The following is a 144179-nucleotide window of genomic DNA, read 5'->3' on the forward strand; positions in this document are numbered from 1 at the left end:
GTAACCTTGCATTTCCTGTGGCTAATCCACCTACCCTACACATCCCTAGTCACTGTGGACAATTTAGCATGGTCAATCCAGCTAACCTGCATAGCTTCGGACTGTGGCAGGAAACCGGAGCACCTCAGTACTTCTTGCAAGTGGAGCTGAACATGTAGGGGAACTGATTCATCAGCTTGGAGGTGGGCTATAGGTGGAAATCAGCATAGGTTTCTTTGACCATGTTTGACCTGATGCCATAATACATTGTCAACCCACAATCAATTTCCAGGACTCCAGGGCAACTACTTTCTATCTGTACATAGCCCTGATGCCACTTCTGGTGGGTTTACCCTGTCACCTGGAGAGAATATTCCCAGGGATGCTGATGGTAGTATCTGGTATGTTGTTGGTAAGATACAATACTGTGAGTATGACTATGTAGGTCATTGCTTGACTAATCTGTGGGACAACTCTCCCAGTTGTGGCACAAAGCCCCAGATGTTATTCAGAGAAGTTTACAGGGTTGACACGACTTTGTGCATTTGATATTTCCAGGGACTTATTTGATGACATGTGATCCATTGTGCTCCATTAATTTTATCAGAATTGTTAGTGATTCGATACTTGGCTTGCTAGGCCATTTTGAAGGCATTTAAGAGTCAACCATATTACTGCACATCTGGATTCACATGTAGGCCAAACCACTATGACAGATTTTCCTTTCCTAATGGATATACGTGTACTGGATGGGTTGTTACGACAATCGATCAAAGCTTCATGATCACCATTAAACAGACTTCAATTCCAGGTTTATTAACTGAATACAAATTTCATCAACTGCCATCGTGGAATTCAAACCCACTTTTTCTTAACACTTTCTTCATGCTGAGTTGTCTTTTTGTTGCAAGATCAGGACAAATTGGAAAATAATGAATACAAATCTCGATTCAAGAAAGGAAGGAGATAGAAAACAGGAAACTATCAGCTAATTAGACTAAAGTGTTGGAATTCATTCTTAAGAGAAGTAGCAGCTAATCAACTCAAAGGAATTTCCAGAAAATAACAGTCAAGAAAGGTGTAACTGAATTTGAAAGATTTGTATTTGAATTTACAAGTTTCAAAATGACACCTCTAACTTGACATGTAAGAATACAATGTTGTAAATAAATAATGAATGAGGTCAAGGAAATAGACAACTGAGTCACTACATTTCAAAAACATTAATTAAGGCAATGTGGCCAACTCCATACTAAATTGCACAACAAGGACTTTTAAGGAATATTTACTTTGCAGATCTCAATTCAGGAGATGAATCATTCCCAGATACACAATATTGCCTTTTCTTGGCTATTACATAACGTGTTTCTCTATATGCAAGAAAGATGATAAGCTGGCAAATGTAGAATGTAGATGTAGAATGAATGCTATATAGATACAGAATCGGTTTGGGTGGACTTGACAGGCATGTGGCTTTGGAGGAGTTGAAGAATAGTAGACGAAAGAAATCACTTGTGGGAATCATCTACATGACCCTGACCAGCAATCACAATGTAGGAAGAAGAATACAAGATATATTGGGTGCTTGTGATAAAGGTACAGCAATAATTATGGATGATTTTAATCTAAATGAGAAAAATAGAATTAGCAAAGCTGCCTCAATGAGGAGTTCAAATCATGGTTTCTTAGAGCAGCATATTTTGGAACTGACCAGAGAGCAGGCTAGACTAGACTTGGTACTGTATAATGTGATAGAACCTTCAGCAGATGTACTTCTGGGTGGCAGCAATCCTAATATGATTACTGTAGCAGCTTTGCTCAGACATCTCTGATTCACAGCTCAGTGCCATACCCTACCTTACCACTACTCAGAGGCCAGTAAATAAATCCAGAGAGTATACCTATACAAAAAGCACCCCAAGAATTGTAGCGTATGAAGGACTGAAAGGATGGAGGAATCTAAACCAATTATTATTACAAGAGAAAAAGTATGAAGAAAATTAGTAGTGCTAAAATTTGACAAGTCTCCTGCGCCTGATGACCTGTATCCTAGAGTCATTAAAGAAGTGGCTATAGATGGTTAATGAATTGATTGTAATCTTCCAAGAATACCCAGAAAAACAGACAGGACAGTCTTTCCATTGATTTTTTTTATAGCTCATGTATTATGATTTGTACCTATTGTACATTAGGATGTTTCTAATGTGGAATGTGGGGCTTGGCAATTTCTTGTTAAATATTTTAACTGCAAAAATATTTTTTTAAATTAAAGCCAAACAAGCAAATATAAGTGTGTGTGTATATATGTAAATACGTATGTACAAGTACAAATAGTGTGCCAGGGAGTGAAATTTAGTATAAATTAGATGAGAGCAGCAGAGTTTTGGATCGTAGTCAGTTTACAAAGAATGTAACCCAAGACACAACCTTTATTGTTGTCTCAGCTAATTTCACTGTTTTTATTGACATTTGTTAAGGGGAAAATATTAGTAAAGTGAAGAAAGAATTCCCTGAATCTTCTTCACCTGGTACCACACTGTATTGTGCAGGACTATGTTCCAATTTGACATTTCAAGGGAAACACCTAAACAGTGTCAGACCATTCTTGAGCTTTGGCCTCACAGTTGTAAGGAAGGGAAAAGTCAGAATTTATATATTATCATTGGGTCATGACCTCTAGAACATAGAACATAGAACATTACAGCACAGTACAGGCCCTTCGGCCCTCGATGTTGTGCCGACCTGTCATACCAATCTGAAGCCCATCTAACCTATACTATTCCATGTACGCCCATATGCTTGTCCAATGGCAACTTAAATGTACCTAAAGTTGGCAAATCTACTACCGTTGCAGGAAAAGCGTTCCATTCCCTTACTACTCTCTGAGTAAAGAAACTACTTCTGACATCTGTCCCATATCATTCACCCCTCAATTTAAAACTATGCCCCCTCGTGCTTGTGTCACCATCCTAGGAAAAAGGCTTTCCTTATCCACCCTATCTAACACTCTGATTATTTTATATGTCTCAATTAAGTCACCTCTCAACCTTCTTCTCTCTGATGAAAACAGCCTCAAGTCCCTCAGCCTTTCCTCATAAGACCTTCCCTCCATACCAGGCAACATCCTAGTAAATCTCCTCTGCACCCTTTCCAAAGCTTCCACATCCTTCTTATAATGCGGTGACCAGAACTGTACACAATACTCCAGGTGCAGCCGCACCAGAGTTTTGTACAGCTGCAGCATAACCTCTTGGTTCTGGAACTCAATCCCTCTATTCATAAAAGCTAAAACACTGTATGCCTTCTTAACAGCCCTGTCAACCTGGGTGGTAACTTTCAAGGATCTGTGTACATGGACACCGAGATCTCTCTGCTCATCTACACTACCAAGAATCTTACCATTAGCCCAGAATTTTGCCTTCCGGTTACTCCTACCAAAGTGCAAAACCTCACACTTGTCCGCATTAAACTCCATTTTCCACCTCTCAGCCCAGCTCTGCAGCTTATCTATGTTTCTCTGTAACCTACAACATCCTTCGTCACTATCCACAACTCCACCGACCTTAGTGTCGTCTGCAAATTTACTAAACCATCCTTCTACACCCTCATCCAGGTCATTTATAAAAATGACAAACAGCAGTGGACCCAACACCGACCCTTGCGGTACACCACTAGTAACTGGTCTCCAGGATGAACATTTCCCATCAACTACCACCCTCTGTCTTCTTACAGCAAGCCAATTTCCGATCCAAACTGCTATATCTCCCACAACCGCATTCCTCTGCATTTTGTACAATAGCCTACTGTGGGGAACTTATCAAACACCTTGCTGAAATCCATATATACCACATCAACCAGTTTATTCTCATCTACCTGTTTGGTCTCCTTCTCAAAGAACTTAATAAGGTTTGTGAGGCACGACCTTCACTTCACAAAACCGTGCTGACGATCCCTAATCAAATTATCCTTTTCTGGATGATTATAAATCCTATCCCTTATAACCTTTTCCAACACTTTACCAGCAACTGAAGTAAGGCTCACTGGTCTATAGCTATGGTGTTATCTCTACTCCCCTTCTTGAGCAGGGGAACCACATTTGCTATCCTCCAGTCTTCTGGCACTATTCCTGTAGACAATGATGAGCTAAAGATCAATGCCAAAGGCTCGGCAATCTCCTCCCTGGCTTCCCAGAGGAGCCTAGGATAAATCCCATCCGGCCCAGGAGACTTATCTATTTTCACACTCTGTAGGATTTCTAATATCTCTTCCTTATGAACCTCAATCCTACCTAGTCTAGTAGCCTGTATCTCAGTATTCTCCTCGACAACATTGTCGTTTTCTAGAGTGAATACTGTCGAAAAATATTCATTTAGTGCTTCCCCTATCTCCTCTGACTCCACACACAACTTCCCACTACTAGCCTTGATTGGCCCTAATCTTAGTCTCGTCATTTTTTTATTCCTTAAATGCCTACAGAAAGCCTTAGGGTTTACCCTGATCCTATCCGCCAACAACTTCTCATGTCTCCTCCTGGCTCTTCTGAGCTCTCTCTTTAGGTCTTTCCTGGCTACGTTGTAACCCTCAAACGCCCTAACTGAGCCTTCACATCTCATCCTAACATAAGCCTTCTTCTTCCTCTTGACCAGAGATTCCACTTTCTTTGTAAACCACAGCTCCTGCACTCTACAGCTTCCTCCCTGCCTGACAGGTGCATACTTATCTAGGACACACAGGAGCTTTTCCTTGAATACGCTCCACATTTCTAATGTGCCCATCCCCTGCAGTTCCCTTCCCCGTCCTATGCTCCCTAATTCTTGCCTAATCTCATCGTAATCGCCTTTCCCCCAGCTATACCTCTCGCCCAGTGGTATACACCTATCCCTTTCCATCACTAAAGTAAACACAACAGAATTGTGATAGCTATCACCAAAGTGCTCACCTACTTCCAAATCTAACACCTGGCCGGGCTCATTACCCAGTACCAAATCTAATATGGCTTCGCCCCTTGTTGGCCTGTCTACGTACTGTGTCAGGAAGCCCTCATGCACACTCTGGACAAAAACTGACCCATCTATAGTACTCGAACTATAGTGTTCCCAGTCAATATTTGGAAAGTTGAAGTCCCCCATGACAACTACCCTGTCTCGCTCACTCCTATCGAGAATCATCTTTGCTATCCTTTCCTCTACATATCTGGGACTATTCGGAGGCCTATAGAAAACTCCCAACAGGGTGAACTCTCCTTTCCTGTTTCTAACCTCAGCCCATACTACCTCAGTTGATGAGTCCCCAACCATCCTTTCTGCAACTGTAATACTGTCCTTGACCAACAATGCCACACCTCCCCCTCTTTTACTATCTTCTCTGTTCTTGCTGAAACATCTAAATCCTGGAACCTGCAACAACCATTCCTGTCCCTGCTCTATTCATGTCTCCGAAATGGCCACAACATCGAAGTCCCAGGTACTAACCCATGCTGCAAGTTCACCCACCTTATTTTGGATGCTCCTGGCGTTGAAGTAGACACACTTCAAACCAACTTCTTGCTTGCGGTGCCATCTTGCATCCCTGAAACTTTATTTCAGACCTCCCTACTCTCAACCTTTTCTATACACGAACTACAATTTTGGTTCCCATCCACCTCTAGCCAAATCCTTAACCATAAGGCTGCTCTCTCATTAGAGACAGTTTAACCAAACCAGTCATCCAGTCAATTCAGCTAAACAACCCCCAATGCTACAGCATTGGCATTTATCCAGCAATATGGAAAATTACTTAATGATTTCGTGTCCACAATAAGCAGGATAAATCCTATCCAACAAATTATCACACCACTATCTATTTAATTATGGTAGTGGTAGGTGAGAACTAGAATTCTAACCCTCTTGTGTCTCTTACCATTTTGGAAGACAGTACTCAGTAGAGAAAGAAAATTATGAAAATAACCAGTCACTGAGAACTCAAAGATATTACACATTTTATTAGTCCTGAGAATACGTCAACCATTAGAAAAACTGCAGTCTCGGGTTAAAAATCAACACCTCAAGGACTCTAAGGATTTATCATCTGCGTAAATTTTATACCCCGTGTCTATATCAGATATTCTCCACTCTCTTTTACATGTATTACCAGTGTGTATGTGCATTTTTGTGCGCACGTGTATGTGTGTGTGTGTGTGTGTGTGTGTGTGTGTGTGTGTGTGTCAGATTTTTGCTATTGTTTTTCTCAATCTTTGTAGGTAATTGATTACTGTTTCTCCAACTCTAAAGAGCCTTGCTTTATTTATACTGGAAATGTTTTAATTAAAGTGTGATAGCTGTGCGCTAAAAATAAATAAAAATATTTTTGGCAACTAACACACAAGGGATTAAAAACAGTGGAACCAATTCCCTCTCCTGACAACATCCTAACAACTGTCAAATTATCGTCAATATGATGAAATTTGTGATTAACTATACTATCATACAGCACTTATACTGCAATAACTTGCTCGCTGCTCAGTTCAGGTCATGCCAGGATCACTCAGCTGATGATTTTATTGCAGCCTTAATCCAATCATACCTAAAATAACTGGGGTGTAGTGAAAATATATGCATTGACCTCAAAAGCAACATTTATCTAAGTATAACATCAAGGTGAAATTGCAATTCTGAAACGAATGGGAATCAGGGACAAATATCTGAGCTGTTTGGATTAATACCTATCACAAAAGAAGATGGGTGTTATTGTTGGAGTCCAATCACTTCAGTCCCAGGGTATCACTTCAGAGACTCCTCGGGGCAATGTCTTCAGCCCAAACATTTTCAATTGTTTCGTCAATGACCTTCCCTCCATCATTAGGTCAAATGTGCGGATGTTGGATGATGATTATGCAATCTCCAATATCTTTCATAATTCTTCAGACACTGAAACATACACCACTGAGAAACATGTGTTCACTTACACCAAGATGAAGATAAGATTCAAACTTGAGCTGATAAAAGGTAAGTAACACTTATGGAGTAAGTGCCAGGCAATGGCAATCTGAATGCAACCATCTTCCTCTGATTTTCAACAGCATAACCATCGCTGAAACCCCTACCATTAACATTCTGGAGGGTTACAATTGACCAGAAACTTAAATGGGCCAGCCATATAAATATAAAAGCAGGTCAGATACTGGAACTTCGACAGTATGTAACTCATGTTTCCTGACTCCCAAGTTGCATTCACTACCTACAATGCACTAGACAACAGTGTCATGGGATATTCACTAGTTGCCTCGATGAATGCAGTTCAAAAAATACTCAATAATTTTGAAACTTATCACCATTCAAGGCCAACATATGTTTGATTGGAGCCCCAAGCACATCATAACCATAACCTTTCACCACTGATGCCTAGCAACAGCAATGTGTACCATATAGAATCTGCAATGCAGAAACTCACCAAGTTTCCTTAAACAGCATATTCCAAACCCACAATCTCTACCACTAAAAAGGTCGCAGGCAACAGGCTCATAGGAATATGACCAGAAGAAGAAAGGAGTGAATAGAGAGGTAGGGATGGAGCCCAGACAGAGAGAGACAGCGGGAGTGAGGAAAAGAGTTTGACACAAAAAGTCAGACAATTGTTCTGTCAACAATCATTTTGTTTGCCTAACTTTTATTCTCTCTCTCTCTCTGTCTCAGCCCTCCTGTCATCAGCATAAATAAAACCTTTCTGAGCTGCTTTTAGTTCTGAAAAAGGAACAATTATCTCTGTTTTTTTTTCTCCACAAATGTTTCCAGAATTGCTGAGTTTCTCCAGCAATTTCTGCTTTTCTTCCAGATTTTCAGCAACCACAGTTCTTTGCATTAAGTTTAAAGAACATGTGGCTCATGAAGGTCGGTGAATTGATTGGTTTCAGTCTGACCTTAGTGGTCCTTTTGGGTTTAGTATCAAGGTGCTTTGAAGGTATAGAATAATAATTTATCAGTTCTGCTGGAGACTACACCTACTGGATTGAATTCATTAAAAAGAGTTTTTGTGATGTCACATGGGTCATCAAAATCTGTAGACAGGATTCAATATATGCAACAAAAACAGAAAGTGCTGGAGAAACTCAACAGGCCTGTCAGTCTTTGTGGAGACAGAAACAGAATTAATATTTTGTGTCCAATATGACTCTTTTTCAGAACTGAAAGCAATTGGAAAATGGCGGTGTCATGCTATTGACAAGAGGGTGAGGAAGACTGAGTGGAACAGATTGTAAAGGTACCCAGAGCAAAGACAAAGGGATTGCTAATGGTGAGTGAAGGAGAGATTGAGATGTAAAATGGCTGTAAATGAAGATGTGAAAAGGAAAAAAATAGACCCACTCTTCTGAAAGCATAACTAGTAGTCTAGTCTAGTAGTGATTGAGTTATAGAGCTGTACAGCATGGAAACAGACCCTTTGGTCCAACTCATCCTTGCCGACCAGATATCCTAAATTAATCTAAACCCATTTGGCAGCATTTGGCCTATATCCCTCTAAATCCTTCCTATTCACATACCTATCCAGAAGTCTTTGTTGCATTTGCTCACTTCCTCTGGCAACTTGTTCCACATATGCAACACCCTCTGTGTGAAAAGGTTACTCCTTAAGTCCCTTTTAAATCTTTCTCCTTCCAGCTTAAACCTGTGCCCTCTAGTTTTGAACCCCATTGCCCTGGGGAAAAGATCTTGGCTATTCACCCTATCTATGCCCCTCATGATTTTATAAACTTCTATTAGGTCACCCTCAGCCTCTGACTCTCCAGGGAAAATAGCTCCAGGTGATTCATCCTCTCCCTTTGGTACAAACCCTCCAACACTGGCAACATCCTTGTAAATCTTTTTTGAACCCTTTTAAATTTCACAACAATTTCCTATACCAGGGAGACCAGAATTGAACGCAGTATTCCATCAATGACCTACCAATGTCCTGTGCAGCTGCAACATGACCTCCCAATTCCTATACTCAATGAACTGACCAATAAAGGCACATGTGCCATATGCCTTCTTCACTATCCTATCTACCTGGGTCTCCACTTTCAAGGAACTATGAACCCGCACACAACAGTTTCTTTGTTCAGTAACAGTCCCAGTTCCTTAACATTAAGTGTAAAAGTCCTGCCCTGATTTGCCTTTCCAAAACACAGCATCTCACATTTATTTAAAGTAAACTCTGTCTGCCACTCCTCAGCACATTGGCCCGTTTGATCAAGGCCCCATTGTACTCTGAGGTAACCTTCTTCGCTGTCCACTACAGCTCCAATTTTGGTGTTATCTGCAAACTTACTAACCATATTGCCTATGTTCACATACAAATCATTTATATAAATGACACTGAACCTTGTGGCACTCCACAGGTCACCGTTCACTAGTCTGAAGACTAGATTGAAAGAACCACTGCTTCATCTGGAAGATGTGTTCAGAGCTTTGGACAGTAAGTAAGGAGGAAGTTTAATGGTCAAATGTTACACCTTCTGTGATTATATGTGATGATGCCATGGGAGAATGAGGAAGTGTCAGTGATCATGGAGGAGCAGACAAGAGTGTCATGAAAAGAACAGTCCTGTGGAATTCATTGTCACCAACCAACTGAGTCTTATAGTAAATAAGAGCCGGAAGAACAGCAGATGCTCTAAATCAGAAACAAAAACAGAGATTGCTGGAAAAGTTTCACAGGTCTGGCAGCATCTGTAGAGAGAAATCAGAGTTAACATTTCAGGTCCAGTGATCACTCGTCTGTGATGCCAGACCTGCTGCTCAGGAATGGAGGAATGATCACTGGACCTGAAATGTTAACTCTGATTTCTCTCTACAGGTGCTTCCAGACCTGTGGAGATTTTCCAGCAACTTCTGCTTTTGTTTCCAACAGAATCTTGCCTCATCAGTGACTTACTTGCTTGCTTGTGCTGGTCTGTAGAGAAAATACATACTTTCACAGACAAAGGGCTAGCTGCCTTGTTACATGACCAACTGTCTCCAACTGCCCAATGACTTAAATGTGGTCTTACCTAGTGGGTTCAGTTATCAGGCTTACATGATCAGATTAAGACCTGGGAAAATTCCTTTCAAAGCCAGAGTTCCATTGTCCATCAAATTGTTTTTCCTCAGCATTTGAGTACCCTGTGATTGGCTGGATGATTTGTTAATTGGGTAGGAGATTGTCCCATTCAGGCACCTTCCATGTAATTTTTCCGTGTGAGACTTTTCGATTGAATTAACTCTATTCAATAGCTTTAAAATGTACAAGGTACGGTGCTAGAAATGTCAAGCTATCTTTGACTGTGAGTTCAAATCATTGGAAAATGATTTTAGATTTCTTACAAGTATTAATTTGTAGTTTCCTGCCAGTAACTTTGTAAAATAATTTTCTTGTAAAGATCAGCTTCATAATAAATTCTTCCAAGGCCTCAACATGCATCATTCAGCTTGGAACAGTATCTAGTAATTTGATTGAAGCTTTGTGTGGCATTCAATATACCATGCTTTGTTGATACTTATTTTGACTTGGCTATCTAAAATTGGTGCTATTAGTCTCTTGTGGAAGTGGATGAGGGAAGTGGTGATTTGGTTAGGTCAGTTGGGTGAATTTCCAGGCGTGTGGTACATTCAGTCCCTGAACTAGGTACAGTACATCATGGAGAACTGTCTTCTCAGCTTTACCCACACATGTGGAGTACCTACTCTCAAGCTACATGAAGAAGTTGTCTCTTTCTAATAAAGAGAGATATCTTTTGTGGCCTGTGGTTCCTTTCCTCCTGTGGCAAACACTCATTGACATGTTGGTGATTTTCCTTTTCAATTTGGGTGACAATGGCCCCTTTAACTTGCCGCTGCATAGGTCAAAGCAAAAAAAAAGAAAAACGGCAATGTGGACAAACTTGTTTCAGAGATAGTAGGAACTGCAGATGCTGGAGAATCTGAGAATAACAAGGTGTAGAGCTGACGTTTCGGGCCCAGACCCTTCATCTTCTGAATGGTCTAAGCTTGAAACGTCAGCCTTCCAGCTCCTCTGATGCTGTTTCGCCGGCTGTGTTCATCCAGCTCTAAGCCTTGTTATCTGAGTGGACAACTGTTGTTGCTTCAGAATCCATAACGCACGATGAGTCACTATTCCCGCGCCAGAGGAGGGAACTGGGCAGCAATTCCATTCAATCTCTTTCATTTACAGGAAAACCCAGTTACTGTGAAAATGGGATTGTGAGCTATAAGGATGCAACCTGTGTTTTTGTGTGCATCTGATTTCATCTTAAAAAATAACTCATCTTGTCATTGATTTCTGGATTTAAAGAAACATCAATACTGGACGAAAAACTGAAAGCAGAAAAAGTTGTGAATTCACAGCACGCGCATTGAAACAAGCACAGCAGTGTTCTGGGGAAACATCCAAAATCCTGGTTTCAATTTGCTGCTGGTTTTCGCTTTTATTCCAGTTTTGCAACACCTGCCTTGGAGAGAAAAGAAGACGCGCAAGGCTGCCTCGATACTAGTCGGTGAACTGAGAAGATACAGAGGGAGAATTGACTGAAATAGAGAGCACGATGAAACGCAGCTCACTGGTGATTCAGTGTCGTCCCTGAGCTCTCAGCGGCAGTTCCAGCCAAAGACGTCTGATGCAAGGGGGGAGCAAGCTGCCTGCGAGTGGGGGAAGCGTGCGTCACTAGATCTGGAGCTTTGGGCGGAGGATGATGCTGTTTTCCAGCAGCCGAGTGGCGCATTAAACAGGCGGCGTGTTTTGGTGAAAACACGGAGATTCTGAAATATTTGTGTCTCAGAAATTGGAAAAGCGAGGCGTTGTGGTGTTTGCTATTCAGCTCGACCGTTGTTAAATGAATTGGAGGAGGGGAGGGCGATGGGGTGAATCTTGTGGTGGAGGCAGTGACTGTTGTGTGTTTCTTGTTGCTTTCACAAACAATTCCGTTCGTCGAAGATTTGGATGGGTGAGGGATGGAGGCGGTGAACCGAGCCCCGGAGATTCAGCAGCAAGTGGAGAAGAAGCTGCACCGAGCGCCTTCCCCGGCCAGACCCAAAGCGATCCGGGGCTGGTCGGTGGCTAAATCCAAATGTAGCCCGGGCTCCAAGCCGGGGCTGGGGATCTCCCCGTGCCGCCTCTCCCGGCACAGCCCGACTCTCAAGGACATCAAACTGGGCAAAATGCCGGCGACTAAAGCTGCGGCCGTGACGGTGAAGAAGCCGGAGAAAGGAGGAGGCGCCGGGGCCAAAGGCAGCGTCCCCGGTAAGAGGAAGAAGGGCCAGCGGGCGGCCAGCGGAACCGCTCCGGCCCCGGGGAAACGCTTAGCCCCCGCCACCGACTCCAGCTCCAGCTCCAGCTCCAGCTCCGAGCTCTCCGACTGCCCGTCCGAGCAACTCTCCGGCATCCTGTCTCCCGGGGCTAGCGAGCCCCGGGACGGCTGCCCTACTCCCCCCGACCAGGGGACGTGGGCCGGCCAGGGCCAGCGGGAGGAAGACGGCGGCTCCTCGGCCAGCGGCCAGTCGGACAGAGCGTCCGGACCCAAATCGCCGTCAATGGAGAGCCGGCTTCATATCAGCAACTCGCTGGCCTTTTCCGATTTCAGCGAAGAATTCGTTGACAGCATCCAGGAGGAATTCCTGAAAGAAATAGAGGAGCTTCGGTCTGAGAACGATTATCTGAAGGTAGGCAAGGCCGGTTTAATTATTCCGCGCGCACTGTTTTGGGGAAGATCGTCTTTTTTTGTGTTTCTGAACATGGATGTGCCTCAAATGGGTGGGAATTGAGAGATGAACAGATTGACCTATTGTGGGTGAACAGGATGATGTAGCTTCAGCAGCACTGTACAGTTTGTGGACCTTCCCTGATTATATTTTTGGTTTTAGTCCCATTTGCGAAGCCAGAACCTCATGATTGTCCTCCATCCAAATATTGACCAGTAGATTGGCTGTTGACAGAGTGGAATGAACTGTAAATTGCTACAGTATTACCGTAAGGTTTCATTACTCTGCTGGAAATGGAAACCAACCTTGTGTTTCACAGGATTGAACAACACCATCCACCAAAGCACTCGAATTTTTTAATGGAATCCAGCTTTGAGTCAATCTCTGCTTGGTAATAGTAATGGATCCTGGTAGTTATTTGCTTGAATTGTTATGACTTCTAGGAGGTGAAGAGAAAATGTATGCAACTCTATAAATATACCATGGAAAGCATAGCATTTTGAGACAGTTTCCTTGTTCATGAAGGAGCAAGCATTTTTTGATTCTTGTAGCAGCCAACTGAAATGGTTATCCGTGATCTCTGCAAGCTGAGAGAAATGTCCACTAGTATGTCATTGATGTACATGCATGTGTAAAACTTTGTTCACGCTTCTTGTTGCTGAAATCCTGATTTATGCAGTTGTTTTTCCCAGCCTCAACTCTTCCTTTGTTGCCCCACCTTTCATTCTCTATCAATCTGAGCTCATTCAAAACTCTGCCATTTGTGTGTAAACTCTGTCCAAGTCCCATTCATTGTTACACTTAGAGTCACAGAGTTGTACTACAGGGACAGACCCTTTGGTCCAACTCATCCATGCTGACCAAATATCCTAAATTAATCTAGCCCCACTCGCCAGTGTTTGGTCCATATCCCTCTGAACCCTTCTGATTCATGTACCCATCCAGATGCCTTTTAAATTTTGTAACTGTACGAGCCTTCTCCACTTCCTCCAGCAGCTCATTCCGTACACACACCATTTGTGTCAAAAGTTGCCCCTCATCTTAAACCATGCCCTCTAGTTCTAGACTCTTGGGAGAAAAAGACGTTGTCTGATCATCCTATCCGTGTCGCTCATGAACTTATAAACCTCTATAAGGTCCCCCTTCGACTTCTGAAACTGCAAAGAAATTCATCCCAGCTCATTCAGCCTCTCCCTGTAGTTCAAACCCTCCAGCACTAGCAACATCCTTAAATCTTTTCTGCACCCCTTCAAGTCTAACAACATCTTTCCTACAACAGGGAGACCAGAACTGAACACAATATTCCAGAAGTGGCCTGACCAATGTCCTGTACACTTCATTAAATATATGAACACCTAAACCTCAACTACTTAAATGGAGTTCAAAGCCCTCGCGATAGTCTCTTCCTCTGTTACCTTCTCCAACACTATAAACCCTCAGGGTATTCTTTCCTGTGCTAGTTCTGGCCTCTTGTGCATTTGTGAGTTTACTTCATACAACCATCACAGAGCAGAAGGGGCACTAGAAGCTCTAAACTCTGCATTCTTCCCCTAAACAGCTGCACCTATTTAGCCCCCTCCCTCCTCCATTTTTAAGAACTCCCTCAATTCTAACCATGTTTTAGTCACTTGTCCCAATATCACCTCATGTGGCTTGGTATTACATTGTCTGATAATGCTTCTGAAGTATTTTGGAATCTTTTGCTACATTTCAATGAAAGTTGATATGATGATATTTCAAATGTTGTATTGTTTTTATTTAGTTAACAATTAACGGGACCTAAGTAGGTGGCACATTGTGTGTAATAGTTGTCTTTTTATCAACCACATTGTACAACTTGCAGCAAAGGGAGACCCAGTATTACATAGAACATAGAGAACTTAGAACAGTACAGCACAGAACAGCCCTTCAGCCCACGATGTATTCTTAAAACAGCTTTGCTTATTTAAAAATGTTAAAATTTACTTGCATGTTATGAACATAAATCCTTCCCTGAATATATGTTCCATACTGAAAAATAATTAGACGGTGCAGAACCTCTTCTCTTAAGTGTATAATTTAGCTATTCTTTACCAAGCTAATCTGAATAATCCTCTTTGATTCAAAGTGTCAAAGTTGAGACTTAAATATAGAAAATAGTTTTAAAGCAATAGCACAAAAGGTTGGTAGCTGTATCATTTAAAATAAACATACAATCAGGATGAATTACTTTATGATGCACACCTTCCAGTGAAGACAGAGTCACCATGACTTTAAATGTTAATATTAACTGCTGTTACAAAAGCAAAACATCAGGAAGATGGATCAACATGGGCGGTATTCAGAAAACCACAGCTGTGGGATTGAAATGGTTCTAAGCAGCAATAGTGACCACCATAGGGAAGACAGATACAATTCCCCTGTTGGACATCTTAATAAAATTCATGAATACTTTTGTACTCCCATCACACAATAAATTAAGAAACAGTATTACTTGAAGCAAAATGTTATTTCTGCTGAAAGAAACTGGAGAAAATAGACGTCCAGCATAAGCATCTTCCGTAAGTCATGTGGACAAGAACATCCTAACTTCAATCTCTAGTCTCTCATATGTTTGATTAGTTGATCTTGGCTGAGCCTGCACAATTCAGTTTCCCAAGGAAGAGGGATTGGTGACTTCAGACTGGTACTGACAGAACTTTTGCAAGATAAATAAAAATAGAACCTCAAAACGTGATTACAGAATTTAGTCTCATTGTGGCAATTGGCTTCACGAAAACTAACTAGTTTTCACTGCTCATGATCCATTATTTCATCCCATATTCCTAAATATTACTTTAAAATATAAAGCATCAAAAAAGGTTAATTATCTTCATTTCATAAGAGCTGCCTTACTTCTACAGCTGTGTGGCTAAAATAGGTGCAATATTTTCCTGGTAAAGGAGGAGTGAAAAATATATATGACCTCTTTTTGTATGCTTACAAAGAAATAAAGCATGTGTTAAAATTTACACTTGCCTGTTACACTGAAGCAAATTGGATCGTGCCAGTTAAACTCCACTTTAATGCATTGTAAAGTGTTTCTAAATCCCTTAAAACGTAATGCATAGAATTTGAAGCATTTGCCAAGCATTTTATTTCTGTATCACACTTGATCGTATTTTGTTTACAAATTAACTCTCTTTTTGTGTAATAGAGCTAAAATTCTGACAGTTATGTGACATCACTAACTTCAGTGTTGAATTTCAGACAGAGGTCAATCCGACTATTTTGGTTTAGAAATTGGGGGAAATGAAAGTTAAGTTAATTAAAGATGCCGGTAGTAAGTCCTGATCACCAAATTAATACTCGCTGGCCTTGAATTGTTTTATGGTCCTGAGGCAAACGATGTTTGGGCCACTCTATTGTGTTCATATATTTTGTTTGTTGATTTAGCATGTTTTTGGCATTTGTTGGTTGAATCCTAAGTCAAAACTGTTATAATCCAAACTGTGGCAACATTAGAGATAATGGGAACTGCAGATGCTGGAGAATCCAAGATAACAAAGTGTGGAGCTGGATGAGCACAGCAGGCCAAGCAGCATCTGAGGAGCACATGTGTTCATCCAGCCCCACACTTTGTAGCAACATTATGTGGCCTAAATTTTCCATTCAATGGATAACATTGAGCCAGGTTGTACTGTAACGGTAATGGTGTCTGACCAACATGTGTTATTAATGTGCAAATTTGCGAACGACCTGCAAGGAGGAAAAGCTGCACGTAGTTGCAAATCATCACAGTTTGTTGATTGATTTTGCATACTCGATTGTTAACTTCACAAAACTGGCACTTCCTGCTTTTGGGCTATGAATTGTTTTAGATTTTTTTTAAAATGACAAAATAACCCTCTTTCTCCTGTCATTCTTAGCCAACCCTCCTTTTCCTCTCTATTTCTTTTTCTGTGCCTGAGTAACATTGAATTCACCCACTCTAATTCACCCTTTGTCAGTCTTTTTTTAACCTCCTCCAAACATTAAATCTCGCTAGTTAAGGAAATGCACTTCTTTTTCCCCTTGTGGTATGAAAGATCACTGCAGTTGCTCTCATTGCAGTTTTATCACCTTGCACTTACGGCAAATTGGCTAAGTGTGCCCAAGTCTCTCAATGTCCTAATTTGGGCAAGTGCTGCTGTTCTTTCATTGTCAGGGTGAATCGTACACCATTGTGGGAATTCCATTATGACAAGGACTTCACTGGTCAAGCAGAAAGCTCACTTCAAAAACCTCAGGGGAATTAAGGATGAGTAATAAATGCAGTTTGCATCCTGAGATCAACAAAAAATTGCAGGATGAAAAGTTTATTTAATGTGCTACATTAAATAGTGCAAATAGAAATTCAGCTCCCTCTTAAAGCTGGGTTGTGAGCTAGATTTTTCTTTAAATCAAAACTGAAATTTGATTCTAGCATCCACCTACAATTTGTATAAAACTGTTTAATAATTTAAACAATGTAGGCTAAATCATAAATGCAGTCTTCACCTACTAATCCTCTGAAGTCTATCTTTGCCAAACTTCTAGCTTAGTGTGAAACAGCTCTCATCAATTAACCCCAAAATCCCACCTTGCACCAACAGGAAGTGATGTAAACTAGTCATTTGATCCTTCCCTGTGGTCATTTATATCCCATCTGCTCCAACAAAAAGCTTAAATGTATGAACAGCTGGCATCTTGAGGCAGCTGGAAAATCTGTACTTCAGGACTGTTTGCATAACGGGTAACACTGAATTCGTGTTACATGGAGGAATCCAGTGCAAAACATATTACTGTTCTCTTCAAAATTCACTTCAAAAATAGTAAAATTTAAAATCACACTTGTGTTGCAACCATAATTGGATTGTACACTCATCTTGTGATGTAATGACTGATTTAGTTTGAAAATAATGGTTTTTCTTGGTATTTTTAGATTTTTTCTGACAAATGCTCATTACTAATTTTTTTGTGGAATAAAAAAACACACTGAATTACTTTGACTACAGCTGGGAAAATCACAGGAGGCAGTGACATCCATTCTTCTGTAGACATGCTTCTCAGTGGGACTTGGTGCATATTTGCACGATTGTTGTTAATCAGTGCATTAATAATATTTCACAAAAGGCATACCCCGCACAGTCATTTAATTGCAATTCAGGCAGCTTCAATCTATCACAGATATTAACCTGCTTTATTAAAACTGGTGACCAGTGTTATTCCTCATTTCATGTAACAGTGAAAACTGCCAAGTGCATTTAATAGTTTCTTTCCTGTAATGTTTGCAAATGTGAAGATTCATGTTTTGTTTAGCTTTCAGAATGGTGGACTTTCAGTTAGTCCATTCTGAGACTAGTTGCACTAGCTCCCATTCACTATAGATTATCTGTTTGAACTTCTTGGTTGTATTGCTTTGCCAGTGTGTGTGCTTGTTTGTTGTGTTAAGTCACCAGGGAGAAAACTGAGAATAATAAGAAAGGTACCTAGATACATGATGAATTCAATTTCAAAAGTGTCTGATTCCTCTTCCACACAGCCTAATTGTACAAATGATTGAAGGAACCTTGACGTCTGAGGTTATTGTTTGCATTTCAATATCAGTAAAAATTTATTATATCCAACCCTAAAGAATCATTTAAAATGTTGCAGTTCATTTTGAAAGTATTGAGGTGTTCCTTTAGTTCTGTGCCATTCTTTCAGTTTTAAACATGAATAACAATTAAGGAAGATTGGTTATTTAACTTCTAGTGTATTTAATTTTTGGCTGCTACCGTTTTATTCACAACTATTTTATCTGCAAGCTTTTTGAATTTCATTTTTTAAGAATATGGATTATGCCTTGATAGAACAATGAAACTCAACAGATTTAAAATAAGATGCAGCATACGGTTAATTTTCACTTATTATGTGGAGAGGGTAACAAAATTTACTTACTACTTTTCATTTTCTATCCTACTGTCTTGAAACATTGAGGCAACATAGAAACAATAGTATATTTCATTTTTGATTTCAGGATGAAATTGAGGAGCTTCGAGCTGAAATGCTAGAAATGAGGGATATCTATTTGGAAGAAGATGTTTACCAGCTGCAGGAACTTCGTCAAGAACTAGACAGAGCAAATAAGACTTGCCGCATCCTTCAGTATCGCCTGCGAAAGGCTGAACGACGAAGCCTGCGGGTAGCTCAGACTGGTCAAGTTGATGGAGAGCTAATTCGAAGTTTGGAGCAAGATGTGAAGGTATACATGCATGCTTTAAACAATTTCTCGGAGTATTCTTGGAATAAGTTAAAGGGATTAGTATGGTATTTAGTTTAATTTGCATTTTTTAAATGTCATATCTTACTGCATAGAAATCCTTCTACGTAATGCCTTCCCGGCCAACGTTTATTGCTTGAAGAGTTGCTCGATGAGGTTGGTCGGGCAGTTGCATTGTCATGAATAAGTTCACAGGAATGCGTGCATAGCGTCATCATTCACATTCAGCCATGAAGTGTCCAAGCCTCTCTCCAACAATGTTGATATGATGAGGTCAATGACAATACATTTCCTTATTTTCAAGCAGCTGGTTTGTTCACTTTTCTATCGGAAACCGGTTTCTTGAAAACCCAGTTTTTTTTGGAATGAATTTAATTTAAAAGTCGAATCGGCATCCTAGTTACTCTACTTCACTTTTATTAATGGTGATCTCCACTGTGTTAGTAAATCTTTAACATGAAATAAGTGAATCTCTTGCCCCAAAGTTCTTAAACCCACTTTTTTTTTGCTTTTTAAGAAAGAAGTTAATTTTTTTTGTGAACAGTTTTGAAGACAGGGACCACCAGCCTACTCAGTACCTCAGTTCTGTTATTAAAACCTTCCAGGAAATTGCTCCAATTCCTCGACATACACACTCTCAGTCCTTGGATTCATTCATGAGGCAAGCAGCACTAAATTTCTCACTCCACGTCCTATCTTAAAACATTTCTTTTGACTCTTCCAATCCCATCCCCTTTCATTGGGTCATGCATTTGCAAATGGGAAACATCAAAAATACAGTCACGTTGACAAGCTTTAGACCCTGTAAACACATTTTTTTCAGTAGCAAGATTAATCACAATCGTATTTCATTTTTGAGGTCAAATATCACATTACAGTCGAAAGCATTAAATACTTTCGAGATAAACAATTGGCTGGGAGCCCACTTCTGTTATTACTTCCATTTATTATTCAATCTATTATCTATCTTTCCTCCCCATTATGCAAGATGTTTTCAGTAAACACATAAGGAGAGATTTAATAGACAAGGCCTTTGTACCCCAGAATTTAACAGTAAGGCTTGATTTAATTGGAACATATAAAATTCTTAAGCAACTTGTTAAAGTAGATGTTGAGAAAATATTTCTTGTGGCTACCAGAATACAGGGTTACCATCTCGGAATAACGGATCGGTGATTTAGGTCTAAATTTAGGAGAAATTTCTTCAGCCAGTGTTGTGAAACTTGGAAAAGATTTTTACTCTGAGTGAGTTGTGGATGTTCAGTTACTGGGTATGTTTGAAACACAGGTTGATAGGTTTTTGAGTATTAAGGAAATGGAAATGGTGTGGGAATTTGGGTTTGAAGTAGAGGATCAGCTATAATCTTGTTAAAAAGCAGATCGGCTGAAAGTGCCAAATGATACTGTTAACACTTGGTTTTCACATTTTAGAAAAAATTAATTCACATTGATCCTATGGCCTTTGACCCTTCTGCCTGGAGGTGTTTGATCTGTCTTCAAAATGCAACGAGTTGAAATTTGTGGATATCCCTTTTTAAGTGCAAAGCTGTTATACGTAAATGTTCCTCACTTAAGTCAGCACAACACTAATCTTATTCTGTAGATTCCTAGCCAATTGTTTAACAAAAAGTATTTGATGTTTTAGATTGTAACATGATATTTGACCTCAAATATGAAATAAGATTGTAGGTAACTTTGCTACTGAAAGATATATTTAAATGATCTATGATAACACAGTGTGGAGCTGGATGAACACAGCAGGCCAAGCAACATCTCAGGAGCACAAAAGCTGACGTTTCGGGCCTAGACCCTCTCTGATGAAGAGTGTAGGGCCAAAACGTCAGCTTTTGTGTTCTTGAGATGCTGCTTGGCCTGCTGTGTTCATCCAGCTCCACACTTTGTTATCTTGGATTCTCTAGCATCTGCAATTCCCATCATCACTTTAAATGATCTATAGTTTGTTAATTTGATTGTATACCTGATGTTTCTTGTTTGCACATACGGCCGGATGAGTGGGGATGGGATTTGAAGAGCCAAAGAAAATGTTTTGAGATTGAACATAGAGTGAATGGTGTATGACTTTCATTAGCATTTGTCTTGAGTTAGTGGTCTAATCATACCAGTGTTAATTTTAGTTGGTATATATCTTGCAGGGAGCAGCATTTCAGGGGATAGTTATCAAGGGTGCTTAATACCAATTTTGAATATCACTGTTGGTACCATAACAAAATATTTGCTGTTGTATCACCCAGGCAGTCCATCATTCTTGCTTGAGATGTCTCCCAAATGTATGCTATTGAGTTAAACTGATTTGTAAAGATGGTTAGAGACAAAAAAAACCTGTAGATGCTGGAATCCGAGGTAGATAAACAGGAGGCTGGAAGAACACAGTAAGCCAGGCACCGTCTGGAGGAAAGGACAAGTCAATGTTTCGAGTCTGACCCTTCCCCAGTCCTGATGAAGGATAATACCTGAAATATTGACTTCTCCTTTCCTTCAGATGCTGCCTAGCTTGCTGTGTCCTTCCAGCCTCCTGATTTCTAACGATTTTTTTTTATTTCCCAATTACTCCCTTACTGGGAAATGTTGGGTTTAGGTTAGGTAACTGTGTAATTGGGGTAAAAATGAGTTCAGGGTTTTGCATTGAAAGGTGTCAGGCACGTGCAAAACATGTGGAGGTAGATGTGTGTTAGTTATTTAAATACATTTTTTGTAAGATTTCCCTTTGAGTGGTCCTGGCTTTCTTGGTAAAGTAAGCGAAGTTTATTCAAGTAAAAATCTAACATTTAGTCCTTAGGATGTTTTTGTCACCAATTCCGCTGTTGTCAAAAAGTTTTTTTATAATGAAGCTCCAAGGTGTAACTTGGAAAATCATATTGCTTTAGAGTGACAGGATATCATTAACATGTGACACAAAATATTAAACCATTGTCGAAATGAAGCAAATCTGACCGCTTCAAGTGTGGAAATCTTAATATTGCAAATACTGCAACCCAAGATTGGTTTCTAACAACTGGCACCCTTTTATTGCCTCAGAGCTGTCAATTAGCATCTAATGATGGGCAGTTTGTACAGCAGTCACACCCATGATGACTCTGAATCATATTAAATCCCGTTTACTACACTTGGCATTTATGCGTCATTGCTTGCAGAAACACTGGAAGGTTTTCTTTTTAATGTTTGTTTCATGCGCATGGCAAAATGCCAGTTTTCAATAGTAGAGAATGATTCCAGTGAGCTCCTAACTGTGCCATTATCTGTGTCGCCAGTAGAATTGTTTGCTGAGTTAATGGTTAGTTTTCTTTATAGAACATAGAACATTACAGCACAGTACAGGCCCTCGATGTTGTGCCAACCTGTCATACCGATCTCAAGCCCATCTAACCTACACTATTCCATATACGTCCATATGCTTATCCAATCACGACTTAAATGTACCTAAAGTTGACGAATCTACTACCGTTGCAGGCAAAGTGTTTATGCCGGAAATCACATTGGATGCCCATCTTTTTTTTTCCTTCTGTCACTTTGAAAAGCAATTACAGTACTATTCGACCCAGTTATACCAATTTTGAAGCTATATTTATTAACACAAGCAACGATACAGGGAAACCATATACATTACAAAATAAAGATTAAATTGGCTTAACAAGATATCATAATTCTTAAAACACTCTGATCATCTGCAAAGGTTTTTGGATGAAACAGGCAACGCTTGCAGGATACCAACCGAACAAAATTAAGCACCATTACTATTTCCAGTAAAAACATTTATCATACATAGATGCCATGAATCTCCAACCTATGGTGTTTCAATCTGCACAACAAATTAAAACTCTGAATATATGGCATGGAATTATTTTGAATTTATGCGTAACTCCTGTGTTCTGTGGTGAAGTGTAAATTAAGTGCAAAGTAGTTTTGACGCCAGGAATGATGTTTCGAAATGTTAACGTACAAATTATTAGAACTTGGCGGGGGGGGGGGAACGCCTTTTTAATGATTGGAAACTGAAATTTTGCAATCAACATGAAATGTTTTGGGAGTGAATCTATGATGTAGCAGGCTTGTTCCTCTTTACATAACAACAGATCTGCAAATGTCTTGATTTTAATGTGCTAGAAGGGCCAACTTCCTAATGCACAATGTTGTACAGTTTTAAGGTAATCACATGTTTTCAACTGGAGTTGAGAGCCTCTATCTGGTTTGATGCTGAATAATGGCTGTACTGTCCAGTCCAGCTCATTATTGCTTTGTCACACCATTCAACCATACATTTAGGATTATTATTTTGGAAAGTTTCAGGCCATCAGACTGAGTGCAGATGAGAATAGTGAATGTGTCTACTAATAATGCCAATGAAATAACATCTGTTGCAGGCATAGTACAACACAGAAGATCAGGGACTTGTTATCCAATTTTTTGACTAACACAATTATTTGTAAATTGGACATGAGCTGGTTTATTTCAGAACTTTGCATGTCATTCCATTGAGTTATTGTGACTTTCTGTATGATAACAGAAGTACTTTTTTCACTAAGATTTGTTTCAACTTGAATGCGCATGTTATCGGTGATTATCTGGCCATGGATTGCTGCTGACAATGTGCTGCATTATTTTATGATTGGCCAGAGAAGGATTTCTTTAGGTTTGCCAACTCTGCACAGACCTGTAGTAGCTAAGCACATCCGTCCTCCGAAGACAAAACTTCCAGTAAATAACTCTAACTCAACTATGGTCTGAGCTAGATAGTCTTCTATTAATCATCACTTGAAATTATTAAGTAAATGACAAAACTGGATGTGGCAAATATTAACAAGATCAAATCACAAATTTTTGCCCTGGTTTGGAGCCTTGAAAGGTTAAAATAAAAACACAAAATGCTAGAGAAACTCAGCAGGGCTGGCATCGTCTGTGGAGAGAGAAAAAGAGTTAACACTTTATGACTTCAGAGAAGCTCAATTTTAAGTGTCAATCCTAATTTGGCTTCCAGTACCATCTATGGAGGAGAATTCCATCTACACTCAATCCCCTGCGTAAAGAACTTTCTTCTTGTATCACTCTTAAATGGTAGACTCATTATCCCGAAACTGTCCCATATTCTAGATTCCTTCATCAGGGGAGAGAACTCAGCTCAGGATCTCAACTGTCATGCCCTTCATGTGAAAGTCAAGTATTGCACAGGCCTCATTCTTTTTGTGTGTCAAAAATGCCATGCACCTTGGTCAACTGATGTGTTTGGGATGATTTTGAAACAACACATGGAATGCGATGCTCTCAACAGTTCTCTGAAAAATATTCTTGAAATGTGTGTTTTTTTTCTTGGTGTTCCAAATGCTTTTGAACAGTAAACAGGATATTGAGTACCTTTTTTGGAAATAGGATAAAAATTCTTTCGAATGAAGCTTTTGCAACGCAGTTCTAGTATGTAAGAAATTCAGTGTGCCTCTGGTGAAATTCAGCTGGGGGCAGGAAGGAATTTGTCCTAATTACTGTGCCATAAGCAGGTGTGGCTTTGCGAGGGAGTATTTTGAAAAGAAGGCAAAATGCCAAGTGCATGTTCTGAATATTGTGCATTGACTTCCTCTATACTACAGGTTTCAAAAGATGTGTCTGTAAGGCTTCACAATGAACTTGAAGCTGTAGAGAAGAAGAGAATAAAGTTAGAAGATGAAAACGAAGATCTTCGACAGAAGCTCATTGAAATGGACGTTTCCAAACAGGTGTTACAAAATGAAGTGGACAAAATGAAAGAGGTAACACTGCTTATGATTGGCTGCTAACATCTTCAAATACCGAACGTAATCACATAAATATGTATGGGCAGGTTTTTCAATATCTCATTGCTAATTTGGGACCTTGCCCACAAGAACACTGACTGAAAATTGCAGTTGTATTTTCCATGGTTTTTAATTCACACAAAGCCTCACACCAGGAGCATGATTTTTGTAGAATGGGCCCGATAAAGGTCAATTTTATATTACAATGAAAGTTGCTGTTCAAATTAGATACACTACAGAGGAAACTAGGCAAGTGTGTGAGGAGAAGTGAATAGAGGGTTATGCTGCCAGATGTGTAAGGATGAGGTGACGTGGGCATACACTGCTCAGGCTCAATGGTCTGTTTCTGTGCTGTATGTTCCCTGTAACTATACGTAAAATGAACAGACTTGTAATAAATATTGCAAGCATTGATGTTTTGTATGACATTTTCCATTTGTGATCAGCTGATAAGTTTTTCTACTACTTCATGATCCAACTAAAAATAAGCTTCAAGTCGACACGCCCTTCTCATTTCAAGCCACCTACTACTGCCATTATTTCAAGTACTGCTGAAGGAGCTGGTGATACCAGAACCCAAACTATGTACGTTTTTCATTTAAGATCTAATGGGTGTAATTTTAAATCTGACAAGTAAATATTACTATCTTTCTTTCTACTAGCAAGACAAATAAAACAAATTTCTAACTAGTTTTATCAGTTTTCAGTTGTATTACGAGAACAAATACCACATCATCGAGCTAACAGAATTATTGGGGTAGTTTTACTGCACTAAGTATTCAACTGGAACAGTTAATTCAACTTGCCTAGCTTTTAACTCCCTTTCCCTCAGCTGTCCAAAACTCTTCAACGTTTATTGAAGCCCACTGTGGCGACAGTTCCATTTTGCCCAGGGTCAATTTAATGGAGTCAGTTCAGCTGAATTCAGAATATAAACTGCTATACTACTGAGTGAAATATTAATGTTGTGTAGTCCCAGTTCCAAGTTTCCGACTATTAAAGATTAAGGATAGTGCAATCTGTTTTACATCTTTCTATTAGAGAACTGATACCATTATTTACTTTTTGAATCTTTTGCAACTTAATTAGGCTACCATAATTTTTCACTGGGAACTTTTAGTCCAAACAAGAAATCTGTGCTGCGGGATCAATAAATTGAAAAATTATAATTGTAGAATATTATGTTTTTAATCCTTTTATGATAATCATTTCTTTCCATATTGGATATCTGACCTTTTTTTTACCTGAGTTCAACACTGATGGCATTTAGCAGTAAGTTTCCTTTTCATTTTTAATCAGAGGTTATGCACAATATGACAAGGTAAGAACAAGCTCTTGCAAAGTGGTAATTAATGAACCACAAATTTTGCTCCTGTCTGTTCTAAAACTACTCATTATTTAAAGTGTTGCAATTTTTCTACTGTGGCATATTACTAACTCCTGTATCTTGACTGATATATCTTGTCAGAAGTGTTGCTACTGAAGCATTACAAATGGCTAGCTCTAACATTTGTTCTGAATTATAGTCTATTAAAGCAAGGCTTCTTGACCTTTTGCAACTTATTCCGATTTTTAAAAAGCTTAGGCACATGATTTTTCTGAGAATAAATTTGATTGCTAATTTGTAAATAAAAAAAACCAAAATGAGACAATTAAGTCATTACTGAGAAGCATGTGGTTGCATTCGATTGCCAAAAATGTAAATTATTGTGGTCCCGCCTAGATAACCTTCACATCGTAGCATTGGGTCCACCCCCCTGGCTCAGAAACACTGTTCAAAAAATGATTGATTTCAAAATCGCATGTTTATGTCCAATTTATTAAAAAAATCACAGTTTTTAAAAGATGAATCTAATGCTACAATGTAATACAACACTTATCAAAAGAATGTAGCCATGACGTGCCACAGTAAGAATTGGATTTTGTTTCTTGAAGCCAGGATTTTGCTGTATTTTTGTGGGCTTGCATTCTTCCTCTTAGCTCCCCTGAAATCTTCCCAGCTGGAGTCTGAAGAAAACAAAATGAAGGAACTGTGGATGCTGGAAATCAGAAACAAAAACAGAAATTGCTGGAAAATCTCAGCAGGTCTGGGCAGCATCCGTGGTGAGAAAGTAGAGTTAATGTTTCTGGTCCAGTGTCCCTTCAGAACCCAGTTCTGACAGGCAGGCAGGTGTTGGTTTAACATTTTTTATCAAAAAGACCACGTGCCCCATAGTATTGCTCTGGAGTTTTAGGGCTCAGCCTTCTGAAGACGGACTTGAACCCTCAACTAATTGACTCGGGTTAAAGAGTTCTATTAACAAGGCACAACTGACACTATTCTAAGGCAAATGAATCTACAATGTTTTTGAATGGTTTGCAGCGTCACTGCACACATGTTTAACATTCAGACTTCATGTGCAAAAAATAATCAGGGATGGTCAGGTAGTGTTATCAGGAAGTAATGAAGTTTGCAATGAGAAGAAACCATCCTGATGAGCTATTTGTAGTAATGTGGTTCTATTGCATTTTCATAATTTCTTCCGCTCTGCTTAAAGGTATTTTCTAGCTTGCACCCATTTAAAATTGCATGACCCAAAACACTTTCAGAGATAGTAAGAACTGCAGATGCTGGAGAATCTGAGATAACAAGGTGTCGAGCTGGATGAACGCTGCAGGCCAGGCAGCATTAGTGGAGCAGGAAAGCTGACGTTTTGGGCCTCGACCCTCCTTCAGAATTTTTCTGAAGGAGGGCTGAGGCCTGAAATATCAGCTTTCCTGCTGCTCTGCTGTTTGGCCTTCTGTGTTTGTCCAGCTGTACACCTTGTTATCTCCTGACCCAAAACACTGCTGCTTTTATCCATGATAAGAGATAATGGGAACTGCAGATGCTGGAGAATCTAAGATGACAAAGTGTGAAACTGGATGAACACAGCAGGCCAAGCAGCATCTCAGGAGCACAAAAGCTGACGTTTCTGAAGCTGGCTTTTCTGATGAAGGGCCTAGGCCCGAAACGTCAGCTTTTGTGCTCCTGAGATGCTGCTTGGCCTGCTGTGTTCATCCAGCTACACACTTTGTTATCTTGTTTTTATCCATGCTTGCTTTAAGTCTTGTTAACTCATCAGCTCAGTGCCTGCTGATCCACAGTGACTTCACATCTGACCGCACCTGGATTTCAACTCAGAGCCTATCTGTAATTTTCATGTTCCTCTGAGATCTTGCCCCACAGAATCTCTCTCAGCCTCCCTTGGTGACACACTGTTCTGAGTTATCTGCAATCCTCGTGCAATGTCATTGTTTTCTTTGCTGCACCATTGATTGCAATACTTTTAGCTGCCTATGACCCAACCTTTTTGAAAATCCATCTGAACTCATCCATAGTTCTTGCTGAAGTATAATTTAGCCAGGCAGAAAATATTTCTGTCACAGAAGTGGCAAAGGAAATGGCCCTGACAGCATCCCAACTGAAGACTTGTGCTCCAGAACCATCTTTGTCCAGAGCCAAGTTATTAGCAGTGCGTCTAAAATGGCTGACATCTGTCCAACAATTTCGAAAATTGATCATCTATGCTGGTCGACAAAAACCAGGATAAGTCAAATCTGACCAGTTAGTGCCTGTCAGTCTAATTTCAGTCATCAAAGATATCACCAGTGGTGCTATCAAGTAACACTGAACAACAGCCTGCTCACTGATTCTCAGTTTGGGTTTTGCCAGGGCTTTTACAGTCTTGGGTCCAAACAAAAACAAAAGAAGTGAATTATAGAGGTGAGCTGAGAGTGGCAGCTGTTGACATCATAATGCTTTTGACTGAGTGATACCCAGTGACTTTCATTTTGCAAGGGCTCCTGGATACTTCAGAGGGAAAACTCTCCGCTGGTTGTCATAACGCCCAGCACAAAGGAAGGTGCTTGTGATTGCTGAGGGCAGAAGTTCCTCAGCCTAACTGTCTTATTCTAATAAATCCATCGCAAGTTCAGAAGTAGGGTATTTGCTTCTTTTTTGCAGTGTTAAGTGTCAGTGCCGACACATTTGGTATTGAAACAGTCTGTGTTATTAAAAAATGTGTATACTGGATAAATTATTTCTGATTTCAAAATAGAGACTGACAGGTGTGGGTCAGTTCTGTGAAGTTTATATTTAAGAAAGGTCAAAATCAATTTGGAACAGTGACAAAAATACATCAGTTCCAAGAAAGCATGTGATTGCAGTTGAGTGCCTGGGAGAACCTCTGTCATTAAAACATTTTATATTGTTGGGTTTATGATAGGCCAAGTGCACAGATTAAGTCAATTACTTTAGTTTTCACTTCAAAACAGAAGATTCAGAATTTTAGTTCAGAAGAACTGTGAGTTTAGAAGAGAGCAGTTATTTTTCCCCTTCCTAGCAGGCAAACCAAATTTTTTTTTAAATTAAATCCAGGAGATCCAATAACCTTCAAAAAGGTGATTCCAGATCTGTAGAGCATCTAAGCCCGGAAAGTTTGGATAGAAATCTACAAGTTGTTAAAACCTTAAAAATCTAGGTTTCATGCTGGGGTCTGACCTTTCTAGATTTACCATCAGCTGGGGCCATAATAATGCCTACATGCCACAAGACCTGGACAAAATATAGGCTTGGACTAATAAACAAAAAGTAACTATTTCTTCACAAACGTTTCGACAAAGACCATCTCCAAAACGAAAGAACTTAACCATTCTGCCTTGATGTTCAGTGGTGCTGCCGTTGTTGGATCCCCTGCTGTCAATATCTGCAGAGTCACCATTGACCAGAAATTTAACTGAACTGAACCAGCCAAATAAATGCAGTGGCTACAACAACAGGTTAGAGACTAGGAATACCTCCAGTTACCTCAAAACCTCTCTATGATCCCCAAATCAACAGTGCGAAGACATATTCTGAAATTGCCTGGATGCGTACAACTCCAGAAACTTTCCATCAATGAGGACAAATTAACTGCTTAATTTCATCATAGGATCCCTACAGTGTGGAAATAGGCCCTTTGGTCCAACAAGTCCACACTGACCCTGAGAGCATTACCCCCCAGACCCATCCCCCTATAAGCCACCTAATCTACACATCCCTGAACACCAAGGGCCAATTTAGCGTAGCCAATCCACCTAGCCTACATACATTAAGACTATGAGAGGAAACTGGAGCGCCTGGAGGAAATCCATACAGATGCAGGGAAAGCGTGCAAACTCCACATACAGTTGCCAGAGGGTGGAATTGAACCCAGGTCCCTGGCACTGTGCGGCAGCAGTGCTAACCACTGAGCCACCATGTCTTCCCCCATTTTCACCCCTCCCCCCCCCCCCCACCCCACCAACCCCTGCATGGTCATTGTGACAGTTGTGTGTGCCATATACAATATGTACTGCGCTAACTCACTGCAGCCTCTACCACAGAGAAGGACAGGGATAGCCAAACACAATGACCTGTGAGATCATTCTCCAACTCTTACCCCATCCTGACTTGAAACTACACAACATTCTTTCATTATAATGGTGTTAAAATGCTGGAACCCCTTTCTTAACACCACAGAGCATGTACCAAACCACGTGGACCGGAGCAGTTCAACAAGCTGCCACCGCCTTTATATGGGCAATTATTGCTGGCCTTACCTGTGATGTTTAGATTCCGTGAATTTTTTAAGAAGATTCAGGTAAAATTACACTATTGGAGAAGACACACTGTATTATAGAGAGCAAATGTAGTAATGAAGCATAAAATGCAAAACATGTAGTTTTGACTGGCCCTCATACACCCAAGAACACATCCTAAGTCAGCTTGAAATCACTGTGACCACATTTCAAATGCATTACATAGAAGGCATAGCACATAACGGATCATCCTACCCTCTGGGCCCTCTTCCCAACCTACTTTATTTAATGTCATCATCAAATATTTCTTTTTCCATCATTCACTCAATAAGATCCCTTTAAAATCGTGACTGATATTTGTCTCCACTATATCATGTTGTAACAAGTTTTACGTTCCAACCGCTGATGTTGTTTCTCACTGAAAAGGCTTTCTAGAGCCCTGTTAGTCCCATATGCCTCACAGTGCGGTTTTTATTCTTGCAGTTCATTACCTTTATAATGGTTTAGCACTTTGGCTGAATGGGTGATGTTACATTTTGTGGAGTAAGTACATATGAAATACATTTCACAAGAAGTTCAGCATCAGTGTCTCAGTTTCCATCAAACTCAACTGTCCTTTGGTAATACAGTGCTTCCAAAACCTATCCCAAGAAATTTGCCTGGTTGTCCATGCTGTCATGTTACCTTACTAATGATTAGAACTATTCTTCCTCCGACTTCTCCAATACATATTAGCTTACACTTGTATTTTCCAGCCATAATATCTTCAAGCAGATTAACCCAGCTTTTGTGTCCTTCCTATACTTGGTGCCCAATAATCAGCTGTTCTTAGGGATGTTTCATTAGATTTAATAGTTGTTCATGTGAAAGGTTTTCATGAATTAACTAGAAAACTCATCGAACTTCAAGCTGCCTCATGATCATCTGAGGATTTATTTTCAGTTTCGGTGGTGTCCTTTAAATTTGGTCACCACCCTGAGCTATACTTAGATGGAGTTGAAATATTCAGTTCAGTACACCAAAAATCTTGGCTTGGTCAGTCAACACACCCCAATGACTGCTACCCCTCACTTTTCTGTTCAGTCACTCTGTCATCACTGTCTAATTTATCACTCTAAGTAGCAAGATGGCAGTTGTATAGCAGTGCAGCTTGTGGGGTCCTCAGCCCAGGAGTTTGGAGTTCATCTGTCTGCTTTTTACTACTTCGTTTTTATAAATTCCTTTCTCCGCTTTTTCTTAATATTTCCATTTATTATGTTACCTGTTTTAACTTCTTTGGCAGAAGGTATTTTCTCCCAGCCTGGGCCCCATGAAGAGGCCTCCAGCCTAGCACCGTAGTCTTAGTGTGGTGTGGCTGTCTCCCATTATGGCAGCCTCAGCCCAGAGGACCGGTCTTGGCTTGGCATGGCGGTCTCCAGGTTTGGCACTTTGCCCTGGTGTAGAAGTCTTCTTTAGGAGCAGCTTCTGGGTATACCAGCATTCATTGTCTTAACTGACTTTCCCCAAACTGAAATTGATCTGAGATTAACTTTCTTCTAGTTCTTCTTCTGATCCTCCTCCTCCTCCACCTCCTCCACCTGTGTGACATCTGTCATTAATACAGGCACCATCAGATGGTGACACATCACTTTTCACTGTCATTGTAAAATTACAATTGACAATAAATTGCTATTCTGTCCTGTTCCATTCTATTATATTTGGCTTATTCATAGTTTTTAGTTAATGCATTTCTTTCTCTCACTTTCAGCGTAAAGCATCCAGATTGGTCATTCCATTTTAAATCACAAAACAGTGAAGGTTTCACCCCTGACACTTCACACTGTTTTTCTACAGATGTAATTCTATCCAGTTTCTGCAATATTCCACTCTCACGGCTATTGACAATGAGCTATGCCTCAATTTTGCATGGTTTCCCATGGCATATCATTTTGAATGTGAGTGCTTTATTTGTATTTTCTTTCACAGTGTATCACTGTCACTGCTTCTATGGAAGTTTATTTTTCTAACCTGCACAGACTTTTCTGTGTTTATTCGATACTGAAGTTATGGTGGGTGCTCCTGTGAGAGTAGGGTGGATCAGTCTGAGCAGGGTTAGGTAGAGTCAAGGTTAGTTGCAGCACAGGGCAATGCAAAATGTCCAATTTTAAGATCGTGCCTGTTTTTGGATATCCAGATTTGAGGCTCGGTACTGGCACATCCACAATGGTGTTTGGAACAGAGTTCTAGGATTTGGACCCCGTTAAAGAACAAAAATTTAGTTCCAAATGAAGCTGGTGCGTCATTTGAAGGGGACCTTGCATAGTGTTCCCATGTATCTGCTACCCTTGCCCTTCTCTTTGGTAAAGGTTGTAGATTTCAAAGGTTCTGTGAAAGGAGCTTCGGTGCGTTTGGTGGGTGGCAGTGAACGTTTAAAGCAGCAGTACCACTGCAGTGCTGTTCTGGAGCTGAAATTACAGACGTCCAAAAATTCCAACTATTTTCATCTGCTATTTTCCTTGGCATTAGGTATGACTGCGGTCAGTGAAGAATCACATGCTTTGTCTCTCTTGTTCACTCACTCACTGGATCTGGCCTTTCAGGGTAGGACATGCCTGGCTAACTTTCCTCAGTGTCTGATAGCTGCCAGTCTTGTTGCAGCTGTACTAGAATAGGTTAGCGAGTTTCTGGAGCTGAAGTGCTCTGGCATAGCTTCCTCCTTTTATAAACGATATTTTCACAGATTATTTATGCAACATGTCATGCTAAATGAAGTAAACATTTTTACTCTCTTCAGTACTAACTGTATCACAATATTCTTAACCTTGCAATCCACTGTGACAATATAAGTTGCTTCTACTAAACATAAAAACACCTCCTAGTCGCGAACCATTTTAACTCCCCCTCCCATTCCTTACACAACATGTCCATCCTGGGCCTCCTGCCACCCGAAGGTTGCAGGAACAGCAACTCGTATTCCGGTTGGGAACCCTGCAGCCCAATGGTATCAATGTGGACTTCACAAGCTTCAAAATCTCCCCTTCACCCACTGCATCCCAAAACCAGCCTAGCTCGTCCCCGCCTCCCTAACCTGTTCTTCCTCTCATCTATCCCCTCCTCCCACCTCAAGCCACACCTCCATTTCCTACCTACTAAACTCATCCCGCCTCCTTGACCTGTCCGTCCCCTCCGGACTGACCTATCCCCTCCCTACCTCCCCACCTATACTCTCCTCTCCACCCATCTTCTCCTCTATCCATCTTCCATCCGCCTCCCCCTCTCTCCCTATTTATTCCAGAACCCTCTCCCCATCCCCCTCTCGGATGAAGGGTCTAGGCCTGAAACGTCAGCTTTTGTGCTCCTAAGATGCTGCTTGGCCTGCTGTGTTCATCCAGCTTCACACTTTGTTATCTATTATAAAAACTCTTCTGTTTTGTTTAGCATCTTAACTGGTTCCCATCAATGTGTGTCTCTTTTGTAATGTTTGTCTCTGGCTTCATCCCTGCTTTCCCTTTCTCCATATCTAGGTTTCATTCTTATCTTCTCTTTCTCCCATTCTTCTTTTATATAAGCTCTTTATCCTTTCTCTTCTTGTCCTTTCCATCTTTCTCCTTTTTTCACTCTTCTCAATCCATTCTACCTTTTGTCTCCCACTGTGTATCACTTCTTCTGCCTTGCATGATCCCTTTTCCTCTCCCTTGTTTCTCTAACTTAATAATCCTTTGATACATGTTGTTTACATAATGGGATTTTTGCAAATTATAAAATATTGGTAGGTTCCTCGTTATTATTTTCAATTTACCTTTACATCTATAAATCAGATATAGAAAAGAAGCATTGTGATACACATCTCAGAACTGGTAGTGCAGTCAAATCCTAATGAACACCTCTTACAGAATAGTCTTTATAACTAGTCATTCAGTGATTCAGTCCGAGACAAATATGACTGGCATCCTAGAATTTCAGTCGATAAGGTTTAGATTCAAATTTTATTTAGATTTTATCGTGTACTTGAGTACAGGAGTACAGTGAAAAGTGTACAGAGGCTCCATTCTCCAATGCCATCTTAGTACACAAAAGACAGAATTAAACCAAAAATTAAAATGTTAAAAAAAGATTTGAATGAAATGTTACTGTCTGAAATTTGATTATGGCAGTGTAAGTCTAGACTGTCCAAGTGGCAGTTCTATTGCACATATCCATTACATGCACGTACCAAATTTCTGCTCCAGAGACGTGATCCTGCTTATAATTAATGGCTTTAAATGGTAAAATGAAGAAACCAGACAAAAAGCATTGATTATAGGATAACGCTGACCATGGTAGCCACTGCTATGTTGAGCATTGGAAACCTGTGGTTAGAAATCATCTCCAGTTTTTGTCAAAAAATTGCTACGGGAAAAGTAAATGGCAGGCCATCTGGTGAATTGAAATATTGTGTGCATTAATCCAGAATTAACTATTTGGGATTATGTACCACCTTTATAAAATATCCTAGTTTGCCCCCTCACTCCCCTAACCGAATACATGGACATTCCTCTGCCAGTAAGACTCTTACCCATCTTGTATATTTTAAGAACGTACTTTTAAGCTTGCCATAATTTTGTTCTTGCAAAAGAGATTCAGTCTCTGATTTTTGTTATGCCTGAATTGGTGGCAAGGTATGCAGAAGGATTGTTATTTTGCTGCAGGTTTTGAAAAATGTATTGTTTTAAAATTTCCCACTCATTGGCAGCAATGCAGAACTCCATGGGTGCAGCCAAGAGAAAAAGACATGGAAATTCCAAAGAATGAGGTGCTTTGCCAATTATAATATTGTACCTTACAGGACTAGTTGTACATTTGATACCGCACCGTGTATGTAGAGGAGCCCTTGTGTTAAAGTCTAGACAAGACTTGTATTTCTGCAGTTTAGAAGAGTAAGGAAAGTTAATTGATTGAACCATATAAAATCCAGAGGATTCTTGACAGGTGCTGCTGAAAAAGATGCTGCTTCTTGTGGGAGAATTGAAAATTTAGAGTGGGTTACTATTTAAAAATAATGGGACACCCCATTTTTTGAGTCACTCATGAACATGGGCATCACTGGCTGTGCACCATTTATTGCCTGTCCCTAGTTGCCATTGAAAAGCTGGTGATGACCTGCTTTCTTTAAGTGTTGCAGTCCATGTTCTGTAGGTAGACCCCCAGTGCCATTGAAGAGGGAATTCCAGGATCTTGACCCAGCAACACTGAAGAAATGACTTCACCTGACAAAGGAGCAACGCCCCAAAAGCTTGTGATTTCAAATAAATCAGTTGTACTAAAACCTGGTGGCATGTGAATTTTGACTTTGTCCACCCCAATCCACACCAGCTTCTGCACATCACTGAAGAAATAGCAATATATTTCCAAGTCAGGATGCTGAGAGGCTTTGAGGGGAACTTGCAGGCAGTAGCTGTAGTGATTGTAATGAGGTCAGCCGAGTGAGGATAGGATATAAAATGAATCAGTCTTCTCCTTGACGAGTTAAATCGTAGAATCCCTACAATGTGGAAACAGGCCCTTCAGCCTAACAAGCCCACACCAACCCTCAGAGCATCCCATCCAGGCCCATTCCCCTATAATTCACATAATCTACACATTCCTGAACACAACGGGCAATTAGAATGGCCACTCCACCTAGCCTGCACATCTTTGGACTGTGGGAGGAAACCGGAACACTCAGAAGAAACCCACTCAGACATGGAGAATGTGCAGACTCCACACAGACAGTTGCCGGAGGGTGGAATCAAACTTGGGTCCCTGGTGCTGTGAGGCAGCAGTGCTAACCACTGAGCCACCGTGCCTCCCCAAGCTTGAGGGGTGGTGTGAGTTGACTGCCTTTTGACATCGAGGCAACATTTGACTGTGTGTGACACTAATGTGCCTCTGAGAATTGAAGTCAGTGACACCAAGGAAAATCTGTCAGTGTTTGGAGTGATAGCTAGCACAAAAGGTGATGGTTGCGGTTGTTAGAAGCCAATTCATTCAGCTTGAGGACATTGCTACAGGAGTTCTTCAGAGTAAACCCAGTAAGCTGCAGCTCCTTTATCACTGGTCTCCCCTGAGTCAGCAGAAATATTTGTTGCTGATCGCACAATGTTCAATACATTTTGCAACTCCTCAGATACTGAAGATGTCCATTCATAGCAGGAACTGGACAACATTCAGCCTCGGCTGATACGTGGCAAGTGACGTTTGTGCCTAGATGTGCCAGACGACGGCCATTTCGCCTTGAACTTCAGTGGCATTGTCATGACTGAATCATCCTCTATCTGTATCCTAGAGGTTACAATTAGCCAGAAACTGAATTTTATCTGGCATATAAATAGTATGGCTCAACAACATTTCAGAAGTTGGGTATTCCAAGCCACTTAACTTGCTTCCTGGCTCCCCAAAACATGCACACTGCTACAAGTTATAAATGAGGAGCATGATGGAGTACTCTCCACTGACTGGATTGGTGCAGCTCCAATAATGAAGAAACTGGACATCATCCATTGCAAAGCCATCTGCTCGAATGGCACCCCACTCACTAACTTAAACACTTTATTTGTTCCACAACCAATGCGCAATGTCAGCACTGCGGGAACTCACTAAGTCTCTTTCAACAGTATCTTTCAAATCCACAGCTAGTTCTACCTTGAAGGACAAGAATGACAAGATGCATGGGAACACCTCTACCACGAGATTCCCCCCGCCAAGCCACACACCATTCTGTCTTGGAAAGTATAGCCATTCCTTAACTGTCACTGGGTCCAAATCCTGGAACTTAGCAAAAGCACTGTGAATTACCCACAGAAATAGACTGCAGCGTGTTCAAGGAATGAATCACCCCGACCTTGCCAAGAGCAATTGGAGATGAGCAACAAATGTTGGCTTTGTCAGTGATGTATATATCCCATGTTATGATTTTTTTTTTGAAAATACTTGAGAGATTCATAACGCATACTCTTCATACTTTTTAAAAAATCTTCCTTTTGCTTGAAATTCTTGGATTTTGCATAAAGCCTAATTTATATGCTGCGTGACTTGGACACTTTTCAGTCTTGAACAGCTGCACTGTCCCTTCTCCCCCACCCCCTACCCCCCATACACTGCCTCTTTTAGTGTTTTTCCTTTTGCTGGTCCCCTAGGCATGTACATTCCCGTGGCCAAGTGTGCAAGGCAGATAGCCAACTCTCCACCCATCACCAATGTTGCTTTTGGCCACCTGTCAGTAGACTCATGAGTTAAGTCCAGAAAAACATCATCTTGCCTGCCTCACCCAACCCTTTGCATTTGACAGCCATGATTTGATGCCTGTCGGGAATTCTTCCAGTGATGCAGGCACAGAGGTGACATTGGAAAATCAAGAGGCTGTGAGAAGGGTTAGGAGAAGTTAAAACTGTAACCTATCAGTCTGGTACATTTCATTAGTACTGCAGCATCGTGTCATACTCTATTAACATAAGCTCCTCTGAATTAGTCTATATATTCAATAATATTTAATGTTTTTATTTCTAACACCCTATATACGCTGTTTTTCTTGGCTAATATATATCATATGATATTGTGTGGGTTTTTGAGGGAAAAATGTCAAGCATTTTTTTTAAAAAGTAGAGAGGCATTACTCAACCAACAGGAAAATACCTTGCTTACAATGGAGTCAAAATGCCAGTCACGCTTGTTTAACTAAAAAAAAATTCTCTAATAGAAATTCAGACACCTTACTGAGGCTGAAGTATGTCATATTATGATGGAAACTAGATAAAGGAGTGGAAGTACCTGACTGGAGAAGTACCTGACTTCTGCTGGGGGGTTGTTGCCTTGGCAATGGCTTCCTGCCACTTGCGTTTAATAAGCCGGCAGCGCAGATTCAGACTTTATTACTACTGTCTATTAGCCGTAAGAGTCTTCCCCCAATTATAATGACCTTGTCTCAACTCTACACTCTTCTCCTTTTTTTCACTTGTTCCTTATGTATTAAAGATTTTAATTGAGCAGTTCAGTCATCCAAGACTTTTGGGGTGATGTCCTCATTTAAATTAGTGAAAGGAGAATTGTCCTGCAATCACATAAGGTATTTGTTAACTATTATCACTTACTTGTACCTATTTAGTATTTTGAATAAGTCTAGTTTGGTATTATTGCAATCTATTAGTGAAGTTATTTTCTCCGTACAACATTGTGTAAATTTGTAGAATAGACAATGCTCTCACCCAAGCAGAAAAATAGAACCAAAGAATGTTTTATAATGTGCTACACCTTTTAAACAAATATTTAACAAACTATCACCTCAACAACAGTGATGAAGTTGTTTGCCACACCAAATTGTTTTTCTGACAGGAAATGGCCATTCAGTTTAAAGGAAATCGCCTGTGTTTAATATATAGGTTGCAAATCAATGGAACTTCCTTGAACTTTCCAGTCCTACACCCATTTTGGCTCAGTTCATTATTTTAACAAAACATGCCTGATTAACACCACTTCCTGGCTCAATTCACAGCAATTTTGGAAAATGTTAACTAACCCGATGCAGAGTTGTTCTCTGAAAGCTTTCACATACTTTATCTCATTTACATCTTTTTGAATGACGTTTTCTATAAAGGCATTTTTATTCCTGCTGCAACGATAACAGTGAGGCTTGGCACAGTCTTCTTCAAACATTTTATTTTCTAAAACCACAGCTGACCACGCTGTTTGAAGCAGCCCCGGTGTTGGCTTACTAAATGAGCAATTCATCAGAAGCCAGGGACCCCCACACCCCTAACCCCACAATTCTGGCAATAAAGAGAGAATTTTGTATCCGAGATAATGGGAACTGCAGATGCTGGAGAATCTCAGATAACAAAGTGTGAAGCTGGATGAACACAGCAGGCCAAGCAGCCTCTTAAGAGCACAAAAGCTGACATTTCGGGCCTAGACTCTTTCTAATGATGGGTGTAGGCCCGAAACATCAGCTTTTGTGCTTCTAAGATGCTGCTTGACCTGCTGTGTTCATCCAGCTCCACACTTCTTTATCAAAAGAGAGAATTTTAGTGGCTGAAATCCTCACTGGGCAGTTGTGTCCCTTCTCGTTGGGAAGACAGAGGCATAATTGTAGTAATGCCACTAGTAATTCAGAAATCCAGGATAATATTACATGGAAATGGGTTGAATCCCACCAGTGATAGATAAAATTGGAATTCAGTAGAATTCTAGGATTTTAAAAAAATTAGCCTAAAGGTGACCGTATAAGCATTACTAGTCGTTGTAAACAAAAAAAAACCATCTGGTTCATGAATGCCCTTCGGGGAATGGAAGGAAACCTATCTTTACCCAGTCTGGCTTACACGTGACTGAAGACCTAGAGGAATGTGACTATTGACCACCTTAATGGGGATGGCAACAAATGGTGGCTAGGTGAGTGAATGTCCATATCCCATGGAGTAATTAAAAAAAGTTGTCATGAGCAAGCGTTGGTGAAAATGTAGAAGAAGGTCTTAAGCTCACTTTTCAGGTTGGGGGAAACAAAGGAAATCGAGAGAGGAACAAAATTGTGATTTTTACCAGACTTGGAGAGGTGTATGATTCCAGAGGCTAAACTGAACTTGACAGAGAAATGTGTTAGAAATAACAAAATCAGCTAATGGCCCTAGATTTCTGACAATCTGCATATGGTAGTCTGTCTATTTTACACCATTAAGTCCATTCCAACCAGTTCCTCAAACGTCGTTACCAATGAAGCCATTTTAAGCAGTTGTTAAAGCACTAAAGTGTTTATGGGCCAAATTCTGACTTGTTCAAAAAGCTCAAACTTTAGGAAGGAGTAAAAAAGAGGATTGATGAAGTGGATGTGACCTATATGGACCTCGATGAGGAGTTTGACAGGTTCCTCGTAGTAGACTGGTTAGAAAGGTTAAATCACATGGAAAACAAGGAGAACTAGCCATTTGAATATAGAACTGGCTCGGAGGAATGGAGACAGAGGATGGTGGTGGAGGGTTGCTTTTCAGATTGGAGGCCTGTGACCAACTGTGTGCCACAAGGAACAGTGCTGGGTCCACTGCATTTCATTACTTAGGTAAATCATTTTCATGTCAACATAAGAGGTATGGTAAGTAAGTTTGCAGATGACACCAAAGAAGGTTACCTCAGCATACAATGGGACCTTGATTAGATGGGCCAATGGGCCGAGAAGTAGCAGACGCAGTTTAATTTAGATAAATATGAGCTGCATTTTTGGAAAGGCAAATCAGGCAGGACTTAGACTTAATGGTAAGTTACTGGGTAGTGTTGCTAAACAAGTAGACCTGGGAGAGCAGGTTCATTATTCCATGCAAGTGGAATTGAAGGTAGATAGGATAATGAAAAGGGCCTTTATTGGTCAGTGCATTGAGTATAGGAGTTGAGAAGTCCTGTTGTAGCCGTACATGACATTGGTTAGGCATTTTTGCAATACTGCATTCAGTTCTGGTCTCCCTGCTATAAGAAGGATGTTGTGAAAGGGTCAGAAATGATTAACAAGGATGTTGCCAGAGTTTTGGGGGGGGGGGGGGGGGGGGGGGGGCGGTGGGGCGGTGGGGCGGGGGGGAGGCGGAATCTGAGCGATAGGGAGAGGCTAAATGGTTTGGGGCTATTTTCCATGGAGCATCAGAGGCAGAAGGGTGACCTGAAAGAAGTTTATAAAATGATGAGGGACATAGACAGCCAAGGTCTTTTTCCCAGGGTGGGATTGTCCAAAAATAGACGTTAGAAGTTTAAGGTGACATGGGGAAGATTTAAAAGGTACCTACGGAAAATTCTGTCTTATATTTGATGTAGTTTCCATCATGTTTTAGATGAGCATAGTCGTGTTTGGTGTTTATTTGCACATTTTCTCAACAGGGACAGCACAGTGGCTCAGTGGTTAGCACTGCTGCCTCGCAGTGCCAGGGATCTGGGTTCGGTTCCCACTTTGGGCGACTGAGTTTGCACATTTTCCTGTGCCTGCGTGGGTTTCCTCCGGGTGCTCCAGTTTCCCCCACATTCCAAAAATTTGCAGGTTCGGTGGATTGGCTGTGCTAAATTGCCTCTGGTGTTCAGGGATATGGCGATTGGGTGGGTTACACGGAAAAGGGTTTGGAGGACGGGTCTAGATAGGATGCTGTTTGCAGGGTTGGCATGGACTTGTTGGGCCAAAGGGCCTGACCCCGTACAGTAGGGATTCTGTGATTTTATGCAATGTCCAAGCTGTAAATCTAAGCAAAACAAGAATCCAAAATTTGAGATGGGAATCACATTTGGAAAACGTTGGTCAAAATCATGACAATGTTAGGTTGTTGAAGCTAGAGCTTTGATCTTCACACGCTTAATAAAACTTAATATAGAATTCACTTGGAGATCCAGTGCCAACAGGATTGTCTGAATAGGTACTTGCTGAACTGTAAACATACTGTTAATAATAGCAGTGTAACACTACGTCAAGTTATTATGCTTCCCAAGAGTTTGCTGCAAATTGTTTTAAGTGAAGGTAGCTGCAATGTGGCAAAATACTTCTACTGTAGTACTTTTTAAGATGTATGAATTTCCATTTCTCTATATTATGATTGCTCTTCCTCTAAAGTGGAAAACATGGTGCTTCAAGCCACAATTATTGACAGTTCCCAAGTCCTTTTTTTTGCCATAAAAACATAAGAAAACTGGAGTTGTACTCTTTACTTTGAGAACTCAACTATATGACTCTGACAAAAGAGTATCTCCCCTGAAGGACACCAATCCCAACACAAGTTGGACACTCACCTGCTGCATTCGAACTGAGGCCTGAGGTTTTTTGTCCCTTAGGTTTAAACTGTGTTGGTCCATTCCAGGCCAGAAGGCTTCAGCAAGTGTTGAAAGTTGCACGCCCCAGAGACCCACCCACTGAGACTAGGTAAGGGTAGGAATCACCTGGAACTAATCAAAAATTTAGTGTGGAGGCTGTGTGGATGGTAAGGGCACTGGTAAGCACCATTGAAGCAAGGAAGGCCTGAGCTTTACCAGAAGGAACACAAGCTGATCTGTTCCTCTGAGGTCCTGAAGCGAAGTTTTTTTTTCAGTAAATAGTTCTCTTATTTTATCTTTCCGGACCTCTTCTCACCATAATCTGAATTGGCCTAGAATATTTTTCACTGCTGCTTTAGCCCACAGATATTGTAGAAGTTTACTGCACCTTACGGCTGGAAACTGATACTGTGCCATTTTCTTATTTAGCTCTGGGTATTAGTGTTAAACTAGTAGGGCATCTGCTCCAGCAAAATCTCAGCATCCTCCTTATTAGGATACACAGCTGATCTCTACATTAGCACTGCTGTTTGTACAAGAGATCTCCATAGCTGTTTCTCTCGGGTGTGGTAACTTTGTGTTTTATTGATTGAAATTTGGTTATGTTCAGAGTAAAAATGATTTGCCAGTTAATGTAAAGCACATGTATTGTTGTTTCATATCAAATTTGCATCTATAAATGAGACTTCTAATTGTTGTGGGTCTGTGTACTCCCTTAATTCGCTAGATTAAATTCTCCCCTGCTGGAGGCCTCAGAAATAGGTGAAACTTTGATGGCGTATGTTACATTGTTAGCTTCAGAGAGTGACACATGCTGGGAAGACAACAGCTAAGTGATTCACGGTGCAAACAGATTTAACAAGATTACTGATTTCATTCACTACGTCATCATCTTTGTCATGGCAACTATGCTTAATTTGGTATTATTAACCATGTCAGTTGTTGGCAGTAATTGATGTTTTGAGAATAAATACACCATTCCATGCTACATATGTTATTCTGCCACTTCTCTGCACCCCTCCCCCAGCTTCTTTGAAAGTCTTTGTACCGTCCCAGAATCAGGTGTCAATATCCGTCCTTCCTTCCCAGCTCCGATTCCCATTCTCACTCTATCTCCCAGCCCCTGTCCCTTTCCTAATGCCTATTCTCCAGCCTCGCATTCTTTTACAATCCCCAGTCCCATATTTCTCTCTTTACCCTTTATTCCAAGGCATACCCACTGACTCCCCAGTATAGTGAAGACTTATCTTTTTCCTGGCATTCCATCCAGATCCCAATTCTGCAGTGTAGTGGGAATGGTGTCACTGTGTTGGAGTCTTGTTATGTCAGCAAGCGATGTCAGTGATTGAGGGCATCTTAACTCTCATAGTTCACCCAAATTGCTTGCAACAACCCCTTGGAAATCTCTCCATTTTACAGAAGTCTCCTCAAGTAATTTGATGCTAAAATTAGGGGATGGCAGTCGGTAGGATTCCTGCAATTTTTTTGGAAATCTTTCATTTGGAACTATGACACAAACATTCAGGATAAATAAAATTATATGGGCTACTACCACCTCTATATCCTTTTCAAATTAAGTCAGCGTTTTATTCTTTCAAACCATTTGTGCTTAAGTCATTTAAAAATTTTGCTCTGTAAACCATTTAAAAACATTTTTGGAAGTTTATTGTAAAATGACATAAGCTATAATTTTTCTGTTTGCTAAATTAAACATCCTAATCCAGCTTGTTTGTTTGCTGCAGCGTGATGAGTTCCTTTGTGTGGATCTTGATATTAAACAGACAAAACACACAGATTCACATTTTAAATTATTGCTTGCATTGCTTTAAACATCATCACATAAGAATGCGTGGGGAAAGCCATGTAATGTATCGGGACCTGAGCCAGGGTAACATCTCAAGATGGTGCCAGAGATGGCAAACTGTGTCAATGTTGTGCTTATTGTAAATTCTTCTAGATTCTCATGATATTATGTGGAGATTTTACTGTCTTCTGTAACGCCAATTAATTTAAACTATTGGTTAAAGGTAAAGGTAAAACAGATAAACGTCGATCATATATTTTTGCAGCTTGTTGTGTAATGAATTGAGTAAGGCTCCCTGAATATTTCCTTTCTTGCAGTCATAGTCAAATTGACTTTGACTTTATTTAGTCCTCCCCTGCCAGTGATGGCAATGCACTGCATTTTATCTGTGCTTATAATTCGTATGTTTCCATTTTGCATTTTAAACTGTATAATTTTGTAACATTAGTATGACTGACCCAACATCGTGCGACCTGAAAATTTTAACAAGTTAGGCAGTATATTTGTTTTTACTGCAAGCACAACCGCCAGAGACTATTATATTTCCAGACTAATTTCATGTTAAAATTGTTTTTCCATTTTTGCTGGTATTTTCTTCACAAAAATATCATCATTTGAAAAGAGGTAGTGGAAAAATAGAAATGTACTTGTCCCTCCTTCCTGCATACTTTCAATGAACCTGTTTGGTTAATTTCTTCACTTGGTTTATCTTCGCTTGACTCTACTTTCTCAATGTCTGACTGTGTGTGAAACCTGAGCTTTAACTTTGACTACTAGCTTTACTTAATGACTAGGACTGTGATATTTGTCTTAATCAAAGCCCCTGATTCACTTTGCTGTACTAGTGGAATCTGTAATACTAGCAAGTTTTCATTTTCTTTTTGACTTTGTTATCTTCTGACTTTCACTTTGGGCTGTAGGAGAAATTTGAGCTACAGGAGGTTTAACCAAGGCATCCCTTTGACAGATTTGCTCTTTCAGACAAATGATCTATATGACACTGACAGTTTGTCTCCGGTTTTCTCTAGTTATTACCTCTGGCAGTGGCCTTCTTGACCAGCATTGGATGCCTTGTGTGTCATAACTCATCTTCCCTTCTACTTTTCTCTTGCTTCTCTATTGATGTCATGTTTAAGCAAACTAAACCTTTGAACTAGGAACATGTTTGGACACTCATTCATAGGTGAGCAACTGGTTATAATATTGGTGTTATTCTGTAAGAGAACAGAAAATTGTTTAGGAGATAGTAGGAACTGCAGATGCTGGAGAATCTGAGATAACAAGGTATAGAGCTGAATGAACACAGCAGGCCAAGCAGCATCAGAGCAGCAGGAAGGCTGATGTTTCAAGTCTAGACCGTTCTTCAGAAAAATGAATGTGTCTAGACCCGAAACGTCAGCCTTCCTGCTCCTCTGATGCTGCTTGGCCTGCTGTGTTCATCCAGCTCTACACCTTGTTATCTCAGAAAATTGTTTAGCCTGTGTCAAGGAGAAACATGGAATTTACTGCCTAGCTTGTCACCTAGCAAATAATTCTGAAAAAATCCCTTCACAATCCTTCTGCAGTGGGCGACATGGTGGCTCACTGGTTAGCATTGCTGCCTCACAGAGCCAGGGACCCGGATTCAGTCCCACCATAGGGCCATTATGCAAACCCCACATAGACATTCTCCCTTTGACTGCGTGGGTTTTCTCTGGGTGCTCTGATTTCATTCCACAGTCCAAAGAAGTGCACATTAGATATTGGCCATACTGAAACTGTCCATTGTGTTCAGGGATGTGTAGACTAGGTGGATTACGTGGGGTTCCTGGATATGGTAGGGGGCTGGGTCTAGGTCTGGGTGGGATGCTTGTCAGAGGATCAGTGAAAATTGATGGGCTGAAAGGCCTTCTGTGCTGTGGAGAATCTGTGATGCTTGAAAAAATATTTGCTATCAGATGATGTGTTATCAGATTGAGTTTGACTCCATTCGTTCATTATTTGAAGAATTTCAAAGCCTACTGACATGAACCTGGGAACATTGGCTGACACACAATACCTTTGCCAACCCACCACTTCACAGTCTTGTCAAAACTTCAAAACTTTTGACCCCTGAGCTAGATTTAGACCCACTATAAACTCAACCTGGTGCCTTTTTGTTACCTGGCACCTGACCGTGATTTTGGTGGTTGGGGTGAGGTGGGGATGTTACTGTTTTCTCTCTTCTTTACGCTGTCCAGATATGACTGCCTTTCCCAATTTGCCTGGAAATGGGATATTTACGTAGTTGGTGGCTACCACAGCAAGGGTGACATCTGAATCTCTGATTGAGAGAACATGGCCTCTGTGGCCTGGACCTTGCTGAAATCCAGTCGACTTTCCCTGCTGGCTTTGGAAAATGACTCCTTGGCAAATTGCAAATATCTCTTGCTGCCGTTTCTATGGCAGTCTTTATGCAAAAATGACACAAGCACCTTATTGTTCATTTTATTGTTCCTCTTACAGGCTCATTAATTTTGAAGCTCATGCCAATCACAGTGGCAAGAGAGCTTCTTTGATTTGATCAGTAATCTGCAACAGCTTCACTGGGTAGCTGCTTCCTCTCATGGAATCTAACTCAGGGCAAAGCAATTCTTAGTAGTACCAGAATACAAATTCAAAATTGTCTTAGTGCTAGGGTTCTTTTGGCAATTGGGATGAGCCATCACTTCAAAAGCACCTGGTCCCATCATGGTGAGAAAAACATTTTACTTTTCTCATTCATTCACGAAGGAGGGTGTTGCTGTTTCCACCAGCATTTATATCCCATCCCTAAATGCCCAGAGAGTCTGGAATCACATATAGTCCAATTTCCTTCCTCAAAGGACATTTGTGAATCAAACTGGTTTTTCTGAAAATCCAGAATGGATTCATGGTCATCGTTACACTCTCGCTTCCAGATTTTTTTTTGATTGACTTCAAATTCCACCATCTGCCACACCGTGATTTGAACCCAGGCCCCCAGAATGTTACTTGGGTCTCTGGATTAACAGTCCAGTGATGACACCACAAGGCTTTCGCCACCAACGAAATATGTAGCAATTGGTTTGTCATTAAACTGGTCCTTTTGTTTTGTTGGGGTTAAATTCCACCATTGACCCAAGCATGCTGTTATGCCATTATTTTTCCAATTACACCTCATGCTTGACTAATTTGAACATTATGTACATGGAGCAAATCACTCAAATTTCATCAAATCATTTATAGGTGTTTTGGAAGTGTACCACAATATTCCTCAGTCCTTAGTTTCTCACGTGATAAAAGAAAATTCCATTCTGCATTGTCGCCACCTTTCTGTTGTTATTTTGTTATTTAAGACAAGTAACAAATGCATGCTCAGCTGCAGGCAACCATGATTGAATTAACTTTATTGACACCTTCCCAGCAGAGAAGGCAATATAACAAAATGCTCTCAGCTTGAAATATGCTATGTAGCCAATATGGTAATTTCTTAGCTACATTGTAGCATGGCACCTATTAACAATCCCCTGACCAAAATTTATAGACTGGGATGCTTTGTGATGTTACAGACAATGTACTTGGCAAGAGTATAATCAGATGCAGGGCTAAAGAAGTCAACATTTGGACAGACAGAACATAGAACAGTACAACAGATGTTGTGCCAACCTCCTATCCTCCTAAGATCAAACTGCCCTGCATACCCTACATTTTACTATCATCCATGTGCCTATCCAAGAGTCGCTTACATGTCCCTAATGTGTCTGACTGCACTACCACTGGCAGCAGCACATTCCACATGCCCATCCCTCTCTTTGTAAAGATGGTAACACATTTGGCCAAAGCAACAGCTTTTAAAAAGAATCTTAAAGTTGGAGATTGGGAAAGAGAATTCCAGAGCCTGGGGCATCATTATGTGAAGGTAAGATGCCAGAAGTATGGTAAATGTCACGGGCAATTCACAAGAAGGCAGATCTGAAGTGATGCAGAGATTGTGAAGGGTTGTAGGATTACAGGAAGTAACAGAGATGTAAAGGAAGCAAGACTATGGAGGTACTTAAAAATGAAGCTGAGAATTTTAAAATTGAAGTATCAATGAACCAAGAGGCACCATCAGTCAGGTCTCCTAAAGGTAATGAGTAGTCAATTAAGAAAACTTACCTTTATCCCATGGAAGTCTGAAATAATGCAGGTTTGGGATCTGAAAAGTTCAGACACATTATCTTTGGACTATGTTAATAAGAAAACTACGTTATCCTATTTTTAATACGCAAAATAAATATTTCAATGAAGATTTACTTTCTTAGGAGCCATGGGACTACGCTGTGTCCATTCATGGTACATTGACCATAGTATAGCAATATATATCCCTCTAAATATGGACTTTTAGGTGCAACAATGAAAGACTATATAATTTTCCTCCTGATAACATACAAGAGCATTCCTCTCAGTACTTCAGTTCAATAGACTAACGTGGGAAGGCGGTGGGAACCGGAATACTAGGCCAGTAAGTGCAAAGTTTGAGGACAAAAGTGTGACAGAGATTTGCACATAACAGAGTAAGAGCAGGCGTAGGAAAGTTGTGTGGCACGGAGGGATTGGAGGTGCGTTTACTTGAACGCAAGAAGTATAGCAGGTAAGTCAGATGAACTAAGAGCATGGGCTACTGCATGGAATTATGATGTTATTGCCATTACAAAGACATAGTTAAAGGAGGGATAGGACTAGCAGCTTAACATTCCTGGATATTGCTGTTTTAGAAGGGACAGAAAGGGAAACAAAAGGGGTGGGGGAGTTGCATCGCTGGTTAGGGTTCAGCTGTATTGAGGGAGGACGCATCGGAGAGATCTTGCATTGAGGCATTATGGGTGGAGCTCAGCAATAGGAAAGGTGAAATCGCAATGTTGGGAGTTTTCTAAAGACCTCCTAACAGCCCATGGGAGACAGTGGCAGGTATGTAGTCAGATAGTGGAAAAGTATAAAAAGAGTTATGGTGGGCGACTTCAACTTTTCTCTTTTTGACCAGGAGTCCCTTAGAGCCAGGGTCATGGATGGAGAACAGTTTGTTAGTTGTGTCCAGGAGGGCTTTTTGAGGCACTATATTGACAATCCAACCAGAGAGGAGGTTATATTAGCCAGGATAGGTGGTTGATGTTTCGGTAGGAGAGCACTTCAGGCTTAGTAACCACAACTCGGGGCGGCACGGTGGCTCAGTGGTTAGCACTGCAGCCTCACAGCACCAGGGTCCCAGGTTCGATTCAAGCCTCGGGCAACTGTCTGTGTGGAGTTTGCACATTCTCCCCATGTCTGCGTGGGTTTCCTCCGTGTGCTCCGGTTTCCTCCCACAGTCCAAAGATGTGCAGGCTAGGTGAATCGGTGATGCTAAATTGCCTGTAGTGTTCAGGGGTGTGTGGGTTACAGGGGGATGGGTCTGGGTGGGATGCTTCAAGGGGCGGTGTGGACTTGTTGGGCCGAAGGGCCTGTTCCCACACTGTAGGGAATCTAATCTAAAAAAGCTCGATTAGATTTCAAGTAGTCATGGAAAAGGATACGTGGCCCTCGGGTGAGGATGCTTAATTGGACAAGAGCCAATTACATCCAAATTAGACAGGAAGTGGAGAATGACAATTGGAAACGGTTATTTGAGGGCAAAGCTCCCTCTGGCATATGGGAGTCTTTTAAAGACCGATTGACTGAAGTGCAGGACATGTATGTGGCTGCAAAACTAAAGGATAGGAATGGCAGGATTCAGGGACCATGGATGGCAAGGGAAATTGTAAGGGTAGTCAAAAGAAAAAGGAAAGCATTTGACAAAGTCTGAGCAGCTACAAACAGATGAAACCCTGAAGGAGTGCAGAGAAATTTGGAAGGATCTTAAATGCACAATTAGGAAGGCAAAAAGGGGCCATGAAATGTTTTTTGCACACAGGGTCAAGGAGAATCCCAAAGGTTTTTATGTATATGTTAGGAGAAAGAGGATAACTAGGGAAAGAGTAGGCCCACTCGAGGATGAAGAAGAGAATTTATACATTGAGCCATTTGAAGTGGGGAGATCCTGAATGAGTACTTCGTATTGGCTTTCACCAAGGAGAAAGACATGACTAATGTTGAGGTCAGGGATGAGTGTGTGAATACTCTAGAGAATGTCAACATCGTGAAAGAGGAAGTTTTCGGAATCCTAAATTACATGAAGATATACAAGCCCCCAGTACCAGATGGAATCTATCCCAGGTTACTCAGAGGGGCAAGGGAGGAAATAACTGGGGCAGTGGCAGATGTCTTCACATCCTCGACCGCAAGTGAAGTTCCAGAGGACTGGAGATTAGTGAATGTTGTTCCCTTGTTTAAGAAAGGATGCAGGGTAATCCAGGAAACTATAGGCCAGTGAACTTGATGTGTGAGGGGAAAGCTCTTGGAGAAGTTACTGAGAGACAGGGAAAATGGACTAGTTAGTGACTGGCAGCATGGTTTTGTCCGAGGAAAGTCATGTCTCCCTAACCTCATGAATTTTTCAAAGAGGTAGCAAGGATAATTGATAAAGGAAGAGCTATGGATTTAGTTTACATGGACTTTAGTAAGGCATTTGATGAAGTCCCACATAGCAGGTTGGTACTAAAACTAAAATCACAAGGGATTCAGGTTGACCTGGCTAGATGGATGGAAAACCAGCTTGGTCAAACACAATACAGAGGGTAGTGGTGGAAGGATGTTTTTCAGACTGGAGCCTGGTAACTAGTGGTATTCCACAGGGATCAGTCTTCGGTCCTTTGTTGTTTGTAGTATATATAAATGACCTGGAAGATAAAGTGGGTGGTCTGATAAGCGAGTTTGCTGATGAAACAAAGATCGGTGGAGTTGCTGATAGTGCCAACGATTGTGAAAGTATACAACAGGATGTCGATAGATTGGCGACTTGGGCACAGAAATAGCAGATGGAATTTAATCCCGACAAATGCGAGGTGATACATTTTGAAGGAACAAAGTTAAGTGTGAATTGTATTGTAAAATGGCAGAACCCTTAGGAATGTTAACATACAGACGGATCTGGATGTGCAGGTCCACAGTTCGGTGAAAATGGCAACATAGGTGCCCAAGGCAAGTAAGAAGGCATATGCCACGGTCGTCGTCTTCACCTGTGGTGGGGAGTACAAGAGTTGGCAAAACATTGTTGCGGCTATATAAAACCCTTGTTAGGCTGCATTTGGAGTATTGTGTGCAGTTTTGATCACCACAGTACTGGAAGGATGTGGAAGCTTTGGACAGAGCACAGAGAAGGTTCACAGGATGTTGCCTGATTTTGAGGGCATTGGCTATGAGCAAAGGTTAAAAAGACTAGGATCATTTTCACTGGAAGGAGAGAGGAGAGGAGACCTGATAGAGATCTTCAAACTTATATGAGAGGCATAGATAGCATGGATTGCCAGAGGTTATTTCCCAAGGTTGAAGTTTCAATTACAAGGGAGCACAGGTTCAACATTAGAGGGGGAAAGTTTAAGGGAAATGTGCAAAGGAAGTTTTTCACGCCGAGTGTGGTAGCAGCCTGGAATGCACCACCACAAGAGGTGGTGGAAGCGGGCGCATTGAAGACATTTAAGAGATACCTAGATGGGTGCATGAATAGGGAGGGAATAGAGGGATACAGATCAAAAAATGTCAGGTTTGTTTTTAGATTAATTAGGGCATGACGGTTGGCACAGGCTTGGAGGGCTGGAGGGCCGCAAGGCCTGTTACTCTGCTGTACTTTTTCATTTATTCATTAATCAGAAAGCTGGCATTGACGGTTGTTATACTTAACAGAAAGCTATTCAGTGCAGCACTGTTCAACTAAATAAACACTTTACATGTAAACACTATAACATATTTTAAATGAATAAAAGATAAGATTTGCTTGATGGTTTTAAATCAATAAAATCCAGAGTAGGTGAAATGATAATCCACATATTGAAAAAGGTAGGTAGGAATATACTATCAGTATGAAATATTTTTCTTTCTTTTTGGCCTAGACGATACTATCTTTTGGGTACAATACAAACTTTAGGTTCAAGTAGACTACTTTCTTGTCAGTTCTCTTTTCTGACGTTCTGTGTTAGATTAGAACAAGAGTTTGGCATTTTCTAGTATGGATTACACTGGAAGCTAAAAATTCAGTTCAGTTTGGGGATGCAGGTGGACTGCTGTAGTTTGACCAGAGTTAGGTGGGAGAGGAATTGACCCAGAGTTAATCCAAACTATGGAGTCCCATGCTTACTTGCATGGTGTCCTTGCAGTAGGAGTAATCCAGAGAATCAAATTGCAGAATTTCCGTAAAACTGTGACAAGGATTTTTTTAAGACAACAAAGTGTGGAGCTGGATGAACACAGCAGGCCAAGCAGCATCTCAGGAGCACAAAAGCTGACATTTTGGGCTTAGACCCTTCTTCAGAGGGGGGAAGGGGCGAGTGTTCTGGAATAAATAGGGAGAGAGGGGGAGGCGGACTGAAGATGGAGAGAAAAGAAGATAGGTGGACAGGCGAAGAAGGATTTTTTTCTCTTTTTCAGGAATGAGAGAGTGCATTAAAAACCACGTTCTTGAGCCATTAGCCTTTCCATCTTCTCTACATTTGGTAGCAATACCAGTTTACAACTGACTATGCATCTCTAACTAAGCAGCTTTGTTTATTAGAGATAATTGTGTGTAAAAGATATTAAGAAATTAGGATTTAATGAAAGAAGGGAATAGGGTGTGTGACTCAATTAACTACTCAGCATGTGGTTGCCAGCAATTTTCCAGAATGTGTTCTGAATAGCTGGTATGGGCCACTGGTTCTGTGTTTTTGAAATAGATTACATAATGTGAAATGCACCCAATGCAATGGCTACAATTCTAATTTAAAAAATTTGCTCTTTCAGAGCTCCCTGAAGAAAAGAGGTAGCCGCGTTGCTACTAAACCGGAAAAGAAGCCCATTCTGCAGGTACCAAAACAGTTTTCATTCAGCGATGGCAATATCAGTGATTTGTTATAATTTACTTTAAATATAAGGCTTGCAGCTGTGTAAATTCATTGTGAACATATTTAAAAGGCCACGTGATAGGATATGGTTTCAGTTTCTTTTCATTTTGTTTCTGGACATGCACAAGTTCATTGAAGGAGGAAGTAAGTTTATCTGTTTTAAATTAAGACAGGAGTAAAACAGCAGAGAGAACTGCTGAAGCAGACACACAATTTAATAGGAGTGTAGTTAGAAAGGCAATTTGAGACATTTTATTCAGTAACATGCTGATTTTTCATGGAGCTTAAAGTGTCATTGCCATGCTTTTAAAACCAGAGTTTTTAAAGTAAAATTTGCAGAATTGATTTGATTTCCACTTTTGGAAATGTTCTTATAAATGCCACAGTAAAGATCTTTGCTAGTTTCACAACTGTTGCTATCGTTCAAAACATGCTGACAATCACTTAGGCTGTTTCAAATGAGCTCTCCCTGGGCAAGCAAGCTGCTTGAGAAGATTTCATTTAAAAAAAAACTGCAGTCCATACCACACATCTCTCTTTCAGTGAGAAAATCGATAGCAACATGGCTTATCGCTCCATCCTGTAGCAAAATGATGGTTGGTGTAGGAAGGTGCAGAGAATGCTATAGTTCTGTCAAAAACAAAAATACTATACTGCCAAGTTTGAGTTCATCTTTCACATTAGAATTACAGGTATTATTTGAGGTATTGGGCAATTGGGAACTCCCTGGCAAAGTTTGCAGCTTTGCCTGATAGATTTAGCAGGTTAAAACAAGTCCATGATCCTTGGATTATAGCTTAGTGTTCCTTGCAAACATGCTTACACAATTTTTTTTCTATCCTTTTTTGAGAATACTGCAGCTCAGATTTTGCACAATGCTCCTTCTGTGTTTCATTCATGACGATAACACTCCCTCTGCTATATCCCTCGTTCTCCCAATTCTGTTCCTGCTGGATATCAGCTAATTGTTCAAAACCTGCCAGCTAAGTCGTCTTAGTATCAAGGGGATACTTACCCTCTGATTCGTTCCCTCCTCCATGCTAATATATTAGAAAATACTTGCTCATACCTAATGTCAGTAGCAGGAAACTACAAAACCAAGGCAGCCCTGGTGTTTTTCATATTGTAACATTGCTCAACATAGCATGATAGTCCTCTCATTTGCCATTTAGCTTGACTTGCAATTTAAGTAGTAGTGAGTCAAGGTAATCTAAACAAGTTTGCCTTGCAAATGTGTATGTTGCCAATAATTCTCCTTGATTAAATATAGGAGGATAGTGCTGATCTGAAATGCCAGCTCCATTTTGCCAAAGAAGAAGCTGCTGTGATGTGCAAAAAGCTGACCAAGTTAGTAAAAGAGAATGAAAACATGCGCGAGGAACTGGTGAAATACAGCTCACTTTACGGTGATTTGGACAATGCAGTGTCTGTTGGTGACATTGGAGAATCTCCTCATGTTAGAGAAGCTGAGCTAAAATTGCATCTAAAGCTGGTTGAGGAAGAAGCCAACATTTTGAGCAGGAGAACAGTTGAGCTGGAGGTTGAAAACCGTGGATTGAAAGCTGAAATGGATGACTTAAAAGGTCACGGTGAGAAGGACTCCTCAAACCAGGATATCAGACTGGGAATTTCTAGCACGAGCTATGGTGAGTTTGGGGAGAATGTTGGGGAGCTCAGGCGTCACCTTCAGTTTGTGGAAGAGGAGGCAGAGCTTCTGAGGCGATCCTTAATTGAGATGGAGGACCAAAATAAGCATCTCATGAATGAACTGAATAGGTACAAATCTGAATCCAATCAGGAATCATCATGGTCAGATAGTTGTCCCTCATTAACCGAACCTTCCCAGGAAGAGCTAATGACAGCAAGACTCCAAATCAATGACCTCAATGGGAAAGTCAAGAAGCTGGAATATGAGAATCGTGTGCTTGTTTCAAACCTTCAGCGTTATGACTTGGCTTCGTACCACTGTCAGAAATGTTCCCTAGAGCTTGATGCTGACTTTAGTGACTCCGCAGAGATCGCCTCATCCCAGCCGAGGAGAGAAGTCCCAGTTGGAGGAGAGAATGATTCAAGGGAAACCCAAGAGAGAACCTCTGGCAGTGGGAGCAGCAGGATTGCTGATCATGATGATGTCACTGCAAAGTTATTGGGAAGAAAAGACCTGGAGATTCTGTTCAGCATTAAAGACCAAGCCGAACTTGTTCGTGAAGTCATTGATCTCTTAATTTCAGACACAAGTGGCTTAAATTCTGATGTCAAGCCTTGTTCAACTATTGATTTGCAGAATCAGTCCGTCAGTGAAAGTAATGATGAAGCTGCTGATGCCAATGATCCTAAACTAATGAGCAGCATTAATTCAAGGCTTCTTGGCTTAAAGGCCGAGTTAGCATCTGTTACTGAGAAAATTGATTGTCTTGGTGAAGCAATCAGGGAAGAAAGCAGAAGTTTGTCCCCTTTACCCCATCTAACAGAGTCCGCAAGCTTTCTATCCACTATGACAACAATGTCTCAGGACTTGCCCATGGATTCTGTAGGAAAAGAATTTACAGCAGATTTAAAGGTGAGAGAATTTTTCTCCTAGTAGTTTTCATTCTTGTTCCCGTGATAACATCCTGGTTTGTCATGGTACACAGTTGAAGTAACAACAGTAATAAAAGTTTTCTAAAGCAAGCACTCAATTTAAATTTCTCTAACATTAGCTGTAGAAGATCAACAACTCCTTGCATGCGACCAACACCTTAAATCAGCATGGAGCTTTGCACCAATGAAGTGTGCATGGTACAAGAAAATGATGCATGTATACAAGTGAAGGGGGCAAATAAAGCCCATTGTGCTAATTTTTCTGTTCCATCTCAATAAAGCCAATTGTTAGTGAAATTTGGACAGATAAATAATTGTAGTTGGTAAAATAATGAGGTCTATTGTTATTAATTAAAGCAAATTATTTTAAAGATGGGAATTTTTGGGTTGTCATTTATTTGAGTTATCAGTAGCTTGAAATCAAATGGATTGATTTCAGTGCTCTGAATCCTTTTGCTATAAAGTTGACTAAGTTTCTTAAATTAGAATCTGCTTAAAGTCACACACAGGTTTGCGCTCATGCTGCCAGAACTCCACACAAAGGGGAGTGCAGATTTGGAATTTGGTTGTGTCATCCTCTGTAATCAAATTCCACATATGCACTCCCACCAGGGAGAGATCTGTAACAGAGCAACAGGCTTGCAAGGTGATCACCTGTTGCGATGTATCATAGCCTGAATTCCTTAAGGTACATCACATACATTGCATTCTTAACGTATCTCTTCTTTAAGTCTGTATGTCCTTAAATTGCATCCCCAAGGTTCCCTATCAACCATGAAAATATGTAGTGGGAACACAGACCAGTACATAATACTTCTAGGATTAGGATTTGAATTTTAGTCGGTGCTTTTTGTTAAGCTCAATAAAATCACATTTGAATATTTGTGTATTTTCCAGAAAGCCATATGTATATTGTGTCATTAAATTGCATTTTTTTCCATTCATTTGTTATTGTGAGGCTGGAATGAGAATTATCAGGCTTCATCCAGCAAAATTCTCAGACTGCAAAAAGCATCTTAATGACTGTAACTGAAAAAGAGAAACTGGGTAAAGTAATTTAGGCCTCCTGCACTGTTTGTTGGACACTGGTCAGTATATTGGAATAGGATTATCCAGAGCATTATCTATCCTCATTATCAACAAACTAGGGTAGTCACAGACTAGGCAACAATTTGAAATGTTTTCCATCAAAATTAAATGAATGGGGGGAAAAAAATTACATTGTGACATTAAGACACATTGTGTCTTCCACAAGCGAAGGGCATGCCAGATGCTTTACATCCAATGAAATATTTTTGTAAATGTTACCATTTATCACTGTTGCAATGTGAAACGGTAGTTCTTAATTCTTATTTGATTGAAGGGCCCGATAGCAAACAATGGGCAAGTGCTGCTTATGTTGTGTGTTTTAATAATGGTAATCAGCCACATGCTGAAAAGGACTATAGACATCCTTCTCCACAGAGATAGAGCGAGAGACAATTAGTTAGAAAGAAGTTGAAATGTACCACCTGACAGCAAACTTGGACAGAATGGGAGGCAGGCCCATGAACTCTTCAGTTGGTTTGGGAATTAAACCTCACGCTGTCATTCAGCACCACACCCAAGCCATCTGGCTAACTCAACTAATCAATCCGCATAAGAGTATTTTAATAATGCTGTTAAAACACAATAGGACAGTTGTGTTGATGTTGGCGAGACAGACAAAAAATCAGAGGTAAGGTATAAGTGTGATTCAACTAACATTTTAGTCCACAGGGATTAGTAGTGGGTCCACTTTTGTGTGTCATTTATATAAACAATTTGAATGAAAATGTAGGAGGTGTGATTAGTAAGCTTGCAGCTGACGGCAAAATCGATGATGTGGTGAACAGGGGAAAAGGGTATCTAAGATTGAGATCTTCGTCCATTGAGTCTTTGGGCTGAGGAGTAGCAGATGGAGTTTAATTTAGATAAATGCAAGATATTGTGTTTGGATAAAACAAACAAGGACAGGACTTATACAATTAATTGTACGGTCTTTGATAGTGTTGTTGAACTTAGACCTAGGAGTTCATGAAAGTAATTCTTTGAAATTTGCGTCACAGGTAGACAGGGTAGTTAAGAAGGCAGTTAGCATACATGCTTTCGTTGCTGAGACCTTTGAGTATCGGAGTTGGGATGTCATGTTGAAGTTGTACAGGATATTGGTCAGGCCCCTCCTGGAGTACTGTTTGCAGTTCTGGTCGCCCTGCCGTAGGACGGATATTATTAATTTGGATAGGGTTCAGAAAAGGTTCACCAGGATATTGCTGGGAATGCAGGGTTTGAATTATAAAAATAAACTGAATAGGCTGGGACTTTTCGCACTGGAGCATGGCAGGTTTCTAAGATCATGAGGGGCATTAATACGGTGAATAGCAAGGGTCTTTTTCCTAGGGTGTGGACTTAAAGACGAGGGGTCATATTTTTAAGGTGAGAGGAGAAAGATTTAAAAAGGACATGAGGGACAACCTTTTTACCCAGAATGTGTTTCATGTGTGGAATGAACTGTCAGAGGAAGTTGTGGTTGCAGGTACAGTTACAACATTAAAGAGACATTTGGATAGGTACATGAATAGGAAAGGCTTGGAAGGATATGGACCAAACACAGGCAAGTGGGAATAAGTTAGTTTGGGAACATAGTAGGCATGGACCAGTTGGACTGAAGGGCCTGTTTCTGTGCTGTATGACTCTGACTCTAAAACTGAACCACAAAAAGAAAATTCCATGGACAGCTGAGCTTCCTTCCTTCCAATTCCATTATTGCATATGCAGGTAGATATTTGACATTCTCTGGAATGTACAACAGACCTATAAACTCAGTCGAGTGTTATTTAATCATTCAAGAAATGTTCATTCTTGCAACACATTGAAAGGTTTCAGTGGGAGACGGTGTTTAATGTGAACACCACGATGTGTATGCAGAAACTTAGAACAGCAGCTGCCTGGAACAAAGATGATGCTGCCCGCATGACCTCACTGCCAGGCGAGGTCATAACAAAACATGACACTCAACTATTCAGAGCATCATTAGTCTACAGCAGATGTGAAAACAAGAAAACAAAGATATGTACAATATTGTCCTGGTAAAGAATGGGTTTTTATTGTAAAAACAATGCAAACAGAATCGTTTCAGCACAGCGTGCCAGTTCTTAGATAAAGCCTCTTCTGGGCAGCAAGAAGGAGCAGCAGCTGAGGAAAGATCTGCTGCAGACAGTGCCAGAGGAGGAGCTTGGTTTTGTCAGTCCCATCCTCCACCTCCACCCCCACCCCCTCATCCTCCAGTTCTGTCACCCCTTTGTTCCCAATCTGGTGATGCCAGTGACACTTGCTTCAGCCTATCGTGGCCAGGTCATGTCACAGGCTAAACCTGCGTGGAGCCTGCTTTGGCATTATGGATAGTCACTCCATTTCCACAATTGAAACTGGCCAACAAAAGATTAATATTAACTGGAAATGCTCAGCAGGCCAGGCAGAATAATGACAGCACTTGCCAACCACATGAGTTGATATACACCACAGCAGCAGCTGAGCCTTGCTCCCTGCTGAAGACCACAACAGACATGGTGGCTATCATTATGAAGAAGGCTAAGTATTCAGTATTGTCAGCTTCTCTCCCAGACCCCCCTCCCACTCCCCCTCTTCACCCCCTCCCCCGTCAAACCAGGCATAATCTACTATATTTAAAAGACTATATCCAACTTGAATGAATACTTACTGTTGCCACCAGTGAGATTAGTCAATTAGAGACTTTTGTTTGAAGTCGCATGTTATTTGGTAAATCTTTCTGAAGTTCTTGGAGTTTAAAATGTGATTTGTATCAGAGCATTACCACTAATTCTAGCCAAACTTACCCTTTGAAGACTTGGTGGATCTGCTGTGAAGGGGATAGATGTGGGAAACATCAAGCGTTGGATTTTCGCGACTAAGACAGGTAACTTGATTCCGGCAACTTACCCACCAACCCCAGAAGGAAGAAGGCGACTATTCATTAGTTCAGTTGGATGGCCAACCATCAGTTTCCATTGAAAAGAGTTTAATGTAGTCTCTGCACCTTGTCTAATGAAAGACAGCACAACCTCAGGTTCCAACATTCTGCTTTCACTGAGCTTTGTAATTCTTCAGGGGATCGTTTTCAAATGCTGTATTCAGAGCCTGTTGCCCTCACTTTCATTCATGGTCTATCACCGTACAGACAACCAAATTAATTACCCTCATCACAGTTTCAGACTGTCATGCAGACACACTGTGTCTCAGAGGCATGTGCAATCGGAGAACGCCCTGCCATGTAAGCATGACAAAAACATCGGGCCACCCCACACTTACACAGCGCACTCCTCTCCCCACCAACCCAAACTCCACACACCATCACCCATACCCCAAGCAAAATCAGCCCTTGTATAACCAGATAACCGGGTTTCGGCATGTCAACAGTCGTTGTTATGTTGCATTGAACAAAGTGATGCACCTTGCATAGTGATATAATTTCAGCTTTGTTGTGCCAGACCTGGTGCAGGGGAGGATAGCTCCAGATGGTGTAGGAGAGATGGCATCCTGCTTCTGCCACCAGGGCCTTTTTAGGTTCCCGATTAGGAACTGTAATGCAAGGGGAATAACTTCTGTCCCAGAGAAAGGAGAAACTCTGCTATCGTGAGTTTGGAAGGAGATTGCATGACTAAAGAATATATTGGTGACTGGTAATGCCGCGGGGGAATATCAATAGAGAGATGCTTTGGAGATACTTGAAGAGAGCCAGCCAAGTAGAAGTTGAATGGGTATCAGTTGGTTTGTGATCTGAGATCTCCTCCACTGTGGCATCGATGATCTTGACATTCAGAGCTTTTCCTGCAGTTTTTTTAAATTCATTCAGAGGATTAGGGCATTGCTGACTAGGCAGCATTTAATGCCCATCTGTAATTGCCCAGAGGGCAGTTCAGAGTCAACCATAATGCTGGGGTTCTGGAGTCACACGTAGGCCAGACCAGGTAAGGATGGCAGTTTCCTTCCCTAATGGACAGTAATGAACCAAATGGGTTTTTTGGACAATTGGCAATGGATTCATGGTCATCATTAGACTCTGCCATCGTGGGATTTGAACCCAGGTCCCCAGAACATTACCTGGGTCTCTGGATTAACAATCCAGCAATAATACCGGTAGGCCATTGCCTCCCCACTTATACATCTCACGTAGGCCAAGATAACCTCTTCAGTGATTGCACACCTTTCACTTGATAGTATCTCATTCAAGCTGCCCTGTTAGTTCCTGGCTCTGGCTGCAAATTGCTGTTTAATTCCCTTTACTCTCATCCATGTGTGGACAGCCACTGCACCTTTTTGAATTTTGTAACTTGCTTCCTTTACTGCACACTGTTCACCAAGTGGCCCCAGCAGCGTGTTTTGTTTTCTAATTAGCTGACGGATGTAAAAGATATTTCCAAGAGGTGCCCTTATCCTCCCTCCCAAACTGGTCTGGCACCAACCTCTAACTCTAAATTAAGGTCCCTAAATTTAAAGTGTAATTTGAGAGAGTTCTGAATAAGGGAAATATGAATCAGGCTCTGTCCCCTTTCCCTAGCAATTTTCTGCATCCTAGCCACAGCTTCTAAAGACCCAACTCCACAAAAATTCAGTTCCCAAGTTTCATTCTGTGATCTGAATGAATTGGCTGCATCTAGTTAAAATTGTGGTGAGGCCCTGTGATTGGTTACGGATGTAAAAATCACCTGTGGTTTACACTGCTGATCATAGTGGCATTTGCTAAAACTCCATTTGTGAACATTGGGGTGAAGGCAAAATCAAACTGGGCTCTCATCACTGTCATCTTCAAAATAACCGAGTTAAATGTTGACTGCCAAGACCACACTTGTGATAGCCATTTAGGAAGGATAGTTGAGAGTGAATTTAACTACCACAGGAGAAAGTCAATAGATTCAAGTGAATAGCAGAAAATTGGTAGAGATAAAGGTTATTTCAAGGATCATTTTTAATTTAGTGAAGAAATCAATGTAACCATGGAAACTGAAATATGGGCCTTGGGCATAAAATACCATAATGCATCAATGTATTTCTCCTTCATCCACTCCATGATCATACATGCGCTTCCAAACAAAAGTGAGGCTAAAGAGCTACGGATGTACGGATGTAGCTCTTTAATCATTACAGCTCTCTCTATCATTTAGATTTTATTTATTTGAATTGCAATTAAGCATATATTTTTAATAGCAACTTTGAAGTTGTCTACTTTTTAATCCAAAGTCACTTAATTTAACTAGCTTCTTTTAGCATTAGCATGCAGCGTGTGATTTTATTTTGCATAATTCAAATGTTTGGACAATTCGATTGTTCAGCACAAAATATTTGGATAAACTGCCTCTGACCAAGGTTTCAATATTCTACAATGTACTTCATTGTGAATGAATGAAACACTTGCAATGGGATATTTGTGTAAATAGTTAAATCGTGAGATGATGAACCTGAAGTAGTGTACCCTAGATATTGGCTTTTTGGCTTGTTGGGCAAATGCTTTTGTAGTTTAGTCAGTTTGGGCTCACAACTTATTGCTTCAGAGAATGTTCCAAGAAGTGCACGCACACCCTTAATTGAATCAGAGCTCTGTTGCCTGCATGTTGTTGGTTTAACCCCTGCATCATTCACTGCATGTGCACCGTAACTGGTGTTTGCACACTCTCTCTTTTCTTCTCTTTTCTCTTTCTTTCAAACAAATCAGCCCATAATTCTACTCATTGTCTTTTTAATTTTGTTTACGACACTTTCATATGCCACTGTAATTATGATGTTTTTCCTTTTCATACTTTTCTTTGTCTTGTAGTTTTTTCAATGTTTACTATACCCAGCTTTTGTTTCTTTGTTCCTTCCCTATCCTTTGTTTTGTTTTCATTAACTTGCCCATGCATGCAGCAGCCTGACTTTAGGGATCAAGTGGACTGGGAGCAAGATGTTAGCCATACCCTGGAGATCTGTGTAACCAATTCTGACACCAAGGAGTACCGAGAAAATGCCAAGGATTATACTGCGAAGGATTATAACATCTTCAGCCGTGAGGAAAGTGACTCCTATGCTACAGAGGTAAATTTTATGAAACCATCTGTCTGTAATAAAGCTACCAAGCTGATAATGGAAAATATGGTACAGTTTTATTTTCTGTATTTGATTTTGTGAATGCAAATATATAAAGACCAAATCCCCCACCATGCTACTCGTGGACTTGAGACAACGTATTACTTTACCATGAATAATCTATAATCGTCGCTTCAAATTGTAAGTGTGTGCATACAAAACCTTAAAAGTCTAATTCTTGGTAAACAGGATGAATTTCTACAGTGAAAACCGATAGAACTGCAGATGCTCTAATCAGGAACAAAAACAGAAGTTGCTGGAAAAGCTCAACAGGTTTGGCAGCATCTGTGAAGAAAATATCAGAGTTAACTTTTCAGGACCGTTGACCCTTCCCCAGAATAGTTCTGAGCTCAGCTTTCCAGCAACCTCCACTTTTGTTCCTGAATTTCTGCGGAGATTCATTGAGAGACTGCTGGCACTGTGGTTCTGACATTTGAAGCTAAATACACAAATTTGAGCGCAGCAATTGAAATCAGAACGGCAATCTGTAGAATTGGTTATATGTTATTAGTGAATGGTTTGCTTATCTTAAGACACAGATTTTTGTTCTCCAAGGAAAGAAATACTTAGATAAAATTGGATGAAAATTGTGGGAGCTAAACAGTATTTCTCCAACAATAAGCAATGTTACAGTCAGCCGTCCTGACCCAAGAATATGGAATAGTCGAACTACTCATATCTGATTATTACATGGTGGTTAACAGTAGCCTTGTTAGGATTGTGACAGCCTGTAATTCCACTCATGTTCAATAACCTCGTAGAGTCACACAGCATGGAAATAGACCTGTCGGTCCAATTCATCCATGCTGATCAGAGGTTTCCCAAAATGAACAAGCTCCGTTTGCTGGCATTTGGCCCGTATTCTCCTAAACCTTTCCTATTCATGTATCTGTCGAATGTCTTTTAAATGTCGTAACTGTACTTGCATCTACCGCTTCCCCTGGCAGTTCATTCCACATACGAATCATCCACTGCATGAAAAGGTTGCCCCTTTCAGGTCCCCCTGAAATCTTTCCCCTTTCACCTTTAAAATTATACTTTTGAACTCCTGTAGCCTAGGGCAAAGACCTTTTTGGTATTCACCTTATCTATGCCCCTCGTGATTTTAATAAACCTATACCTCCTCAACCTCCTGTGCTCCAGGGGAAAAATATGCCAGCCGGCCCAGCCTCTCCTTCTAACTCAAATCTTCCATTACCAGTAACATTTTTGTAAAGCTTTTCTGCACTCTTTCCAATTTAATAATAATCTTCCTATAAGAGGGTGACAAGAACAACACACAGTATTCTAAAAGTGGCCTGACCAATGTCCAGTAAGCCTCAACATGATATCCCAGCTCCCGTACTCAATTCTCTGACCAGTGAAGACAAGCGTCCCAATGTTGGCTTCACCACCATGTCAGCCTGTGACACCACTTTCCAGAAACTCTGCACCTGAATCCCTAGGCTACTCTGTTAGACAACACTCCCCGAGGCCTCCCGATTAGCTGTGTAAGTCCTGACCTTGTTTGTCTCACCAAAATGCCGCACTTTACATTATCTAAATTAAACTCTACCTCCCACTTCTGGGCCCATTGGCCCAGCTGATCAAGATCCAAGTCAACAACACCATATCCTACAAATGAACAAGAAGAAAGGAAGAACCACCACTTGGGCAAAGATCAAATAGATTCCAAGTACCCATCGTGATTTGGTTCCTTTAGAGGAAAACTAGACAGATTTCATGAAATCGAAAATTTGCTACGTGAGGATGTCTCCTCATAACCATGGTATGCTATTGTTCTGTCTAGTGTTGAGGCAACAGGACCAGATTTAGAAGGTTCACGCTCGTTAATTTGGGTGAGGGTTAACCTCATACAGTCTTCTGAGGCTCTCATAATCAGATGCTTTTAATGACTTCCATGTGGATTGCGTCTCGTAGTGGGCTTAGGCAACCAGAACAGCAGCAGCAGTTCCTGAAGGAAGATTCTTCTAGACACGTGCACGCAGTCTGTTGCAGCAGGTGTTGTAATTTCAGTTTCATGGAAGAGCAGAGAGAAAGGAACTGTTCTCATCTAGGATAGGTTCTGGGTGGGCTGCTGGAGTAAGGAAACCGAAGGAGTTTAGCCATGTTTGCTCATTGTTGGATGCATGAGAGGTCAAAAAGGTGAATGGCATCTCCCAAAATCTACAAGAATGGGCAGCAGCTGATACACAATTTTGGCAACCTCCGGAAAATTACAAAGGTAAGACTGTCAGCATATATGTAAGCAAAGTATGCATTCTACAAAGATTGTTTTCAGCATGCTGCTGCTTGATTAAGGTTTCATTCCAATAATTCTTTCACAGATTCACATGCATACACGTAATGCTGCAAGGAAAATTTCATAACCGTCTTGCGAAAACTCAGCCAATTCATTTACTTGCATCTTCAAAGCTCAGACCTCACAGCAAGTGTCCAACAAAGTTTAGATGCTTAATGTTAACTTCCGTAGACCCAAGGATGAGATGATGGGCCGTGGGCATCAGCATCTGTCTTCAAAGCTCAACATTTTTTGCACACTTGTAGTCAGAGCTTTAAATTACATGAGGGTGCATGTTTGTACAGCAGGAAGGTCCACATCTTCAGGCCCTTGGACACATTTACGATCATTATTCTCCAGATCCTGGGACCATAAAGAAAATTAAGGTCATTCCATCCAGGCACAAATTTGGCACAAACCTGTCCTTGTTTGCTATGTCTGCCCTTAGTTATCCTCTGTTACACAGTCACATCTGCAATACATAACACAGGGAAAGCATTCTTATCACTTAAGTCAGATAACGGATATGAAAGCGAAGGAAGTATTAGGAAACTGGGTGGACATTAGATTTAATTCATTTATCACACCATTAATTGCTAAAACCCGATAGTCTGCCAGTGCAATGACTCCTCCTCCTGGGATTATTCAGTTAGTGAGAATGCTGTAAGGTGAAGATTCTTTTTACTATTCTTGCTGTAACTTATCTTTGGATGTGTGCTAGGTGCTACTCTGCCATTGGTGCCACCCAAAACTCTTGCTTACTTATTCCACAGGATCCCTTCCTACATGTTGTGATCTGTAATGCCTTGGTGACCCTGTCGTGCAAACATTTCCTGATCGAATATATTGGCTCAGATCTAGCAATCCCAATGGCAGTAAAGATTTAAAAATCTGCTGCTGTTGCGGTTCACAACAACATCAGACATTCCGGGGAGCTGATTTAGGCCTAAATCTAGAACTTCCTAACACAGCTCACCCACCAAGTCCCCCCCCCCCCCCCCCCCCACCCCCTCTGACTGACACTGTTTAACAACCCATACCTCCCACAGCCCTGGATCTCATTCCTCGCCCTTCCTATTTCATGATGCTCACAAACCACCTGATCTCCTGTTCCAGCTCACCATCTGAATCCCTGGCTCCTGAATCAAACCAGTGCCAGAGTAGAATGAAGGTTGTTTGGACAATATGGGTGAGCAGTGTTAGGACAGGTGGGCAGTTTTGGGAGAGTTTAGATGTGCAGATTTAGAGGTTGCAGGGAGTGTGGCAGTAGGGTAGTGTTGCCAGGGTGGATTGAGTTGTTTTGGGTTGGGGGATGTGAGAGGCTCTGCTGATTCCTGGGGTGAATAGCCTCCAGGTGGGCTTAACGCTTACAAGATCGTGGGGTTGAATGTGGGTAGGAGTGATTAGTGAATTAGGATCGGTTCGTTTAAAAATTCTGCAACTCAGTGATCTAAAGACAAAACTCCTAAAGTGTCTTCGGTTCATGGTGCAAAAGGTGGGATGGGTTCGTCTCTGTCCACAAGGTCTTGTGAAAAGTGAAAGGTTGCTTATAAAAATGGTCAGTGGTGGGTTTAGGACATAGGTAGCCACATGTATACTATCTGTGATGCCATATACCTTTGAAAACTGTCACAGGCAAAGGTGCAGTTCTCTATCATGTTGATGCTGGAAAACTGTGTGTGTAACAAAACGTGTATTATCAATGACATGTATTGAAGTGATCTTGATCGATCAATTTGCTTGAATCTCTTCTTGTTGTTGGCCCAAAGCTTTGGAGCCTTTTCATTGGCAACAGAGATGTCCATCTCTGAGTGTAACTTAACTCAGTGACTGTTTGCCTAATAGAGTAGTGCATTTTTTTGTGCAACCAGATTTATTACTTTGATTCATCTGTGATATTGGTGATGAGCCCTCTTTTTGAAATGTGGTGTTGCCCATGATGATACTGGGGAGATCCTAAATATTGACTCATCAACAATGATGAATGGTGGTTTATGATCTGTCATGATGATCTGTGACTTGGAGAGGAATTAAGGTGTAATGGTGTTCCCACAACATTGCTGTTCTTGTCTTTCCAAATATTATAATGCATTAAAGGAATGTGTTGTTAAAGTAAGCTGGGTGATATAAACAACAGCCATTATACACCGGTGGGAGTTATGAACATTAATTCCCATAACAGCGACACTTGTTAGATGACTGTTTTAGTCCTGGATGCTGTTAACCTTTTGAGCACTTTGAGAACATCACTCCAGGTAGGTGGTGAATATTCCATCATACTTAGATTATACCCAGACCTGGCTTCTCCTCTGTCCGCGAATCCTCTGAAACAGTTGGAGAGAGGGGAAAACTGCAGAGGAACTCTCATGATCTATATTCACGCAGCATCAAGTAAATTTGCAGCTGCTGGAAATTAAAATATGAAAAGTATTATCAAAACAATCAGTGTTCATGCAAAAGTTAACGGAGAAAACACCGATGTAAGAGGTGGAAGCACAGCTGGCAAGACTCCACAAGTCCACAGCATCTCATAATTTTGAAATCAAAAATAAGCTTTAGCATTAGTAAAATAATGGCACTTTACATTGACAATAAAAACCCTGAGAAACATACGCTGAAATATTTTGAACATACAATTGAATTTTTATGGTTTGTTTTGAAAATGTTATCTATTCTGCTGAAATGTAGTCGAGCCAGAAAATTGTGCTTAACATACACTACCAAGGCACCTCTTACATGTCCATTCCATGCTGGTATCAGCAATGATATGGACTAGATAATTAGGAATATTGTTTGTAAAATGTTATTTCTGTTTTCACTCTGTTTTGTGTTCTAATTTTAAGTCTTGTTGCTAAAGATAAAAGCCTTTCTGTGAACTTTATAAAATAAAATGGCACAGGTTGATTTAAATAGTTCTGAATTTGGTGAGATCAGAGCATTGGTTTTAGGGAGCTCATGTATTCTCTCGAGGGGGGGAAAAAAAAATAGAATCCAAACAGATTTGTAAAAGCATTCAAACATTTCATGAGTGGAGATATTTATAGTATCCCACAGTTCTAGGCTACGTAAGGTAAATGCCAACAGAATTACATGGAATGGATTTTACTGTCTTTGTTAGTGTGCATGAAACACTTGTACATGTTCAAATTACTCCCTTCTATCTCAACAAAACACAAATAGCTGAATATCTAAGTTAAAGTACTGGAGAAAAGTTTTTGATGTTAGCAAGTCAAGAGGTAATTTTCCAGCCCAGTCCAGCAGCTTTTATTGAGGAATTAGGTGCACCAAATCCTGATGCGCACAATTGGTGGATGCAAATTTCAGTTCTCTGCTCATATGTTTTTCGTTCATGTGCATTCTCAAGGCCATCCCCTCAGCAATTGAGTAATACTTTTGCTGAATTTGGTTTCTGTCATTGTGTTTGGAAATTTGCATCAATCAAAAAGCATCCAAAAAGGTTTCAGACAGTTGTTTTGATGGAAAGCAGATGCTGTAAATCAGCAACAAAAACAGAAAATGCTGGAAAAGCTCAGTACCTCTAGAATGATCTGTGGAGAGAAATCAGAGTTAACGTTTTGGTTTGAGTGACCATTCCTACTAGGCTTGCCCACCCTTGAAGACGTTTTGCTCCTGTCTCTGACAGAGTTTCCATTCCAATCTTTTTCCTTGTCCACTGTCATTAATTTTGCTGTCACTCCTGGCATTTGGCCAGGTATCCGCAGCCACGTCGTATTCCTCAGTGATTGCCTGAAGTTTCATCCTTCATGCTTAAGTATTTCCAGGCTGTCCAGTGCTTCACAGACAGCTGCTCTTGCTGTGTCCTGAGATTCACTCTCAGGGCCATGCATCATTATACAAACACTTTCAACCTCTCTCTCCGTCAGCAACGCACCACGCTGGCCCAGCTGCCACTCCCCCGTTTTATTTTATCCTGTGGGAGGAAGGGTCACTGGACCTGAAATATAAACTGATTTCTGTCCACAGATGCTGCCAGGACTGTTAAGTTTTTCCAGCAATTTCTGTTTTTGTTATTGTTTTGATAGATCTTACTCTCCATATCTCTGCTCCATCAGACCATAAGATGTAGGATCAGAATTAGGCTATTCAGCCCAACAAGTCTGCTCCGCCATTTGAATGCAGCTGATAAGTTTGTCAACCTCATTCTCCCGCCATCTCCCTGTAAACCTTGATCCACTTACTAATTAAGAATCAATCCATTGCTATCTTAAATGACTTGGCCTGCACAACCTTGAGCAATCCCCGCCTCCTTGACCTGTCCATCTTCTCTCCACCTATCAGCTCCTCTATTCGCCTACCATCATCACCTCCCCCACTATTTATTTGAGTCCCCTTCCACTCCCCCATTTCTGAAGAAGGGTCCAGACCCACAATGTCAGCTTTCCTGCTCCTCTGATGCTGACTGGCCTGCTGTGTTCATCCAGCTCTACATCTTGTTAACCCCAGGCAGTAGTTTGTTTTGTTGAAAAGGCAATAATTTTGAATATCAGCCAATTAATTTAAATCAAGCACTTAGAAACTAAAAACCAATTAAGCCTCAAGGCCCTCCGCTTCTTCCTGTCCCGCAGGCCCGACCAGGACCCCTCCACCGACACCCTCATCCGCCTAGCTGAACTCGTCCTCACACTCAACAACTTCTCTTTTGACTCCTCCCACTTCCTACAGACTAAGGGGGTGGCCATGGGCACCCGCATGGGCCCCAGCTATGCCTGCCTCTTTGTAGGTTACGTGGAACAGTCCCTCTTCCGCACCTACACAGGCCCCAAACCCCACCTCTTCCTCCGGTACATTGATGACTGTATCGGCGCCGCCTCTTGCTCCCCAGAGGAGCTCGAACAGTTCATCCACTTCACCAACACCTTCCACCCCAACCTTCAGTTCACCTGGGCCATCTCCAGCACATCCCTCACCTTCCTGGACCTCTCAGTCTCCATCTCAGGCAACCAGCTTGTAACTGATGTCCATTTCAAGCCCACCGACTCCCACAGCTACCTAGAATACACCTCCTCCCACCCACCCTCCTGCAAAAATTCCATCCCCTATTCCCAATTCCTCCGCCTCCGCCGCATCTGCTCCCACGATAAGACATTCCACTCCCGTACATCCCAGATGTCCAAGTTCTTTAAGGACCGCAACTTTCCCCCCACGGTGATCGAGAACGCCCTTGACCGCGTTTCCCGCGACACATCCCTCACACCCCGCCCCCGCCACAACCGCCCCAAGAGGATCCCCCTCGTTCTCACACACCACCCTACCAACCTCCGGATACAACGCATTATCCTCCGACACTTCCGCCATTTACAATCCGACCCCACCACCCAAGACATTTTTCCATCCCCTCCCCTGTCTGCTTTCCGGAGAGACCACTCTCTCCGTGACTCCCTTGTTCGCTCCACACTGCCCTCCAACCCCACCACACCCGGCACCCTCCCCTGCAACCGCAGGAAATGCTACACTTGTCCCCACACCTCCTCCCTCACCCCCATCCCAGGCCCCAAGATGACATTCCATATCAAGCAGAGGTTCACCTGCACATCTGCCAATGTGGTATACTGCATCCACTGTACCCGGTGCGGCTTACTCTACATTGGGGAAACCAAGCAGAGGCTTGGGGACCGCTTTGCAGAACACCTCCGCTCAGTTCGCAACAAACAACTGCACCTCCCAGTCGCAAACCATTTCCACTCCCCCTCCCATTCTCTTGATGACATGTCCATTATTGGCCTCCTGCACTGCCACAATGATGCCACCCGAAGGTTGCAGGAACAGCAACTCATATTCCGCCTGGGAACCCTGCAGCCATATGGTATCAATGTGGACTTCACCAGTTTCAAAATCTCCCCTTCCCCTACTGCATCCCTAAACCAGCCCAGTTCGTCCCCTCCCCCCACTGCACCACACAACCAGCCCAGCTCTTCCCCCCCACCCACTGCATCCCAAAACCAGTCCAGCCTGTCTCTGCCTCCCTAACCGGTTCTTCCTCTCACCCATCCCTTCCTCCCACCCCAAGCCGCACCCCCAGCTACCTACTAACCTCATCCCACCTCCTTGACCTGTCCGTCTTCCCTGGACTGACCTATCCCCTCCCTACCTCCCCACCTACACTCTCTCCACCTATCTTCTTTACTCTCCATCTTCGGTCCGCCTCCCCCTCTCTCCCTATTTATTCCAGTTCCCTCCCCCCAACCCCCTCTCTGATGAAGGGTCTAGGCCCGAAACGTCAGCTTTTGTGCTCCTGAGATGCTGCTTGGCCTGCTGTGTTCATCCAGCCTCACATTTTATTATCTTGGAATCTCCAGCATCTGCAGTTCCCATTATCTCTGAAGTTTAAAATCTGACAGGATTCGCCCTAGTTTGTCAAAACTATTAAAAGACGTTAATAAGTCATCAAGGGTATAAAAGAAGAGAGCATTTGAAAAGGTGGAGCGGCATTCTTTGCTAATATCCCTGAAACACGAATTCAATAGAGAGAAGCATTCTTGACACAAGAATTGGGCAGAGAAAGGTGGTCCAGACTGAGGATCAGCAGAGAGCATTCCAGAAGGCGTATCCTTCACTGTAATTTTGAGAGAGTTATTTTTAATTATTTTAAAGTCAGTTTTGTATTTACTGGAACAGTATGCCGTTAAAATTTTGCGATATTTGAGAATAGTTGGTAGTTAAGGGGGAATTGTTTGGTTTGTTAGTTCTGTTAATTTGTTCACTGTTAGAGTTTGATATATAAATTGTTGTTGGTTATAGAGTGAGTGAAAGGATTTCATTTCATTTGACCACTCCTATGTAACAGATTGGGAGGTGCGAAGCAGATTATACCACTTCTCACGTTTCCTTTAACAGATTACGAGGCGAGGCGTGACAAGCTTCTCTCGGTGTTTTATTTTTAATTATCAGAGGGAGGGTTGACCTCCACTTCATACTGGATTGGGGGCTCAGGTCTGGGACCTGAATAGACTTGGACAGATTTGAAGAGATTTGGGGTGCGAAAGGTCCCTGCAGATTTAAACAGACTTAGGGATTCGTGTTCTGGATCTCCTAAAATAAAACTTAAGTGAGAAGTGGAAAATCTGTTTAATTTCAATTACTTGTGGTTGTTTAAACCAAAAGTGGGGGAAATAGCTCTTAATGTTGCCACAGGGGTTCTGGGGTTTAAGGATGGTTCCCAAATTTGCCAAATAAGTTTAGAAAGAGATGAAGGATATACTTTTAGACTTAGCAACCAGGCTAGAATTGGGTTTGACTAGGGATAAGAGGAAAGCTGAAATTGCAACTGAGTTGGTCAAGCATTAGGAGTATCAGAGAAACCGGCAAGTGCAGTGGAGTTAGAAAAAGTAAACTGAAAATTAGGCATTTGAAGTTAGAAGTTATAGAAAAGGAAAGAAGTACCAGAGTAGAAGAAGAAGAAAGGGAGTTGAAACAGCTTGAATTATGGTCACAAGCAGAGGAAAGATAAAAAGAAAAAGACAAGAAAGGGTGCGAAAGAGAGAGAGAGAGAGTTTCAACTTCGGAATTTGCAAATTAGACAGGAAAGTCAATTTAAAAGGATGGAGATGAAAGTAAAAAATAGGCTTAGTGGGGATGAGAGGAGTGATGAGCAAACCCATCAAAGTCAAAGACCTGGTAGGGATATATACAAATATGTGAAAACATTACCAAAATTTGATGAAAAAGATGTACTAGCCTTTTTTGTTTTGTTTGAGAATTTTGCTAACCAGATGAACTGGCCAGAGATTGTCTGGGTAACATTAATTCGGACCAGTTTAGTAGGTAGGGGCTACTGAGATATTTATAGCACTGTCAGATGAGGTGTTAAGGGAATATGAAGAAGTAAGACAGGCTATTCTGAATGCCTATGAACTGATACCAGAAACACACAGACAACGGCTCAGAAATATAAGAAAGGAACCAAGTGAGACTTGTCGAATTTGAAAGAATTAAACACAGCAACTTTGATAGATGAGAGAGAGCAATAAAGATAGAAAAGAGACATGAGGATCTGACAGAGATTAATCTGCTGGAGGAGTTCAAAAACTTACTTCCAGAAATGATAAGTACTCATGTTGAGGAACAATAAATTAAAACAGTAAGAGGAGCTGCAGAGATGGCGGATGAATATGCATTAGTGCATAAATCAAAATCTAGCTTCCGACAGCAATTCCATTCTATGAGGGATAGAAGATGGGAAAGAGGGAGATCCTTCAATAAAAAAACAAGAAGTAGATCTTACTGGGAACAGTTTTCCATACGTGAGAAAAGAAACCCAAGAGGGTGGGAAAGAGGTGAAAAGCCTCTGATGTTTCCACTGTAATGGAAGAGGACACACCAAGTCAGTGCTGGTGGATTGACAGGCACTGGGATAAAGGATGTGGTAAAAGAGGTTAAACGAGTGGGATGAGTTGAGATAGTGAAGGAAATTCCAAGATAAGTCGAGGAGCTGCAGGAACACGTACAATCTCGTCATGGGCTGGATAGTAAAATAGTGCCCGAACTCTTCAAAGACTTCACCTCTGTGAGTAAGGTTTACTTGGCTAAAACAGGAGGAGTAGTTTTAAAAAAACAATGACAATAAGGAGAGTTACAGGAGCTGGTCAGTCTGTAACGGCAAGAGATGAAAATGTTCGCACTCCTTCTAAACTGTTGCTCAAGACAGTGATGATCTGTGGAGTAAATGGAGAGAAATTTAGCGTTCCCCAGTGTAAGATAAGGCTGGAAAGTCCAGTCAAGACTGGGCCAGTGACAGTGGAGAGAATGAAAAGTGCCTTTATTCCAGGAATACAGTTTGTTCTTAGAAACTACCTAGCCAGATGAGGTGGGAGTGAAGAAGCTGAAAGAAAAGCAGGGAACTGAAGAATTAAAAGAAAAGCACACTGGAATTTTTCCAGACTCTTTGACAAGATTCCACAGTCATAAGTTAAAGCAACAGTGGAAAACCAAAGAGAAAGCTGAAGGAGTTGAGGTTCAATTAGCTGACACCCTGTATGATGAAATGGTAAAGGAAGAACCTAAGCAGGTAGTGGATCTAGCAGAGTGTTTAGTTTTGAAGGACTAATAGAGTTACAACAAAAAGATGAGACAATAAAAGATTTATATCATAAAGTCTACTCAGAAAATGAATCAGAATGTGTTCCAGAATCTCATTACTTTTTCAGAATAGAATCCTAAGGCAGAAGTGGAGACCTTGGCAGGTTAGTGCAGAGGAGAGCGGGACAGAAGTTCACCAGATTGTGTAACCAGTAGATTTCAGAAATGATGTATTGTGGGTAGCACACAGATTACCTGCAGGAGGACATCTAGGAGTGAGGAAGACTCAGGCTAAGATACAGTAGCATTTCTATTGGCCTGGATTATATAAAGATGTGACTGAATTTTGCCATATCTGTCATATGTGTAAGATGGTAGGAAAGCCACAGACAATAACAAAACCAGTGCCTTTGCTGCCAGTTCTCACATTTGAAGAACCTTTCATATGGCTTATGATTGATTGTATTGGACCCTGCCTTAAAACCAAAAGGGGGAACCAGTATTTGCTAACTATGATGGATGTGCCTATCAGATTTCTGGAGGCGATTCCTTTATGGAATGTAAAGGCAAAAAAGCTTGTGGAGGAGTTGCTTACTTTCTTTACCGGTTATGGACTACCCAGGGAGATTCAGTCAGACCAAGGGTCCAATTTTACTGCTGAATTATTTAAAGAGGTCATGGATAGTTTAGGCATCAAACACTTTAGAACAAGTGCAGACCATCCTGAATTCTAGGGAGCATTGGAAAGCTGACATCAGACCCTAAAGACCATGCTGAGGATTTATTGCCAAGATTACCCAAATGATTGGGATAAAGGTATCCCATTTATATTGCTTGCTATTAGAGACGCTTCAAATGAACCAAGTCAGTTTACTCCATTTGAATTGCTATTCAGACATGAAGTAAGAGGGTCTTTAAAATTAATTAAGAAAAAGTTGATGGGTCCGAAGTCAAAGATCTCACATTTAGATTATATATCTGAGGTGAGGGAAAGATTAAACCGAGTAGGTGAATTATCTAGACAACATTTGAAGGTGGCATAGCACATCATGAAGCAAGAAGCTGATAAGAAGTCTAAAATTTGTACATTTGCACATGGGGATAAAATATTAGTGCTGTTACCAGTGGTAAGTGAACCCTTCAAAGCAAGGTTTAAGGGGTCCCTCTCCGATTGAGAAGAAGTTAAGTCAGGTGAATTATCTTGTACGGATGCCAGACAGGAAAACACATTATCAAATATGTCATATGAACATGCTACAACCTTACTATGACAGGGAAAGAGAACCAGCAAAACAGGTATTAGTTACTGCCGCTCAGAGTGAGGAAACAATTCCAGATGATGCAGATTTTGACAGGCCTTGGAATAAATTGAATAATCAGGAAGTCTTTAGATAGGGAAATGAGATATCTATCTCAGAAACAGAGAACTGAATTGAAAGACCTGTTGCAGCACTATATAGAAATAGAATGGAGATGGCTAATAGCATAGTACATGAGGTTGATGTAGGAAATGGTGTTCTGATAAGACAACTTCCCTACAGGCTGAATCCTCTCAAAGCAGCACAGATACAGAAAGAAGTGGAAATGATGCTCCAAGAACACATCATTGAGCCAAGTCAAAGCTAGTGGAATTTGCCGGTCATGTTGGTTCCTAAACCTGATGGTACGCAACGATTCTGCATAGATTATCAGAAGGTTAACACCATGACCAAATTGGATTTATACCCAATTCCAAGGCTGGAGGACTGTGTGGAAAAAGTTGGACAAACCACTTAGATCACAAAGTTGGACTTCATGGTTACTGGCAAGTACCTTTGTCAGAAAGAGCAAAAGAAGTTTCTGCTTTTGTAACCTCAAACGGGCTATATCAATTTAAAGTAATGCCGTTTTGGAAGGAAGAATGCACCAGCCACTTTTTGGAGATTTATGAACAGAGTTGAGGCAGGATTGACTAATTGTGCCATCGATATAGATGACTTAGAGATCGTTAGGCATTCATAGACTGATCACATGGTGCATTTGGCAGAGCTGTTTGAGAGTGTATAGAAGGTAAAGTTAGTCATAAATTTAGCAAAAACAGAATTTGCAAAGGCAGAAGTGATGTTCTTAGGACAAAACATCAGACACGAACAGATGACACCGAAGAATGTGAAGTCGAAGGCCATCGAAGAATTTCCAAGATCATCCTCAAAGAAAGAGGTGCTACAATTTTCAGAAGTGAGTGGATTCTACATTCTAAATTCTGATGGATTTGTTGAAGAAGAACATGAAATTTCAGTGGTCAGACCAATGCCAGTGGCATTTGAGAGTTTAAAAGCAGTGTTAATCACTACACCAGTTTTAGCCACTCCCAAATTTCTTGAAACCCTTTAAAATCACCATCAACACAAGCAATGTAAGGGTTGGAGCTGTATTGTTACAGGAGAACGATTGTGGAATTGAAAGACCACTCAGATATTTTTCAAAGAAACTCAATATCCACCAGAAAAAAAATTCAACCACTGAAAAAGAGTTAGAGTTAGAATTTGGTACTAGCCTTACATTGTTTGCAATATAAACACTAAAATGTTGTTCCAGAGACAGTTGTGTGCACTGATCACAATGTTTTGACATTTTTGAAAAGATTTGAACTATTTTGTTGGAGTCTTGTGTTGCAAGCATTTAATTTACAGATTGTGCATGTTGCAGGACATGAAAATATCATAGGGTTATCAAGTGTTTAAAAGGAAAATGTGTATAGAAGATAGAAACGGTAGTGTTCAATGTGTAATATATGTAGAATTGGTGTGAAATGTGTTACTCTAGATGAATGACCTATGTATCTAGTAATAATGGCACTAGATTTAGAAAAAACAATGAAGCCATTTTTTCATCATGATGGTTTGTTTTTTTTCCTTAAGTATGAAGGTATTGCGAAGTTGGGGAGCGTACTTGTAGATTGGAAGGCAGGATATTAGCATGTGATGTTTATAAGATGATAGGGGGAATAGTGTGTGGTCCCTTAAAAAGATTATTTTTTGGGGTGCAGATTTTTTAAGAAATTATATGCAGGTGCACAAGAGAGCTCCTGAAATTGAAACATTGTATCAATAGGTTATGTGGTTAGCAACCCAGGCTGTAGTTTTGTTTTGTTATTAATGCAACCAGTTTGAACATCAGCCAATTAGTTTAAACCAGGCACTTAGACTAAGGAATATTAAATTTAAATCTGTTGGTTTTGACAACCTAGGAACAATCCTATTGTAAGGAATTAAAAGGTTATCAAGTATGTAAACGGGGGCATTTGAAAATTGGTGCGAGAGCAACTGCCATCCAGTAGAGTTAACAACCCATCAGCTCTAAAGAGAAAATCCCGGGCTCTGTCAGAATTCTCTAAACTCTGAGTAACCATCTTCAAACTAAAGGTATAGCTGCAGTCATTAGCCAAAATTCCTGACACAAGAATTCAACAGAGAAAAGCATTCTAGACGGAGGATCAGCAGAGAGGGCGCAGAGCATTCCAGAAGATGTGTCCTGGCTGTAATTTAGAGAGATTAATTTTTTTTTAATATTTTGGTTTATATAACAATGACATAAGCATTCTACTGGAACAGCATACCATTAGCATTTTGCTTTATTTGGGAATAGTTAGTAGTTAGGGGGGAATTGTTTGGTTTGTTGGCAGTTCTGTTAATTTGTTCACTGTTAGTGCGAAAAATAAATTGTTACTTGTCGGTTATAGAGTGAGTGAAAGGATTTTGTTTCATTTCATCACTCCTATATGACAGATGGAGATGGGGGGAAGTGGGGAGGCAGGTTATGCCACCTTGCACACTTCCTTTAACAGACTGAGTCAAGCTTCCCTGTTTTTGTTTTAGTTATGGGGGTGGTATTGCAGGGGGGTTGACCTCCGCTTCATAACACAGATGCCCCCGCATCCTGTTAAACTCAACTCCTGATGTGACCAGTCCTCCTTCACGGCATCATTCTTGTAAACCTCCACTAGACCCCTTCCAAGACCAACACATCCTTCCTTAGTTACGGGGCCCAAAATCGCTTTCCATATTCCAAACGCAGTCTGACCAGAGCCTTATATAGCCTGAGCAGTACATCTCTGCTTTTATATCCTAGTCCCCTCAAAATCAATGCTAATGTTGCACCAGGGACCAAGTTTTGAGGAAATTCTCAGGAAAAACTAATTCGCATAGTTTTGCAGTTCTCCAAATGAATATCTGACCCACGTGTCTTTGAGTTTTTTAAATTCTCCTCTGTTTTGCATTGCGCAGGTTCATAGTGAATTTTGTGAGGTGCAAGGGTACATAAGGGTGAGAGCTTGGATTGGATTAGAAAGCCCAGTACAGTTCTCCAACACAGTGTGGCTTCTAAAATCCTCCCTAAACATTACTGCCTTAATCATCTCCATTCCATTCAGTACCCATCCCAGTTTTCCCCATGCCAGTGCCGTGCTAGCCCATGCATTTATCATCATCTGCCCTATGTGCACTATGTATAATTCTCATAAGTCATGCAGTAGAGTTGGGAACTATTTCAAAGTCATTGGGGGGAGAAGTTAAATCTCCTGACAATCCTTTTTAAAAAAAAACTGATTTTTATTTTCATTTTCATTGATATTGAAATCAAAAACCCAAATTTGTAATCTCTTAAAGTGCCAGTTAGATTTTTAAACAAGCAAAAAACTCTCTCTCTCATTGTGAACCTACATTGAAAAGGAAATGTCAATGTGTTCAGTTATTCTTGGATTTGTAAGTCTACCTGTGAAGCTGAAGCTTTTGAAACCTGGTCAAATACTCTCGATAGAACAGCTGAGGTAACAAAAGCTTCCAACTCCCCTCTCCGAACAGGTTTTCATTTCAAAGCAGAGGCTCAGACCTCTGCCCAATCTTCAAAGGAAGGGGCTATAAAAGAAATCAGCCTGATCTTCTAGTCCAATTAAATCAGAAAAACATGATAGTAGAAGGAGAGAGGGGGAGGCGGACCGAATTACAAGAGAGTTGCAGCGAGAGAGAGATTCCCTGAGGTTGGTCCGGAGGGAGGAGGGTAACTTCTTCAGGTTAGGCATCCCTGGAAGAGGCTTCGCAGTGAGGTTAAAATTGTATCAGTGATTTTGGGAACTGCAGATGCTGGAGAATCCAAGATAACCAAGTGTGAAGCTGGATGAACACAGCAGGCCAAGCAGCATCTCAGGAGCACAAAAGCTGACGTTTCGGGCCCAGACCCTTCATCAGAGAAGGGGATGGGGAGAGGGTTCTGGAATAAATAGGGAGAGAGGGGCTCTAGGCCCAAAACATCAGCTTTTGTGCTCCTGAGATGCTGCTTGGCCTGCTGTGTTCAGTATGGGTGTAGAAGGAAATTCTGATTTTGGCCTCTATTTAAAATGGGGCATCTGTCCTCAGCATGGAGTGGCCTGCCTTTTGCACACTAGGTGTTCCCAACCTGAAAACAAGCTCAAGGAAAATAATGCCGAGTAAGGAAAATCAGATTTCCTCTGAAACAAAATCAAAGTGTAGCCACTTTTCACACCAATACATGACTCTGCACACAGGTAGGAAAAATTGGTTGATCTCTAGTTAGAACACATCAATTTGTGTTACTGGGGTGCTGCCAGCCTTCTCAATTGTTCATTACATGGGAAAGTTTATCTACACACAATAACCATCAATCTTGTAAACTTCTTGTAGTGTCTACAGCAATTCCTATGGATGACACTAACCTGCTCTCTTCATGAAAGGCAGATTTGAGGCAATCTGAGAAGTGTTTGGTGAAACAAGGGGAAAGGCAACCTGAAATTTTCTTCATAACCTAACTACAACTTATGACTTGTTTAACCAGGTCAAGGAACTACAACTTGATTTATCTGAAGCCAAGGAGACTATCCGAGGACTGCAAGAACAACTTGTTCAGGAAAGAGAGCTTCGAAATGAAGAGGCAATGAGATTTCAACAGAAAATGTCACAGGTCAGTTGCAAAACAGCAATTGATCATTTCACCTAAAATTTTGAGTTTTAAATTGACACTCAAAAATGTTATAGAAAAGTAATTTTAATGTCGCTGTCTGAAAATTGCACCTGCTCATTCCAGAGGAGTTGGTAAATAATTTTGCTGAATTTCTCATGAGTGTCCGACATTGAACCAAGCAAAGTAGGAAAAATACTACTTGAACAAAACATTAGCACACTTTTACTCATTAGTTTCAATGTGGCGTTGCTCTAAAATGGGTTAGTTCAGTTGGCTGGAAAGCGGGTTTGGAGTGCAGAGTGATGCCAACAGGTATGGGTTGAGGTTACGGTGAAGGTTGGATTTAAATTACTCGTTGCAGTTACCTTTACAACCTCTCCCTTCACCTGAGGTATGGTATCTCTCAGGTTAAACTCAGTCAGCTGTCTCTCAAGTGATGTAGGACTATGGCAAACTTGCTTGCAAAGGTCTTTACTTGAGAGCTAGACAGTGACACAGATCCAAATCCAAAATCATATTGTAGGGCTTTTTGCTGGACAGTTCTACAGCACAGAGACAAATATCCACCACTTTGAGTGTTCATGTTAAATGCTTTTGTCAGCTGTAAATGCTGTAGGCTACATAGTAAACTTAGAGTATGTGCTTTTTTAAAATATATTTTGTTTCTCGGGAGCATCAGAGACTGAGGGGTGTCCTTGTAGAGGTTTCTAAAATCATGGGAGGTGTGGATAGCATGAATAGACAAGGTTTTTCCCGAGTTGTGGGACCTAAGGAGGAACAATTTCATGCAGGCCAAGCAGCATCAGAGGAGCAGGAAGGCTGACGTTTAAAACAAAAACTGAGCTTTGCCTGCGATGGTCATTTGAGGTGGGGAAACTTCTCAGCCTTTTAAAAAGTATTTGGTTGAGTACCTAAATGGTCACAGCATTCAAGACTACGGGTTAGTGTGGGATAGTGGGACTAATATGGGTAGTAAGAGATAGTAGAAACTGCTGGTGCTGGAGAATCTGAGATAACAAGGTGTGGAGCTAGATGAACACAGCAGGCCAAGCAGTATCAGAGGAGCAGGAAATCTGACGTTTCAAGTCTGGGCCTTTCTAAAGAAAATGTTTTCTGAAGAAGAGCCCAGACCTGAAATGTCAGCTTTCCTGCTCCTCTGATGCTGCTTGGCCTGCTGTGTTCATCCAGCAGTATACCTTGTTATCTCTAGTACAGGTAGTGTTGTATTTTTTTTTGGTACAGACTCAACGGACTGCAAGTCGTCTTCTGTACTCGAATCAGAGATTCAGTGATTTGACTGCTTGTGAAAGAGAATAACAGTTTTGCATTAAATGGAGTGGTATGAAACTAGGAAAGTTCAATATTTGGACTCCACTGAATGACCTATTAGGAAAGAACTAACAGTGTTGCATTGGATAAAACAAATCTGGATAGGGGCTATTGTTGACACATGGTCTTCTGGCGATTCTTCAACAGTTCAACAGTATAGCAAGGTCATTGGGGTCATTTAAGAGACTGCTGGACATGCATAGGGTCACAGAAATTTGAGGGTGCATACATGAGGATCACTGGTCGGCACAACATTGTGGGCTGAAGGGCCTGTTCTGTGCTGTACTGTTCTATGTTTTAGTTGAAACTCTGAAAGAATGGACATTTGATTGAGGTACCATAGGGCTGGTGGCACCCTTGCAATTATGAGTAGGGAGAAAACCTTTGGATAAAATGCAGTATCTATGCAATTTCACAATTTGCAGATTTTGTACAGCCAGTGCCTTCAGGGAGAAGCTAGGGAAATTAGATAATGAGTCATCGCTGGCCAGTCTTGTTGACTTCCTAGTTACATGTAAGCATTGAGAATGCCTTGAGGCACATATCACATTCACAAGTCAATACTAGCAAAGCACCGTATCTGATGATTAGAGGAACTAAAAAGGCTTTTTAGTTTTCTTTCCTGAGGTACTTAAGCAAGTACTATGGAGTATGATAAGATCAGTGGTGTGTATCAGTTCTAACAGCTGTTATATGGTAAGGGTGAGTGTACAATGAAGCATGACATACACATAGGAGTTTCTCATAGACATGCTTGGTCTGGTTCACTGTTAATCTAAACTAAGTCATTTGTTTTTCATTGATTCTTTAATTGCTCTCCATAGCTTAAAGAGGAGCAACAAAAGGCTCTTGTACGAAGAGATTTTGAGCTGCAAAGCCTGAATTTGCAAACCAGACTTGAGCAGAAATTCTGGAGTCAAGAAAAAAATCTGTTTGTGAAGGAAGTAGATCAATTCAAGCAAAACCTCTTCCTTCTCTACATGAAACTGAAATGGTTCCTGAAGCACTGGAAATGTGGCAAGAAGATGGACAATGATGGTGATGATTTACTAGAGGTGCAGTGTTCAACATTTTTAAGAGAGCTGATAATCTCATCAACTGTTGTCTATGTGAGCACTCAAACCATTACAGTAGTTAAACCAATAAAAAAGCTGCAATGACCATATGTTTCAGTGTTAATGGAAGTCAATTTATCTGATTAGCAAATGTATGTAAAATGTGCAAACATAGTAAACTTTAGAGTAAATGGCAGGAACAGTGTACAAGAAATGTTTATTAGGCTCATGGTCTTGGAGTTTTAAAAAGTAAGAGGCAATCCTATTGAAATATTCAAGATTCTGAGGAGGCTTGGAAGGGTCGTCACCAAGTCTCGGTTAAACATGAGCAGGGGAAACAGTTTCAACAACTTTCTATTTAACGCACTGATAAGGAAGGGTTTGTTATCTGGTAGCTGTTGGTGCTTGGTTTTTTTTCTTCCGGAAAGAGCAGTAGAACCTGGGTCATCGATTATATTCAGAACTGACTTGGACAGATTGACGATTGACAATTGACAGGGAGTCTGTGGTTATTGATGGGGTTGGGAGGGTGAGGAGGAAAGGAACTGAGATCATATTCAGATCAGCTATGATATTTTTGAGTGGCCTACTCCTGAATTAAAATGGAGATTAGTGCCTTAACTATTAGTGTTATATTCCGATAGTTGATATCTGTTTACGTCAGTGGATCATAATAAGTTTTAGAATAATTGCACATTTGTGTACCATTACAAAAAATTCAGTGGTGCAGTGTGACACACCAACAGTTGTGAGCACCTCATGACAATGAATGAAATTCAGAGAAACGTTTCTTGTGCTTTGATGCATTTGCCAGGTTAACAGTGTGAAAGATCTATATTTGCTCATTGAAGAAGAGGAGCTGACCCCTTGCCAAGTGGACAATAAGACTGTGAAAACAGATGACCAATCTCGGAAATCCTTTGAGGAGGCTCTGACTGTTCCGATGGAGAAATCTCTTCCCACATTGTGTCCAAAGCAGGTACATCATTGTTTAAATGGCTTATTACAGCAATGCATAGGGATATTCTTATCTGTTGGACACTATCCAAAATTAATTGCTTAATCAGCTGCCTATTAAAGTACAAGGTTTATCTCAATAGAAGAGGGGTTTCAGAATGAAATAATAATTCGATATTATCCCAGTTTTTATACTGTCTCAGTATACTTTATCAGTATGGTGATAGACTCATTGAAAGATTTTTGTATGGTTACAAGGTGTGTCTAGGTTTAACCTGTTTAAGCTGTAGAATGCTGGATCATTGCACCATCTCAGTGACTTCTGTGTGGCGAATAACTAATCTCTGGGTCATAAATTTTGGTTACCATTTACTTAATCAGTTTAAATTATTTTGCATGCCTTTTTACTGCTGCACTTTTTCTTCTAGCAATATTGCCAAATTTGACACATTTGCATTTAATTTTAAAATTCAAATGACTTGCATAGATTAGAAACAGCAGACGTCTAGTCATTGATTCTTGTGGGAGTTGGTCTGTTCACACCACCTGCTGTTGTACTTATTACAAATATTGGCCATTTTGACATTGTGTTTCAAGTTTGATTCCATGGCCAGTCTTTTGCATTAATGTTGTAAAATTCTGTTTCTGTCTGGTCGGACATACTGCAACAATTTTCGATGTAATGGCAACCTTCTGTATCGTTTACCTATTATGCACTGAATTCCTACAAAGGTTAGGTAAATTTGAAGTCTCATATGTGGACATGGGCTAAATATTTTCTGAAAGAAGAAATTATTTAAGTCTTGGTCTTTTCAAAGAAAGATCCACTCTTAAATGTATGTTGTTTGTCAATTATTTAAACTAAAGTGAGACAATATTATTAATTTGTTCCTTTCAATCTATCAGTATTTGTCAAGCTGAGAATTAATTGTCAACTTTGTTGCGGTGACGTCCATTATAGCAAAGATTTTTTGCTTTTTAACAATGATATTGTATGCTGGTTTTGTATTTTGCAGTCAAATGAATATAGTCGCGTTGTGGGAGATATTAAAATGATTTTAAAGGACCTTTGCACAGAACTAAAAGAGGAAAGAAGGCGAACAAATGATCTTCAACACCAGTTTGCAAATGCCAAGTCAGCTTGGGAGATAGAAAAAGTGGAGCTCAAAAGTCGTATTGCTCAAGTAAGCAGAATTTGAGACAGTTATTCTGTATCAGCAGTAATTCAGTCATTCTTAGCGTATTCATTGTCAACAATCCCAGGCTAGTTTGTTCTCCTTGCTATCAAAGGACATTAAGTTACATTTGTAGCATTACATTAAAAGTTCATTAAGTACTGTACCCCAAAGTCCTCCCTGTAACCCTCCCCTCGTCCTTTAAGATAACAGTCTAATTCTGCTTTGAAATTTCACTGGAACCTGCCTCTGTCAAACTGTCTGTCTGGCAATGTGTTTCTGATTTTAACTACCTGCTATGTGAAGGTTTTTTTTCCTTTTTTGCTTCTTTTACCATTTACTTTAGATCTGTGCCTTCCTGTTCTTAATTCTATCATGAATGCGAACAGTTCTTTCCAATTCACTCATGAGAACGCCAGTGACGGTGGTTTTGATCAGAGACCTGGACTATTGCTGTGGTTCAGATTCCACTACAGCAAACTGCGAGGTTTGAATGTAATGGAATAACTCTGAAAACCATGAAACCATTGTCAATTGTTGTGAAAGCCCAAATCCCTTTTCAGAAAGGACTTTTGACCAATTAAGGCCTGGTCAGGCCAAATATGACTCCAGCCAACAGCAATGTGCTGTCTCTTTTTTGGCCCCTGAACTTGCCTGCAAACCAGTAAAATTAAGACCAATTAGGGATGGACAACAAATGCTGGCTTTGCTAATGACACTCACATCCCATGAATGAATTTTAAATAAACATCTCTCTCCAGACCCCTCATGATTTTGAACACCTTTATCAAATGTACTGTCAGTCTTTTCTTCAAGGACACAGTCCTAACTTCTCCAACCTGTCATCACGATTAAGGCTTCTCAGCCCTGGAACCATTCACATGAACTTTTCTGCAACCTCTCTAATTGCTTCATGCTCCTCCTCGAACGAGATTCCCAGAACTGGACACAGCGCTCCAGCTGAAGACATATTACTGTCTTGCAAAAGTTCATCGTAATCTCTTTGATTTTGTACACTATGCACATATTAATAGAGTCCAGGATGTGTATACTTTATAGGCAGTTATATTAACCTGTCTTGCTATCTTCAGTGATGTGTTTACTTACCAACTAAGACTCTTTTCCCATAACCACTTTAGTTGGTGTCTGTGTTCTTATACTAAAATTAATCACTTCACATTTCTTTGTATTAAGTTTTACTTGCCACTTGTCCACACATTCTACCATCTGTGTGTGTGTTTTTTGAACACTCCTTGTATTTCAGAATTTTTTCATTATTGAATCAAATTATGTACTTGTGCATCAAATCTGGTTCATTAAGATATGTAGGCGATGGACCAGTGATATTATCTCTGGACTGTTAACCTAAAGATCCAGGAAGAGTCTTGGTGACACAGGTTTGATCCCGCCATGGTAGATAGTGGAATTGAAATTCAATAAAAAGTCTGGGAACCAGAGTCTAATGAAGACTGTGAATCTGTTGTCAATTGTCGTAAAAATCCATGTGGTTCACTGATGTCCATTTAGGGAAGGAAGCTGCCTAGTTTGGCCGATGTGTGACTGCAGACCCACAGCAATGTGGTTGAACCTTAACTGCCCTCTGAGCAATTAGCGATGGCCTAACCAGTGACATAGACATCCTGTGAATGAATGAATTTTAAAAAATCAAGGTTCTGTGAGCAACTTTAGTCCCTTTATCAGGGGAAATGTACATTGGCATTGGAGCCAGTCAGAAAACGTCCGCGAAATTGATTCTAAGCATAGAGGGGTTGTCATATGAGCAGAGATTGAGCAATTTGGGCTTATATTCATTGGTGTTTGGAAGAATAAGAGGAGACTATTGAAATTGGGTGATTTGGAGAGGCAAAGTTTGCAGAACTCTGAGGCACAGTGTAACCTGAGTGCTCTCGTGGATGATTCATAAAGGTCACTGTGCCAATCCAGAAATATTTAAGAAAGCCAGTAGAATGGTGTTATTAATTGTGGGGTCTGTTGAATACAAAACTGAAGCACAACCTCCTTACTTTTGTAGAGCACTGGTGTACTATGTTCATTATTGGTCAATTTACGTCATACGTAAAAAGGCCTTGGAAACTGTTTATGCCTTGGAGGCCGTTTAGAAAAGGTTTTATAAACCAATAACTGGAATGCGAGGATTTCTTTCTAGTCACTCCCAGGAGATGGGCATTGCTGGCTAGACAGTATTTATTGCTTGTCACTTGTTTCCCTTAAGAAAGTGATGGTGAGCTGCCTTAGATTGCTGCAGATCATGGCTGTAGAGAAGTGAACAATGCCATATTTGACCCAATGACACCAAACAAACAGTGGTATATTTCTAAGTCCGGTTGGTGGTGATCCCAGGTATCTGCTGCCATTGTCTTTCTGGATAGTACTGGTCATAGGTTTGGAAGGTGCTGTCTAAGGGTCTTTGAATTTCTGAAGTGCATCTTGTTCTGCCCGTAAGATGCACTGCAGAAATTCACCAAATATCCTGAGACGTGGTTGTTTTATGAGGAACAGTTGGACAGTCTATTTTATTGAAGTCCTTCATAATTTTAAAGACTTCTATTAGGTCAACCCTCAGACTTTGCTTTACAGGCAAAAAGAGATCCAGTCTGACCATCTTTTCTTGATCGCTGAGTTTTCACAGTTCTTCTCTTAATCTTGTCATTATCATACACCCCAGAGTGGTGTTATGGACCAGGCCAAGCCCCTGCTAAATATAGGAAGGAGGTAGCGCAAATCCTAACTTTTATCTTATTTAAAGGCAAGTGTAGGACGCTGTGATTCTATTGATCAAATTACTAGGCTTTAAGCAAAATACATTTTATTCTTACACTACAGTTAAAATAGAAACAAAAAAGAAGAATCGACGCAACTTTACCTCTATTAAAATACAAAAAAATTAACCACTACTCATCAGCTGTTCCAATAAAGAAGCATCCCATAGGCAAACCTTCAACAAAGGGAAATTCAGCAAAAGAGATTTCCCTCAGTTGCTTTCTCCTCCAGTTCAGGAGAAAGAAAAAACTGAAAGAACTAATGTAGCGGCAAAGAGAGAACGCCAGTGTTTTGCTGCAGCAGAGAAAGGGAGCTGTATCAAGCAGCTTCACCTCTTTTTAAAAAAAAAAAGTCCAACTTCAACAACGGAAAGTAAAACTAAAACCCTAGGTCTGTGTGAGCTTGACTCCATCCATTCATGCTTCCTTGGTTTAATTTTTTTAAAAATCTATTTACACTGCTTTCCAGCTCTGGGTTAATAATACGTCTCTTCGAGAAACCAGGACAGAGCAAATCCCTCTTCAAGGCACGTAATGTCTCTTTCTTGACGCCAGTTTTCCATCTCTCCGTGGAGGTGTGAATCACTAAATGCTGCATTTATTTGGTTTTATTGGATAAACAAGTTTTCTCTGCCTTTTCAACTCAAACCCATCCCATTTTCTAGTGACTGTTCATGGGTCAAGATCTCGGTGCAATACGCATGCATTTCTTTCAACGTTGGGATTCCCACTTTGAGGAATATACAGAAATTGCCAATACCAACATCCCCATCACCAAACACACACAAACCATCATTCATGTATGCTGGTGTGGGTTTTTAAATCCTTTCAAAGCACATCTCCCTAAAGCTCATATTCACACAGAGATGCCTACTGAGGCATTGACAACATTCTGAAAGGCAAGTGTAAAATATTTTTTGGCAGCTGTAGATTGTATGTGCTTTTAACATAGTGATTCATCATAGGCATCATCCCTGCAAAGACAAGTTCCCGTTTACATTGAATAGTATTGTGTATGCATTGCACTACAGTGCATTTTTAATTGAAGATAGCGTCATTAAACATTAGGACTCTATCATGGTGATTTCTGCAATGATTTAAATTGGCTGCCAATTCTCCTAGTTTATAAAATAGAATCCTGAAGAATATTCGAAACCCTGCTCCTCTCCATTAGCTCACAGGGAATTTAACAATCTTCTGAATGTTAGATTTGCATCTAAGGTTTTAAATCTTCACTGGAAAGTTGCTGCAAATGTGAGTACATGATTGTGCACTAAAGTGTACAGGGACCTGAGTAAACAGGGCACCATCTGTGTCTCTCCTTGAGCAATCAAATCAAACAATTGTGAAATAAACAGAGCAAGAACGGAGAAGAAATGTGAATTGGAGAAAATGAATTGAATGTCACATCAGACACCATGAGAATTAAAAAGAGGAAAAGATTGAATTAAGATTGTAAAAATGAAAATTAGAAGCAAAAGGGAAATGTGAAAAAACAGTTAACATTTTAAGATAATACTTCTCTTTAAAACTTCACTTGATCGAGTCATACTCCATAATCAGACGTAGAAAAGTACCACTCAATGCTGGGGCAGACGGTAAGATGCTATTTTAGTGAAGCTAACAGCAAAGCAATGCAATTCAGACAGCAAATTTCAATTAATGTGCTTAACCACACATCTGACCCTCCTAAAGTTGCTGCACCATATAAGGATAAATGATGTTGAGCAGCATTAACCTTACTTGAATTTGAGCAAAACATCTGGGGTGCTCTCTCTCTCTCTCTCTCTCTCTCTCTCTCTCTCTCTATATCTCTCTCTCTCTATATCTCTCTCTCTCTATATCTCTATATCTCTCTCTCTCTCTCTCTCTCTCTCTCTCCCCCTCTCTCTTAGACCATCACGGTTTTGTAGTAGTAATTCAGTGATGTCAAATTGCCATCGAATAATGGAATAACTTCAGTAATGGAGTTTAATATTCAGGAAGAGAGTTTGCATCTAAAATTAAAACACACTCCCATATCTGTCCAAATGTTTGACTTTTAAGAGAATCGCTAAATTTTTTGACACCCCTGTTTGTTTAAAAAAAATCACATTCCCCCTTTATTTGCTTACTAATGTCTGTATTGCTTTACACCATGACATGCAGATGTTAGCTGATGTAACTGTCATACCATTACAGCTGTTTGGCTCAACAGACCACAGTTTCCCTCGATTGACCGAGGGGCACAGCTGCATGTAATGCTCTGGGAATTTCAATGCTGTGATTAAGAAGGAAATTTGTATGCTGTCTACTGTCTCATGAACCTTACTGTGAGAAAATAATCCCCAAGAGACTGACTTTGCTAATTTTTACAGAAATTCATTAATATTTCTGAATTTTCAGTTAGTATTTACTGGAAATGAAAATGAGAGTAAAAGTTGCATTTTAGAAAAGTACCTTACCGCCCTTCAATAAGTATGCCTGCCCAGCTGTCCTGTATGCTGGGAGAGCCAGTTCAGAAAATATATTCCAAAGTTGACCATATCTTGCTCAAGCAACACATCTGGCTATATCTATCATGCCCTTGCATGTTTATGTTTTGAATTGTTTTGCATGGAAAGTTGATGAAAGTAGAAGAAGATAATTTCATAGTGAGCCTGAAACAGGATATGTCTGGGACCTGAGTGAACATGTTGAGAACATATGTATCTTCTTGACCAATCACTTGGAAGGATTGTGAAATTTTGCAGTCAAAGAACAGAGAAGGAAGTTTACATTAAAGTAGGGAATTCAAAGTCAGACAGAGAAATGAAGTGAAGTGCAATTGGATAAAGACAGAACTGAAAAAAGAGCAACTTTTAAAAGTATTCACTTTTTAAGAAAATATCTGCTAGCAACAATTAAAAGTTGAGAAAATGAGACTCCATGCTTATGATAGTCAAGTGTTGTTCCTACAAAGTTGTTTGACAGTAATTTTCACTTACCGTAAGATTAAGAGAGTGCTGGATTTCAAATGAACAAGCCCTAACTTGCTGCAATGAGTTTAGTTCACATCTACCACACACATACAACTGTCCTTTTGAATGAAGAAGCAGCTAGCAACTGTTCGCACTGCAAATAGTGGAACAGCACAACTCAAGAAGCGATGCTTGTATTTCTGTGATAAATGAGCATTTATCGTTGTGAGGTTCCCATAACCTCTGTGCATCGATAATGCTGAATACCATTAGACACACTATTATTTCAACAGAAAATTCTGACCCCATTATCTGCAGTGTGCTTTAACAGCACCTAAAGGTAGATGCAATTCTCAGAAGGTAGAATACTGCAGGGTTTCTCTGATTCAGCCACCACGCCAACCGACTGATGTTTGACTATATCATTGTGAGTACAATGTAGCATGTTTTTGTTTCATATTGGAGTGAACCCCTGTGATATCAGTAGTTGTGTAGTTCTAGTGTAAAGAAGTTGTCCCACCACAATGACTCTGGCCAAAGGAAAGATATTTCATATCAGAAGGAGGATGCAGTGTTATCTCTAACAACCACATGAAGCTGTGTGAATTCTAGTTAATTGAGTTTGCAATGATATTATTATTATTATTAGCTAATTTCACTCCAAGTAATCCTATACAATCTTTTACGCTTATATGAGAAGTGTAAATTCTGCAAGATCTCAAGTAAATATAACCTTGCATCTCCATTTTGATGGACGTTGACGATCTTTTTCCATTCTCAGGATTCAGTTACCCCTTCCCCCAGTTTCTGTAGAAAGTAATACATTTATCCATTGTGATAAATGATAGGTAATAAATCACCGATTTTGACTCTTCTGGTATTTGGTAGTTAAGAGCCAGAAACTTAAACATCTCCAGTTGTTCAAGAAATGTAATTGTAACAGGAAGCCTGAGTCTGAATAATACATATGATATTACATCAAATTACTAAGGCATGACTAAATCATTATTTGTGGTTCTAAATGTATTTATCATTTGGTCTCGTAGGACCAATATATTGAGCACAGAATTTGATTCTAAAGGATACACCAATACTAACCACTGAAATAAGATCCATCATGTATTCAAAGTTTTATTAGGGATGGTAGCTATCAATCAAGAAGTGCCTCTTGCTCCTAGCCCCATTTGAAAACTATAATTTGGATTTTTGTGGATTTGTAATTTGGAACACCGGGAAGAATAGCCTGTTGAGTCTACAAGTCTGTTCCACGATTCAATCAAATCGTGAGTGATCTGTGACTTAACTGCATTCATTCACCTTTACCTTGTAACCTTCAATATCTTCAGGTAAATGAACACCAGTAATCTCATTTCAAATTAACCATCGATCAAGCATTAATTGCTATTTACAGAACAGTTCCAAACAATTACCATCTTTCAATTGTCCAACAGTTTCTATTTTTCACTCCCGAAAGATCTGCTCTGATGTTTAGATTATACAGACATCTACATTAGGAGTGGAAGTAGGTCATTCACTGTTCAACAAAATCATGGCGAGTATGATTGTGAACTAAGCTACATATTCCCACCTACCCAGTAACTATTCACTCCCTTGTTCGCTAATCTAGTTTATCTAACTTTGCCTTAACAATATTCAATGACTGCTTCCACAGCTGAACGGGGCAGAGAACTCCAAAGACACTCAAACCTCCAACAGAAAAAGTTCCTGCTCATTTCTGACTTAACTGGCAATTCCTTTGTTTTTAAACTCTTTCCCCTTGTTGTCTCCCCAAAAAGGGGATGTGGCCTTTTAGCACTCATGCCCAAGACTGTATAACCAGTGGAAGTAGGGTGGGTAGGTAGCATTTATCTATTTCTTTTACTACCACAAATTTTGATCAAATTACGATTTAACCTTCCAAGTTACAGGGAATAAACCGTGGTTTGAGCATACCTCTATTCTTAATTTAACCCTGTGGAGTCTAGCTGTTATTCTGTAAATTGGTGCTACATTCCCAACAAACTTTAAATCCTTTCTAAGGTATGGTCCTCAGGATCTTTCATAATGGTGTCTAATCTAGTCCTCACAGTACAAAGCCAACCTTCTGTTAACCAATTTATTTATTTTCGGCAGCAATTCATGCCATTTTAATGCTCTGATAAACTGCAGCCCTATATTTCTTTGAACCTTTTTACTGTGTCTAGTTTCTCAGCCTATGCAAATTGGCCTTTTCTATTCTGTTTCATTTCGAAATAAATGCCAGTCTATTTCCTACATTAAAATTAGTTTGCCAGTGTTTTGCATACCCACTTGTCCTATGAACATTTCATGTAATAATATTATGCTCCCCTTTATATTACTGTGTCAACAGCACGTTTGAATGTGACTTTCTATTCCATCATTGTAGCTATTAATAAAGATACTGCATAATCAAGGCCTGAATTCCAATCAATGCCAGATACCATCAGTCACATCCTGCCAAATAAGAGTACTTACCCATTATCACTATTCTTTGTCTCCTGTCTAGTCACTTTCTTCACCAGAACTGTAATTTGTTTTTAGTTCTGTCAGCTTACACTTTAAAGTCTCTTATAAGATACTTACTTACATAGACTTCCTTTAGGCATTTAATAAACATCCACAGACATTTCCCTCACCACTTCAGTCCAATTTTTCCAATCTAAAAGAACAGATACTGAATCGTGAGAGTTGTGCAAGATTATAGTTACGGCATCTGTAGTGCTCTTACCTTTGAAATACTGGAATGGAAACTATTTGGACCTGGTGAGCCTAAATGAGCAAGCTGAACATCCGGAAGCTGGTAGAAAAACAAAAATTGCTGGAGAAACTCATCAGGTCTGGCAGCATCTCTGGAGAGAAAGCAGAGTTAATATTTTGGGTCCAGCGACCCAATACTGAAGAGGTATCACTGGACCCAGATGCTGCCAGACCTGCTGTGTTTCTCTAGCAGTTTCTGTTCTGTGTCAGATTTCCAGCATCTGCAGTTCTTTGTTTTATCCATAAACTGGTTGTTGCTATGTAAGAGCTGCCTAATAGCATTGTTGGCAACACTTTGCTGATAGATGAGGCTGATGGGTTGGAAATTGGACAAATTGAGTTTTCTTGCGTTATCTGAATAGGCCGTACCTGGGTAGTTTTCCTCATCAGGTAGGTGCCAATGTTGTAGTTTATTTCGCATTGTTGATTCTTACACACTGTTGCAGAAAAGAACCCTGAACACAAGCTGGAAATTTCATTGCCATTTTGATATGCCAATTTGCTTATCCCAGTCTAGGTGAGACATAAAACCCCCTACGTGCTTGCTTAATCTCTCCATCACCCAATTCAAAGCTGCTACCAGGTAGACTACGAATGATTCCCTCAATAGTTGTAAATTTTTTTTCACTTGCATTCTACCAATAAAGCCTCCGCTACCGCCTTGTTTCTTATAATCACTTCTTTTATCATTACAAAAAACATCATTCTTAGTTACTCCTTGCACTTCACAATTTTCTCTATCATTCCTGTAGACCTGTAACCTGATATGTTTAGTTCTCTGCTCTGACCATTTGCAGCTATATCTCCGTAGTGATTATTTGATCATGTCCACCCAGTTGAATTTACACCTACACTTTGCACAATGTTTTCATTAAACTCTCTTTGGGTCACACATGCTCTAATGATTTATTCACATGGATCTTCTTTCTCTCAGTTTAATTTTCCTGTATCACATAATTTCCCCTTTATCTGTTCAGCCTTAAACAGAATTTCAGATTGTTGCTGTACTTTATCTCCTTTTTCATGTTTTTAACCAATACTTATGCTATCTTTCCACCTGTGCCTTTTCCCCATTTACTGTTTGTGACTTCTCCATTCATCCATTGCACTAGGAGCCTCGTCAAAGCCCACTTCAGGCAGACGCTGTTTCAACAGAACAGTTCCTTTCCTGATCGGGTATCCCATGAAGTGGAATCGCTCCCACCCACATCCCTTCACCCAGGTGCCCAGCTCTCTGATCTAGTTATGGACATGGAGAAGGTTACCCTCAGTTAATCAGTATCCTAAGATCATACAGGTTAAAGATCTGGTGGTTCAGCTCCGTATTTGCATTTCTTAGACCTTTGAGGAGCATAGCAAGAAGGATTGCAGCTATAATATCGTTACTATTTCCGCTGGTTTTAGCTCTTGTCTTGGAAGTATATGATCACAGTTACTTTCTAGCAAGCGCATAACATTCGTATGGGAACTCTAGATGAATGTTGAAGTAGACAATTTAAAGCATGTTGTTATAAGCACAGTGCGTAGCCTGTTTTGTTAAAAAGAAAATCATTTGAAGTTATTTCAGAAAACCAAACATTAAATAGTCTCTTTTTAATATTCATTTTTCACAAGTGCAAGAAATACAGGAAAGTAAATGCTGGAGCCTGAGATCTAGATGAATATTTGTCTTGTTTCCACCAAAATACATAACTTATTGGTTTACTTGCAATTTTATTACAGAGGTTCAAAATCAGGCTGTAAAAATACCAGCAGCTGTAGTATTGTGGTTACGTTATTGAACTCGAAAGAGATTTTAATTAATGACATGGAGAAATAAGTTTGAATCATTAAATCTGGAACTTAAAAGTTACTGTCAGTCATGGTTTGTTTTTAGAGAAGGAAATCGGTCATTTTTACATGGTCTGCCCTGTGTGTGACCAGACCACAGCAATGTGGTCGACTCTTAAATAGCCTTACAAGTCACTAGTTACACCATTGAATGATGGGCAGTAAATGCCAGCTATGACTGCATCCCATGAATAATACTGATTTCCCACAACAGCTGGAAGGTAGGGCTTGCAAAATGACATCCGAGAAAACTCCTGGTGATATGAAGACTGCTTTGAAATGGGAGAGAGAGGAACATCAGCAACTCCTCGCAGAGTCATACAGTGCAGTTATGGATCTAACACAGCAACTTCAAATCAGTGAAAAGAACTGGAGTCAAGAGAAATTAGAGTTGCTGGACAGATTTAACAATGAGCGGAGCCACAGTGAACAGCGTCTGAAGGAAATGCAGCAGAAGATCAATCAGGTACATGCTAAACAACCGCTTTAATGTGTATTAACTAATTTTAAAACTGTAGTCCTTCAGTCACAAATGTTGCAGTGTCCTCTTAAAAATACAAACAAGTTCTTTGCGCAAGGCTTTCTTCTAACAAGCGTGCTGAGAAAGAGCATCTGCCTTCTCTTCAAAAGGTAACTATTTGTGTGAGGGAGGTTTAACAATGGATTAGAAAGTCCTACATCATAAATGCCCATTTTCCAGACAGACTCCATCCCCAGTGAATGCTGTTGTCCAAGATGTTGTTTGAGATAGATAAACCCATTCAGACAGCAGGGATGGGACATTTAAGCTAGAAAAATAATCTTGCCAAAGCAGGGGACTTTTAATAAAAGAGAAACAAAATATTTACTCCTGTTTACATATGAGACTATGGACAAGTTGGTTACAGTCTATAAGGTAACAACCTGAGCTCACTGAACCTCAAGCCGTACGGAGCATATGGGTGACAGTGACATTCCCTCCTTTGTACCTTAATGTCCTTTTGATGATCTCTAAACTTCCAGTGGGATCTTGCTGCTAGGAGTTTTGCAGTTACCAATCAGAAAGTTATGGCATTTGTCCAAGTAATACAGTGGAGGTAAATGAGAAAAGCGATAATATCGGATACTCAACAATTTTTATTGTCACTTTGTAAGTAAGTCACTTTATTTAATATGTTTAATGGTGTAAGAGGAGTTCCCAATATTTATGTCTCTCTAACATCCAAAAAATAGAGGGTTTTATTTTGATTGCTTGAGTGAATTGACAGGTGATGAGTTTCTACTTCTGTCAGCACAAGTCATGAGATGATGAGGGGAAAAGAAAAAAAGATTTGTTCAAAAACATCGTTAAAACCCAAGTTTCACCTCTTGTGGGACCTTGCATTTTCTTTGCTAGCTGCTGTGGAAGCAAACCTGTGTCCCAGAATGTTATGCCATAGTTTGAGAGACTGTCGTCTTAATCCAATACCAGTTACCTATGAGAGTCAGCCTTCCCGATTGCATCAATTAAGTTTTTTAGCTGAAAGTTAAATCTTTCTCTTTTGTTGGGAATAATGCCTCTTGTGTTGAACTGATCCAGGTGCAGTTTTTCCATGTATTAACACGAAGAATAATGGCTCCCCTTTGTTTTATTATTGCGCCACAAGTCAACTATGTTCAACATTATCCACATTTCTCAGAGAAAATAATAAAAATGGCCCAGGCTTGTTTCTCCTTTCACCATATACGGTGTTTCATGGAGCTGTCCCTATTTGCTTTCTTTCCTGTCAGGGATAAAACTTTCAAGAACGTGAAGCATTGAGAATCGGCCCTTGATGTGAAATCAGTGTAAGATTCATGTGACATTATCATGCTGGCTATTCATCAGTGTCCAGTTGCGTTCACAGGATTAATTTCCATTGTGTTCCATGTACCATTTGATCTACAATGCATGTGTTTGTGCTAATGGTCTTATCTCCATTTCATGCAGAAAATTATTAATTTAACTTGTATGACATTGATGTGATGGACCAAAAACCACAACGTAGTTTTGGAATCTGATAATTTTTTTGATTCAGTTGCTGTTTTTGTTTTCTTTTTTAAAAGAAAAATCAATTTCTAATTGACTGTACCAGCTTTTATTGTAATAGATAACAGTTTATAAATGGGCACTCCCTTTATGAAGTGTCATGGAAAAGACTCATGTAAGAGGAATCACCATGAATATCAATGTGGGATGAGCTAATGAATAGAAGGCCATTTGGAAAGTACTTGCTTCAAAACATCACCAGCATAGTCTGCATGAAGAACACTTAGTTTATAAATTAGATACCGATGAATGTTTTCATTCTGCTCACTTTCTTAGAATAATTAAATGCTATCTCAATTCTCAATACTCATTTTTATGTGCAAAAAATGAGAGTTTGGTTTGGATGTAGATGTTATTTTGAGTGGCACTGCATTAGGTAGAGTTTTAATTGGTTATAATCCTAATATTGAACAGCAATGCAGAGGTGCATAGGTAGCTGAAATAGCACTGAAGTTCTGAGCAAGGGTCAGGGGACTTGAAACGTTAACTCTGAACTTTTCTTCACAGATGCTGCCAGACCTGCTGAGCTTTCACCAACTTCTGTTTTTGTTAGCACTGTGAAGGTTTGGCCAAATGCTAATTGAAAAGAATTTGATAGAACATTACAGCACAGTACAGGCACTTCGGCCCTTGATGTTGTGCTGACCTGTCGTACCGATCTCAAGTCCATCTAACCTACACTATTCCATGTACATCCATATGCTTATCGAATGATAGAACTTGGATTGTTCAGCTTACTGAAGAACTGGAACTGTGGATGGGTAGATTGATGATGCTGAGGTGAAATAGGATTTTCCATCTCATTCAATACATTGTGGAGCTGGATGAACACAGCAAGTCAGGCAGCGTTAGAGGAATAGGAAAGTTGACGTTTCGGGTTTACACCCCTCATGAGGACTGTATTGACTCAGATTCCAACGTCTGCAGTTCTTGCTGTCTTTTCCATCTCATTGGTTCCTTCAACACTTACCACAGGTTCAGTCCAGCAGTAAAGCCCATTAGAACTTGTCTAGTTTAATAGTGATTTCCTTCACAGATGCTGCCAGACCTGCTGAGCTTTTCTAGCAACTTTGTTTTTGTTACATAGCTACAAATAGGCATAGCTACAAATTGAGGGGTGATAGATTAAACACAGATGTCAGAGTCAGGTTCTTTACTCAGAGAGTGGTAAGGGCATGAAATGCCCTGCCTGCCAATGTAATTAACTCAGCCACATTAGGGGCATTTAAACAGTCCTTGGATAAGCATATGGATGATGATGGGATAGTGTAGGGGGAGGGGCTTAGATTAGTTCACAGGTCGGCGCAACACCGAGGGCCGAAGGGCCTGTTCTGCGCTGTATTGTTCTATGTTCTATAACTGCACAGTCTCTGGTTGCAGAAGTGACGCACTTGCATTCATCTGAACATGCGGAGGATTAGGTCTAACCCTAACCCTATCGCAAGCCTGCTTCACCATTTAATACAGTTATGGCTAATTTGATATAACCTCAAATCGACATTCCTGCGTACCTCAATAACTTTCCAATCCTGTGCTTGACAAGAATCCATCTACCTCTGCCTCAAAAATATTCTCGGACTCTGTGTCCTACCATCTTTTCAGAAAGAGTTCTAAAAATTTGTGACCCTCTGAGAGAAAAAGAATGTCCTAATCTCTGATTGTAAATGGTGATTCCTATTACTAGATCTTCCCATGACAGTGTAGATTCCTTCCACATCTTCCCGGTCAAAATCTTTCGGGATTTTATGTTCCATTCAAGTCACCTTTTACTCATCTAAACTATGAGAGCACTAACTGATTGAGGTATATCTGCAGCTGTGGTGGCCAACTGAGTCTTTCCTTGTATTCTTACCTCCTCCCATGTCTCCTGTAGCAGACACTTCCAGGGATGTGACAGCCAGTCAGTCACATCCTTCCATAACTAAGTTGAACCAGCACAGTGCACAGTCCTCAGTGCGATGCTTCAGTTACACAGAACCAGACCTAGAGTACGATGGGTGGTTTTGGTCACCTTAATCAAAGAAACATATGAATGTGTTGGAGGCACTTAAGAGAAGGTTTGCCATACTCATAGCTGGAAGGGGGATACAAGCCCAACCTTTCCTTATTAGACAACCAGCCATTCTAGATATTATTTGGAAGAGGAGGAATACAACAAAAGCTGCCACAGTAACAGAAATGTCTCAATCAGTTACAGCCCTTTGACAGTGGAAACCTTGAAGGTATCCAAGACAGTCAAAACCCCAGGAGTCATGTGGGATACAAAGACTGGTGGAGTTGTGGATAGTGAGGTTGATTGTCAGAGGGTACAGCAGGATATAGATCAGTTGGAGGCATGGGCAGAAAAAATGGCAGATGGAATTTAATCTGGACAAATGTGAGGTGATGCATTTGGAAGGTTGAGTACAGATGGAAATAGTACAATGAATGGCACAACATTTAGGAGTATTAATTTGCAGAGCAATCTGGGTGTGTAGGTCTGCAGAACACTGAAGGCAGCAGCGCAAGTAGATAATTCAGTTTTTTTAAAAAAAGGCTTATGGCATGCTTGCATTCATTGGACAGGGCATTAAGTACAAGGATAGGCAAGTTATATCACAGCTTTATAGAACTTTAGTTAGGCCACACTTGGAATATTGCATTCCGTTCTGGTCACCACACTAACAGAAAGATGTGGATGCTTTAGAGAGTATAGAGGAAAGGTTTACCAGGATGTATGGTATACCATGATGCCTGGTATGGGGTATTTTAGCTATGAAGAAAGGTCGGACAGACTAGGTTTGTTTTCACTGGAATGCAGAAGGTTGCAGGGCGACCTAATAAAAGTTTATAAGCTTGTGAATGGCGTGGATAGATGGAAAGTGTGAGGCTTTATCGCAGGGTGAAGGGGTCAATTATTATGGGGCACAGGTTCAAGGTGCCAGGGAAAAGTCTAAAAGAGATGTCGAGGCAGGTTTTTCACACACAGTGGTGAAGTGCCTGAAACGTGCTGCCAGAGGAGGTGGTGGAAGCAGACACAATAGCCACATGCAAGAAGCACATGGACGACTACATGTATAGGAAGGGAATAGAGGGATACGGATCCTATAATTGAAGACAGTTTTAATAACGGAAGGGCAAAATGTGTCAACGCAGGCTTAGAGGGCCGAAGGGCCTGTTTCTGTGCTGTATTGTTCCTTGTTCTCAGCGAGCTTCTGCAATCAGGTGACACACTTGGCCTTCCACAAGGACTCGGTTATAAAGAATAGGCGTGATTTCACATGTCTGAAACACATCATAAGCATGGAGTTATATGAAACTGACAGCATTCGTACACCACATAATGGTAAAATAATTACATAGAACTTAAACTTTACGTATCAAACTTAGTTGGTATCACTTTGATAACTTTTGCAGCCTTTGAGTGTTGTCTGCAGGCCTTTCTGAAAGGATGACTTAGATGCCATCAGCTCCATGCTAATCATCAACCTCCCCCTCTTGGGCATTGTAATCATTTTTTCTAGCTACAGGTAAAATGTAGACATTAAAAGGTCCTGATCCCTCCCAGATTGCAATGAAAACAGGATTAGAAGCATTTAACAGTCAAACGATGAGAGCCTTTGATGTACTTTAATGCCTCATTTCCTCTGGGATCTTTTCCTTGTTGCTTGCAGCAGCCAGATGGCTGTCTGAGGTAATCAGCCCCTCCTACCTTGTATCCATGTTCATGCAGAGCCTGTGCCTACTTGGTACACAACTATTGCCTTGCTGTGTTTCTGTAGATGCAAAAGGAATTCCAATTCCATGTATTGGGAGCAGAGACCTTATGTATATTTTTTGGCTCCCCCTGTAGCTGGGAATGGAGCAAGAAGGCACTCTTCTCATTCTGCAGGATATAGATAAATTCTATGAAAATTGGGTAAAATTATGATTTTTGCCTTAGTTGAATGCAATTTCTTAATTTAGTGAATAGCATCTTTGAATTTAATGTTGACTTTTGCAGCATGGAACATCACTATTAGGTTTCTGCAAGATATAAATTCTTGAGAAAAAAATTGTCCTTGTTTAAAAAAATTCCCTGCATCTAAGAACTGATTTTGAATTTTGAAATTACTGAATGCAGGTTTGTATGTAACTCATAAGTTAAATCAACAAAAGACATCCTCTCTCATAATGGGAGGTGGTATTATTGCTGGACTGTTAATCCAAAAGACCCAGATAAGATCTGGGTCACTGGGTACGAATCTCATCATGGCAGCCGAACTGAAATCAGTAAAAGCCTGGTTTCATCATGAGCACAAATCAATTGTTGATTGTCAGGAAAAACCTATCTGGTTCACTAAGGTCCTTTTAGGGAAGGAATTTGCTATCCTTGCCTGGTTTGGCTTACATGACTGTCAGACCCACAGCAATGTGTTTGACTCTCAACTCCAATTAGGGATGAGCAATAAATGCTAGCCTAATCAGTGATGCCTTCATCTTGTGAATGATCATAAAAATCATTAAAACTGGAACTGTGCTCTCTACTTCACCCATTGTCAAAATGTTCAGGAGTTGAGCGATGTTAGCAGATCACAAGAACTTAGCTTGTTTTTGGTTCATATCATGACACCACCATTGCATTGAAGGATGTAACAAAATACAAGCAACAATGGAAAATTCTCCCCATACACTGTGAACTGTTTGCTTATAATAGAACTCTGCGCCCCCACACAACTCCTTAACTATGCTACATCTAATTGTTGCATCTATATCAAGTAGAAGATCAAAGACCTGCTGAATCTTTGTTAGTACAAAGGCAGCTGCTATTGTCAAACTAGCCAGTGAGGAGGCGGATTTCTCAGATGTTAACAAGGTGTCTTCTTGTGACAGTCAATATAATTGTAAGGAAATTAAGACCGATTCATTAAACCCTGCAAATTTCCAGTTGACTTATTTATAAACTCCATTTTTTTTGTATTTTCAGATGCTACAGCACAGAAACAATGAAAAGGAAACTTCAGACGAATTAGAGGCTAAAGGAACTAATTTGCAACGGTAAAGTTTGGCTTTTCTATACTTAGCTGAAATATTATAGGCAAGCAAAAAAACTAAATTGGTAATTGACGTAAAATCTAGCATTAAATAGGCACAAGTTTACTATCTTTACTGTTTGTTCTTAAGTTATGATGTTTAGTCAAAATATGTAGGTTAAACATTAATCTGTTGAGCAGTTTCTTGGACAGAAATTCACAATGAGAGAAGAGGAGTAGGCCATTCAGGCCCTCAGTCATGGATGATCTGCACCTCAACTCTATTTTATCCATTTTTGCTCAATATTCATGGATACCCTCACGTAACTAAAATATTTTATTACATTGAAATTTTCAGTTGACAAAGCATCTAACACCTGGGGGCAAGGGAGAGAGATTTCTCTGTCTCTGTGAAAACATGTTTGCTTTGTTATGGTTCTAATTTTAAAATTTATACCCCTATAACATGTTGGGTTTCACTTTAACTTTAATTATATGTAGTCATTTGCCCGTAAATTCTCCAAAGCAATGTCTGTACCAATTGGAGTCCGTTTGCCAACAATCTGCTCTTATACAGCAGAAGTTTTTCTTCCCCCTGTTAGTTTGATATTTCTTGTGAATTGGCCTGATAAATGTAAAATGAGAAAATGTTGACAAAATCAGTCCTTCTTTGCAACGACATTTAACTTTAATTGTAAGACATCAATCAATTACAATTATAGATTGATTTGAGAGAGCAGGTTTAAAGTTTGTAATTCTTGATTAGCTACAAGATCCATTACAGCTACCAATATGTTTTCATAAGTTTCACAGAATATATTAACTTTATCAAAGCAAGTACAAAAGAAATTATGTTTAATAAAAGTACTAGTTTTCAATCAATTCAATTCAGAATAGCAGATCGTGAAACTGATTGGCTGGATGCAAGTCTCTTGTTATCTTCTGTTAACTAAAGTTCTCCTTCAATTTTCTCTTGTGCACCAAACTACTGAAAATTACCACTTCTTAACCGTTGCTCACCACTACCCTGTGCCATGATCAGAAACATTCTAAAGTTTAATTGTCCTATTGTGCATTGGCAGTGCATCAACAGTTCATGGTCAGTCTTGGTTTATTTAGGTCCTGTTTGCCAAATGTTGAATTCATTTCAAAAGTCGTGATCATCTGTGATACTACTTCCTATGTCTACTTCCTGACTGATTATTTGACATGTCAGTCAATTCGTAAGATCACCATTTTGTAACAGCTCATCTTCCTTAACTTACTAACTCCATAGATCATTACCAAGATAATGTGACGACTATTGAGAATGTGTAATGCCACCTTCTAGTGATATACTATGTTCCAAATGATACATCTAAGTATTCTTCAAAACCTATCAAAATCACTTCTTTGGAAGAGCCATGCCTGACTCCATGATAATTGTTGATGCTAAAATAAATTGAAGTTCAACCTATTCATACAAACTCATATATGCAACCCTATTACGTATTTTATGTTACAAAACAAGCCATTTAAAAATGTACAGAACTGTGTCCCAGGTAAAAGCTACATCCACTTCAGTAGCATCTACTCTTCTTTTTACAGCCTAAGTTTATTTTAACTTGAGCCATAAAAACAACAAGGACATCATAAACCATACTTCTGACCTGTGCCTTATTGTTTCTTCCTCTCAGAAATTATTTTACAACTAACAATAATTAAATAAAATATTATTTGATTCTTCAGTTAATCAAACTGAAATGATTAACTGTGGCAAAATAATTCAGTCCTACAATCTGCTCTGCATTCCTCTCTCAAATAGATTTGTTTCTCGGTACAGAGCTACTATTTATCATTTTTTAAACCCTTAATTAACAAACCCTTCAACCTACTGCAGGAATAATATTGCTTTCCACCCCCATTTGTGTAGAATGAAGGCAGTGAGGTATTAACTGCCCTGGACTGAAGAGTGATGCTAAGCAACCTTTAAACATTGACCCAAGAACATCCCTGCAGCTATTCCCTCCTATATCACCAACCCCACACAGATAAATATAAATTACATCTGTGTCTCCCTGAACTTCTCCACATGCATATGGCATCCTTCTTAATAAGAACAGAATAATTTCTGGTCTGTAATTAGTAATTGAACAAGACATCACTTGATCTTCTGCCAGTGAATTTGTATTTTTCCAAAACTGTAATTTTCTGATGTCTTTTGGTATATTAACACGATTAGTGAAAGCATTACCATTCCAACTAGAAAATTAATAGTTGATACTGTTGTTTGTTCCAGTGGATTATGATGTCCTTGTCCTTTTTCATTTTTACAAAGAGAAAATAACGCATCTTTAAATGGATCATTTTTAGGGCCAAATCAGTTTCTTCCATGTCTGAGTTTGAGAGCTTGTTGGACTCATCTCCGTATTTACCTCCACCCTCTACATCCCTGCCAAAGGGTTTAAACAATCTTGAGGAGCTGAACAAGAAAAACTGGAAACACAAGAATGCTAATGGTGAATTATTACATGAAAAATCAGAAAATGCAGTAATTAACCAGTCAGATGTGGAGATGCCTGCAATTTCATCTTGGGATTTCACTATGACAGGAAATCTAGTTAACCGACACCTCAACACAAAACAAATACAAAGGAGTTACACAGCACCAGATAGAACTGGCATTCGCATTTATTACAGTCCACCAGTAGTGCGCAGGATGGATGGCTCTTTGGTTCAGAACAATGAGGGAAAAATTATGATTGAACCAGGTTTTCTGTTTACCATGGCAAAACCCAAACAAACTGGAGACATGGAGCTCCATCCAGAGAAGTTGCACAATAAGTGGTTTAATAACTTTTCCAAGCATCGGGATCTGTTGGAAAGTGGTACTGGAGAACATCCTGCTTCTGCTACTGCTGCTGCTACTGGGTTTTCCTCTGCGCTGCATGATCTGCAGATATCGGGTAATATGAGCGATGACATGAAGGAGGCAGCCAACTGTGCCAGAAATGTTATTTGTACAAGCTCAATGGAAAGGAAAGTTAATGCAGCGAGCCAGACTGTTGCAGTTATCAGTGTGGGCACTCAAACCACCCGAAGTATTAGTGTTGGGCTGCAGACTGAGAGTCCAAGATCAATCTCTAGTAGCTTACACCGGTCATGGGCATCCAGAGGGTCCTTACTGATGCCAACCCAGAGTTCCCGGAGCAAACAACTCTCTTCATCATTGGAAAAGGTGCCGTCTAAGTTTGAACGTCCTTGTTGTTCACCCAAGTATGGTTCACCAAAGTTGCAGAGAAGAAGCTCATCAAAAATTGATCACACAAGAGAACGAAGTCCATGGGCTATGTCTCATAGAGGACAAAATGAGTCAGCCTGGGCTAGGTCAACTACTACAAGGGATAGCCCAGTGCTCAGCTCAATCAATGATGGACTGTCCAGTTTGTTCAATGTTGTTGAGCACACATCTGGAAGTGTCGACTCCATCTGGAAATCAAGCCAACATGAGACGAAAACAAAAGGTGATACATCAAGATATGGGATTGTTCAGGAGTTTTTCAGAAATGTGTGTGGCAGATCCCAGAGTCCAACAAACGGAGCTGACAAGCCAATAAAAGATCCAGTCACTGAAGAAAGTGTCCGAAAAACAGATGTGACAGCTCCTCCGGGCCATTCGCAGGTAGACAGTGTTTCCCGAATTATAAATAAAAGACTTCCCAAGCAACCAAACAAGGAGGACCAAAAACCAACATCCTATCCAGCACAGGGAGCGAAAGATCCAGACACACGGGATACATGTGGAGCATCTGGTCTACTTGAGGTACCACTTTAGTGGAAGTGTCATCTCATTTAAAATATGTCATTTAAATGTTTTTTCAAATTCTCCACTCTGGTGCTACTAATGTTAATGATTATATCTGGATTAGTATAAAGTCACACATTTCCAACATAGAAAGAGGCAATTTGGCTCTTTGTGCTTGCGCCCTTTAACAACGCTGTCCAATTGGCATACTTTCTTATGAAAGAAAGGAGTCGTCAGTTTTCATTCACTAATATCTAAACTCACGAACTGAATATACGTATTAGAACATAGAACATAGAACAGTACAGCACAGAACAGGCCCTTCAGCCCATGATGTTGTGCCGGATCTTGAATAAACTGCTTTTTTCATTAGTAATAGATGAAATTGAATTGACAGAATTCAAAATGGGGAATAAGATTTTGAAGTGGCCCCACGGTTTGCTTCTGTCCTTGAATCTGATGGAGATCATCATATAGAGCTCAGTGATTCGGCCACACAGTGAGGCCTGTAATCCCAGCATTGAGAACATTCCCTCTCAAAATTTAATGTTATATTGCCTTGGGTTGATGGCTTTTGTCACTTTGAGAACTTGGAGTGGATTTTAATGCACTCATCGTTTCGCCCCCATCTGAACAAGCCCTAGTTGGAGCATTTTGACAGGGGTCAGGTAGGGCTATAAAATTGGGTGTCAAAGCAAGAGCACACCATTTGTTGCCTTTTCTTGTTCATTGTATTTTACCAGCACTCGAAGAGATCTTGGATAACCTGTCCTCTTTTGAGTAAGTTCAGACTCCAACAGGCAGACTTCTTCCTGTTGAACCCTGCTTTCTGCTATGGTTTGGGGGAATCCCTCCAGCAGATGTCCCCCTCCTGTTAACCCTCATAAGAGCCGACCAGCCTGGCCCCAATGGAATGATCCCACTCATTTTCTAATTCACTTCCATCTCTGGGGACTGCCTGCAGTTCGGGCAGTGACCACCACTCCCTGTGGTGCTATCTTCACTCAAATTACATGGCTATCAACTTATAAGCAGCTCCTGAAGGTGGGCCTTCCTCGACGATGGGATTAGACCTTTCATTCTGAGTCATTTGATGGTTCAGAAGCTGTAAAATCAATTCAGGGCTTTGAAACCATATGAAAGTGGGCTCAACCTAGCTCTTTCAGCTGGTGGTCTGCTCTAGTGTCGCCATCTCCACATAAAGGTTTGGCCTTGGGTAAAAAGCAAATATAAACTAATGGGAAGGAAGAGTTTTCTGTTTGATGGCTGAAAGAGTCCCATGGAGAATGAGTTTTGACAATCTCAAACTTATTCCTAAAATATTGAAACTGTCCCTGCATTAGTACCAATTAACAATATTGCCAAGGAGCATGCAGGATGTCTACAATGGAAAGAGGTGAGAAAGGTCACAGTATGGGATTGTATATTTCCCAGTTGGGACATGCTGTATGTATATAGTGGAATGAGCTTTATTCTGTACCTGAGGATGTATGATGTTAAAACCGAATAACTGAATTGGGAGGCGTTGCTTTTCTCAGCACTAACATTCCTCATTGTAGTTACGCTAGTGATGTTGGCATTGCTTGACCAGTGTTTCTCTGTCTATTTGTTCCATCCAAGCATGAACACGTTTATTTTAGATGGGGAAAGTTCCCCTGCAGTAGCTGTAGAAGCATCGCATTTGCTTGTTTAATTACTTGGTTTATGACTGCAAATTTTAATTTGTGTAGAATTTCAATTGACACTTTAATGATTGTCTCCCAGTTATGCAAATATAGATATACATATGCAAGACGGAATTTGCTTTGCATTTAAGTATTCACATGGTATTTCATTCATGTTCTTGTGCAGGAAACATCGTGTGATTGTGCATCTCAATCACTCACCTCCTGCTTTCCATCCAGATCGTCGGTTCGCCATTCGTTATCACAGTGTAAATCACGATCTTTGCCTTCAGAGCCTAGCATGGCTGACGAAAAATCAGGCTGAATTGTGAACTCTGCCATGTACTGGGGCAAGAAAACAGCTTTATGTGGCTAAAATAATCTCTGCAACTTCTGCTTTCTCTGAGAGCATAAGTGAAATTTTCAGAGACATTAAAATAAAGTTCAGGTTTTATTGTCATGATCACTGTAGATTGAAAAGTGAAAAACTGTAGAGGCAAAGCAGACTGTTGAATGATCTTTATCAAGAAAATCTGATAAATTATAATGTGTAGGTGCTGGATCATTTCTGTAACAGCTGTACATAGATATTCATACAGCAGGAGTGTTAGGCTAGATTATCATAGATAACAGTCTCTACTTTAGTTAACATCCATCTCTATGCTGTTCTCTTCTGGCTTTCATTTGTGATCTGTGTATGTATCTGAGTCAAATGAGATGGATAAGACTTCATCGCTATCGTCATACTCCACAGACACCTTTAAGCTGGAATAAATATTTGTAGCACATGTTTCAAATTGCACATTAGGAAACTCAAAGATATCCCACACACAAATCACATAAAATTTAGTTATGTCTTGCCATTAAGCTAGAAATATCCTGTGGCATTGCTGTAAATATATCAGTATGGAAGATGAAATTGGACTTGAATGGAGAAGCTATATGGGTGGTATTACATCATTCACCTGCTGCTGTGCTTGTTATTCCATCGTATTGAAGTCAATAGGTCGAAATGTTTGGTGATGAATATATCTGGTGGCTAATTTGATACCAGTCATTTGTACCACTGCTCACGGCAGATTTCTAACTCGCGCTGGAAAGAGACTTGTAGGCAATGGTCCTGTAAATTTGTTTCCACTATATACAGCCTGGTCAGTGAATACTTGGCACTATTCATTTTCTTTGAGCAGCATTGCACTCTCATATGGTGTCTTTAAGGAAATACTTAGAAGTAGTCTGTGTAGTGCTTTGAGTTGTTCTGCAACTGTGCATAGCTTATCTGGAGCACTGCTTACAAGTTAATTAAATAATGTGATCATATCTGAGTTGGTTGCTTTGCAAGTTTGAAGTACTTCTCAGTTGCAGGCTGCAGGCCGTAGATTAGCTTTCTGTCTCATTTTGGAATTGTTTTTCGTCTGTAACTAAAGTATTTTTTTCTAGATAATAAAATTGAATTGGGAGTAAAATAAATTCCCACATTACTTCGACCTAAGAGCTTAGGGCACAAATAGGACCAATTGTGCATTATTCTGCCTGATGATAAACTCAACAGCAAACAATATCTTTCAAAGGAATACTGTTAAACTGGAAAAAGGAAAAATTAATGTTCCAGCTATAATAAGAATGAAACAGTCAGCTGTGTGCTACAAAACAGGACCACCTCTTGAAACTAAATTCATTTAAGGAAACCAAATGAACTTCATTTTTATTATTTAGAATGTTTGAACTATTTTGTGTTATTGCTTTGTGACATACTGTACATTGTGGGTTCCATGTATCAAATGAACTGTTTTGTAGGTTGTGCAATAATCAGTCATTGATGGCATTAAAGTTCTTGAAGGGGAAGGATAACCAGTGATGTCTACAGCCTTGAAATCTGACAGCACAACATCACTTCACAGGCATTTAAAACCCCAGAGTCCACAGTTTCGCAGGCAAGAAGCAAGTAGTCAGAACCAGAACCTGCTGCTGACATATTGGTGATGGCAAAAAAAAGGCACCAAGGATCCCTGCCTGAAGCAAGTGTTTCATATTTACATGTTCTTGTAATAGGTCTCATACCAGATTGAGGTCCCCTCTGCAGTGTTACAAAGTACTGGCTGTGTTTGGGATAGATTCAGGAAATCTGGGTCCATGTTCAGCTTGACAGTTGGACCTTACTTATCAGCCGCAAGTCACGTCCAAAAAGCTAATTGCTTCAGATGACTTGAATGGATATGTGGAGCTGGGGGGGGAGGAGTAGGTGTACTTTCCCTGTAGCCTACATTAAAACCATGCAGGCCACTGCTCCAGATTCTCTTTGCTGATGACCTGTCTGAGAATGTCTGTCAGGTGTTCACAGCTGATCATTTTAATGACTTTGAGGTGTGAGGTTCATTTCAGGAGCCTCCTCTGGGAGTGGAGATTCTTCAGATTTTATCCAGGACTTCCAGGTCACATACCTACCCTTTTGTTTTTGTTTCTCTCTTGTATTACCCTTAATTTTCTTTTAAAAGATCTAATTGAGTGAAATGGTTGCATAATTAGACTGTTTAGGGCACCAAATTTCAGCATTGTTACATTAGGAGAAAGATTGTACCTGCAAAATGCTGAAAAAACAAAATGAAAGCGTAAAGACATTTAGTGTCAGCTGACCTCCCACAAAATGCAGTGCAAGGATTTCCTCAGCTTCCCAAATGGGCTTGCTGTAGGCCTTGTCCCACTATAGTCATTGAAATGAGGCAGGAGCAAGGAAATGTTTTGCTGATTGTGTTTATGCTAGGCACCACAGATTTTCAAATGCAACCAATCCATTTCTCATTTGCAAAGCCAACTTTTGCATTTGATTATCTGTGTGGAGAGTCCCATTAGACTCCAAGGGCTCAACTGATGCAGTGGCTGGTTTAACAAATGGGCCGTGAAGCATTCACAGACATTCATTCTTAAAACTGCCTGAAGGCATTTTCATCTTTCGTTTTTGTGAGGCCAAGTTCTCCTTTCATCATAAAAACCCTTCAGAGTGCTGCCAAATCAGCTGCAACACACCCTGCCCACTGCCTTCCCACCACTTACACCTCCATTACTTCATTCCTCTTACTCCTGACCACTAGTTTTTTACTAGATGTTAATAACACCTCCTAGTCCCACCTCTGACAGCAGCACCAAACTGGAGCCACTGGATTCACAGCCCATTCTACATGACACTCCATATTTACTTCCACTAAGTTGAGAAGCACTGAATACTGCATTAGGCATTGTATTTTTACCAATCTAAAACTGCCTGTTTTGCACCGTCACCCAAGATTAATTTGTAGTCCTAAATCTTTGCAGTAGTGATGGATTGGGTGTCCAGTTGAATTTAGCAGCCTGGGGAAGTGAATTTATCCATCTGCTGTGGAACCTGTACAATATGCAGATCTGTTCCATCAGATTACTGTTCAGTTGAATGTTATCCCATTTTATTTATTGGTTATATTTGTCCTGTCCTATCTCCTCCCCTCCTCAGTATCCAAATGACCCACTATCACCATCTGTTAGAGAGACCAGAGTCTGTCCATTCTCTGCTTCTGATTTCCTTTCCTAAATTATCTACCAGTCTTCCTTTCTGCACTCGTCCCCACAACCATTTCCCCTCCTCTTTCTGTCCACCATTTTCCCTCTGTCAACTTTGTCTTTCCTGTGATATCACTGTCTGCCTTTTCACCTGGCTTCTGACCCTGTTCTTTTCTGTCTTCAGCTATATTCCTCTTTCCTGGTTTTTAAAATCTTTGCCCTTCATTACTCCCATCCACTCCAGCTTCTCCTGGTTACTGTCTCCCAACTGTTTCTCTTCCGCAGAGCATCAACCTCTGTACAAGTCTCACTTGCCTTCCTGGTCTGTGATCCTGTTGTTCTCCTTTTCCATTTTCCTCCCAACCTGTATTTTTTCCTTGAACACAGCAGGCCAAGCAGCATCTCAGGAGCACAAAAGCTGATGTTTCAGGCCTAGACCCTTCATCAGAGAGGGGGATGGGGAGAGGGAACTGGAATAAATAGGGAGAGAGGGGGAGGCAGACCGAAGATGGACCGAGGAGAAGATAGGTGGAGAGGAGAGTATAGGTGGGAAGGTGGGGAGGGGATAGGTCAGTCCGGGAAGGGGAGAGGTCGAGGAGGCGGGATGAGGTTAGTGGGTGGGAAATGGAAGTGCGGCTTGAGGTGGGAGGAGGGGATAGGTGAGGGGAAACACAGGTTAGGGTGGCGGGGACAAGCTAGGCAGGTTTTGGGATGCACTGGGGGGAGGGGAAGAGCTGGTCTGGTTTTGGGATGTGGTTATTGCGGGGGTGGGGTGTGAGGGATGTGTTGTAGGAAATGCGGGAGAGACGGTCTAGGGTGTTCTCGACCACTGCTGGGGGGAAGTTGCAGTCCTTGACGAACACATTTCCCGCAACACATCCCTCACACCCCGCCCCCGCAATAACCGCATCCCAAAGCCAGCCCAGCTTGTCCCCTAGCCCCAGCCCATCCCAAAACCAGCCCAGCTTATCCCCGCCACCCTAAACTGAGTTTCCTGTCACCTATCCCCTCCTCCCACCTCAAGCCACACCTCCATTTCCTACCTACTAACCTCATCCCGCCTCCTTGACCTGTCCGTCCTCCCTGGACTGACATATCCCCTCCCTACCACCCCACCTATACTGTCCTCTCCACCTATCTTCTTTTCTCTCCATCTTTGGTCCACCTCCCCCTCTCTCCCTATTTATTTCAGAACCCTCTCCCCATCCCACTCTCTGATGAAGGGTCTAGGCCCGAAACGTCAGCTTTTGTGCTCCTGAGATGCTGCTTGGCCTGCTGTGTTCATTCAGCTTCACACTTTGTTATCTTGAATTCTCCAGCATCTGCAGTTCCCATTATCTCTGTATTTTCTCCTTATTCTTTTATTTGCAGTCTCATATTCTATGTTTCAATCTTGCAATTATTCTTCCTGTATCAGCATCCTTTATTTCCTCTTCCCATCACCTGTTAAAATCTGGGTCCCTTTATTATTGTCTCTTCTGTAATTTGCTCCACCTCTACTTCATTTTAAATGACCTTCTTATCATCTTTACTGGCTTGATTCCCTTTCCAGATTTGTCTGTATTTTCCATTATTCCTCCCAGTCTGGCTCCCTTTCTCCCAATTGCCAATCTAGACATATCCGTACCCAATTCGCTACATCTGATTGCACTAACCTTCCCAATATAGCTTGGCTTGTCATTACTTCCCCCATTCTGTTTCTGTTTTCCCTTCCTATCCCAAAATGTCTTCCCTTCCTATCCCAAAATGTCTTCCCTTCCTATCCCAGTTACTATTTTGTCTTCTGCCCTCACTTCCATGCCCACATTTATCAATTTTTTTTATTTGCTTTCTCTGTCTATTTCTTTGCGGTTCTTTTTTCCAATACCCCTTTTAATCTGGCTCCTAGTTCCTATTTGTCTTTGCCTTTGCTATTTTTCATGATTTTCTTCTTCATTGCCCCTTCAAAATATGCCCTCCACCTGCCCCAATATTATCACTCCCAAACTGGTTTGCTTTGTCCATTATATTATAAGTCTTTTAGTTTCCCTCTTCTCCCTGTATGTGACTACATTATTTCAATTCTCTTCACAGTCTGTTTCTCACTTTGTTGACCATGTCCTCTGGCTGCCTGGCCCAACTTGCATTCCTTTTGTATACATTCCCACTTAGCTTCCTACTCTTGGTCGTCGTTTGAATATATATGTCTCTTTCCCCCATTCCCCTCACTTCCTTAACCATTGCTAGAAGTGACACAAAACCAGGTTATAGTCCACCAGATTTATTTAAAATCGCAGGCTTTCGTAGCGCAGCTCCTTCGTCAGCTGAAGTGGAAAGAATGCCTATGTGCCCCCTCCTGTATTTCAACTGACGTAGGAACAGCACCCCAAAAGTTTGTGATTTTAAATAGACCTGTTGGACTACAACCTGGTGTTGTGACTTCTGACATTGTCCACCCCAGTCCAACATCAGCATCTCCACATCGTTAACTGTGCTGTTAGCCCATTGTCTGCCCTTCTCCACTCCCCAGCCTCACCTCATCCCATAATGTCATCCTTCAATTTGCCCTTTTAGCTAAGTTTACCATGCCCTTCTGTTTTAGTTGTCCTGCCAATTTTTCTTCACACGCTGTCTTTGCCTTTCTTCCTTTTATTTTTCCCGATCTGGCTCTTATACTAAATTGGTTCCTTTCCCCCCCATTTCATCCAATCCAGCTTCTGTTACTCTTGTCTTTCTGTTTGGCTTCCCTTCTCACTGAAGCCAACTTGGCATCTTTTCCATTGCCCATTCCAACCAGGTTTCCCATTTCTGATCTTAATTTGTTTCACATACGGCACAGCTCACCCTGAAACTTGCATGTGTCTTTTTTCTGGAAATTTGTTTTCTTCGCCGTCTCATTTGAGATGGGTACATTATCAACAGAGTGTCTGCTTAGTTTTACTGCCAGATACCAGGAGTGACTTCGTGCTGGGGTTACTTGTGATTTTTCTTCTCCGCTGTGGGTTCCAAATGAATTTCCACCTGCTTTCAGCAGACCGCTTGGTGACAGTAAGGTATAGTTCTGGGGTTGCCCTGGAACAGCTCCAGAATTGTTCCTCAACTCCTTGAATGATGTGACTGAGCAGGCAGAAGAATTTCCCTTTTCCACATCATCAGGAAACTTTAAGAGGGTTGGAAGCTTTAAGGAAGCGCATTGACCCCCACCCCCCCCCCACCCCCAGTGAGAGATCTTTGCCGAACAGACATTTTCTAGTCTTATCATTCCTCTTAATTTGTTTTTCTTTGTTCTCCCTACTCTTCCCATCAGACAGCACGACTCAGTTTTCTTTCCAGACTCTCCACTGTAGCTTTGATTCTAAGTCTGCCATCTCCACTCACACTTTCTCCATCACACAGCGTCTCCATTTGACTCTGCTCTCAATATGAATTTCTATTCCATTGCACTTTTCTATCTGGCTCCCACTGAGATTATCTAGTCATCTTTTCAAGCTTTGCAAACAGTCTGTTTTCCTCCTGCAGTCAGGATTCCATCAAATCCCTCAAATTCTTTCTGCCTTCACCTTACTTCAGCTGTTTGAGCTCCATATGTTTAAAATGGCTCCCTTTATACTTATTCACCCATTCTATTTACCTGTGACTTCCATTGCCAGTCTCCTCCTCATAATTGGATTTTCGATAACGTTTGTAGTTTATCTTTTACCTGTTTGATTGTTCCAGGATTTCCATGATGGTTATCCGTGCCAAGCTGTTTCTCTCTGTGCTGATCTCCCCCATTTTAGCTTCCTTTGTCACTGTCTTTCCAAATTAATGATGGCAACCATCTGTCTTCTGTTGGTACTTTCCCTGTTATGACTTCCACTCTGAGCTCCTTATTATCAGCCTGAGCAATCCAGCTTCCCTGATGATTTCTGCTGCAACTGGTTTCCAGTGTCATTGCCTTACCATTTTATTTTCCATAGCCTGCCTTTCCCATTGCCACCCTATTAAACTTCCCTTGCCACTATTTTTCCTCTTCTGGGTCACTCCATGATCCCTCGTTATTGCCGCCTTTTCTGCTTTCCCATCATATTTACTCCATTCAATCTGACTTCTCTTGATTCTCCCTTTTAAAAGTCAGGCTCCTTTGACCAGTTACCCCACACCCCTGCACGAATGCCTCTGACTCATGATTTAGAATCGGGGAGAGATCTGACTGACTTAGCGGGATAGTTACCCAAGAAATACCAGATGGAAAAATCCTCATGTAATTCCTGGGTAATGAGACAACCGATCCTCTTGCTGCTACCCGCTGATCCGCCCCCTCAAAATCTCTGGCTCCCCCAACTGCCCATGCAATCAAGAGACCTGCCCAGACACACTCAGCCCACCAGATCCTCAAGATCGCTCCAACTTATCCCATCCCATTTTCATCGGCTCCCTGAATCTTCCTTCCCCATTGTCTGTCTGTCTGTTTTTCTACTCCATCCTAACTCTCCGACTCTTCTCCCCATTCTACCCCTAATTATATGATACTTTGCATCATTCCCCCTGCCCCAAATCCTCACTTTAACACCGCCCAACCCACCATTTGACACAATGGCTGGGCCTGCAGCCCAACTCCATCCCCAATCCTGACTGTCCGACTCCAATACACTGATACATAACCCACTGAAACTCAAACTGTTCTTGACCCTCTCCAACTGGATTTTACCCAACCTCACCATATTACCCAGGGTACGCTCTCACTCATTCAGTAGCACACTGAAAAGTTATTGAGATGACCCAAAACTTTTCATAGTGCTGGTGAATGAAGATTTAACAGAATACTGTGGCTAGTGGCAACATGGTGGCTCAGTGGTTAGCACTGCTGCCTCACAGCACCAGAAACCTGGGTTCGATCCCAACCTTAGGTGACTGTCTGTGTGAGTTTGCATATTCTCCCCCTGTCTGTGTGGGTTTACTCTCTCAGCCCAAAGATGTGCAGGCTAGGTGATTTGGCCATGCTACATTGCTCATAACATTCAGGGATGTGTGGATTATCGGTGGGTTGGTCGAGGTAGAATGCTGTGACGGTCGGTGTAGACTTGTTAGGCCGAAGGGATTCTGTGAAGTTCTAATACTGTAAACAGGGAGTGTAATTTAATTTCCTTTGATGATATTGTGCTACAAAGAAGGACTCTGTTATCAGGTATGGTTTACATTTCTGAACAGGCCATGTTTAGAATCCTGGCCAGAAGTGTAGAGCCTAGTTGTAGCATTTAAAAGGAGGGGGAATGGAAATCCAACAGTAATTGCCACTCCAGAAGATTCGAGCCATAGTCTTCTAAAAGAATTGATCCGATTGTGGTTCATAGAGTTGTACAGCACGAAGACAAACCCTTTGTCCATGCCAACAAGATATCCTAAATTAATCTCGTCCCAGTTCCCAGCATTTGGCCCATACCCCTCTAAATGCTTCCTATTCATGTACCCATCCAGTTGCCCTTTAAATGTTGAAATTGTACAAGCATCCCCCACTTCCTTTAGCTGCTCATTCCATATGTGCACCACCCTCTGCATGAAAAAGTTGCCTTAGGACCCTTTTAAATCTTTCCTCTCTCACCTTAAACCTATGCCTTCTGGTTTTGGACTTTCCTACCCTGGGAAATTAACCTTGGCTATTCACCCTATCCATACCTCTCATGATTTTATAAACTTTTATAAGATCACCCTCAGTTGATGACATTCCAGGGAAAATAACTTCAGCCTATACAGCCCCTCCCTATAGCTCAAACCCTCCAACACCAGCAACACCCTTTCAAGTTTCACAACATCTTTCCAATAGCAGGGAGACCAGAACTAAATGCAGTATTTCAAAAGTGTGCTAAGTCTGCCAGCTCCTATACACAATGCACTGACCAATAATGGCAAGCATACCAAATGCTTTCTTTACTTTCCTGTCTACCTGTAACTCTACCTTCAAAAACCAATGAACCTGCACCCTAAAGTCTCAGTTCGGAAACATTCCCCAGACCCTCCTATTAAGTGTATAAGTCCTGCCCCAATTTGTTTTACCAAAATGCAACATGGAAGATAGAACAATACAGTGCAGAACAGGCCCTTCGGCCCTCGATGTTGCCCCAACCTGTGAACTAATCTCAGCCTATCCCCCTACACTATCCCGTCATCATCCATCTGCTCATCCAACGACTGTTTAACACCTCATGTTTATCTAAATTAAACTCCATCTGCCACTTATGGGCTCACCTGATCGAGGTCCCGTTGTACTCTGTAATAACCTTGTTCGCTGTCCACTGCGCCACCAATTTGGTGTCATCTGCAAACTTACTAACCGTTCCTCTTATATTTACATTCAAATCATTTATATAAAGGACAAAAAGCAGCACCGATCCTCGCGTCACACCAATGGTCACAGGCAGTTTTGTATAATTTCAGAAACTCAGCATTGCCCAGTCAGCTTACCAGTGGTACCTTTGTATATTTTTTTTAAATGCATGACAAGAACCACTGTAAGTTGTTCACCAAATGTTCACTGATAAATCAAAAGCTGTTGTTTCAGTTGTGTGTTATTTAAGATTATATTTGTAGACCCATATAGGGAAGGACTCTATTATATTTAAACTTAGTTATGGAGTTTTGGATAACTTTTAAGAAATATGCATTCAACATTTTGGTAAAAAGGGCAGTTAGTTGAGACATTTTAAGATAATTTTACCTGATTAGAACAGGCCTAATAATCATAGCCTTTAGCAAACATTCTGACTCATTTTGCATATACCGTGTATTTGTTTTAGATGATATTTTAATTGACAGGTGACTGCGCATAGCCAAGAATATTGTTGGATAATAGAGCTGTGATTTAAATGACTAATGTGAGAAAGGTTGTACTACAAATCCTCTTAAAGCAGTGAGTCAGTATTAAGGTACGTGCTCTCTTCCATGAATCTATTACATGATTAAAAAGTTATTAATGTATATCAGTTTTATAAGCTTCATTGTTTTCTACGTCTTTGTCTTGTGTATATATGAAAGCTATTTAAACTCCAAAATATCTAGTCATTTTTGATTCTTGATATATTTAAGTTTTTTTTAACATTAGTATTTTTTAATTTTTGTAATGTAAGATTAGATTTTTAAATGTTTGTTTTTAGGTGACCTTTTAATATAAAAGTTCAACATATGTTTGTAAAAAAAAAACTTTTAATTATTTATACTGTCCATAGAAAATAAATTGTGTATAATAATGGAAAAAACATATCTAGGTATTTGTACTTAGTTTATGGATTACACAATGCAGGAGAGATAAAGGACCTTGGCATAGTCACAGTGGCTTATGGGTGAATTGCTTGCAAAATCTAAGTTATTGGAAATTACTATGGAAATATGTACGGATTATTTTTATTTTATGTAACATTTACAGGAGAATATAAAATACAATGAAATGCTGTTTTCTGTACTTTTTGAGTTTACATTTTTTAATGTATTTTTGAAGTTGTGTGGTATAAATCTCCAATAGAGACAATTTTAAGAACTTGATATTTGTTAATCCTGAAGGAAAAATGGAGGATTGGAGATACCTGTCATCGCAGTGTTTACACCAAAAGGGCAATAATTGTTTAGTAATTGTCGGAGGGGAGAAAAAACATAAGTGTAATTGATTTTTTTTTAAATGAATAATACCTGAAATAAATTTATATGTGAAACTGAATTAAAGGCACACCCAAAGGTCATTCTGGCCATGCTGGAGTTTAACAGTCTTTGTATGATGACACAGTACTTCACCTGCATGTTTTCGCTTGCACACTCGTTCACAATACCGAAACCCTGTCATCTCCTTGAGACAACATTGAAGCGAACAATGCGATTAATTTGAAACTGTCATTAGTCAATTTGTGGTAAATTATTTAAACTGCTTGTAAATATAAGACAGAACAAGCCTTGTTTGCAGAAACAGGTTAGAACTAATTTAACATTTTGCTGTAATTTCAAAAAAACAGTACAATATAACAAGGAAGTGTTTACAATTTGTTTAATATGTATTAATTGTTGTGTTCTGTTTGTGAAATTTGTGGTTGATGTTATTTTGCTGTCTTGAGAAAACATTGAAAAAGCATTCTTTCAAAAAAAAGAAAATAAATCTTTTAATCCGTGTATTTTGGAGTAGAATCTGAAGGGCAGCTGATTTTTAGCCATAAATATCTCGGCTCATGTAAAAAAAAGTTGTTAAATTCAAGGAGTTCACAGAACAAGAACTTATACTGATGTAATGTGTTTTCTTAATAAAATATCTCTGTTCAAATTCAGGTACATCTATGCACAGTTTATTTATCATTTAAATGCTGGAATCTTTTCTCCACGTAGTGGAGAAAAATGTCTTCCGTTAGCATGTTTTGGATGTTTCTTGCTGCAGTTTATTTCAAGAAGTATGATCCCCAGAAGTCTGGAGTCAGGAAATACCCTTTTAAAGGTTCATATCCAAAACACAAACATTTTACTCATTCTTAATTAGTTGTTATCATATTAAAACCTTAAATATTACAGGTACACCAGTCATTCTCCATTCCCATGCTAGAATATATATAAAGATATTTGTCATTGAAGTGACATGTTGAATTATTTTATTCTATCTTATTAGTGACTACTATGTTCCAGTCTAAATGAATTGTAGACTGTGGGAGTCAAAAGTGGTCTAAGCAATGCCCTAACACTAAGTACAAACTATTGGTCCCTCATCTGCACAGTTTGTTTATTCAGCAGGCTACAAGTAGTTCTGGTAAATTTAACATGTTGAGTACAGGCTTGTTTTAACACAAGAGGTTGCTGTTTTCGAATATCCTCATACTAAATCCTTTCAAATGTCCAACAGAGTTTTCATCACTTATCCAATTTATTTATGTAGATTCTTCATAAACAACAGTTGGTTTTTCTTATCACTTTTTCATGAAAATCGGTCAGGTAATTTAATTATAAACCCTGCAGGATAAACCACTCATTAATACCACTTCAGTCTACTCCTTGCCAAGAATCTTTAATTTCCTTGCTATTTATGCATCAGTTAGGGAGAATGCTAATTAAATCAATTCCAATATATACCTAATCCTGTGTAGTGATGGACTTAATGATCATAAACCAAGGAGCCTACATTCAAGCAGAATTGTGAAATGGCATCTCTCAAACCTAGTGAGAAATAGGCAATTCTGAGTCAAATAAACAGAACTTTTGACTCTGGTTTCAGTGCGTGGCCCGGAAATAGATCTTGTGATTTGAAATGGTAAATGCAGTGAAGCTGAAACGCTTTGAGAAATCTCAGAATAAAGAACTAATGAAGGATGCTTGTGTGTTGTGCATGATGCAACTGTTGCTGCTCTTGCAAAGGCAGCTTTAGAACAAAGGGATTATTTAACCTACTTCGATCAACAAGCCCAGGATTTCAGCCCTATTTTGAATGCAATCCAAAGTGTCATGCAAACAAAAAAAAATTGAAAATAAAGGCAAAGACACAGCTGAATCTTTCCTGAGGAAATGAACTCATCCAGATTATGTCACCATAGGAACCACAAGCTGCCTCTTCTAAATAGGTTGGAGTTGTTTCCTGTTATTTGGTAATTGCCTTGGAACTCCAAGTAGTATTTCTAAGATGTATTAACCTCTTAATACCACAATTTTTTTTTTAAAGAAGTCTGAATAACTTGTTGGTGTTTGGTGTCTGGTGCATATATAGCATATGACTGAGCAAAATTTCCCAATATTAATGTTATTCTGCTAATTTTTCTTTAAACATTTGACCTATTTTTTCTAAGCAATCTACTCACGAGATGCTATTACAAGCCTCTGGAGCAGGTGGGACTTGAACTCTCAGCCAAAGTTAGGGACGCTACCACTGTGTCATGAGCTCTTTTGCTGACTTTTAATGTACCTTGTTTAATGATTGTCAGCTGTGAAAGATTTCTAATTAGTAATATCTTGTTTTTCAGTAGTTTAAAAACTAAATTAAGTAATAGTAATCCATGTACTTTGTTCCAAAAACAGTCGTGGTTTATCACAAAGCAAAACGTGCTGAGTAACGTAATTGTAAAAGTAGTAAACTGGAAAGTTTCAAACATTTTAGTGAAATGGTATCTTAAACTTTTATGCCTCAGTATGAGATATTTGGAATTATTTTCTCCATTCTTATCTGAGTAAAGTTGCCTCAAAGTGCAACCTGCAGAAGAGTGAAGTCCATGTGGAATGTGCTGGCAATGCTCAGCACCCCTGGATTACACTGTTTCAGGGCAGTTCCCTATCGTCAAGTTTCTGCTAGTCTCTTTGCTTATGCTATCAAACCTGCTGCTGTTTCCAGCGTATTTACTTTTAATGTCAGATTTCCAGCATTTGTAGTATTATTCTCTTATGCTAGAGAGAAGCATGTCTGATGGGCAGGAGAAAGATTTTTAATGTTTAACTATTTTTAATCAACCTGTTCAGAAATGGTACAATGGGGTTCAAACTCAGGGTTTCTGACCCAGAGGCAGGAACACTACTACCACAAAAGCCCATTAACTTCATTCACGTTATTCTTCTGACATTGGTCATGTCCAAATAAAATGACCAGATGTTTTAAGACTGGAATTCATGAAGTATAAGAGATTACTGTGGAGTTGCTTCAAATGTGTAAGATATAAATGCAAAGGTTAGAACTTGACTGCACAGTATTCCCTGTAAGCCAAGCAGAAAGTTACCAGTGGTAGCCCATCAGAAAGAATGGTGCTAGAATGAGCTGTTGATGCTGTCATATTTGGGGCTTCAAGTAAACAGAGCCAGTTCCTGAAAATGTGAGAGCTGGAGAGGTGATGTCTGTGTTTTGGGGCCAGGAGCTACAGTAAATAGCTCTAATGTGCAGTTGGAAAAAGATGCATTGCCTTCTTGAATCTAGCGGGCAATATCCCTCACCCTGGTTTCCAAATGCAATCTTTAAGAGAGATGCCTTAAACAGGCCCTAGGTGTCTGGAAAATAAAAGTGGCATAACTCCCATTTCGGTCATGAGGTTTTTTAAACCTGCCACCATGCAACAACATACTAGTGTATAAGGCTAAATGTATACCCATTTGACAAATAGACACTCAAACTAATGTTAGGGAGAACTGAGAACAGCAGTTCATATCAGTCTGATAGCCCTTTTTTATTCAATTTACAAGTATTCTTACACTGTGTAGAATTTCAGTTTCGGGAAATTTCACATTTTTCCACTTGGGTATACAATGTGAGAATCAAGCATTCCCTGGATGAATGCAAAGTAACACAGATCCTTTGGTCTAACATTGTTTCAAATGGGCGCACTTCAGATGTTGGATTTTTTTAAATTTCTCTCTTTGCCAAATATCCTGTTGGCCATCAGATGGAGACTTTGACTGTTATGTAGGTGGTTGATTTAACACAAATCACTAGCAACCAGCAGAAAGAAAATGCTTGCATCCACTCAATAGGAAATGTTTTTCAACCTAACCCCAGAAATAAAAGACCAGAGTATTAACTCATTGTACCTCCTAGTTCCTGTGTGTGTGTGTACATACGTGTGATCATTTATCTTCTAACATGCAGTTTAGGATATAATAACATAAGCATAGAAGTTCATTGACATCTGAGTCTTAATTACAAAGCTGAAATCATTATATTATTGCCTGTACATAAGGTCTGAGGTGCTACATCTAATCTAGTCTTTTTCACTTCCATCAATGCATCTGTAGCAGCTCAATTGGCCTCAGCAATCATGTACTGCAGATCTCATGATTGTGGAGTGAGACCTAAGTTAAGCTGGCAGGATCGATGCAGTGTCAAGATTTACAGAAGTATAATAACCTTTAGGGTTAAAAAAGGAAGTAAAACACTGGAAAGGAAAAACTGATGCAATTCGAGAATCATTTAGCAAAATTAGTTGGAAAATAGTGTGTTAGCTCACTCTCACATTGGAGTCGGAAGATTGTGGGTTTATATCGTATTCCAGAGATTTGTACATTTATCAACGCTAGGCTGACTGGTCTGTGCAATAATTCTGAGACTACATGTCTGAAGTTGAATAGGCAGACACCCTCTTCCTCATGTACTTATACATGTGTTTGATTAGTTTTAATTGATAAAAGACAGAGTGGTCCATGTGCCTGAATTCTTGATGCCTGATCCCAACAGCCAAAATTAAAACAGTTAGGTTATTTATATTCCGTGTAATATGTGAGAAAATCAGGTGTTGAATAAGTAGGAGATAATCCAAAATCAACATATTCAATTATAATTGGTTCTGAGTCACAATTTCAATTGACAGGTTGTACTGCATTCCTTTTAACACCAAAATAGCATGCACAAGGGCATATAATAACCATTATTAAACTGGTCATACGTAAACTATGATGATTGGAATTTCCACCTCACTCGATCACCTGTCTCAGAATTGCTAGTAGCCAAAGTGAAGGACAAAAACCATTTGCTTTATGATAAAATTAAATTGACAATGTTTAGCAAACTGTGAAGGGAAATGACAAAGTTCAGGTGTTCCCTAATGAACTGAGTTTCATAATACTCTGGAAAGAGGTAACTGTCTGTGTGGAATTAGTTTATGAGCTTTTGCATTCTGGGGGACCAAAGCAGCAATGGGAAAAAACTATTAGGGTGATTGAGGAAACAAAATGCACAGAGCAAACAAGTATCTCAGAAATCTACCGAAAGACATTGCATGACCTTAACCCTATGAATATGAATCGTTCCTAGTTTTGATCTTGTATATAATACATTTTTTCTGAGCTTGTTAATTATAACATTTGTCATCTGTTACCTTTAGTCAGGAAGGATCATTGCTGGCAAAACTCTGAAAATTTAAAGTTTATATTCTTATTTTACCATCTGAAAAAGCATTGATATCCTGCAGCTTCCCCATCTGTACTAGTGGGATCATTTTAAGGAGAGACAGCACACTAGCCAATACGTTTATCAGAAAAATTTGCACACAAGAACATAGCTGTCATTCTGATCATGATTTATTATTATGCAGAAATAAGGGATTAAAGTGCTTAAAGGAGCTCATTTTCACACACTAATGTATGAAAGAGTTTTGATTTGGAATTCTGTTTCCTGGTTGGACCATTTGATTATGAGCGCTGAAAGGAAATAATCAGCGTGCTGGCAGTTATGGTTTTAAAAGTCAAGGTCTATGGTTCTCAGCATTTCAAAAAATGAGTTTGTACTTCCTTTCTCTGCTTAAATACCTTTCTTGGTACAGTAAAAGATGCCCTATGAACACAAGTTGTCATTATAATTAAAACCCTTTGCTAACCCCGTGCTTACTGGGAGCTATTTTCTCCAGGTCATTTCCCTTATCTCTCCCACTGATTTTCTGTGGTGCTGATGTCATAAGCCTCAGTGATACTGTAGGTGATATTGCTGGATAAATGCGCAACCTTATCATTTGATATTACTCTGCAACGGAGGTGGCTGAGAGAAAGTGTTATTCAAGTATGCAAGGTACCTAAGGAATAAACCTATTGAGCTTGGAAAGTATATTTGAAGTTTCCAGAAACACTAGAACTGCAGGACATAAACTCAAGCTGAGAAGAGGATATGTGTTTGGACTGTATTGATTTCACAGCTTTATGCAGGGAATGATTGTTCTGTGGAATAGACTGCTGTGAGGGGCGGTGAAAGCTGATGTTGAGGACAAACTTACAGTAGAATTAGATATTTGAGGGAGGTAGTAATGGCATATAACAGATAAACTGGAGTAATTTCCATTGTAGAGTATTCTGCTCTTCAACATTTCTTTGTTCATAATTTTAGAAGAGATGCTAACCTATTTATCTTAAATGACTGCTGCCTTAAAATTTGTAACATATTAAGTATGATCAATTAAACTTTTTAGGCATTAGAGATTTAAAATGCAGGATTATATTACTAAATCAATTACAGAATCTAAAAATGCAGGCTAGGTGCAAGAACGATACCTAAAAAGCTCTAAAATTCTAACCTGTTCAAGAGTGACCCAACTTAATTGTGTAAATGGTCTGGTTTCTAGTGGTACTATTGAATTATTACTTATAATTCACCATTTCTTTTAAATGTCTATAGGCCTGAAATTCCAGTACACAGCATTTTAACATGTTAACAGAAACTTTCATTTCTGTTTTAGAATATAAGTTGATGAAATTCTATTAGTAGAAAATATTACCAAAAATGTGCTAATAAATTATCGTCCCCAGAAAGTTAAGAGCTAGATTATACTCTTGGCAATAATAATGGAGAATGTTTAATATATCTGGATGCCATTCACTACTGGATTGGGGAAAACCATGACTTTAGTACAGCCGGCATGTCACATAATTATTTATAAGATTTCTTTTGCTAATGATTCTATATATAATTCACCTAATGAACAAATCCTCCTTTCCTTTCCGTTTTGAAACTAATGGATGTATTACAGCTCCATCTTTTTTTAAACTGGCACTCCAAATCCATATATTGCAACATTGGTGTCTAATTGACAGGTTGAAACAAAACAATCTTTTTTTCGCAACACACAAATTATAAAATTTCAGATAATGAAGAATGCAGGTATGTTACTTTTACTGCCCTCATAAAAATCAGGTGTGCGATCCTTTTCCAGTCTACTGTTCTTTAGTAACTAGAAGCAGCATGTGCTATGTTTAAAGAATGGCCTATGCATTATTTAATTCAGTAAAATGCAAGAAGCATTGTGTAAATTTGAGCAGAGTGTATTGATAGCCAAAAAATTAATGTGTTAATTTAGAGGTGATCTTTCTTCTTTTAGATCAAGGATTAATAGGAAATTTCTGATGTCCCACCTGCAAAGCTGTCGCTTTGAGATTTAGAGCAGTATCTAATTTCAGTAGTAATTTGCTGCAGATCATGTTGTGCAACGTGTTACGCTTTAAAAGACTTAATGCTAAGGAGTGCAATAAGTGCCACTGAAAATGGGGATGGCTCTGGGAATTGGGCAAGAGAACAAGTCTGGATCCAGAAGGAGATAGACCTTTCTCATTAGTTTAACAATAATAAACATTGTTATTAATGTTATGTCGAAATTGAAGAAGGGTCTAGGCCTGAAACGTCAGCCTTCCTGCTCCTCTGTTGCTGCTTGGCCTGCTGTGTTCATCCAGCTCTACACCTTGTTATGTCAAATCCTAATTGCTTTTTTGGTGTTGCTGGCTGGGCCAGCATTTATTTCACTTCCCTACCTGACTTGGAGAAGGGGGTGGTGGTGAGTAATCTTGCACCACTGCAGTCCTTGGATTCTAGGTAAATACACTCCAGTTAGGGAGTGAATTCCATGACTCCAGTCCAGTGACAGTAAAGGAATCGTGATGTAGTTTCAAGTCAGGATGGTTTTTGGCTTGGAGGGGATCTTCCAGGTGGTAGTGTTCTACAAATCTGCTGCCCTTGTCTTTTCAGATGGTAAAATCATGAGTTTGTTGTCAGAGAACTTGTGGTGAATTACTGCACTGCAGCTTGTAAAAGGTACACAGTGCAGCTAATACGTATCAGTAATGAAGGGATTGAATACAGATGGTGGTGGATTGGGTGACTCTCAAACAGGCCACTTTGTTCTGGGTGGTGTTGCCAATCCTGAGTATAGTTATAGCTGTACCCATTTGGTCAAATGAAGGGTGTGCCATTTTCCTGACAGTCCTGACTTGTGCCAAATAGGCGATGGACAGGTACTGGGGAGGTAGGACATACTTGTTGCAGAGTTCCCAGCCTCTAGCTTCCTGATGTAGCATAGTATTCATATTGCCATTTAAAAGTAAAATATTGCCAGCGCTGGAAATCTGAAACAATCACCAGAGAATGCTGGAGAAAATCAGCAGATCTGGCAGCATCTGTGGAGAGAGAAATGGAGTTAAGATTTGGACTCCAATGTAACTTCTCTTCAGAACTGAATGAGTTGGGTGTTTTTTTTTCACTATACTTTTGACAGAAGCAATGGAGGTAGATGATATAGATGCCCAGTGCAAAGGACAAGGAAATTATTAATAGTGGTGAAAGAGAAAATGAGATGTAAAATGGGAGTAAATTAAGGACTGAAAGGGAGAGAATGGGTCCTCTCTATTAAGAGCAAAGTAAACAAGACACAGCCAAGTCAAGGCTTTGGGGCAGAGAGAATGAGGGAATGTGGGAAAAATGGAGACAAATGTTACAATCAATTTCTGAAGTTATGAAATTAAGTGTTGAGACTTTGAGGCTGTAAAGTACTTAAGTGGTAGGGAGGTGCTTCCTCAAGCTGGCATTATGCTTTGTTGGAACATTGCAGCAATCCCAGGACAGAAATGTTAGCTCGGGAAGATGGTGGTTTACTGAAATCGCAAGCAATTGGGAGGTGGAAGTCATTCCCATAGACAGAGCAGTGGTGTTCCACAAAGCAGTTGCCCAGTCTGTTTGGACTCGCCCATGTAAAGGAGACTGCTACTATGGCCACTGGAGTTCAGTTTCTGGAACAATAGTTAACCTCAGGATATTGATATTGGGGATTTAGGGATGGTAATGCCATTGACTAGCAAGGGATGATGGTTAGATTCTCTGTTCCAGATGATCATTTCCTTGCATGATGCAAATGTTACTTGCTGCTTAACAGCCCAAACTTGGATATTGTTCAAGTCTTGCTGCATTCAAACAAGTGCTGTTTCGGACAGCTGTCATACATCAAACTGTGCATTGTTGAGAACAAAAGAGAAGTACAGCACAGGAATAGACCCTTCAGCCCTGAAAGCCTGTGCCGATCATCATGCCCTAAATAATCTAAAAAACAAACCTTCTGCTCTTATTCGGTCCATATCCCTCTATTCCCTCCCTATTCATGTAACCATGCAGGTGCATCTCGAATGTCATCAATGTGCCTGCTCCCACCAACTCTCTGGCAGTGCATTCCAGGCTCCTACCACTTTCTGCATGAAAAACGTCCCTTGCACATCTCCCTTAAACTTTCCCCCTCTCACCTTGAACCTGTGCCCCTTTGTAATTGAAACTTCAACCCTGGGAAAAAGCCTCTGACTATCCACCTTATCTATGCCCATCATAATTTTGTAAACTTCTGTCAGGTCTCCTCTCAGCTACTGACTTTCCAATGAAAACAATCCTAGTCTTTTTAACCTTTCCTCATAGTCAATGCCCTAGATCAGGCAACGTCCTGGTGAAACTTTGCTGCACTCTCTCCAAAGCTTCCACATCCTGGTAATGTGGTGACCAAAACTGCACACAATACTTCAAATGTGACCTTACAAGGGTTTTATATAGCTGCAACATGATTTGCCAACTCTTTACTCCATGCCCTAGCCAATGAAGGCAAGCATGACACATCCCTTCTTAATCATCTTGGCCACCTGTGTCCCCACTTTTAAGGGATTGTTTCAGACAAGAGTCTCTTCTTGTTATACTTCCCAGTGGTTTTCTTCTAATACACTAAACTTAGTGGGTCCTGGAGATGCCCAACATAAAGACAAATGGTGAACAAATGTACCTTTGGTGACTGATAGTCCAGGTGGCTTATACAACATTATGAGCAGCGTTAAATATTCATTACACAACAGGTAGCAAAGTGAAAAGGACAAATCTCCTCACCTGTTCTTACTCCTGAATAAACCTCTAATCTCGCATTTGAAATGCACCAAATCATGGCCATCTCAATACTGTATGTCTTATTGATGAATTGATTCAAAGTGCATTGACTGTTTTCATGTCAGCTAAAGTAACAGCCATTCTATAGTATTAATATTCCACAAACTTCACTAAAATTAATCATTTCATGGCAGTGATGAAAAGAGATAGCAAGAACTGCTAATGCTGCAGTCAGAGTCAATATAGTGTAGAGCTGTAGAAACACAGCAGGTCAGGCAGCATCAGAGGTGTAGGAGAATCAATGCTTCAGGTCAGGATCCTTCATTAAGACTCTTGCTGAAGGGTCCTGACCCAAAACATCAACTCTTCTGCTCCTGTGCTGCTTGACCTGTTGTGTTCCTCCAGTTCCACACTGCATCAACATTGTCCAGTATACTAGAAGACTCCCTAATCTTCCTCAAACAGCTTTTAAATCCCTCTGGAGCTCAGAATTATGCTGTAGTTTCACACTCATCAATGAATTTATTTGAAAAATGCAGTGGAATTTTTTAAAAGGTTACACTTGCTGTTTTCTGTCTAGCAAAATCGTATCCAATCCATCTCCCTTTTTATGGCAGCAGGGCCGAATGCAATGTAATTTAGGATAACTCATTATTCAGTAATCCAGATCAAGTCAAAATACTGCATTGTAGCCAGCTGTTCCTGCTGTTTGCTAGAGGACATCAAAAGCCGTTATAACATTGGGTCGATTTGTGCTGGCTTGTATTGTTAAATAAGAGATACTATTTGTTTTGCCAATTGAATAACATTTTGGATAGTCAGTGCTACTTTGATCACACTTTCCTGGACTTTAAAATGGATTGCTACATTTCTTTTTTTTTCACAGCCACTCATACCTGGATTACATGAATTATTAGACCATCCATGTCTGTTGGGATTCAACACTGCTCTCACAGAAACGTTAACATGACTGCAATCTGGGACCAAATGTCATGCTCAACCTTCATACAATTCCACTTAACACATCCCTAACCCATCCCCGTATTTCCCATAGCCAATCCATCTAACTAGCATATCTTTGGATGATGGGACGGACTCAGAGCAACCCCAAGCAGATACATGGAGAACATGAAAACTCCACACAGACAGTCGCCAAAAGCTAGAATTGAACTCAGGTCCTTGATGTCATGAGACAGCAGTGCAAACCACTAAGCCACCGTGCAGAATCAGATCCCAGAGGAAGAGGAAGACAGTTCGGCAAACAAAGAGATATATAATGAAAAGCTGATAATGCAGACCCTAAACAGGTGAAAATTGGTTGGCTGTGCTGAAAGGAGCCCAGGGGACGACAGAGCCAGGGATGTGAGATGGATAAAGGACATGGAAGGAGGTATTCAGGCCCTCAAATTATTGAACTCAATATTGAGTCCTGAAGGTTGCGGGGTCCCCAAGCGGAAGATAAAATGCTGTTCCTCCATCGTGCACTGAGTCTCGCTGGAGTACTACAATAACTGAGACAGAGATTAAAAACTGTGGATGCTATAAATCAGGAACAAAAACAAAAACAAAGTTGCTGAATAGGCTCAGCAGGTCTGGCAGCATCTATGAAGGAAAAGATAGAGTTAACGTTTCAAGTCCAGTGACCCTCAGAACTGAGACAGAGATGTTGGCCAGGGAACATCAAGTGGTGTGTTGAAGGATAAGAGACAGATAGGACCCAAAATGTTAACTCTGTTCTCTCTCAACAGATGCTACCAGACATGCTGAGATTTTCCAGTATTCCCTGAGATTACCTTGGAGTGTTGTATTGGAGAAGGTTACAAAGATAAAGAAAGGCTGTGGATGAATTTGAAAATACTGATGAGAATTTTAAAACCATTGCTTCAACTTCATTAACAACATTTCTCCTTCCAACCACCTGCCACAAACTCAAAACAGGATCAAACTGCAAATAAAACTTGAAAAAATAGATCTGAACAGCACAGGGCTGGTTACCAGGGCAAAGCACTCTCATCTGATGCAGGAACACCATGCAGAAAGGTGCTTGAGAACTATACATTTAAGAGTAGCAAGTAAACAAGTTTCAGGATTAGTATCTTTTTCCTCTGTGGTATATTTAATTTTAAAAGCAATTGCAGAATTGTGTATCACATAGAGAATGCAATCAGATATGAAAATGCACAGGAAATAATATTTGGGAGATTAAGTCATTTTGGGATGTGGAATAAAACTTGGGCTTCAGCATTTTGCTCCTGTGTTTGTCTGAAGTGAATCCCATTTTAGGCTTTTAAAAAATCCACTTGAGTAATCCAGTGGTGGAGGACTTCAGAAATGGATTTTTGTTGCAGTCTTCTCAAATCTTTAGGCTCTTCCCTGCTTCTGACTGGACTGCACAAGCAGTCAACTCTAAGATGAATCTGAAGATCTCAAATTGCTGCTCACCATCTGATTTGAGCAGTTAAATCCGCATGCTGCCCAAAACATTGTATGAACGTGCTAGCACTGTACAGTATGAGCTACTGCTCATGGTGAAAGTTGCTGCCACAGTCTAAATATAGGAAACAATAGGGTCCGCTTGGTCGAGTTTAGTTTAACCTGAAGGGTCTTGTGCAATTAACAAGGTATAGTTAATTGAATGCTAGCAACTAGTTACAGGTTACATTGACATGACAGACATTGTTACAAAGACATTGAGGTGGACCAAATGTTAGGTCTCGCTCCTTTGTGAATCTAAACTGTACTGTTCACAAGTCCATATAGCATTATCACAGAGGGTGGTACTGATGGCACTTCTCAGTATTAAGACTTTCACCCTTACAATCAACAGTGGGGGCTCAGATTAACATTTCATTCAATAGATATAATTTTCACAGTGCAGCTCTACCTCAGTAATGGCATTTGGAATGTTGACCTAGGTTGTGAGCTCAAGTCCCCAAAAGGGGATTTGAACCCATGCTGTCCTTCCCAAAGGCAGGAATACCCTACCAAGACTAAAGCCTCAACTGATGAAGTACTTGGGAATATGGTGTACTTTTCTATGGGCAAACGTAGTATCTAACTTGCATAAGGCTAATTCCCACAAATAGCAACTGGAGAAACAAATGTTTTAAAGCCAATCACACAAAGGTAGTTGTGAATAGGATACAATAAGTGGGTAAAAAGTAAGAAGATAGTGTAGTTAAAAGTGATCTTATCCATTTTAGTATGCAGAATGCTAAAGCAGTGTATTATTTAAAAGAGGGAGATTGCAAAACTGTTGGGTAGAGGGACTGGATCTCCTGGTACATGAACTGCAAAACCTTTGTTTACAAGTTTAGAAAAGCAAATGGAATGTTACTGTTCATTTCAAGGAAAATGGACTAAAGGAGAAAAGGTGTTTTGCTGTAGTTGAATGGGGTGTTGGTGAGACAACATCTAAAGTACTGCATACAATTCCTGTTTCCTTGTTTAAGAAATGACATAACTGTATTAGAGGCAGAGAACAATGACTTGACTGACTCCTGGAATAAGGAGGCTATCGTATGAGGAGAAAGTAAATAAGTCAGGTCAGTATCTATTGGAGTTCAGAAGAATGAGAGGCAATGTTATTTAAACAAATAGATCCTGAGTGGACTTGGTGGATTAGGTGCTGAAAGAATGTTTCCCTTGTGGAATAGATTAGAACCAGTGGCATAATTTAAAAACAAAAGTCTCCCATTTAAGATGGAGGAGAAGAGATCATGAACCTGTGAAATTCTCTTCCCTAGAGAGTAGTGGGGCAAGGTCATTGAATATTTCTGAGGCACAGGTAGTTAGAGTCTTGACTAAAAGGAGACTCAAAGAAAGTGATGATGAGGCCACAAGTAGACCAGTCATAATTAAGCTCCTCCAGGGGCACCACGGTGGTTAGCTTTGCTACCTCAAAATGCCAGGGACCCAGTTTGATTCCAGCCTCGGGTGACGGTCTGTGTTGCGTTTGCACATTCTTCCCATGTCTGTTGCATTTCCTCCAGTGCTTCAGCTTCTGCCCACAGTCCAAGGATGTGCAGATTTAGTGGACTGGCCATGCTACATTGCCCAACGTGTTTAGGAATGTGTAGGTTTGGTGGGTTAGCCATGGGAAATGCAGAGGTACAAGGATGGAGTGGGCCTTGGTGAGATGCTCTTTGGAGGGTTGGATAGACTAAATGGCCTGCTTCCACACTGTAGGGACTCTTTCATTCTATGATCTTATTTAATGTAAGAGCAGGTTCAAAGAGCTGATTAATTTTCTCCTGGTGCTAATTTGTACTTTAGTTGAGCCATGTTATTATAATTTGGTTTGTCAGAAATTATAGCTTATACGAATACACTGGCCTTTGAGCAATCCATGAAAATGTTAAAAATGTTGGGGGAGGGGGCAATTCTTTCCTAGTCCAAGATTCATTCATGTAAAATTGACCTTCATTTCAAAATAAAATTTAACATGACCTTGACTGATGAATGCAAAGTTCTTCCCAACTTCTGGATTGCTCACCTAATGCAATCACGGTTGAATAAATGTCAAACATGTTTTCCATTCCGCAGACAGCTTCTGCAGCATAGCTGTAAATAAGTAAACACAAAAAAAACTATTTAAAATTAATACTGAGATTCCCTTGGCAGGAAACTCTCAGCCACACTCAGTGTAGTAACTATCAACGCAACGGTTCAAAACCAAAATGATGGCTATGTAGAAACTTTGACATCCCAAAGATTTTTTCTATCCCCATCAAAACTGATCCTTTTGTCATGTTTACTGAAATTGAAAATCACCACAGTCCTGCTTTTACTGTTCATAAGGTAATGTTAAGCATTGGAAAGCTTACAGATTGATGTTAACATCATCAGTGGACAAAAGGCTAGAGGATTTTTAAATGACAACACTCTTTTAATAAACTGAAATTTACATCAGATAACATAATGGGGCTAACACCTGTTTAAATAAAAGGCAGGTAAGTGATATTCAAACAAATTAAATGTTCATTTGTTGATTATCGTCAGCCCCAATTTCCTGGCATTGACAATTTAGAATTTTCTTTTAATATTCACTTGTGGCATGTGGGCATCGCTGGCTGGGCTAGGATTTGTTGCTCCTCCCCTGTTACCCTTAAGAAGGTGGTAGTGAGCTGCTGTCTTGATCTGCTGCAGTCCATGTGCTGCCCCACGATGTTCTTAAGGATGGATCCTTCATTTCTTCATTTTTCCAACTTCCTTAATCCTGAATTTTTTGACTGATTTATGCCCAAACAGATTTTGTTTTACTTCAGATTAAACAAATTATAAGACTAATAAATAGAGATTGGCAAAAATCTGTAATAGAACCCAACATTCACCTCAACAATTCAGGATTCATTAAACCGAAGTCCATATTCAATTGTTTGATTTCCGAACTACCTATTCTGGCATGATTACACATTTCAGACATTATTTCATTTAGTTACCACAAGCGTTTAATGTACATTGTCACACTGAATCTTAAAGCAATTACTATGTTCAAATGTTCATTTCTCACAAACATATGAGATGAATACACTCATTTGGCTCGTAATCTCCCAAATAGAAACAGTGATGTACACTTGAAGTAAATCAGAATAAGATTCAAAAGGGTTTGAGGTTTTTAGTAACGTATTTAAACATGATAGTAATTTACTGAAAGCTTTATTAAAAATAGACGTGGTTAATATCATGCGTGACAGATTCTAATTATATCCTCACTGATTGTTAATTATCAGCAGATGGCTATCACACATGGAAAGAAATACTTCTACTTGAATGTCCAGAATGCGAAGCCACGCTGCCGAGTAATTCTAACACGTCTAGTGAGACAGTCCACCATTATGAGTCATTATAATCTAAGTAATTCAGCAGTATTTGGAAAACTATCAGTATTTGGAAGGAATATTCATAAATCTTATAATGCTCAGAATTGATAGGCATTGTAAAGTGTTTGCAGTGACAAATGATCCATAAATCATTCCGATTAAACTAGTTAATTCTGGGGAACATTCCATGTTGAATAAATATTGTTGTCAACACTGATTCTGATGAGGGCAGAAGTGGCAGCAACAATAATAATGACACAATTTAGATTTGTTTGACACATCCTATAAAAGTACTCACAAATGCATTAATTACTCTAAGGTTCAGCGTAGTCAAAGCCGGTTTAAAATCAAAGTCCCATTACGTTGAATCAAAATGCTTGCTTTATTACATAGACATGGGTGCTTTCGTGCTACCTTGATGAAAATAACTTGTCTGAGGTAAAGATTTTCAAACTCTGGAGAATATTTTTGGCCATCACTCCATCAGTTACAAACTAAATTTGAAGAATTCAAGGTAACTTTATTGTAGACATTCAAAAGGTTTCAAAGTAGACGTAATCATTTGTATGGGTTGACATCAAAATAGATTACAGAGATGAAAGGATTTTATTTCAACTTCCTTTAGATAATTAACCAAGTAACTGAATGGTTAAACGAATGAAGCTTCTGAACTAACTATTTACATTGCAAGTCATACCCTTAATGAGAGTAAAGATTAGGAGATAACAAAGTATGGAGCTGGATGAACACGGCAGGCCAAGCAGCATCTTGGGAGCACAAAAGCTGACATTTTGGGCCTAGACTCTTCATCAGAAAAGGGGCATGGGGAGACAATTCTGAAATAAATAGGGAGAGAGGGGGAGGTGGACCGAAGATGGATAGAGGAGAAGATAGGTGGAGAGGAGAGTATGGGTGGGGAGGTAGAGAGGGGATAGGTCAGGCTGGGGAGGCCGGACAGGTCAAGGGGGCGGGATGAGGGTTAGTAGGTTGGAAATGGAGGTGCGGCTTGAGGTGGGAGGAGTGGATAGGTGAGAGGAAGAACAGGTTAGGGAGGCGGGGACGAGCTGGGCTGGTTTTAGGATGCAGTGGGGGGAGGAGAGATTTTGAGGCTGGTGAAATCCACATTGATACCCTTGGGTTGCAAGGTTCCCAAGTGGAATGTGAGTTGCTGTTCCGGCAACCTCCGAGTGGCATCATTATGGCACTGTAGGAGGCCCTGGATGGGCATGTCGTCTAAGGCATGGGAGGGGGAGTTGAATTGGTTCACGATTGGGAGGTGTAGTTGTTTATTGCAAACTGACCGTAGGTGTTCTGCAAAGTGATCCCCAAGCCTCTGCTTGGTTTCCCCAGAGTAGAGGAAGCCACAGCGGATGCAGTATACCACATTGGCGGATGTGCAGGTGAACATCTGCTTGACGTGGAAAGTCATCTTGGGGCCTGGGATGGGAGTGAGGGAGGAGGTATGGGGGCAAATGTAGCACTTCCTGCAGTTACAGGGGAAAGTGCCGGGTGTGGTGGGGTTGGAGGGGAGCGGACAAGGGAGTTGTGGAGAGAGTGGTCTCTCCGGAAGGCAGACAAGGGTGGGGTTGGAAAAATGTCTTTAGTGGTGGGGTCGGAAGAATTTGTTTTGTGCACCAAGCTATTCTGATCACACTGCCTGAATGGCTGGCACAGACAGATTCAACAATAGCTTTCCAAAGGGAATTAGACATATACTTAAAAGGAGTATATCTGGGGAAGGAGCAGGGAGTAGGACTAATTGAATAGCGTTTTCCGAAGAGCCAGTACAGATGGTTTGGGCTGAATGGCGCCCTTCAGTGCTGCACGATTTGATGATCAAATCACTTTACAAGAAATACTGTGAATTAGAGACATAAGATTAAGAAGTTTACATTTAGAAAGAAACACATTTTTTCACAAAATATATCTGGGGACAATCCATCAAAAGTAATTTAGAACCTCATGGTCCAAACAAACATTGTTGGCTCAATCTTATCTCATAGCCTTGTCTCAGAATCACTAAATGGCAGAAATGAGGAATTTTAACTACAAGACCACATTAATGTTATTCCTGTGTACATACCACTGGAGGACTCAAAACTGCTGGTCATGTTTATTCAAACGACCTCTGAAAGAGACTTTGATGGCAAAACAGAGTTCTGTCAGATATTCTGTCTGCTCTGTGCCACTCTGTCCTATCTGTGACTGATCTCTGTTTGGCTCTCCCACCTGTGTCCCATACATACAGAAAACCGTGAACCTTTATATTGTGATCATGTGTGTATATATGTTTACATTTCATTATTATACATCAACAAAAATCTTCTGTCCTAAGTCTTTATCCTATCCTGTCTCCAGAAACGTTTTTTATACTCTCTAGTCTGCTCCCCAGGCTGAAAGAAGCCTTAGGATGTACAAGATTCTTCTCCAGTCATTTCTCCTGGCTCAGACACTTAACTGTGTTCAAGATTCACAACTGCTAAGATATGTCTTACAGTATTATCTTGTAATGTATTGTCTTAATCCTGCTGTAACCCCTTTATATAAAATCATATTTAGTTTCCTCCAGAACCAAGACAATATAACACTGTGAAATAGAAAAGGGCATTTAGCCTATTGAATCTGTTTTGCCATTCGATGAGACCATGGCTGATCAAATCCCCAACTCCACTTATTCTGTTTAATATTCGATAACCCTTGATTTCCATCTGTGATAAAGAATTCCTCAGATTCACAACCCTCTAAGGGAAAGAATTTTTCTTCATTTTTGTTTTAAAACTGTAACCCTTAATCTGATACTATACCCTCTGATCCTAGACTCTCTCACAAGGGAAAACAACCTTTCCACATCTAACCTGTCAAGTTACCTAAGAATCTTATACATTTCAATAAGGTCATCTCTCATTCTTCTAAACTCCAACAAGTACAGAGTGTGCAACTCTCCTGATGAGAAAATGCTTCAATAAACAGGATCATTAGTGAACATTCTCTGGATGGCGTCCAAAGTCAGTGTATTTTTCTTGAGATAGGAGACCCAAAACTGTTTGCAATACTCTAGATATGGTAATCACTAGTGCCTTGTATAGTTTTTGCACGACTTCCCTGTTTTTATACGCCTTTCCCTTGAAATAAAGGCTAACATTCCATTTGCTGTCTCTATTACCTGTTGAGCTTTGTATGCTAGCTTCATGTAATTCACACAAGGTCAGATTGTGTTTGTTCCTCTTGAAGCAAAGGAGAGTCAGAAAAGGTCTGATAGGGGTATACAAGATTGTGACAGATTTAGGTAAGGCAGAAAAAGAAAGCCTGCTTCCATTAGCTAATGAAAACAAGGAATAAGGGGCCCAGCTTTCAGATTTTGGACAGGAGTTACAAAGGGGATATGTGGAAACATTTTTTCACATAGCAAGAGATGATAAATTGGAATTCACTGTCTACAAGGGTGTTGTTTGCAATGATGATGAATGATTTCAAAAAGGAAATTGAATTGAGGTCAAGGTTATAACACTTATTAAAAACTTGTAGGGTGATGAGGATAAAGTAGTTTCAACAGGATTGACTGGATCGCTCCACAGAGAGCTAGCCTGGACTTGGTGAGCCTAATGACTCTCCTTCTACACTGTAATGACTCTGTATAATTCTCCTGGTCCTACAACCCAAAATATCATTTTAAAGTAAAATGTAGTCATTATCTTATTCTGTGTTTAATATTTTGATATTGATATTTACAACAAATTGAACCTTAGTACAATATGCTCACTAAATCTGATAAACCGATTATACAACAAGAAATTATTTTTCTTATAGACCAAGAACCACCAAGACCCTACAGCCTTCAGTTACTCCATTTACTGTCCTATTAATTCTGCAATTTCTCCAAGGCTAAGAATCAACACCGTATCAGAAATAATGGGAACTGCAGATGCTGGAGAATCCAAGATAACAAAGTATGAAGCTGGATGAACACAGCAGGCCAAGCAGCATCTCAGGATCACAAAAGCTGACATTTTGGGCCTAGACCCTTCATCAGAGAGGGGGATGGGGAGAGGGTTCTGGAATAAATAGGGAGAGAGGGGGAGGCGGACCGAAGATGGAGAGAAAAGAAGATAGGTGGAGAGGAGAGTATAGGTGGGGAGGTAGGGAGGGGATAGGTCAGTCCAGGGAAGACAGACACGTCAAGGAGGCAGGATGAAGTTAGTAGGTAGGAAATGGAAGTGTGGCTTGAGGTGGGAGGAAGGGAAAGGTGAGAGGAAGAACAGGTTAGGGAGGCAGGGACAGGCTGCGCTGGTTTTGGGATGCAGTGGGGGGAGGGGACAAGCTGGGCTGGTTTTGGGATGCAGTTGTGGAAGGGGAGATTTTGAAGTCCACATTGATACCATTGGGCTGCAGGGTTCCCAACCGGAATATGAGTTGCTGTTCCTGCAACATTCGGGTGGCATCATTGTGGCACTGCAGGAGGCCCATGATGGACCTCCCCACCTATACTCTCCTCTCCACCTATCTTCTTTTCTCTCCATCTTCGGTCCGCCTCCGCCTCTCCCCATCCCCCTCTCTGATAAAGGGTCTAGGCCCAAAACGTCAGCTTTTGTGCTCCTAAGATGCTGCTTGGCCTGCTGTGTTCATCCAGCTCCACACTTTGTTATCTAAGAAACAACACTGTTTACTTCTTGTTTTACTCTCCAATGAACATTCCTAAAGAAACAGCTTAGAAAGAATGGGCTATCCTTGCAGCAGTAGAGAGCTGAATTTGAGATTTGGTACTTCATTCATGTATTTTTCCTTTAGTAAATCTCTTTACAATTGGCTAGGCTGCAACATATGAAACCCAAAGCTCACCATGCAGGGCTTTGCATCTGACACTTACAGTTTGGCTTGTTGGACCTTCCTAGAAATTAACTTTCAAATAAAGCAGCGTTTGGAATTTTGACTATCAATAAAAAGCTAATGAAAGCTAGTACTTTGTCCTAAATAGCTGATCCAATGACCAATCCTTGTTCAGAGTTACTCAAGAGACTAGGCAGTAGACAGACGCAATTAAATGTAAATTAAGACGTAGGGCATAACATAAAAGTGGCAAACAGCTGCAAAAACACAATCATGTCCACTCATGAATGAGATTTGCCTCTTTATTACCCACATCAAGTTTCTGTGGAGATTGATCTTTGTATTACAGTCAGTGTCTATTATATAATCTGCAATTATGAATTGAAAGGGGAGAGATGGCATTTGGATCAAATGCCAAGTATAATTTATCACTTTATTAGGAGTCTCCACTAGATTAGGAAAGTAACATTTCATAATTTTAAAACAATGATTGTTTTTCTGTACAAGGTCACCAATCTATTTTGCATTTTTTGATGGGAGTAGGTCAGAGGTGCTGGTGAAATAGCCGCATAAACTCAGACTAAAAGTTAATGACTTCAACAGAAATCCATCAGTTAACCAGTAAGTTCTCACAACCTGCAATGAGGCAATACAGAAATGCTGATTTAAACTTTAGGAGTTCAATACCTTCAGAATAAAAATATGCTTCATCAAAAAGGCACTCATTTATTAAACATGTATGTGTCAATATGCATATATGCATATATAGAGAGAACACAAAACCAGAATTGTGTAAGAAGCAAATTATGTTCCTCGGGTGCATATTTTATTCTAATTGGTTATTATTTTGATTAGCAAGTGCAAAATGGATGTATTTTGCAACAGTAACTACTAATTGCATGAAATTGCTTAGGTAGATGTCAGTACTGGAGGAAAGATTTCTCCGTGACTTGAAATTGTTTGAAATCCAGCTGTGGAACAATGATGATGAATTCAATTGGGATCCATGACAAGAGGTCACTTTCCAATTTACAAACCGATGTGTTTACTGCTGGATGGGATAGGTGTAAGCAACATGGGAATGAGTGTAGTGGGGTTACAATACTGACATAATGATGCCATGTACTACATTTTCCATGACTGTACTGACCTCAGTAACTCTGCAGGCAAAGAATTCAGAAATTCGACAGGAGTAAAGTTTTGCTAGGTGATTCAGAATGTCAAGCACAACATAGAGGGACCATGTTGGCACTACTGGTTCCAGCAGTCATTGATAATACTTCCCCAACGCTTCGATAAATTCTTCAATAATGTTCATTGCCTATTAACATTCTCTTCTGTCTTAGCAGTGAATTTTGAAATCCAGGCAGAAATACTGTCTGCAACTTGTTGAATCATCCAGGTTAACCTGAGCCCAGAAACTCAACATGGTGACAACACTGAAAGAATGCAACTGGCCAAAACTTCCACTTTCTTACTTGTGTACAACTGATTCCAGCCAATTATCCAATCAGAGTTTAAATAGTATTGGAGGTTCTCTCAAAAGAAGGCCCTCCAGGATTAGTGTTCTCATCTGTGAGGCGCAGGGATGCAGAAAATCTCGTACAACTGCAGAATTTATATACATTCAGATGTTTACAGTCAGTGCAAGACAATATGTAGCTATGGTATTATGGACTTAGAACCAGATTTTCATGACAGTAACTGGAGGTAATCCTGCAGTTGATGTCCAAAACCATTATTGCTTTTTTGACCAATGTTTAAAAACTGACTTGTCCTCACTACCTTACCCACTTGCTTCCTGCTGTGATGCACCCGTTTTTCAGTCTAGTATGATTGTCTGGTGTCACAGTTGCTTCATAGAACATAGAACATAGAACAGTGCAGCTCAGGTACAGGCGCTTTGGCTCACTATGTCCATGTTGACCATGGTACCATTCTAAACTAACCCCATCTGCCTACGCATATTCCATTTCCCTTATTGTCTACTTGTTTCTGTGACTGTCTAAATGCCTCATAAACTTTGCTATAATGTCTGCTTCTACCACCTCCCATGGCAACATGTTCCAGGCCTCTCCTTCACTCTGTTTGAAAAGCTTTCCACACATATCTTCTTCAAACATTTTCCTCTCACCTTAAACCTGTGTCACCTGGTATTTGACATTTTCACCCTGGTAAAAAGGGTCCCGACCTGAAACGTTGGCTTTCCTGCTCCTCTGATGCTGCCTGGCCTGCTGTGCTCCTCCAGCTCCACACTTTGTTATCTCTGACTCCGGCATTGGCAGTTCTTACTATCTCTGACTACCACCTTATCCTTGCCTCTTATAATTTTATATATTTCTATCAGGTCGCCCCTCGGCCTCCAAAACTCTAGCAAAAATAGTCCAAGTTTGTCCAATCTCTCCTTATAACAAATACACTCCAATCCAGGCAACATGCTTGTAAATGTCTTTTGTACCCTGTGCATAGCCTAGACATCCTTTATAATACTTGCAGATCTTCACACCTGCACATGAAGGTATCAAGAGCGGTCTCTCAGTGGGTGTGGTGGTTATATTGCTAACTGGAGGATACCATTACCATTAACACCATAAGGTGGGTTTCACAGCAAAGCAGGCAATGTGGAGCAAATCATATTCTAGTCAAGACACCACAAATGTTTCTGACACAGAGGTCCCATAAAGCAGGATAAAGTTCCTCCCTGAAAACACACAAAGCTACATGAAGGATTCATTTATACAATTCAGTCTTGTATTTGTAGTGATCAAAGGCTTTGCTAAGTGAATGTTCAAGCTGGTGATCTAACAGATAAACTTTCACATAACACTGTCTCGAAGCTATAGGTCAGGTATCTTTTAGATGTCAACACATAAAACTGCAGAAGAATAGAGTCAGAGTACAATAGCCGATGGAACTGGGGCCGTTGTTTGCAACTAGTCATTTCCAGGAAAATAAGAACGAGGAAAAAGAGGTCAAATTCAGGTCAGACCAACAGAAAATAGTTACCAGAAACCTCTCAAGCTCTAGTTTCTCAGGCAATATCTTGGAAGATTACTGGATTAGATTAAGCATAGACAGAATATTCCATAATAACAGCAGGGCAAATATGGTAATGATAACTTATGATAATGTATATAGCTATTGAGGATAGTGAATCCGATTTTCTAAATTGATGCACTTTGTGTCACTTCTTCAGGCATTGAAATAGTTTGGAAGGGGGCTGGATGATATACAACAAATATACAGTGTGCTTTGATGGAAACTGAAGATTGTGGGCACAGTTGCTTTTCAGCAGAACAGAAGAGAAATAGTATTTATTAAATTGTTTATATTATTTCTAAGAAGGTGCTCCACAATGTGGTGAATATGAATGTCTCTGGCTGTAAGCAGAGGGTTCTCCATGTGCCACTTCACACTGGTTATACTTTTCTTCCTATTATGTATCCCACTTGAGAAAAAAAGACAGCTATATATTCTCTAGCACTTTTCACAACCTCTGGATGGCTCAAAGTGCGTTACAGTTGATGAAGTACTGAAGGTGCCATGAAGAATCCTCCTTCTCAACTTCTCCCCTTGCCTGAGGCATGATGACCGTCAGATTAAACCACTACCAGTCATCTCTCTCTGTAATGATCCCATGGTCTGTTAAGATTATGGCAACTTCACTCATTGAAGTGTAGAGATGGTTGTAATATAGGTAGAGTGGCAGCCTATCTATAAACAGCAAGCTGCCACAAACAATAATGTGACAACAATCAGTTTGTCTGGTTTTGTGATGTGGATTGTGAAATAAATGTTGGCCAAGGAACTAGGAATAACTCTCCACTCATCTTCAAAATAAATCTTTAGGACCTTTTTTTATGAACACTTGAGGAGGCAGATGGGGATTTAGGTTAATATTTCAATGAAAAGTCAACATCTCAAACAGACATGTACTGGAGTTCTGGAGTGTCAGCCTTGATATTAAAAAGTTTTTTTTTAACAAGCTATGGTTGTGTAGAATGCGATAAGATTAAGTATAGACAGGATATTACATAGTAACAGCAGGGCAAATATGGTAGTGATAACTTATGATAATGTATATAGCTACTGAGGATAGTGAATCCGATTTTCTAAATTGATGCACTTTGTGTCACTTCTTCAGGCATTGATGCTAATGCAGAATGATACTGTAAAATGATCATCAGACTTACTATGGCAGCTGAAGCTTTTAACATTTCAGCATATACTCTAATCAAATCCTATTTGCAGAAAACGCCTTGCTACATTTAAGTACTGCTGAGCCACTGGATGGACTAATTCAGGTGTCACCAGGCAGTGTTAATCAATCTGGAATCAATTCATTACATTAAGGTCAATGCATCATGGTCTGACGTAATATGAATGAATCATGTCGGAGCTCTTGTGTAGAGGTGGAGTCCCTATCTCTGCACTGAGAGGGATGGCTTCAAGTCCTACTGGCTCCAGAGATGTGTAATAACATTTCTGAACACATGATTAGGGGAAAACGTAGGTTATAAATGAATCAGTGATGCCTGCAGAAATGAGTATGAAAATATATAATATTGTCCCTGTGATCTCAGACTAGCTGCACATTGAGGACCCAGTCACCATCAATATTGATCTAAGACATAAGTTGGCTGAGAGAGAATGCATGATCACCTGGGCTCAATGTATGAGTTCTTTGCAATCTAAAGAATTCCAAGGCTGTCTTCATGCTGATGTTGAGCAAACATGGCATCAGTTGTTCAACTAATATGCTGGTTGTTTTGACCCCAAAGCAGCGAGAAATGAGTTGAGGGGTAAAGAAATTCAAAGTGTTAGCTACCTGAAAGCCACTGATAGTGTGGTGATGTTTCGGGGATTGTCTACTGTTTAAATTGAAGTATCCAACACAACTTAACAATGGCTTCCCTTTAGAAGACGCAAAAAGACAAAAATGACAGCTGAGGTACTTTATGCTTCCATGCACTGTGAACTAAAACCTGTTGAAATGAGCCAATATTGACAGCTCAAAGCCTCAGTTCTTCCTAATCACTTGCTGAAACAAACCACAGTGAATTTTTCTGGTCCGCATGCAGTTCCAGCTGACCCACCTTTGGAATAAATTAATGGAATGAGGGTGAAGCTCATGCAGTAGAATAAATATCTTGAGACTCACGTATAACTCCATCAACAAGTCTACCACCCAAGGTAAGATAGGTTTAGCATTGTGCATACATTTGCTGCATTCATTTACAATGCTGTTAGAAAGTATCGCTATAAAAGTGCCTTTAGAAATAAGTTGCCCAGGATTTGTATAATGCTGAGTTTAAATAC

At 40.3% G+C, this 144179-nt stretch overlaps 1 protein-coding gene across 5 annotated transcripts; it reads left to right on the top strand.

Moving 5' to 3' along the window:
- Positions 1-11135: 11135 nt before the first annotated feature.
- Positions 11136-111071, top strand: soga1 (suppressor of glucose, autophagy associated 1). 5 transcript variants are annotated; one of them, XM_048550203.2, is made up of 14 exons: positions 11136-12626; positions 18664-18888; positions 24504-24662; positions 52696-52758; positions 54067-55356; positions 62316-62483; positions 79681-79806; positions 81960-82244; positions 83005-83169; positions 84164-84331; positions 94864-95115; positions 101642-101712; positions 104040-105489; positions 107323-111071. In XM_048550203.2, exons 1-14 carry the CDS (start codon positions 11919-11921, stop codon positions 107458-107460), a joined length of 5268 nt encoding a protein of 1755 aa, XP_048406160.2. In that variant the 5' UTR covers positions 11136-11918; the 3' UTR covers positions 107461-111071. The 5 variants fall into 5 exon arrangements, with proteins under 5 accessions (XP_048406160.2, XP_048406162.2, XP_048406161.2 ...); XM_048550205.2 differs by having other exon boundaries at positions 81960-82190; XM_048550204.2 differs by having other exon boundaries at positions 62319-62483.
- Positions 111072-144179: the final 33108 nt, after the last annotated feature.

The sequence above is a fragment of the Stegostoma tigrinum genome, chromosome 19 (assembly GCF_030684315.1).
Source record: "Stegostoma tigrinum isolate sSteTig4 chromosome 19, sSteTig4.hap1, whole genome shotgun sequence".
Lineage (NCBI taxonomy): Eukaryota > Metazoa > Chordata > Chondrichthyes > Orectolobiformes > Stegostomatidae > Stegostoma > Stegostoma tigrinum.

Bases quoted from the DNA above. Each gene is read 5' to 3' on its own strand.
- soga1 (XM_048550203.2), top strand. From the start codon at position 11,919: ATGGAGGCGGTGAACCGAGCCCCGGAGATTCAGCAGCAAGTGGAGAAG. The intron at 12,627-18,663 runs GTAGGCAAGGCC...TTTTGATTTCAG, and splicing joins CTGAGAACGATTATCTGAAG to GATGAAATTGAGGAGCTTCG. The intron at 95,116-101,641 runs GTACATGCTAAA...TTGTATTTTCAG, and splicing joins TGCAGCAGAAGATCAATCAG to ATGCTACAGCACAGAAACAA.